The 140,606-nt window shown below is 48.8% G+C and overlaps 3 protein-coding genes across 8 annotated transcripts; 2 read left to right on the forward strand and 1 right to left on the reverse strand.

Annotated features, from left to right (window-relative positions):
• Positions 1 to 7,408: 7,408 nt before the first annotated feature.
• ARCN1 (archain 1) lies at positions 7,409 to 37,514 on the forward strand. Of its 4 annotated transcripts, none has more exons than XM_061145459.1 (12): positions 7,409 to 7,576; positions 8,289 to 8,347; positions 19,612 to 19,875; positions 20,348 to 20,527; positions 20,657 to 20,862; positions 21,682 to 21,846; positions 25,145 to 25,249; positions 28,036 to 28,201; positions 30,651 to 30,798; positions 31,092 to 31,200; positions 33,562 to 33,766; positions 35,448 to 37,514. In XM_061145459.1, the coding sequence occupies exons 2-12, from the start codon at positions 8,315 to 8,317 to the stop codon at positions 35,535 to 35,537; spliced, it is 1,671 nt and encodes a 556-aa protein (XP_061001442.1). In that variant the 5' UTR covers positions 7,409 to 7,576; positions 8,289 to 8,314; the 3' UTR covers positions 35,538 to 37,514. The 4 variants fall into 4 exon arrangements, with proteins under 4 accessions (XP_061001442.1, XP_061001423.1, XP_061001451.1 ...); XM_061145440.1 differs by lacking the exon at positions 25,145 to 25,249 and adding an exon at positions 26,237 to 26,395; XM_061145468.1 differs by lacking the exon at positions 25,145 to 25,249.
• Positions 37,515 to 41,856: 4,342 nt separating this feature from the next.
• On the forward strand, positions 41,857 to 89,774 carry PHLDB1 (pleckstrin homology like domain family B member 1). 3 transcript variants are annotated; one of them, XM_061145483.1, is made up of 22 exons: positions 41,857 to 42,100; positions 47,788 to 47,868; positions 48,520 to 48,643; positions 49,564 to 49,734; positions 57,967 to 58,092; positions 59,777 to 61,122; positions 63,619 to 63,900; positions 64,346 to 64,486; positions 64,595 to 64,732; positions 67,278 to 67,406; positions 67,769 to 67,924; positions 70,291 to 70,401; positions 70,572 to 70,661; positions 75,118 to 75,258; positions 75,424 to 75,526; positions 76,643 to 76,937; positions 77,037 to 77,127; positions 78,540 to 78,686; positions 80,236 to 80,352; positions 80,612 to 80,714; positions 87,385 to 87,470; positions 88,391 to 89,774. In XM_061145483.1, the coding sequence occupies exons 2-22, from the start codon at positions 47,809 to 47,811 to the stop codon at positions 88,529 to 88,531; spliced, it is 4,098 nt and encodes a 1,365-aa protein (XP_061001466.1). In that variant the 5' UTR covers positions 41,857 to 42,100; positions 47,788 to 47,808; the 3' UTR covers positions 88,532 to 89,774. The 3 variants fall into 3 exon arrangements, with proteins under 3 accessions (XP_061001466.1, XP_061001475.1, XP_061001486.1); XM_061145492.1 differs by lacking the exon at positions 67,278 to 67,406; XM_061145503.1 differs by lacking the exons at positions 77,037 to 77,127; positions 78,540 to 78,686; positions 80,236 to 80,352; ... (1 more) ...; positions 87,385 to 87,470; positions 88,391 to 89,774 and having other exon boundaries at positions 67,278 to 67,513; positions 76,643 to 76,786.
• A 65-nt stretch (positions 89,775 to 89,839) lies between these two features.
• TREH (trehalase) lies at positions 89,840 to 101,885 on the reverse strand. Its single transcript, XM_061145516.1, has 15 exons — positions 101,716 to 101,885; positions 95,324 to 95,424; positions 95,044 to 95,188; positions 94,875 to 94,962; positions 93,586 to 93,686; positions 93,359 to 93,451; positions 93,126 to 93,242; positions 92,909 to 93,031; positions 92,621 to 92,670; positions 92,337 to 92,531; positions 91,613 to 91,830; positions 91,234 to 91,345; positions 90,775 to 90,887; positions 90,462 to 90,515; positions 89,840 to 90,216 (listed from the first exon to the last, which is right to left on the reverse strand). The coding sequence occupies exons 1-15, from the start codon at positions 101,802 to 101,804 to the stop codon at positions 90,076 to 90,078; spliced, it is 1,740 nt and encodes a 579-aa protein (XP_061001499.1). The 5' UTR covers positions 101,805 to 101,885; the 3' UTR covers positions 89,840 to 90,075.
• Between the last annotated feature and the right edge of the window lie 38,721 nt (positions 101,886 to 140,606).

Below are 140,606 nucleotides of genomic sequence, written 5' to 3' on the forward strand. Positions count from 1 at the left end.
AGGTGACAATATTCAGCCTTGATGTACTCCTTTTCCTATTTGGAATCAGTCTGTTGTTCCATGTCCAGTTCTAACTGTTGCTTCCTGACCTGCATACACATTTCTCAACAGGCAGTTCAGGTGGTCTGGTAGTCCCATCTCTTTGAGAATTTTCCGCAGTTTATTGTGATCCACACAGTCAAAGGCTTTGGCGTAGTCAATAAAGCAGGAATAGATGTTTTTCTGGAACTCTCTTGCTTTTTTGATTAGGTCCTTTCAAAATGCTCATTGAGTGGATGAATGAAGGAATGAGTGAATGAAAATGTAAGGAACAAGTATTTTAAAATTACAGACATAGTTAATTTGGGGAGTCAGGGGGAGAGAAACAAAATAATTTTGGAAATCTGTTCATGAAAACTTGCCAGAGAAAAGCAAAAGGTGGTTTTCCTTTGAAAAGGAAAACCAGAGACACCTCTTCTGAGACACTTCTGGTTAAAAAGGGAACTGCAAAACAAAGAAATATTTTGTCATGTTATGGCTAACAATAATGGGTATGTATTGTTGAGCACTTAGTATATAGGAACACTTAGAGTAGATAATCTTATTTATTAAGATGTTCTCTAACTTCATAACTTTATGAGGTAAGTGTTACTGCCAATATATAGATCAGGTAATTGAAGCTTAGGAGAATTTATTTATTTATTTATTTTAGCTTAGGAGAATTTAAAAAACTTGCCTGAAGTCACCCAGGCTGTAAGGGTGAAAATGGATCAGTCTCATTCCCAAGTCTCTGCCTTTAATCATTGTGGTGTACTGCCTCTGAGCTGCTCCTCAGGACGCATGCTTACACAGGTGCTTCTATTCTGCAATTTCAGCTAATTTCATATTTTCAAAGAACCAGGATCTGTTGATTTTTGTGAACTTCAGCAGTCTATATTAAAGGCCCCTGGAAGTTGCCATTTAAAGCAATAATTCAAGGCAGAATTTTTACTTTTTTAAATTAAGAATTGGTTCACCTTTTTGACTCACAGACATAGAGAAAGGACTTGTGGTTGCCAAGGGGAAGGAGAGTGGAGAAGGGATGAATTGGGAGTCTGGGATTAGCAGATGCAAACTATTTTATATAGAATGGAAAAATAGCAAAGTCTACTCCGTAACACAGTGACCTGTATTCAATGTCCTGTAATAAGCCATAATGAAAAAGAATATATATACATATCTGTGTCACTTTGGTGTACACCGGAAATTAAAACATTGTCTATCAACTATACTTCAATAAAATAAAATAAAGTTTTTTAAAGAATGTGCTCATCTTTAAAAAAAAATCATGTGCTTTTACCTAAAGATTACTGTTTGATATAGTTTTCACTCCAATCCCAAAGAAAAGCAATGGCAAAGAATGCTCAAACTACCACACAATTGCACTCATCTCACACGCTAGTAAAGTAATGCTTAAAATTCTCCAAGCCAGGCTTCAGCAGTACGTGAACCATGAACTTCCAGATGTTCAAGTTGGTTTTAGAAAAGGCAGAGGAACCAGAGATCAAATTGCCAACATTCGCTGGATCATCAAAAGAGCAAGGGAGTTCCAGAAAAACATCTGCTTTATTGATTATACCAAAGCCTTTGACTGTGTGGATCACAATAAACTGTGGAAAATTCTGAAGGAGATGGGAATACCAGACCACCTGACCTGCCTCTTGAGAAACGTGTATGCAGGTCGGGAAGCAACAGTTAGAACTGGACGTGTAAAGTGCTTATAGTGCAGGTAATTAAAAAAAAAAAAAAAAGACCTGGACAAGTAACAACAGACTGGTTCCAAATAGGAAAAGGAGTACGTCAAGGCTGAATATTGTCACCTTGCTTATTTAACCTCTATGCAGAGTACATCATGAGAGATGCTGGGCGGGAAGAAGCACAAGGTAAAATCAAGATTGCTGGGAGAAATATCAATAACCTCAGATATGCAGATGACAACACCCTTATGGCAGAAAGCAAAGAACTAAAGAGCTTCTTGATGAAAGTGAAAGAGGAGAGTGAAAAAGTTGGCTTAAAGCTCAACATGCAGAAAACTAAGATCATGGCATCCAGTCCCATCACTTCATGGCAAATAGATGGAGAAACAGTGGAAACAGTGGCTGATTTTATTTTTGGCTGCTCCAAAATCACTGCAGATGGTGACTGCAGCCATGAAATTAAAAGACACTTACTCCTTGGAAGAAAAGTAATGACCAAGCTAGGTAGCATATTAAAAAACAGAGACATTACTTTGTCAACAAAGGTCTGTCTAGTCAAGGCTATGATTTTTCCAGTAGTCATGTATGGATGTGATAGTTGGACTATAAAGAAAGCTGAGTGCCGAAAAATTGGTACTTTTGAACTGTGGTGTTGGAGAAGACTCTCGAGAGTCCCTTGGACTGTGAGGAGATCCAACCAGTCCATCCTAAAGGAGATCAGTCCTGGCTGTTCATTGGAAGGACTGATGTTGAAGCTGAAACTCCAATACTTTGGCTGTCTGATGAAGAGCTGACTCATTGAAAAAGACCCTGATGCTGGGAAAGATTGAGGGCAGGAAGAGAAGGGGAAGACAGAGGATGAGATGGTTGGATGGCATCACCGACTCAATGGACATGGGTTTGGGTAAATTCCAGGAGTTGATGATGGACAGGGAGACCTTGCGTACTGCAGTTCATGGGGTCTCAAAGAGTCGGACATGACTGAGCGACTGAACTGAACTGATATACCCTGCCAGACATTTAAAGTTTAAAAGTTTTTGTTTTGTGCTCACTTCGGCAGCACATATACTAAAAAATAAAAGTTTTTGTTTTGTTAAGATTCTACTAGAAAGCCATTGGAAATGGAATTGAAATGAGTAAGAGTGAGAATTCTAAAATGTAGTATTCAAGGGTGCAGGCTGTGAAGATGAGCACCCTTCGTTGGAATCCTGGCTTGGCTACTTTCTAGTCCTGAGAACTGTGGTAAAATGTACCTCTCTGTACCTTGGTTTCCCCACTTGCAAAAGGGAAGTATTAAATGGTACATATCTCAGAGAATTCTTGTGAGGATTAAGTGAGATATTCTGTGTGAAGATTTTGAAGTAAGCATGGTACATTGTAAGTGTTCAATAAACATTAAGGAATACACAGGAGATGTAGAGAGACCGTGTGACATAATGAGAAAAATTGAGTTTGAATCCTGGCTCTACCACTTGCTGGCTGAATGAATTTGGGCAGATGCTTAACTTCTTTGATCCTCAGCATCCTTATCGGGATTGTTGTTTACAAGGCTTAGAGATAATTCGTGTAAAGTACCTGATACAAAATAAACATCCAATAAAATTATTGTAGCAATAATGAATAAAGAGTTAAGCTACTAACATGGTGCAAAATAATACGGGGAAGAACCACTGAATCACTTATACTCTGTAAAGTATGGCATTTGTCATGGAAGAACACCAATACAATCAGAAGGCCAGATTTGAATCTTGTTTCTTTTATAGAACTAGAACTTTAGGTAGTTTCTTAAACTTGCCATTTTCTTCATTTATAAAATGGACATAAGCACAGTAACTGCCCTGCTTTCTACACATTTTTTTAAAAAAGATATAATTTACCATAAAAATCACCTTTTTAATGTGAACAATTCAGTGGTGTTTAGCATATTCTCAAAGTTGTGTCACCACCACTTCTGTCTAATTCTTGAAATTTTTCATCACTCCAAAAAACAAACCTTGGGACTTCACTGGCAGTCCAGTGGTTAAGACTCCATGCCTCCAAAGCAGGGGACACAGGTTCTATCCCTGGTTGGGGAACTAAGATCCCCCATGCCTCTCAGTTCAGTTCAGTCGCTCAGTCGTGTCCGACTCTTTGCGACCCCATGAATCGCAGCACGCCAGGCCTCCCTGTCCATCACAGCTCCAGGAGTTTACTCAAACTCATGCCCATCGAGTCGGTGATGCCATCCAGCCATCTCATTCTCTGTCGTCCCCTTCTCCTCCTGCCCCCAATCCCTCCCAGCATCAGGGTCTTTTCCAATGAGTCAACTCTTCACATGAGGTGGCTAAAGTACTGGAGTTTCAGCTTCAGCATCAGTCCTTCCAGTGAACACCCAGGACTGATCTCCTTTAGGATGGACTGGTTGGATCTCCTCACAGTCCAAGGGACTCTTGAGAGTCTTCTCCAATACCACAGTTCAAAAGCATCAATTTTTTTGGCGCTCAGCTTTCTTCACAGTCCAACGCTCACATCCATACATGACCACTGGAAGAACCATAGCCCTGACCAGATGGACCTTGGTTGGCAAAGTGATGTCTCTGCTTTTTAATGTGCTATCTAGGTTGGTCATAACTTTCTTCCCAAGGAGTAAGTGTCTTTTAATTTCATGGCTGCAGTCACCATCTGCAGTGATTTTGGAGCCCCCCAAAATAGTCTGACACTGTTTCCACTGTCTCCCCATCTATTTCCCATGAGGTGATGGGACCAGATGCCATGATCTTAGTTTTCTGAATGTTAAGCTTTAAGCCAACTTTTTCACTCTCCTCTTTCACTTTCATCAAGAGGCTTTTTAGTTCCTCTTCACTTTCTGCCATAAGGGTGGTGTCATCTGCATATCTGAGGTTATTGATATTTCTCCCGGCAATGTTGATTCCAGCTTGTGCTTCTTCCCGCCCAGCATTTCTCATGATGTACTCTGTATATAAGTTAAATAAGCAGGGTGACAATATTCAGCCTTGACGTACTCCTTTTCCTATTTGGAACCAGTCTGTTGTTCCATGTCCAGTTCTAACTGTTGCTTCCTGACCCGCATACAGGTTCCTCAAGAGGCAGGTCAGGTGGTCTGGTATTCCCATCTCTTTCAGAATTTTCCACAGTTTATTGTGATCCACACAGTTGAAGGCTTTGGCATAGTCAATAAAGCAGAAATAGATGTTTTTCTGGAACTCTCTTGCTTTTTCAATGATCCAGCGGATATTGGCAATTTGATCTCTGGTTCCTCTGCCTTTTCTAAAACCAGCTTGAACATCTGAAAGTTCACAGTTCACATATTGCTGAAGCCTGGCTTGGAGAATTTTGAGCATTACTTTACTAACATGTGAGATGAGTGCAATTGTGCGGTAGTTTGAGCATTCTTTGGGATTGCCTTTCTTAGGGATTGGAATGAAAACTGACCTTTTCCAGTCCTGTGGCCACTGCTGAGTTTTCCAAATTTGCTGGCATATTGAGTGCAGCACTTTCACAGCGTCATCTTTCAGGATTTGAAATAGCTCAACTGGAATTCCATCACCTCCACTAGCTTTGTTCGTAGTGATGCTTTCTAAGGCCCACTTGACTTCACATTCCAGGATGTCTGGCTCTAGGTGAGTGATCACACCATTGTGATTATCTGGGTCATGAAGATCTTTTTTGTACAGTTCTTCTGTGTATTCTTGCCTCTTCTGTGTGTTCTATACCTCTTCTTAATATCTTCTGCTTCTGTTAGGTCCACACCATTTCTGTCCTTTATCAAACCCATCTTTGCATGAAATGTTCCCTTGGTATCTCTAATTTTCTTCAAGAGATCTCTAGTCTTTCCCATTCTGTTGTTTTCCTCTATTTCTTTGCATTGATTGCTGAGGAAGGCTTTCTTATCTCTCCTGGCTATTCTTTGGAACTCTGCATTCAAATGGGAATATCTTTCCTTTTCTCCTTTGCCTTTAGCTTCTCTTCTTTTCACAGCTCTTTGTAAGGCCTCCTCAGACAACCATTTTGCCTTTTTGCATTTCTTTTCCATGGGAATGGTCTTGATCCCTGTCTCCTGTACAATGCCAGGAACCTCCATCCATAGTTCATCAGGCTCTCTGTCTATCAGATCTAGTCCCTTAAATCTATTTCTCACTTCCACTGTATAGTCATAAGGGATTTTATTTAGGTCATACCTGAATGGTCTAGTGGTTTTCCCTACTTTCTTCAATTTAAGTCTGAATTTGGCAATAAGGAGTTCATGATCTGAGCCACAGTCAGCTCCTGGTCTTGTTTTTGCTGACTGTATAGAGCTTCTCCATCTTTGGCTGCAAAGAATATAATCAGTCTGATTTCGGTGTTGACCATCTGGTGATGTCCATGTGTAGTCTTCTCTTGTGTTGTTGGAAGAGGGTGTTTGCTATGACCAGTGTGTGCGTTCTCCCATGCCTCTAGGCACAGTCAAAAAAAAAAAAAGGCAGCAAAAACCAAATCTCATTCTCTGTTTGTCTCCTTCTCCAGTACCTTGCAGCCCTACTTTCTGTCTCTATGTATTTGTATGTTCTGAAGAATTCATATAAACTGAGTCATGTAAGATGTGTTTTTTTTGTAACTGGCATTTTTCACTTAACATGATATTTTCTAGGTTCATCCATGTTGTTCCATATATCAATACTTCATTCCTTTTTTTGACTAACATTCCATTGTGTAGATATACTACATTTTGTTATTCACTCATCAATTGATGGGACTGTCTCCATTTTTTTACTACTATGAATAATGCTTGTATGAACATTAGAGTACAAACTTGTGTGTGGACATATACTTTTTTTTTTTGGTTGTGCTGGGTGTTCATTGCTGCTGTGAGTGGGCTTTCTCTAGCTGTGGAAAGCAGGGGCTACTCTTTGTTGGGGTGCCCAGGCTTCTCATTGCAGTGCTTCTCTTATTCTGGAGCATAGGCTGTAGTTGCCCTATGGGGGCTCTAGAGAAGGCTCAGGAGTTGCAGTGCATGGGCTTAGTTGCTCTGCAGCTTGTGGTATCTTTCTGGACCAGGTATCAAACCCATGTCCCCTGCATTGACAGGTGAATTCTTTGGATATGTGCTTTTAATTTTCTTGGATATATACCTAGGAGTGGTATTGCTGGATCCCACAGTAACACTATGTTTAATTTTTTGAGGAACTGCCAAACTGTTTCCCAAAGCAGCAGCACTAGTTCATGCTTCCACCAGCAGTGTATAAGGGTTTAATTTTCCCACATTCTCATCAACACTTATTATTGCAACCATCCTAATGGATGTGAAGTGGGGTTCTCTAAAGATTAAAAATGTTGAGCATCTTTTTACGTGCCTACTGGTCGTTTATATACCTTTTTTAGAGAAATGGTTATTTTAGCCATTTAAAAATCGGATTAGTTGTCTTTCCATTGTTGAATTTTATGAGTTCTTTGTATATTCTGGCTACTAGTCCCTTATGAACACCAGTTATCGTGTATATCAAATGATACGGTCTCTTTGAGAGGTTTATAAACTGCAAGAGATGTCGCAAATTAACCAAAAGCGCTGACGAACACGGAAGGGAGAGAAGCCTACCGCTCCACGTTCGAGGTCGAGCCCCCAGGCCGCCCTGGCACAACCTGCGTTGCAACCCGGCGCCCACAGTCTCTCCACCCCACGGCGCCCCGCCCCCCGCCCTTTGACCCGCGCCGTTTCCGGTTGGAGACGTGGCTCGAGGCCGCCATCTTGGTGAGAGGCGAGTCGGCGGCGCTCCTGTCAGGGGGCAGCAGGTCCGGAGCGGCCGGTCCTCCCCTTCCCCCGACCCCAGCCCTAGCCGCAGTGGAGCCGGAGCGCGCGGGTGCGCCCCACCACCGCCGTCACCATGGTAAGACCCGAGCCGGGCTTAACTCCCGCGCCCGGCCTTGCTCGACCGTTCTCCCTGCCGCCGGCCTGTGCTGGGGCTAGAGGAGCCCCGCCCCAAGGGCCGGGAGCCGGATACTTCCTCGGGGCTCTGGGGGCTTCTCTACCCTGTGCTCGACTCCCCAGGAGATCCGAGGGACCTGACTGCAGTCCCTCTATCGTCGTGCCCACACCCCTCCCCCGCCATCTGCTAGGCACCCTCCACTGCCGGGTTCCGGGCCCCAAAGTGGGCCCGGGGTTTTTGCTCTGCAAGAACCTACCTTTTAGTGATGTGTCTTGGACCCCACGCTGCGGACCTGGCCTCTGGTGTCCAGCAGGTTCAGTGGGTGCCTCGGCGCCCCAAGCTGGGCTTCTGTCAGGGGTTCGCTTCGTTCTGTAATCAACTCATCTCTCATCCCCTGTGTTCCGTAGGCCGTGGATGTTTGAAATCTCAATCATTAGTGTTGAGGACTTTTTCTTTAGTTTGTTCGAAAAGGAGAAATAGAGGAAAGTGCATAGGGAGGCACAGAACAGGAAGGAGTAACTTCTGACAGTGATCTGGCACTAATTGTGGGACCCTGCTACCCGCATCTGTAGATCTTAGGTGTGTCCATTTGTCGGTGTGATTGGGTATACTCTGTGTATACAGCACTGGGAAGATGCGAGCCAGTTACGCACACAGGTTTTCTGTCTTCTAGGAGCTTATAGCTCAGGTGAAGTGCGGATGTGGCATATCGGAATCAGACGTCTCAGAGGGGTGAGAAGGGGGTTATTCTTTGGGACCTGTTACTTGCCTTCACTTGAATTATCTCCGTTCTCGTCTGTGGTGGTGGTGGTTTAGTGGCTGAGTTGACTCTTTTGTGATCACATGGACTACTGGGTTCCTCTATCCAGGCAAGAATACTGGAATGGGTTGCCATTTTCTTCTCCCATCCCGTCTGTTGTAGAGAAGGTTAAAATTAATGTTTGTGAGAGATGAAACAAAACATAGTGCTTACTCCACTGCATCTGGCTTCATCGCTATGATTTGTGAATATTTATGAAAGCGTCTTCCTACACACTTCAGAGATGACAATATAATTTGGTGCCAGTTATACTAAGTTCTGTTCACAGCCTTTTTAGATGAAAACTTGGTTGGTGAGGAGATTCAGGCTTGGGCTTTAAATCGCTGAACAGTTTTATTCAGCTTCAGGCATATAAATTGCATCAAGCAGGTTTGTCTCATAAAACTTTTATGTTGGACATAAAATTTCCAAAAACTCCTTTCTTTATTTCCACTAGGAGGCTTAGTATTCGGGTAGTGATTTTAAAACTACTTCCTTTTTACATCTTGGATATACATGTAGTGGATTTCAGAGTATATTATAACATTAAAAGCAAAATTGAAGGCTTTATTATATAAACCAAATGTAGATAATCTTAACAAAAACCTAGTTTGTTGAAAAGTTCTTGGGAACGTCATGCTGTTTTTTTTTCCTAGTAATATTTTTAATTCATGAATAAGCAGAGAGCCCATAGGGCCCTAGGTGTTGAGTGGTAAACATAAAAACATAAATTTTGCATATTATTTGGACACTGCATATGCATACAGTTGTGTTGCATTTAAATATGCCTATAGTTCTGAATTACTTGGAATTTGGCAGGATCCAGATACCTACAGATTTGTGTACTCTGGAGAACAGCTTATCTCAGTACATTCTGCACTGTTGAGTCTTAAGGCATTATTAAGTATTTTTCTGTGTGATATTTATGGGTTCCGTTCCTTTACAAAGAGATCCCTGGACAAAGAAATGTCCAAATAGGGTAACATTTTGCAAAGATTTCTTGAATCTAAAAGCTGTATCCAAAGTTCTAAAAGTTGATCTATAATAAAATTTTCAAACATGCAGGAAAGTTGAGAGCTTTACAGTGAACACCCATGTAACCACCAGCTAGTCTGTAATTAACATTTCACTATTTTTGCTTTATCACACATCTAATTATTCATCCATCCTGTGGTCATCTTTTTTTTTTTTTTTTTTAATGCATTTTAGGGGCTTCTCTGGTGGTCCAATGGCTAAGACTCCACGCACCCAATGCAGGGGGCCTGGGTTTGATCCCTGGTCAAGGAACTAGATCCCACATGCTGCAATTAAGAGCTCATACAGCCAAATAAATAAATACATATATTTTAAAGGCACTTTAAAATAAATTGTAGATATCAGTATGTAAATGTTGGTTTTTGAATAGTAAATTTCCTTTAGCTTTAGTGACTGAACTTGGTGCAAAATGTCCTACACTGCAAAGTCCTAGTAGAGTAATAAAATGAACAAATGGAAAAACAAATGATTTATGATGACTTTGTTATAAAATCAAGTACAAAAAAAGATATTTTTTAAAAATCTTTTTTCTAGTTTTCATCAAGTTAATGAGAACGTGTTCTTATTTTCTTAACATTTGTCAGGTATCGTCAGTTTTTTTCCTTAATAAACTTATATTTGAATGAACTTGATATTAAGTCTCATTGTAGCCCTAATCTGTGAAGACTTTACTTATCTACAGAGTGCTATTCTTTTCTTATTTACTAAGTATGGGGAGTGAGTAAATTTATTGTAGTGATCTCATTAAATATCAGTGATCCCAGTATGTTCAGTTCCCAAGAATCATTAGTTATTAGAAAGCTAGTTTTGGGTTTCTATGTCTGAGATTGGGGCCTGGGACAGCGGGCACTGAAATCCTACATAGTAATAACAGTTCCCAGCTAGGGGGTTATTTTTTTCTTTTTCATATGCAATACAGCAGCTGCACACCTGTTGTATTCTTCATGTGTCTTTTTGATTGTTGTTTCAGAGGAGAACAAAGAATGAAAATAATGTCTTGAATTTCTGTTGATTTGCCACCTTGTTTATTGTCCAAATAGGAAGTACACTGCAGAAACTGAGAACAATGTCCCTTTATTTTTATACTCTACTACAAGTTTTTTGTTTTAGAACAGGAACTTGGTGATGAGCTTAAAACTCTCACTGAGTAACTTCAAGTTTTGGTTTGGTTTTGTGCTCTATGTTTTATTGTAATCTCCCCCGATTTGATATTATCTGTAATCACTTCATGCAAGCAAGAAAGACAAAATGATCCTGTATGACAGTTGTAGAAACTAGCCGTAATATGATCATAAATTATATAGAGATCATCATTACAGTGAATTACAAAGAACAGAGTTACTGGCTAATTGTGAAAGTGAGGAATACTGAAGCATTTAAGGGTTCGAGGAAGTCTTTGACTTTTTTCTTTAGGGAATTGTTCATATTTTTCCTGTTATTTTTGGACCTCTATTGCTAGTGGAGATGAAGGGATGATATGGCAGCTATCTGACACACATATTCTATAAACATATATATGATTTGTTTTGGTTAGGCAGTTTGCCTTTTGGCAGCTTAATATTAATGCAAAACATGGTTCCAAAGTAGTTATCACTGGAGTGGTGGGCGTGAAATGGAGGCATTGCAAATTTTCTGTTGCTATAATTTTCAGATGCTTAGAGTTACAGTATCATAAAGATGCAAAGGCACTTAAACATAAACTAACCTCTATTTTGGGCTTCCCTGGTGGTTCAGAAGGCCGATAATCCACCTGCAATGCGGGAGACCTGGATTCGATCCCCAGGTTTGGGAAGATACCCTGGAGAAGGGAATGGCTACCCACTCCAGTATTCTGGCCTGGAGAATTCCATGGACAGAGAAGCCTGGCAGGCTACAGTCCATGGGGTCACAAAAAGTTGGACACGACTGAGTGACTTTCACTTCACTTCACTTCAACCTCTATTTTAGGTGTATTTCAAGAAGCAATTAAGTGACATCCAACGTAATATAATTAGTGGTAGAGGCAGAACAGAAATCTAATTATCCAGCTTTCTTTACTCAAAGAACTTGGATAGGAGAGTGTTGTTATTTAATCCAAAAACAAATGATGATATATTCAAAGTATCTTAAGTATATTAAGAGAAAAGTTGTCTAACAAAGTTTAACCTATTGGGGAATTCTATTTTTTAAAACAATCCTGAGGAGATCATCTCCAAAACTCTGGGCTGAGAGGGACTCCCTTGGTGATCCAGTGGCTAAAACTCTGTGCTCTGGATGCAGGGGGCCTGGGTTTGATCCCTAGTCAGGGAACTAGATCCCACATGTTGCAACTAAGATCTCGCATGTTGCAAGGAAAACTAAAAAAAAAAAAAAATCCCTTGTCAGCTAAGATTTGGCACAGGCAAATAAATAAATACTAAAAAAAAAAAAAAGCAAGAACTCTTGAAAGTTTGTTTTAGGTCTAGATGCTCTTTTCCAAAAATGTGAAAAACAAGTAAAATAACTGTATAGAGAATCATACTATTCACTGTTTCCCAAAGAAAATCAGGTCAAATTACAGTAGGAAAAATTAACCTACCTTTTAGTATATACTGTTTTAATAATTGGTAAACACTGATGTGAAGAGAAAATTATTTCAAGGCATTTAAGAAGATGAATGTTGATTTAGAATAGGTTAAATTTATCTTGTTGACCATACCTTCCAACCAAGTTATTAACTGCTGTGTTAATATGAATAATAGTGAATAGAAACCTATGTCAACTTTGTGGAAACTGTGATTGTGATGTCATGGGTGTTTTGAAGTTGAGAGTCATACTCAGTCTTGGGCACTTGGGTCCTGCTTTAGGAGCCTTATTTGCTGTGTCTGAACAATGGAATGACTCAAAGAGAGGACCTACTATTTTACCCTACTGTTCCTTCATCTTTACATACTCAAGTTTCCTGATTGATCAAAGCATAATTTAAGTAGTGTTTCTTCCATCAAATCTTCATGATCTTGTGAGCTAGAAGTAATCTCTTCTTCCTCTGAATTCCCATAGTGCATTATTTTACACATTCTGCCTAGTTTGTGTCTTATCCCGGCTAGGCTGCTGCTGCCTTTTTTTCTGAGGTGTAATTGACATAGAGCATATTTTCATGTTTACAGCATAATAATTTGATATTTGTATGTACTGTGAAATGATCATCAAAATAAGTCTAGTTAATACCACCATACATAGTTAGAAAATAATTTATTTTTCTTGAGATAAGAACTTTTGAGATCTTACTAGATTTCTTAAGAATGCTAGTCCTACTAATTTCCTCATTGTATTCCCAGAGAGCATCTAGTATGTATAGTAGGTATCCAATAAATAATTTTTTAGTTAATTCTTATAGTAATATAGCCAAAATGGAGATTGCCAGTACCTGTAATTAGCCTTTGACCATGCCCAGTTGATAAAGCAAAGTGAATGGATTGCCCCCCTCCATAGCGTACATCTTTCTGGTCATAGGTTGTCTTTAATTTCTTTTTCCCTTTAATGTTGCCTTGATGTTAATTTTTACCTAAACTCTTATATGTATGGTATGGAGGTCTTTTGAATTCTAGCTACCTGAGAACTACCCTGAAGCCTATAAACATTGTTTCTAATAGAGTTACTGTTATTAGATATATTAGATATGGGCTTTGCAGTTAAGCAGCATATTTATATAGGTCTGAAGGTTTGGTCTGAGCAATCCTTCTCTGGGTAGATTTTTTACTTCAAGTGTTTAAATTGTGCTGTGCTTAGTATTTCTACTGTGGCTTATTTTATTCTTCAAAACATTGTAAAATTCTCAGGTGGGGGAATCATACTTTCTAGGACTGTGATTCTCAGCCTTTTTTTGGTGAGGAGGGCCTTTGTAAGTATTAAATTTATAATGTGCTCCCATTTATTAGTAGTATTTCTCACTGCATAAAGTGATTTCTGTATGGATCATCTGAGAATTACTACTCTAGAGGTTCTATGAATTTTCTGACATTAAAGGTAAAATTTTTTAGGGAATGTGTGTCCATTTTTAATCTGTTAAAATATTGCCAAATCCATAAAGGTAAAAATCCATTGCTTTGAAATGACAAAGTTTTTAATAAGATGCATTTCTTGGCAAGTTTATTATTAATAATGATGCTGCTTTACCTTTTGAGTATATGTGGTATAAGTTGTATAGTGCTTTGGCTTACAGTTTTATTATATTCATTTGGTCCTCATAATAACTTGTGAGATTGTCAGATGATGCTCCATTTTCTAAGGGAGGAAACTGAGGCTGAGAGGTTGAAACATAACTTAAATCAGACAGATAGTAAACTAGGATCCAGATCGTCTCACTTCTAATCTTTTAACTTTCCTGGTATATTAACTTGATTCTTTGCAAATTTAGAACACTATTTCTAATTCACGTAGTCTTTGGGAAAAGAAGAAACCAATGTGAGATCATCTCAAATATAAGGAAATTCTTCATTTTCCTGATGAGAATATTAAGGAAACCTTTTTGGAGTATATAAACTTTTAGGACTGTAGCACAAATATTTAAAGTATTTAAAAATTTACTGATGTTCTTAAAGTATTTAATAATTTACTTAAATATACTGTTGATTTTTTAATTTTTTTTTGTCTTTTTGTTTTTTTCCATTTATTTTTATTAGTTGGAGGCTAATTACTTTACAATATTGTAGTGGCTTTTGCCGTACACTGACATGAATCAGCCATGGATTTACATGTGTCCCCCGTCCTGATCCCCCCTCCCACCTCCCTCCCCATCCCATCCCTCTGGGTCATCCCAGTGCACCAGCCCTGAGCACTTGTCTCATGCATCCAACCTGGACTGGTGATCTGTTTCACAACTGTTAATTTTTTTTTTTTTTTTACAACTGTTGATTTTTAAATTGAAAAATAATTCATTTTTTTCTGTTTTTATGTTCATGAAACTGTTTATCCAAATTCTTCACAGGCATCATTGTCACTAGGTGTGCTTTTTGAATTACAGTTTTCTATAACTTTTATACATACAATTTTTAATATTAGCACTTTTTGAATCCATATATCATATTGATACTTTTGGAAACTTTATTATGAGTCATAAAAACCCATTTGTATTACAGTAGAGCAGTTGATTTTAAAAGAAATATTTATTGGGAATTCCTTAGCAGTCCAGTGGCTGGGACTCTGAGCTTTCACTGCCAAGAGCCCAGGTTCATTCCCTGGTTGGTGAACTATTTTAAAATCCCGCAAACCACATAGGACAGAAAAAGAAAAAAAAATCATTACTGACATCCAGCACATGAAATTGTGAGTTCTGATCCTCAGGATAATTTATAAATCAGATGACCTTTTATTAGTACATGTAAAACTAGCACAGTTTGAGACAGAGGATAAAATCTACCCTACACAATTCATTTAGATGTTCAATGTAAACTAATTGAGAGAAAATTTTTAATATGAAAGACTGCAGAAGAATTTGAATCTATACAGCTGGTTTTTTTTTTACGATAAATATTACTTGTTTAAAAAATACTTTTAATGGATATGTCATACCTTAAATTTATCAATAGTTTCTTAATGTCATTAACTGTTCATTCCCTGTTCGTATTTTCCCATTTGTCTTATAATTTTTTTAAACAGTTGTTTGAATCAGGATTCAAATAAGATTATACATTGTGATTGGTTAACATGTCTCTTAAGTCTCTTTTAATCTATGGGTTTGCCCTCCATTCCTTTTTTTATTGAGATATAATTCACATACCATAAAATTCAGCCTTTTTAAGTGTATAATTAATTGATTTTTAGTATACTCACATAGGTTTTGCAGCCATCATCCATAAGGTTAGAATATTTTCATAATCCCCCCCCCCCCCAAAATCCCATACTAATTATCAGTCACTTTCCATTTCCCCTTTCCCAGCCCCTGGTAACCATTCATCTACTTTCTTTCTCTGAATTTGTTTATTCTGAATGTTTCATGTAAATGGAATCATGTGAGATGCCTTTTGTATCTGGTTGCTTTCATTTAGTGTAATATTTTCAAAGTTCATCCATACTATAGCATATTCTTCATTCCTTTTTATAGCTGAATAATAGTCCATTGTTTAGATGTATCACATTCTGTTTATCCATTCATAGGTTGGTGGATATTTGGGTTTTCACTGTTTATTTACTTATTTAAATACACAGATTTTTAGTTTTTTTGGCTCTGCCTTGTGACTTCCAGGATCTTTGTTCCCTGACCAGGGATGGAACATGGGTCATGGCAGTGAAAGTGCCAAATCCTAACCACTGGACTGCTGGGGAATTCCTGGTTTTCACTTTTTATTATGTATTAGGTATTTTGAATAATGCTGCTATGAACATGTGTACAAATTTTTATGTGACATAGCTCTTTTATGAGGGCTCATATTGGGACAGAAATCTTACTTTATTTGGATGTATGTGTCATATAAATCAAATATGACACAATCAAAGACATACCTGCTTATCACTCATAAACTAAAGCAGCAACTACCTTTTCTTTTTTCTTTTTCTGCCAGAAATATGCAGATGGTTGAAACATGAACCTCATATGATAAAAACTAATGTGAAAGCAAATTTTTGAGTATATTTGGTTTTATTCTTCTAAACAAGTCTAAGTCTCTTGCCTGGTGATAATTTTAGGTCAGTTTCTTCTCCTTCAAGATTAAGGTATTACTATGTGTATACCAGGGCTTCCCTGGTAGCTCAGCTGGTAAAGAATCCGCCTGCAATGCAGGAGACCCCGGTTCAATTCCTGGGTCAGGAGGATCCCGTAGAGAAGGCTATCCACTTCAGTATTCTTGGGCTTCCCTGGGGGCTCAGATGGTAAAGACTCTGCCTGCAATGCAGGAGAACTGGATCAGGAAGATCCCCTGAGGAGGACATGGCAACCCACTCCAGTATTCTTGCCTGGAGAATCCCTGTAGACAGAGGAGCCCGGTGGGCTACAGTCCATGGGGTTACAAGGAGTCGGACATGACTGAACAACTAAGCACACGTGTGTACCAAGAATTAGAGGAGTCCTTGCCCTTTTTTGAAGAAATCTTTCTTTATTTCACACTATTAAAGACATGAATGGGGACAGTGTGGGGAATATAGTCTATAATTATGTAATATTTTTGTATGGTAACAGATGGTGACTAGGTTATCATGGTGAACATTTTAAAATGTATAGAAATATGGAAGAACTATGTTGTATACGAGAAATCAGCATAGTGTTGTAGGTCAGTTATACTTTAAAAATAGCCAATACAATATTGTAAAGCAATTATCCTTCAATTAAAAATAAATAAATTTAATCTTATTGTTAAAAAAACAAACTCATAGAAAAGAGATCAGATTTGTGGTCACCAGTGGCAGGGACTGGTTGGCGGCGTGGGGTGGGGAGGGAGATTGGATGAAGGTAGTCAAAAAAAGTGCAAACTTCCAGTTATAAGCTAAGTAAGTACTGGACATGCTGTGTACAATATGATCAATATAACTAACAGTGCTGTATCTTATATATATGAAAGTTGTTAAAAGAATAACATCACAAGAGAAAAAAGGTTTTTTTCTATTTGTTTTTGGCTATGCCAGGCAGCTTACAGGATCTTAGTTCCCTGAGTAGGGATCAATTTGGGTCCTTCACGGTGAAAGTGCCGAGTTCTAACCACTGGACCATGAGGGAATTCCCTTTTTTATATTTTTTTAATGTTGTACCTGTATGAGATGATGGATGTTCACCAAACTTATGATGTGTATAAGTCAAATCATTATGCTGTACACCTTAAACTTTCAGTGCTGTATGTCAATTATATTTCAGTTAAACTGGAAGAAAAAAGTAAAATTAAAGGCATGAAATCACCATATACACTTAAAATACCTTGTAACTTTATATGTGAATTCTACCTCGATAAAGCTGAATTTAAAAAAAAAAATTCTATAGCAACAACAGCAACAAAATAATAAAGACATGGAGTGGAAGATTTCTTTGAAAAGAATGGGTCATAACCTTGTTGCATTTTTATTCTTTTTGGGGAATCTTTTACTCCCCTCAATATATCTTCTTGCCTCTTGCCTGGGTGGTAACAGCAACCTCCCGAGTAGTTGTGATGGTGAATGATACATTTCTTAAGTACAAAACTATTTATTTATTTTAAAAGATTATAAGTATTTTGGGGAAAGATGACTGTTTTGGGACTTTTAAGCTAGCTTATTTACCACTTTTGAAGTAATCAACTGTAATTTTTATACTCTACTTTTCCATATGTCTAAAATATCATCTTATATTTTTAAATATAAGATATAAAATATATTTTTTATATTTTACAGATATAAAAATATATTTTAGACATACAGGGGCTATTTTAGGGGCTTCCCTGGTATCTCAGCTGGTAAAGAATCCACCTGTGATGCAGAAAACCCTAGTTCGATTCCTGGGTGGGGCAGATCCCCTGGGGAAGGGACAGACTATGCACTCCAGTATTCTTGGGCTTCCCTGGTGGCTCAGACAGTAAAGAATCCGCCTGCAATGTGGGAGACACTCCAGTATTCTTGCCTAGAGAATTCCCATGGACAGAGGAGCCTGGAGGACTGCAGTTCCTGGGGTCGCAAAGAGTCAGGCGTGGCTGAGTGACTAAGCACACGTATTTTTAAAGGGATATAGTTTACAAAGCAAGATTCTTCCTGAAAGTATTTATTTATGAGGTAGAACTACTTAAAAAAAAAAACAAACTTTTGAATTCTATACTACATAACTTTATGCCAGCATAATTAAGGTAAGTTTCAACATAGAATTGATAGATTCAGTAGCATAAAATTGTATTACTCTCTTATATGTGTGTCTTTCTAAACTTGCAGTTGTTATTTGGGAAATAGAGCAGTTGATAGGATTTATTCTTGAGATTTCATGTGAGAAAATTTGCACAGTGTTCATGGGAAGTAAATCAATCAGTAAAAATAAAGATCTGTTTGGTAGAGGAAAGTTATTTGTGCAAGATATAGGTCAAACAGTTTTCACTATAAATTGTTTTTACCTAACTGCTTGGACATTAAGTGTGATGGTAATTATCTCCCAAATACCCTGATGACCTATTCTTGATGAATAAGGACATTATGTTCTCCTGTAATCACTGTAAAACATATTCATGTTTTGAAACTAAAAGAATATCTACTCACATTGACTAACTTGTGTTTTTTCGAGCTGCTCACCTGTAGAGGAAAGATTTCTGTAAAACTGAGGAGCCTGACCAATAGAATGTTGGTATTTCAGAAGTTGTATCCTACTTTTGAGGCTTCCAATATGTGTAAATAGTCTTTCTGTTACTTGTCCTTATAAACTTCTGGGTTCCTGCAATGAAGAGACTGTTAACACTGCACTTAATTTTCTTAATACTCTGCTAATGACGTTTGGTTGTATCTTCTTTGGTGCTTTGTTTTGTTTAACGAAACGCCAGACTCTGAAAAAAAGGCTGTTGGTCTTGATCATTGCCCAGTGTCAAAACCTGTGTGAAACATTGAGCCACTTAGTTTTTCATTTTACAGATTGTGTGTCTGTAGGTAAGGTAGTGTGGGTTAATCAAAGAGCAGAAGATAAATTTAAACTCACTAGATTGGTTCTGTATTTTAGGTAAAAATGAAAGGAAAGTTTTGGGGCCTTGTATAAGTGTTCAGCCTGCCTGATCAGACCTCTGTAGAAATTTCTGTTTTTCCTTGAAAAAGTTTAAGCTATTTATGGGTCTGCCAAAGCAGAGAGCAACCCAGTTTTGAGTCACAAGTGAGTGAAGTTGCTCAGTCGTGTCCAACTCTTTGCGACCCCATGGACTATTGCCTACCAGGCTCCTCTGTCTGTGGAATTTTCCAGGCAAGAATACTGGAGTGGGTTGCCATTTCACAGAGGACCCATTAATAATGTGTGTAGACTTAGAAAAAATTATTTCTTTACTAAGTTTTTCTCTAGGTGTGTTACTGAAAAATAGGAGTAATAGCTTCATTTTCCTATACTTCACCTTTATCTTATGAATGACATAGTATAATTAAAAGAGCAAAGAAGTAGAGTCTGAAAGTCAGCATTCTAGTAGTAGTTATATCACTAAATAACTGAGAGTGGCATCCTACAGATCTGAGGATGTTGAGAAAACACATGTAAAAAAATGATTAGTACCTATTTACATATTCCTTGCAGGTGCTGTTGGCAGCAGCAGTCTGTACAAAAGCGGGAAAAGCTATTGTTTCTCGACAGTTTGTAGAGATGACTCGAACTCGGATTGAGGGCTTGTTAGCAGCTTTTCCAAAGCTCATGAACACTGGAAAACAGCATACATTTGTGGAAACAGAGAGTGTCAGATATGTTTACCAGCCTATGGAGAAATTGTACATGGTACTGATCACTACCAAAAACAGCAACATCTTAGAAGATCTGGAGACCCTAAGGCTCTTCTCAAGAGTGGTAAGAGTCCTGTAATACTGGGTTAAGGTTTTTGGATTTTAAGTTTTTTGTGTGAAACTGTTTTCCCCCAAAGCATCTGATGCTTATTATTTTGCGTGTTCTATGCACCTAGTCCCTGTCCCAGCATCTTATGTCACATCTTCTTTTACTGGATTCCTAAGACTGTAAATACTACAAAGGAGAGTATGAAAATTGCTCTTTTGTTTCCCAGTTCTCTAGCAGTGACTATAACCTGCCCTTGTGGTTCTGACACTTGTTTGGCCATATTTTTAGATAATAATCTTCTGATGAGATTTGTTGATGTAGCCACAAACATACAAGGCTTATGCCAAAGACTTGCTTAAAGAGTAGTGAAAGGAGCTAGTAAAGCGATTCAGGCATACTGAAATTTTTGTATTTTACAGGATAAGAATTGGAAAGCATAACTGCTGACACATTGTAAATATTTCTTTTCCATTGTTCCCATGATTAGATTCCTGAATATTGCCGAGCCTTAGAAGAGAATGAAATATCTGAGCACTGTTTTGATTTGATTTTTGCATTTGATGAAATTGTTGCCTTGGGATACCGGGAGAATGTTAACCTGGCACAGATCAGAACCTTCACAGAAATGGATTCCCATGAGGAGAAGGTGTTCAGAGCAGTCAGAGAGGTAAACAGGGTCTTCTTTGAGACTGCTGGTTTGTGTCTTTCTTTTAGGCTTCTCTGTTTGACTTTCCTTTTTTTATTTGCTAGTCTGGTCTGAACTCAAAGCTGCATCCAAGTATGTCTCTTTTTGTAGACTCAAGAGCGTGAAGCCAAGGCTGAGATGCGGCGTAAAGCAAAGGAATTACAGCAGGCCCGAAGAGATGCAGAGAGACAGGGCAAAAAAGCACCAGGATTTGGGGGCTTTGGAAGCTCCACAGTGTCTGGAGGCAGCACGACTTCTATGATTACAGAGACCATCATTGAAACTGATAAACCAAAAGTGGCACCCGCACCAGCCAGGTATAATCTAGTGTAATCACCTAGAATACAGTTCTAGAATGGCAGATGAAGGCTATATGTGTGTATCTCAGAGCAATCTGATTTCTAGGCAAACTATAAATAACGAGTGCCTTGATAAAGTAAGAGTAATATTAAATTTGGCTGCATATTGATAATATGGGGATAAGGGAGAAATCTGATTGTGGTGTTTTTCCTTTTGTGTAAAAGAGAGTTCTTTTACAGATTTTACCATGAAGCTCAGTTTCCTATGAGAGTTGCCTTATATTGGAAGAGAAGTTATTTAACTGTTTAAGGGACACATACTTTTAATCTAGTGTTCATAAATGGATTTCAGGGAGAATCTAAACTACCTAAAATTATATGAAAAAGTTTGTTTGTACATATTTATTTGGATAGAAGGTACAAAGTTTTCCTCAGGTCACACATGCTTATCAAAGTATACCTTTGGTCTTTGGTTACTTGAACCTTACGTGGTTCTTCTGTTTGTTTGTTTCTTGGTCATGCCCCTATAGCATGCAAGATCTTAGTTCCCCAACTAGGGAGTGAACCTGTGCCTTGCACTGGAAGCACAGAATCCTAACCACTGGACCACCAGAGAATCTCTGAAACTTACATGTTAATAGTAATCCATCTGCCAGTTCGAACAAGAAATAGTTTAGTGGTCCACTAAACACTAGGAAACTTTAGTTTTTCCCTTGAGGTATTCACATTTCTCTTAAAGGACAGCTTTAGGGAAAGCTTTAGTGATAGGGAATTATTAGTTTTTAACTGTTTAAATCATATGTGTATTTTTTCTTATTTTTGCATTCTTCCACTTAGACCTTCAGGCCCTAGCAAGGCTCTGAAACTGGGAGCTAAAGGAAAGGAAGTAGATAACTTCGTTGACAAATTGAAATCTGAAGGTGAAAACATCATATCCTCCAATATGGGCAAGCGTACCTCTGAAGCAACCAAAGTGCATGCTCCACCCATTAATATGGAGAGGTGAGTGGTAACTTTTTCAGTAGGAACAGACCACATGGTGTTAAAAATTTTTTTATCTCAATACTTTATAAATTCTTTTTGTGTTTTTTAATCTTTCCAGGTTTAAAAGACTTGAGTATATTCTAAACAGCAGGGTTCTACTGTATATTATCACACAGGGAACTACATTCAGTATCCTTTGATAAACCATAATGGAAAGGAATATGAAAGAATAAATACATATGTATAGCTGAGTCACTTTGCTGTACAGTAGACATTAAACACAACATTGTAAATCAGCTGCACTTCAGTAAAATTTTAGGTGTTAACATGAGCTATATCCCCTCTGCCCTCTTCGAACCATAATTGGGGACTCTTAGCCATCTGTTTTCTGTTTAGAACTTAACCTTTCTACCAACTCTGTGGTGGTTAAATTAAACAAAAAATAACTTTTCTTCATGCTTAGTTTATACTTTGTCTCTTAAAATGGACTTGAATTAGAATACTAGAACAATGATTAGCTCTGTACTATATTTTGGCATGTCTTTCTCTAATTAGGACAAAAATTATAAATATCTTTAGTAGCAAATTAATGTGTTATTTTTGCTTTTTTTGTTTGTTTTGTTATTTTTCTTTTTAAGTATTTAAAGCCAGTATAGAATATTTTGATTGGTCTCTTATCTCAGGACTATGGTACTGGTTGGTAACATTTTTTTTTCCCCAATTATTTTTATTAGTTGGAGGCTAATTACTTTACAGTATTGTAGTGGTTTCTGCCATACACTGACATGAATCAGCCATGGATTTACATGTGTTCCTCATCCCGATCTCCCCTCCCACCTCCCTCCCCATCCTATCCCTCTGGGTCATCCCAGTGCACCAGCCCTGAGCACTTGTCTCATGCATCCAACCTGGACTGGTGATCTGTTTCACCCTTGATAATGGTTGGTAACAGTTTTAAGTGGTAGTTACCAAGTTCACATTTTCATGACTCAGATTTCTTGTCTTGAAGCCCAGACTTTCTACTGTTACTGATGGTTTTGAGGTCAGGTGAAAAATGAGTCTCGGAGGATACCTCTATCAGGTGTGCTTCAAAGAGGAATGTTTTGTGTGTCTTATTTTATATGAAATGAACAGGGTTTTGTTGGGATAAATCTTTTAAATCACTAAAGCTCCTGTGTTATTCCTAGTGGTTGCTCTGAGGGAGACAGGTTTGATACTATTTTAATAAGATGTTGGAGACTATCATGTACTAGACAGAGCTTGAAACTCTTTTCTGAATGTTGGAATACTTCTTGAGCAAATGCTTATGAAGGTAAATGACACCATGCATTGTCTTTAAGATACATGTCTCTGTGGTCTTGAGTCTCATGCTTTTGTTTCTGGGAAGACTTAGAGGTTGGAACAGAATAAAGTAGGACGCCAGCACAGTGTTTTAAACCACTGCAGTTCACCCAGCTAAAAACTGTTTTAGTGAGGAATATGGATAGATTGTACTTAAAAATGGCTCTTAGCAGCAGTACCTTTTATTTTATTTATTTTAAAAACTAGATGATACTATGGCTGATTCATATCAATGTATGACAAAACCCACTGAAAAAAAAATAAATAAATAAAGGAGAAATTGAAAAAAAAAAATAAAACAAAAAGAAAAAAAAAACTAGATTATACATTCATGTAGTTGTTCAAAATTCAAAAGGTTCAAAGGATGTTACACTAAAACTTCTTCCCACCCAGCCATTCAGGGTTCTCTCTTCAGATGCAACTAGCATTAACTGGTTTTTGTGTGTATCTTCCAAGAGAGATACTGTATGTATAGATGAATAAAAATATGGTGTAATTCTGTTTTTCTCTTGTTATATATAAGTGGTGGTGTACTTGACACATTTCCACTTGCTTTTTTCACTGCAGTTCAGTCGCTCAGTTGTGTCCAATTCTTTGTGACCCCATGGACAGCAGCACACCAGGGCTCCCTGTCTATCACCAACTCCCGGAGTTTACTCACACTCACGTCCATTGAGTCGGTGACCCCATCCAATCGTCTCATCCTCTGTCGTCAACTTCTCCCTTCAGTCTTTGCCAGCATCAGGGTCTTTTAAAATGAGTCACTTCTTTGCATCATGTGGCCAAAGTATTGGAGTTTCAGCTTCAGCATCAGTCCTTCCAATGAATATTCAGGACTGATTTCCTTTAGGATGGACTGGTTGGATCTCCTTGCAGTCCAAGGGACTCTCAAGAGTCTTTTCCAACACCACAGTTCAAAAGCACCAATTCTTTGGCACTCAGCTTTCTTTATAGTCCAACTCTCACATCCATACATGACTACTGGAAGAACCATAGCCTTGACCAGATGGACCTTTGCTGACAAAGTAATGTCTCTGCTTTTTAATATGCTGCCTAGCTTGGTCATAACTTTTCTTCCAAGGAGTAAGTGTCTTTTAATTTCATGGCTGCAGTCACCATCTGCAGTGATTTTGGAGCCACCAAAAATAAAGTCAGCCACTGTTTCCACTGTTTCTCCATCTGTTTGCCATGAAGTGATGGGACTGGATGCCATGATCTTAGTTTTCTGCATGTTGAGCTTTAAGCCAACTTTTTCACTCTCCTCTTTCACTTTCATCAAGAAGCTCTTTAGTTCTTTGCTTTCTGCCATAAGGGTGGTTTCATCTGCATATCTGAGGTTATTGATATTTCTCCCAGCAATCTTGATTTCACCTTGTGCATCATCCATCCCAGTGTCTCTCATGATGTACTCTGCATAGAAGTTAAATAAGCAGGGTGACAATATCCAGCCTTGACGTACTCCTTTCCTTATTTGTAACCAGTCTGTTGTTCTATGTCTGGTTCTAACTGTTGCTTCTTGACCTACATACAGATTTCTCAGGAGGCAGGTAAAGTGCTCTGGTATTCCCATATTTTGAAGAATTTTCCAGTTTGTTGTGATCTACACAGTCAAAGGCTTTGGCATAATCAATAAAGCAGAAGTAGATTTTTTTCTGGTATTCTCTTGCCTGTTCTATGATCCAACTGATGTTGGCAGTTTGATCTCTGGTTCCTCTGCCTTTTCTAAATCTAGCTTGAACATCTGGAAGTTCATGGTTCACATACTGTTGAATCCTGGCTTGGAGAATTTTGAACATTATTTTACTAACATGTGAGATGAGTGCAGTTGTGCAGTAGTTTGAACATTCTTTGGCATTGCCTTTCTTTGGGGCTGGAATGAAAACTGACCTTTTCCAGTCCCGCGGCCACTACTGAGTTTTCCAAATTTGCTGGCATATTGAGTGCAGCACTTTCACAGCATCATCTCATCTTTTAGGATTTTAAATAGCTCAGCTGGAATTCCATCACCTCCACTAGCTTTGTTTGTAGTGATGCTTCCTAAGGCTCACTTGACTTCACATTCCAGGATGTCTGGTTCTAGGTGAGTGATCATACCATCGTGGTTATCTGGATCATGAAGATATTTTTTGTATAGTTCTTTTGTGTATTCTTGCCATCTCTTCTTAATATCTTCTGCTTCTGTTAGGTCCATACCATTTCTGTCCTTTATTGTGTCCATCTTTGCATGAAATGTTCCCTTGGTACCTCTAATTTTCTTGAGGAGATCTCTAGTCTTTCCCATTCTATTGTTTTCCTCTATTCCTTTGCACTGATCACGGAGGAAGGTTTCCTGTCTCTCCTGGCTGTTCTTTGGAACTCTACATTCAAATGGGTATAGCTTTCCTTTTCTCCTTTGCCTTTAGCTTCTCTTCTTTTCACAGCTATTTGTAAGGCCTCCTCAGACAACCATTCTGCCTTTTTGAATTTCTTTTTCTTGGGGATGATCTTGATCCCTGCCTCCTGTACAATGTCACGAACCTCCATCCATAGTTCTTCAGGCTCTCTATCAGATCTAATGCCTTGAATCTATTTGTCACTTCCACTGTATAATTGTAAGGGATTTGGTTTAGGTCATACCTGAATGGTCTAGTGGTTTGCCCTACTTTCTTCAATTTAAGTCCGAATTTGGCAATAAGGAGTTCATGATTGGAGCCACAGTCAGCGGCCAGTCTTGTTTTTGCTGATTGTATAAAGCTTCTCCATCTTTGGCTGCAAAGAATATAATCAGTCTGATGTCGGTGTTGACTATCTGGTGATGTCCATGTGTAGATCTTCTCTTGTGTTGTTGGAAGAGGATGCTTGCTATGACCAGTGTGCTCTCTTGGCAAAACTCTGTCAGCCTTTGCCCTGCTTCATTTTGTACTCCAAGGCCAAATTTGCCTGTTACTCCAGGTTTCTCTTGACTTCCTACTTTTGCATTCCAGTCCCCTATGATGAAAAGGACATCTTTTTTGGGTGTTAATAAGGAAATTTTTGTCTTCAGTTAAGTGAAAAATTAATTGATTGCTGGGAGAAATCTCAATAACAGATATGCAGATGACACCACCCTTGTGGCAGAAAGCAAAGAAGAACTAAAGAGCCTCTTGATGAAAGTGAAAGAGGAGAGTGAAAAAGCTGGCTTAAAACACTGTGTTCAGAAAACCAAGATCATGGCATCCAGTCCCATCACTTCATGGCAAATAGATAGGTAAACGATGGAAACAGTGACAGACTTTATTTTTGGGGGCTCCAAAATCATTGCAGATGGTGACTGCAGCCATGAAATTAAAAGATGCTTGCTCCTTGGAAGAAAAGCTATGACCAAGCTAGGCAGCATATTAAAAAGCAGAGACATTACTTTGCCGAAAAGGTCCTTCTGGTCAAAGCTATGGTTCTTCCAGTAGTGATGTATGGATGTGAGAGTTGAACTGGAAAGAAAGCTGGGCACTGAAGAATTGGTGCTTTTGAACTGTGGTGTTGGAGAAGACTCTTGAGAGTCCCTTGGACTGCAAGGAGATCCAACCAGTCAGTCCTAAAGGAAATCAGTCCTGAATATTCATTGGAAGGACTGATACTGAAACTCCAATACTTTGGCCACCTGATTTGAAGAAGTGACTCATTTGAAAAGACCCTGATGCTGGGAAAGATTGAAGGCAGGAGGAGAAGTGGACGGCAGAGGATGAGATGGTTGGATGGCATATCCGACTCAATGGACAAGAGTTTGAGCAAGCTCCAGGAGTTGGTGTTGGACAGGGAAGCCTGTTGTGCTGCAGTCAAGAGTTGGACACGACTGAGCAACTGAACTGAACTGATAAATTTATGAAGTTATTAACAGAACTGTGGTTATGTGAGAGAATATCCTATTCTCACAAAGTATATTCTGAAAAATGTTTAGGGGTAAGGGGCCATGATGTATATGATCTGCGTGTAAATGGTTCAGGAGAAAAAGTAAAATATAGTTATATAGAGCATGCAAATGATCAAACAAATGGGATAAAATGTTAGCAATAGAAAAAAAGGATATACATATATTTGTGTTACCATTTTATTTTATTTTTTTCTTTTTTGGCCACACCGTGTAACATGTGAGAACTTAGTTCCCTGATCAGGGATCGAACTCCCACTCTATAGTGGAAATGCAGCGTCTTAACCAATGGACCACCAGAAAAGTCCCTGATTTTTAAATTTTTGACATTATTTTCAAATAAAGAATTTTGTCAGTTCCTCTTTTTCTTGTAATTGCCCAGTATTCATTTTTGTTGACATACTTTTATGTATTTAAGTTTTCCTCCTAGTGATAGACATTTGTTTCTAAACTTTTGCTATTGCAGTTTTTCAGTGAATAACATACAACATTGTTTTTCACAGGTGTAGACTTATATGTTGGATGAAGAATCACTAAACCAAAGGATATAATGCTTTATTTTATTTTCTATAGTGATAAAGTATTCTTTTCCTTTTTTAAAAAATTGAAATGTAGTTGATTTACAGTGTTGTATTCACTTCTGTTGTACAGCAGAGTGACTCAGTTATGCATATACAGATATAGGAATTCTTTTCCATTATGGTTTATCCTGGGAGATTGGATATAGTTCCCTGTGCTATACAGCAAGACCTTGCTTTTTATCCATTCTAAATGTAATAGTTTGGCATACAGCAACAAAGACCCAAAGCAATCAGAAATAAATTTTTTAAAAAATGTAATAGTTTGTATAATGCTGTACATTTTGATACATATGGCCACAACACCTTAAAATAAGTTGCTGATGGCTAATGAGCATTAAACCCCAGAGAAAGGGAATTCTGGTTTTTACCTTTCTGAACAAATTTATTTTTCTTTCTCTACAGTGTGCACATGAAGATTGAGGAAAAGATCACATTAACCTGTGGCCGAGATGGAGGATTACAGAACATGGAGCTGCACGGCATGATCATGCTTAGAATCTCAGATGATAAGTTTGGTCGAATTCGTCTTCATGTGGAAAATGAAGACAAGAAAGGAGTACAGCTACAGGTGCCTAGAGGCTTTTAATAAGGGATTATTAAGGCTTTTGTCTACTTAGCACAGTCTTTTTCAGCTGGAGCTCCTGTATGAACCATAGAACACAGATGATTATTTACTTTATGTAACTAGTACCGTTGTAGATGCATAGGAAGAAAGTTAATCTGTTATCTACAGTGGATGCCTTGAGTCAACAAATGCCTTCCCAAGCCAGTTGTGAGTGATTGACAGCAACTGTATTAGTATGGCCTTTTAATATTGAAAATGAGTGAAAGGTCATTTTGAAATCTAATAAATGACTTCATACTCACTAACAGAGGTACAAAGAGATGCTTATCTGTTACTATTATGCAAAAGTAAATTCATTTAGGATTTTGCTTGAAGTATAGTTAAACAACAAGTTTTGAAACTTAATGGGCAGGTATTTTATTAAAACAAACTATGACACTGTTTACGCATTCTGCTACTCTATAAACTGCCAGTGCTTGTTTTGTTAGCTGAAGGACAGTATCTAATGGTATATTCGAAACGTACATAAAATTCTTAAAAATAAGTATGTTCTATCTATGTGACTTCTTTCTAAGAAATCTTTATAACACTTGTTACATTTTATTTACTTATTTTCAAACATTTTATTTATTGATTGATGGTTTGGCTGAGTCTTTGTTGCTGCATAGGCTACTCTCAGCTATGGTGTGCAGGCTTCTCACTGCAGGGGCTTCTTTTGCTTCAGAGCACAGGCTCTAGGCCCACTGGCTTCAGTAGTTGAGGCTTCCAGACTCTAGAAAACAGGCTCAGTAGTTGTAGCTTATGGGCTTAGTTGCTTCATGGCATGTGGGATCTTCCCGAATCAGGGACTGATCACCTGCATTCGCAGGTGGATTCTTTACCACTGAGCCACGGGAAGTCCTGTCTTATTTTATGTTTAAAAATTTTTGGCTTTGCTGTGTGGCACATGGGATCTTACTTCCCGGACCAGGGATCAAACCCACCTCCTCTCCATTAGAAGTGTGGAGTCTGAACCACTGGACCACTAAAGAAGAATGTTATATTTTATTTAGATAGTTGATCTTACATCTCTTGTCACAAGAACAAAACCTTTTTAGAGAAGAAGGTGATTTTGTCTACTTTTTTCCCTCCCTCATAGTTCAGTTCAGCTCAGCTCAGTTGTGTCCGACTCTTTGCGACCCCATGGACTGCAGCACACCAGGCTTCCCTGTCCATCACCAACTCCCGGAGCTTGTCCAGACTCATGTCCATCAAGTCAGTGATGCCATCCAACCATCTCATCCTCTGCCGTCCACTTCTCCTCCTGCCTTTAGTCTTTCCCAGCATCAGGGTCTTTTCAAATGAGTCACTTCTTCAAATCAGGTGGCCAAAGTATTGGAGTTTCAGCATCAATCCTTCCAGTGACTATTCAGGACTGATTTCCTTTAGGAGTGACTGGTTTGATCTCCTTGCAGTCCAAGAGACTCTCAAGAGTCTTTTCCAACACCACAGTTCAAAAGCATAACCAACACACAGTTGTCTTTTGGAAGTAGTGCTTATATTATTTGACAGTAGCATTGCTGGCTCGTAAAGTGTATGTAGTCATCAATCCAGAAGTTTCTTCTTTTTCCTTTTTTCCCCTGAATATGATTTCTTTAATAAAGATTAGTCCATCTTATTTGGCCTGAGTTTGAACAACTTTAGCTCTCTACACAAAATTGCAAGTAAACTTTGCACAGAGCTTTCTTGACTGAGTGACTTCACTTTCACTTTTCACTTTTATGCGTTGGAGAAGGAAGTGGCAACCCACTCCAGTGTTCTTGTCTGGAGAATCCCAGGGATGGGGTTGCACAGTCTTGGACACGACTGAAGTGACTTAGCACCTCACCGTAAGGTGAGGACTGCTGTGTGACACAGACAGCTGATCAACCTCTGACTCTGCTCTTCTATTTGGCATGCTTGGCCCCACCATGAAGCTGCTCCCCTTGAAGTATTTTTTTTTTTTTCCCTTGAAGTATTTTTGTAAAGGACTTGGCTGATGGTCTTTTGACTTTTTCAGTTACAAAATTACTAACTTGTTACAAACAAAATGGGTTAGAGTAAAAATTACTTTATTGCTATTTTTAAAATGTCTTAAATCTTTAAAAGTCATTCAGGGACCTCCCTGGTGGTTCAGTAGTTAAGATTGCACCTTCCAACCAGGGGATGTGGGTTTAATCCCTGGTCGAGGAACTAAGATCCCATATGCTGTGGGGTTGCTAAACCTGCTCACCGAAGTGAAGACCCAGAGCAGACAAAATTTTTTAAAAGTCTTTGAAGAAGGGAAATCTTTCTTCAAAATCAAAAATAATTGGAATTTTTTAGGCACCCTATTTTAGATGTTTAGATTATGGGCCATGTAAGACCAAAAGGAATTTATTTCCTGTCTTGTCATGTCTGAACCTCAGAAATTTTCTTTCCTTTCTCATTTCAGACCCATCCAAATGTGGATAAAAAACTTTTCACTGCAGAATCTCTAATTGGTTTGAAGAATCCAGAGAAGTCATTTCCAGTCAACAGTGATGTAGGGGTGCTAAAGTGGAGACTACAGACCACAGAAGAATCTTTTATTCCACTGACAAGTAAGTGCCTCTGGCCAGTCCTACTAAGCTAGCTTGCATTGAGAATTAGAAATAGCCCTGACTTGGGCACTCTTACCCTTATTGCCATAATTCTTTTTGACAAAATGACCTTTTAAAATGGACTGTATTTTAATGATTAGATTTAATTTTTAATATCTTTAATTTTGAAACCATTGTTTTTAATAGTTTACATTAGAAAGTTTTAAGGCTGGTATCAGTTTTGATTTGCTGTCTTAACTTTGCTTCATTCTTTTCCTAATGTTCTAGTATACTTGCTTTGCTTTTGTCTTCAGTTAATTGCTGGCCCTCAGAAAGTGGAAATGGTTGTGATGTCAACATAGAATATGAGCTACAAGAAGATAATTTAGAACTGAATGATGTGGTGATCACCATTCCACTCCCGTAAGTTCCCCACATAATTGCTTTTTCTATAGTGAGCTTATAAAACTAGTCTTTTAGAACTCAATTTTGGAGGCAACACTTAGCTGACTATCCCTGCTAAGATATATAAGATACAAAGGCCAGTTGTGAAAGAAACCTGGTAGAAAAGACTGCATACTTACTGTGTGATTCCATGTATAAGACATTCTGAAAAGGTAATACTCTTGAGACAGAGATCAGGCGCTTGATTGCAGAGGAGCACAAGGAAACTTTGGAGATGATGGAAATGTTCTGTGACTTGATTGTAATGTGCTTACAAGATAGATTTGTCAAGATGCATCCAGCTGTGCACTTTTGAAGGAGTGCATATTACTGACTTTAAAGCCAAACATACAAAGCTGGTTGTAGTTCTCAAGATGTTTTCAGATGTTGGTCTTCAGTTTGTTCCTGTAGTAATGAAGGTTTCCAGAAGGAGGAGCCAGTTCTCTGTTTTGTTTTGCAGCTCTTAAATAAGAAATTGAGTCTGTCAGACAGAATTCTTCTTTTTTCACCTTCTTTGCTAAGTTACCAGCTAAAGATGAGAGTATGATTTCAGGGTACTATTCTTGGTGAAATAAGGTATTTGCATTAGTTTCAGGAAATTTTCTAACAACTTCATTGAGGTATGGTTGACATGCAATAAACTACATATGTTTAAATTGTACAGTCGGTTAAGTATTGACCTATATGCACCTGTGAAACCATGATCACAATTAAAATAACAAAAATCCATCACCCCCAGAAGTTTAGTTCCAGTAAGCTTTTGATGTGTGTTTAAATGGCATACTTTCTAGGATCACCTAGAAATACTCTACTTTATCTCCTCACTAGCATTTCCAGTTACTGAACTATTATTATTTCACCATTGAATCCCTGCTCCTCTCCTCTGCCTCTCAGCATCCCCATGATTAAGTATAGGGCTTAATAATGAATACCTAGTAAGTATATTCCTAGTGTGTTTTTACTATTAAGTTGCTCCGTTATTATTACAGAGAAGATGGTTCTAATTTAATATGCAGTTTTGGTCAAATTAATTTGAATTAAAATTAAATTGTAGTTTGATTCAGGTTTTAACATGGCCAGGTCTGGTTTTAGTCATTCTTATTTCCATTTTTTAAAACATGATTTATTACCAGTGTCCCCTTTAATGGGCTAATCATCTTAATTCTTCACAGCTTGGTTGTTATTTCAGAACAATAGATGTCTGCCTTGAACCATCCTGAGACTTGGGCGTTGGTGACAGGTGTGGGTTTTATTTTGTCAAGATTTATTTTGCTAGGCTATTTTTAGGATGCCACAAGTTTTAGGCCTCTCCATCTACCCTATAATTGTGGTTATCGTGGTTTCCTGTGTCTTAGTTCAATTTTGCAACAGTCTCCAGAAGAGACCCTTGGACAGCACTTTACCCTTTTGTCTAGAACTGATCAAATCAGAGCTCAGAACCAGAATGGGAACAAGGGCAAAGGGAAGAAACATACATACAACTGGGAGCATAAAAGAGTTAATGCTGTTATCTCACCCTTATCAAAAGTTTTTTTGGTCTCCCTTATTTACCGAACCCCTAATGCAAACATTGGATGTCACTGGTGAATTAAAAGGTGGTAAATTTAGAATGTGTAGGAGTAGGTGACACTGCCTGTCAGCCGTGTGTGGGGGTGTGAAATACATCCTAACTAGCCCTGGTTCTCCTGCAGATTTAGGACAACTCTATATCTCTCTTTCCCATCATGCTCACGTTTTGCCCAGGGGCAATTGTTCTTTCACTTACCGAATAAAAGTTCACTTCCTGGATTGTAAATCAAATAAACCCGCTGGCATCAACTACAGTAAGTTTTGAAACATTCTGAAATCTTTTGAAAATATTCTCTCAGAGGTCCAAATTCATTTCCATTCTAAATAACCATAGGCATTTTAAGTTCTCCTCCACTGTTATTATCAACCTGTTTTCCCCCTCATTGGCATCTGTAAAGAGAACAACACTATTAAAATTCTTTCTTGACAATGCAGCAAACCATTAGTGCAGGATTTTTTGAAATATATCCCACTTCACACATTTGTCAGTCTCAGTTCCCTGCCAGTTCCAGATCTAGTCCATAAGTTGAAACGGCTCATGACTGTGTGCCAATTACTTACGGTTATATATATCTGTACCTACAAGAAGAGATGAGTGAAACCCTTAGCCAATGTAAGGGTCCTTGAGGTTATTAAGGAGTCTAATTTTTTCTAGGACTGTATAAAAGCAGGCAGAATTTGAGAAGCATAATCAAATTTGGGGCTAGTTTTCCTTGGCAGAGTTTTTCTAACTCTGGACAGCTAACTTGACATGGGTGTTTCTTGTGGCAGATCTGGTGTTGGTGCTCCAGTGATCGGTGAGATTGATGGCGAGTATCGACATGACAGTCGACGAAATACCTTGGAGTGGTGCCTGCCAGTGATTGATGCCAAAAATAAGAGTGGCAGCCTTGAGTTCAGCATTGCTGGGCAGCCCAATGACTTCTTCCCTGTTCAAGTTTCCTTCATCTCCAAAAAAAATTACTGTAACATACAGGTATTCCCTTTTAATGGAGATCTTACACGGGGAAGGTGGTAGAACAGATGACTTCAGAGACAGAGCAGAAAAATCAGAAAAAACTATGTCCCCCATGGATTCCATTGCTGTCTCATTTTATTGCATGCATGCTCAGTTGCTTCAGTCATGTCCAACTCTTTGCAGCCCTTTGGACTATAGCCTACCAGGCTCTTCTGTCCATGGGATTCTCCAGGCAAGAATACTGGAGTGGGTTGCTGTGCCCTCCTTCATGAGATCTTCCCGACCCAGGGATCAAACACAAGTCTCCTGCATTGCAGGCAGATTCTTTAATGCTGAGCCACAGTCTTGGTCAAATTCTTCACCTGCTTTATTTCAGTTTTTTTCTCTAGATCAGATAAAGAAATTGAATGTGACTATGTATAAAAGTATTATGGGTGTGCAGGAGTCATATCTCTTAGTTGCCTGTTTTTTCAGTAATCCCATGTTATCTTAGAATCCATTTACCAAAGCATTCAGCACATGACTTAGTAATGCCTTTTGTAGTATTGTCACTTGATTTGAACCCAAAGACAGCTTCCCATCATTAATATGGATCATTATAAGCCATTTCTGCTGTAAACTTTGTCCTTTAGGTAGACAAAACGGTGGAACTTTGTGAACTGTTCCTTATTTATTTGTTTAGGCTGCACCACATGGCTTGCAGGATCTTAGTTTCTCAACCAGGGATTGAACCCAGGCCCGTGGCAGTGAAAGTGCCGAATCCTAACCACAGGACTGCCAGGGAATTCCCTTTAAACTGTTTAGGTCATTATTTTAACTCTTAGGTCATTATTTTTAACTCCTTGTTTTTCTAGGTTTTGAAATTGCATTACAAGCACTGAGTTTATATTGTCATCTTCACCTCTTACTTGTTGATTTGCACTCTTACCTTTCCAGATGGTCTCTGTCTCGCCTCTAAGTGCTTGGGAAGTTATAATTTCCTCTGTCAGATGTTTTTCTTTGTCAGTTTTCTCTCTCCCCTGCCCCCACTCAGTTATTGGCTCAACCCCATCAGTATTGGAGCACATTGTTGAACCTGAGACATTTTCCTCTTAGGGACCGTTTGAAGAACAGGACAGTATAAATTGCTCTATCAGAACTTCATTAGAAAATGTGAGTCAGTGGTTCAAGTTTTGTGTTGGTGCCATTACAGGCACCATTGTTACAGGTAATTCATTAAATTGGATGTTTATTATTAATAAAAAGAAATCTCATTAGAACCACCCAGCCATATCTGGAAAATAAGTATGATAGAGTAGCTTAGTGAGACTTTGAGAGCACTTTTAACAAGTAATGTTGAGTTGTTAAAATATTGCCTTTTGGGTCAAAATGTTAATTGATCATCCTTATAGAATTTCTGTGACCTAATGGGTTTTATAGGGCAGGGCCTGGGCAGTGGTGGCTTACTCTGGACCTTTTACTTAATACCATTCTACATGTCATCCCAAGAGTTGTGTTTTCTGTCAAAGAACAGATTAATCATGTTGATGGGGAGGAGTGATGGTGTGAGCTGCAGTTGTGAATTGAACTTTTTAGTATTTCTGAGTTAAACTTTTAATATTGCTTTGTGAATTTGATCTGTTCTGTACTGAGAATTTAGCCAGCACCTTGAAGACCCGCTGTTCTTCTGCTTTACCTTACTCTTTCTTTGTTTTCCTAGGTTACCAAAGTGACCCAGGTAGATGGAAACAGCCCTGTAAGGTTTTCCACAGAGACCACTTTCCTAGTGGATAAGTATGAAATTCTGTAATACCAAGAAGGAACCGAAAAGGAAAATTTTCAAATGAAGAAGCCAGCAGTGGCTGAAGAGTTTTTTCCAAACCCACAAGCCATTGGAGACCCTTTTTTTTCCAAATACAGTGCACGATTCTCTGAGCGCAAGGACCCTCAGCTCCCCCTCAGTGTTTCAGTGTCACAGAGACATTCTTTGGCAAAGCAGTGGCACACCATACAGGGAAAGGCTGCTGATTTCTTTGGCAGATTTCCTGGCCAGCAGGAAAGCAAGCTCTCCAGAGAATGCCCCCAGTTAATCGTTCTTTCCCTTTGCCTAAGTTGTTCTTTTATTTGAATCCTTAAATATATTATATTTCATACTTTGTTTTTAAAAAGTATTCTCTGCGGAAGATTTTAATCTTTCACACTTCTTTACCTTCAGTTTTTTTCTTTTGTATATCCAGTCAAGCCCTGGGGTCATCTGCATATAGGCATTGTATCTGGCACTCCCGTAACAGGTTGATCTAATCCAGTCTTGATTTTTGGACTATACAAGTGAACTGCTTGAGGGGTATGAGGTCTGCACATTAAAAGATGAGGTTGTCTTATATCCTCTTCCTATATCTAGTCATCCCTCCATTCCTTTGCCAAGCCATTTTCCTTTCAGGTTTGTCGCTCTGCTTTAGAACACTACTGTGAATCCTATTGTGTCAATAATAAAGACAGCTGAGAAGCAGCTTTCAGATGGCATAGCCCCCCACTTCAAAGTGTCCTGGAGGAGAACGGTCATGTCCAGTTAGGGATTTCACACCCGCAGGTAATCATGTCTGCTGCTGGTGCTACCCAGCCTTCCGTTCTCCACATTTTGGGTACTTCAGCTAATACATGATAGCTCATGGTCTTTGTAATCCATTCACATTCCTGAGATTCACCACCTCCCTCTTCCTGAATGTTCTCTATATGTCATCAGTTTTTTCCTTTCCATCTGAAATAAGGTTATGATTTTGGAGGCTGAACCCTCAGTGAGTCTTTTTGCCAGTGCCGTTGGCCCTAAACTGGAGTCAAGAAGACTCCAGTTTCACCATCAGATTTTTAGCCTTTGAAGATGCAGCTGATTATATTGCTGTATAGGAATTGTTGATAATACTCCTTTCTAGCCTCCTCAACATTTTTTTCAGCAGCCTATCCTTCCCATCTCTGAAATCCTTCCTTTTTCTCCCCTAAGCCTTTTCTGTTGAGTGTCATCATGTAGCGGTGGTTTCTCAGCCCCCCATCCATTATTTCTTCAGTGGAGAAGACTGCATCAGCCAGCCTTGCGTTGTCTTTTAATCTAGTATTGCACTGGGGATCAGTAGAGTTGTTGCCAGGCTGCAGCCACGGGCGGGGGTGGGTGGGTGGGAGAGATGGATGACAGTAGACGCCCTCCTGCACTCTCAGCTGGTTGGAGAGTACCACTCCACTCTGAACATTTGGCCTTCCCTGCAAAGAGTGTACTGTACTTGAAGAAAGCAGTCACACACAAATGGCCATGGATGGAATTGTTTGCCAAAGAAATTTCTGGCCTTTCCCTTCCCCTTAATCGCATCAGGGAAGAATCCTTATTTCTAGCTTGGTTTCCACATAAGGTTTTTTGAGGAAGGGGACTGGGACAAGAAATCTGTCGTGTAGTTACGTAGACAAGGAATCTTATTAATTCAGTTTTGTTTGAGAGTTGCTTGTCCATATGATTTTTTAAAAGTGAGATTTAGTTTCACAAAAACTTTTTTTTCTGAAATTACTTTTGGGGTAATATTTAAAATGAGAGACATTTTGTAACCCTGTAAAATACATAGGGAATATAACATTCCAGTGTACACACAGAAGACAGATTCTTTAATCAAATAAAGAGTATTATAAAATGAATGTTTTTAGACTGTTGACCCTCTCATCCTTTGGTGTCGTCTTGGTGATTCAGAATGATGTAATGGGATCTAAGATTAAAAATTAATGATATGTTTCTTTTAAGAGGAAATAATCTCTAAGAGTATTCATTGCCTTCTCTCCCTATAACAAGTATTGTACCTCCTTGTATATTTTTCTGCATTTGAGAACAGACACGTACACATGTACTCCTCACAGTGTAGCTTTTGAATTTGATGACACTGTGGGCTTTTGATCCTGATTTTGTCAGGGGCAGTTGTAGAATCAGAAAAATGAAGCTTCATCTTGAAGGAGTAACCATAGGTGGTGATACCTTGGTGCATTCTCTTCCCCATTAGACAAACAGTGGTAAGAAGTAAGTGATGCAGGCATGAGTGATGAATGCCTTGGATAATGCCTCCGAAAAGGCTGCTTCCTTACCCTCTATTTAAGTTTAAAACTATAGAATGTCACCAAATTGGAAGGCAAATCTCTGATGAATAATAAGTTTCTGGGATGAATAAGTTTTTATTTTAATGGTGAGAGGTAAGATTTTGAATTTTTTTTTAACTTAGAACTAGCAAGTATCTTGTCTAATGTTTCTAAAGTGTAGCTTGGCTCCCTGAGGCTGTAACGTTAATCCAGTGAAATGAAGCACACCAAACCCACACCACACCCTCTGGCAGCTGATACCTCCATGGTGTCAGGTGGACTTTTTGTTGGCTTCTTATGAGGGAGACTAACAAAATAATTACATCTGACTGAGCATTCTGTTTGATGTAGGAGGTTTGTGGTTCCTGCTCTGGGTTCATTAATTCCACATAGAGGAGATAGGGAGGGAGGTGAGTTCCTTTTGAGAAAAGGTCTGTCATTCATCTACTCAGTATCAAACCCCAAATTAATCAGCCCATGCATCGCTGCAGGAAACATTGCCCTCAGTTGAAATCGTACACACTAGGTAGCCTCAGATTTCCAGAGTCGATACAGAATAGCTTTTTAAAAAGTTAGGTGGAAAAAAAAAAAAAAAAAAACCAAAAAAAAAAAAAAAAAGTTATGTGGGACTTTTTTGGCAGTCCGGTGGTTAAGACTCTGCCCTTCCACTGCAGGGGCTGCGGGTTCGATCCCTGGTTGGTGAGCTAAGATCCAAAAAAAAAGGAAAAAGTTTATATCTGCAGGGCTCATGGGAGGAAGAGAGGAAAACAGAAAGTGCCCATCCTCAAGAAGGTTGAACTGGAAGCAACAGCTGTACCTCCTTAAAACTGTAGCTTTCTTACTAAAGCAGACACATCAACTGCAACTAGGGATTCTCAGTGTGGGTCTCTAAGGGTGAGGGCTTTGGTCTGGCAGGTTTTAAAGGAAAAATTAAGCAAAAATGCAGAATTGACTCCCCTGGACTACACACAACTATCATTGCAACCGTCCTTTCTCTGCATTCCCTCTTTTTGCCCCCTTTGGTAAATATACCTGCAGCTGTAGAGCTTCTCTGAAACTCCTAGAAGATCCACAAGTAGGTTGGCTGCTGTGTCCTGCTCCTAACCCAAGAGCAGACAACATCTCTACAAGAGTCAGTTTCACCTCTCACCCTAGGGAGTTAGTGATTGATGAGGAGACAAGCCTTTAGGAAGTTTAGACTACTTTTCCAAACTGAGCTGTCCCCTCTCAACACAAGAGGTCAAGCAACCAGGCAGTTTTTAGAAGCTTAGGCCACTCCCCTATCCCCTACTCCCACTGGCCAGAAAGGAAAGTTTTTTTGCCTTGCTGTTCATAGGGCAGGGGTTATGGGAAGTTCCCATAGGTGTAACTCTGAGATCAGGTTGATGTGCTATTTGGGAAAGAAGTGTTACAAATTCAAAGCCCGGAGAGAAATGGAAATAGGTCTTGTTTCCCATTTTTTGCCTGAATGAATCCTTGTTCATTTCTGCTCATAGGAGGGTCCAGAGCCATGGAAGGTAGATAAGTCCAGTCTTCCATCCTACACAAAATTTCCACTCAGCTTGGAAGTATCTTAGCTGTGAATAGAAGTGTGGATTGCATAATTTCAAAAACAGGCTGAGAAGAGAGTTTCTGCTCTTTTCAGCTACTGAAGAAAGGTTTGAACTTTCTCCCCAAATTGGATGCAGTGAGGAGTTAGTTACTTGGCATCATCGGTGCCACCACACCTACACTAATGATGCCTGAGTTCAGGATCCAAAGATGCCAGAAGGGATGGCTTCCTGGGGTGGGGTGTGTATCTACAGGGATTGCTTGCTGTAATGAGCAATAATAACCTCTTTCTGAGGCTGGAGGGAGTACAATTTGAGAGGAGGGACAGCTGGGAAATGTGCTGTGGCTAGGACAGGGTGGGTGTGGAAATCGACTCCTGACATTCATAACCAAGTGCAGAGGGCCTTCAAAAATCCACTCTTCCACACCCAGCCTTTGCCCTCTCCCCCTGCTTCCACCTCGGAAAGTCTGAAGCATGCTTGGAAAGCTGCTTTCTGCTTTCTTCTCTCTTCCTCCCCCTTTCTGAGCTCCCAGCTGCTCGACCTCTTGCGTAACTGTGTGAGAGGACTGAGTCTTTGATGGGCTCCAGATGTGGAGCGGGGTGGGGGTGGAGGGTGGGGATGGTAGGTCTGAAGTCCCCTGAGCACTCCAACTGTGGGAACACAGGGCCCGGACACAGCGGGAGCAAGGACACTGCACAGAGCCTTTGTCCTGGGCTCAGCGGACTGCTGGGCTGGGAGGACAGCAGTTGGGTGATGTTTCAACCCCCTGCTTTAGCATCAGCTGCCTCTGGCAGGCTTGATTATTCCCCCAAATTCCTCCTGACCCAGACAGTAAGGAAGAGTTGAATTTCTGAAGCACAGTTAAGTGAAAAGTCTGTGAGGCACCCCAATCTGAGCCTCTTCCCTCAAATCCTGGGTCTTGGCACATAAGATACAAGTTTGGGGTTTGTTTCCTTTTCTTTTTATTTAACAGAATAGCCTGAAAATTACTGTTGTGATCTGCTTCATGAAAGGTGGTTAGAGTTAAAATACTTTTATGATCCGCAAAAGGTATGAAGAAAGAATAAGAGGCTTCCACTCTCAACACTGCTCCCCCACCCCTGGACAGATCCTGGGGTTTCCTGATACCCATGGCACATGCTGAATGAAGCCTGATAGATTGACCTCTGTTAGCTACAGCAGGTAGCTGCAAAGAGCCATCCACCCCTCCTGCTTGCAGTCCCGTTGGTTCCAGCCTTCAGCTGGGGGTGGGGAGGGTCCCCCTGCTAGTGCTGGCCCTGTCAATGAGTGACCAAAGGTTCCTGCAGTTCAGCTTCCTGCTGTTCCTGGGTTAAACAGGGAGGGTGCACAGTAAAAGCACTGAATCAGAACAAGATTTGTCCACCACAAATTATTTTCTGCTGTCCTCTGTTCACTGGAATGTCACAGCCTTGGGGGCTTTCTGCTTCCTGTCCTTCAGGGAGGAAGAGTCTCAGGGGTCCATCCAGTGCAGGTTTAAAAGACCCAGTCTAGTTGAGTTCAGATCCCTAGGTCCTCCCCCATCAGTCTCCTGGGGCAAGAGCTGGCTTTACAAGGTAAGGATCGGCTGTCAGCTTGGATTTCGGGTGGTAGTTGAAAAGGAGAATGACCTTCTCCCAGGCTGTTTCCAGGCTTCTCTAAGGTTCTCAGGTCCTCCCCACCCACTTCTTCCTTAATAAACCCTTACTCCTACAGAGACCCAAACTGCTACAGGATGCTATGCTCAAACCACTTTGAGCACCAGTTTGCCTCCCAACTGTAATCCCGCAGGTTGTGGTGGGGGTGGAGTGACGGGGGCAAGATGATAATTCCATTCGGTTTTCCTGTGCTTTCCAGTTTGCGCGGCATTTTACCATGCCTTCTTATACCTACCTTTAGAAATATCTGTGACACCCTATCTGGACGGTTATTAACCCCATTTACAGTTCGTCCTGGCGGAGGGGCTTGGAGTAGGATGAGAAGGGGCGACAGAGGGTAGATAGACCTGGATACCTTCAGGAGATATTCGGAGATGTTAGGAACAGGCACGGCTGCGACCATGAAGTTCACTGGGATCTGATGGAGGTTTCAGGCATCTAAACTGAAAAAAAGGGTAGGGGGCGGACTAGAGAGAAACGGGAAAACACCCTCAGAAGAGCCTTAAGGCCTAGGGGTGGAGGGTGGTCCAGGAGAGTCCGAAGGGGAGGGCGAGTGGGGACAGGGTGTGCACGCGGTGGTGGTGGTGGTGGAGAGCCCAGCTGCGGAGATGAACAAAGCGCGCGCTGTGCGGGCGTGGGGGGAGGTGCCGCTCTGGGAAAGGCTGGGTGGGGGGACCTTGGGCTCCAGTCCTAAAAGGGCGTCTCCTCTGGCTGGCCAGGCGGACGGGACGGGGGGACGGGGCGGGGACTAGCGGGGTGGTGGGGGGGGGGGGGGTAGGAAGGCGGGACCCACTTGCTCTCCTCCTACTCAGCGGGCTTCCAGGGAAAAGCAAGAGTGTCCTTCGGAGCCTGGGGCCGCGGCTGCCGAGCTGGGCGAAAGACCCGGTGTGCCCCTTTCCCCTCGAGGTGAGGGCGCTCCCTCCCGCGACGCCTGCGGGTCCCGCTCGCTGCGCGGCTGGGACGGGATAAGAGGAAGTCCCGGGGACCTGGCGAGAGCCCTCAGACCGGCCCTGGGCTGGAAGATCCCGGAAGAAGCCGGTAGGGGAAGAGGGGCGCCGCAGGTGAGTGCGTGGGGACGCGGGGGGCTTTGTGCCGAGCGGGCTCCGCTGCTCTCCCGGGAGCGGCTTGCTCCTGCCCTCCCGAGCCGCTGCCGGCGCCGCCGCCAGAGGGGGCCCTTGCGCTCCGCCCCACCGCGGCCGCCCGCCGCCTGCCGTCCCGGGGGGAACGCGGATCCTTGTCCCAGGACTTTCCTGCGGGCGACTGGGCGACACTCGCGGGGTCTCGTCCGCCTGCTCCTCTCACCTCCCCTCTCCCGCCGACAGAAGGACTGAGAGCCCTGCGCCAGGACAGCGGGGTCCCCTGGGGGCATCTCAGCTGCCGTCCCGGGCTGGGCCGCCTTGATGGGACAGGAAAGGGATGCGGAGTCGGGCTCGGAGGCAGTGCTGTCCGGAAGGGACCACTGGGTGTGTTCAGGGGATGGGTGGCACATCTGGGGCCTCCTGGGCCCTGCCTGGGCCCCGCGTCTTTAGGGGCCCGGGAGGCTGGAGGGGGGACCGTGGGGGCCGTGAGTCTCCGGCCCTTGCCACGCCCGCACAGTCCAGATTCGACTCCCTTGCGGAGTTCCCCCGTGCCGGGGCTGAGCCAGGTCATCCGGGCTCCTCGGGGAAGGGGAAGCGCGCGGGCGGGGGCGGTGGGGGACTGGGAGGGGCCCCGGGGTTGCCGAGGCTTCCACGGACGCTTCCGCCGAGGCGCGCGCGAGCGGAGGCTGGGCCGGGAGACGCAGCGGCCCGGTGGGGGACCCAGGGCGCCGGGGCGGAGCTGCATTCTGGGCCCGTTAGCTCAGCGGTCCCGGAGGCTCCGGGGACTGACTCATCCGGCCGGTTACACACAAACATAACCCCCCCACCACCACCACCACCACGTCAGGCATCCCACGCGCAGACACACTCGGCGCCCCAGCCGACATCACCCACGCACCCTTTCCACCGCGCACGCCACGCGGACACGCCCGTCTCTCTGCCGTGACACGTGTGGGACCCAACACACACCTAGACCTCTACCCACTCCGCGCACACGCCAAGCACCCTCAGCCCTCTCAGGAAGCCCACATCCACACCTGCAGCCCCCGCGCACACGCAGCCCGCGATTCACACACCCACCTGCCGCTCACGCCCATCACACACTCAGTCCGCACACACGAATCCCACGCGCGCGGCCCCCTCCTGCAGCCGCCCGCGGGGAGCCGTTGGTGTCTGGGGGCCGCGCCTTTCCCGGACCGCGCAAACAAGCGGCCCCTTCTCCCGGCCCGGCCAAAGAAAGGCCGCTTGTCCGGCGTCAGCGGCGGGCGGGGCGGCCCAACACTGCGGCCTTGTCCCACCTGGCGGCCCTGGGGAGGGCGGCGAGGGGCAGCAGGGAGCCCTCCGTGCGGAGGCACCCCACCTCCACTCCGCACACAAATAAAATCACAGCCCCAAATTACACTCGCGCCTCGTCCCACCGCCGGCTCCAGCCCCCGCTGCCCGCCTACAGTCTCTGTCTACAGCTGGGTCCCCAGGCCAGCCCTCCGGACCCCTTTCACTCCAGAGCCTCACCTCCCGTCCCCACGCCGGGCTCCTCCTCCACGGCCCTGGGTACCTTCGACTGCTCCCCCGTGCCGTCACCCCCTTACCTTGAGCACTCGTCTGTCCCCAGTCTCCCCCATCTCCTTCGTCCCCCAGTCCTTCTCCTTCTGGTCCCTGTCTCTCCTCCCCCCACCCCCCGCCTCCGCCTCCCCTGCGTCCCCCGGACTCCATCCTGATTCCCACCTTCTTCCCCTCCTCCCCATCTTCTGCCCTCAGTCTTCTCTCCCCAGCCCTCCTTTTCCCTCACTCTTCAGTATCCCTCTTTTATTTTTCTCTCCAAACCCTTCATCTTCCCTCCCGTCCCACCCTTCCGCAGACCCCCGATTTCCCGTCTCGTAAAGTTCTCTGAGGGCTTCCCAGATGGCGCTAGTGGTGAAGAACCTGCCTGCCAATGATAGAGATGTAAGAGACGTGGGTTCGATCCCGGGTCGGGAAGATCCCCTAGAGGAAGAAATGGAAACCACTCCAGTATTCTTGCCTGGAAAGTCCTGTAGACAGAGGAGCCTGACGGGCTGCAGTCCATGGGATCGCAGAGTCGGACACGACTGAGCGACTAACAGTCAAGTTCTCTGCGTCCTTTCCCCTACGTCCTCCCCGGCCCCTGCCCGGCTCAGGCGCCCCGCCCACTGGGCTCCCGGCCTCAGTTTCCTTCCCTTCCGGCCCCTTCCTCTGCCAGCGGCCCTTCCTCGAGGGCAGACGCGCGCCGAAAGGATCCCAACTCGGCCTCGCTCCTGGGCCGTGCGACGCCTGGACCCTGGGCCGGCCTCCGGCCTTTCTTCTGGGGCCCGATTTGGAGGCTGGACTTCCTCCAATCCCTGTTGGTTCTGGAACTTCCCAGTCTCTCTCCAGGGCCTCCCGCGCCCCTCGTTAAGGGACCGACCGAGTCCCCCGAAGCGGTGACTCCCCCCACGCGGGCAGAGAGCTGGGGTCCAGGTAGGGCAAGGGATCCCCGGTGGTCTGGATGCCCGGGCGTTCGCGCTGGGCCGGGAGGCCGCGGGGCCCGGCGCGGGGTCACCTGCCAGAGCCCTGGCCTCGCCCACGCGGGGCTCTCTAGACATCCAGGCCTCTGCCACCTTGCGCCCAAGGAGGCGCTTGGGCGTCTCAGGTCGCAGTGGGAGATCGCTACCGAGAGCCGGGGTTGACCGCCGCGCTTCCCCAGCCCCTCCTCCCAGAGAGCCGGACACGCACCGCAGCGGCCTTTTTTTGGCAGCGGGCGGGCCGGATTTCCCAGGACCGCGGCGGAGGCCGGAGGGGTGAATCGGCTGGGTATAATTACAGACCCGGGCAGTGGGCAGCCTGGTGGGACGAAGCAGGTCGGCCGCTGGGGCCGCTGGGGGGCGCCCCGGCGCGGCGCGCTTGGCTCTCCCCGCCCGGGGAGCGGCGGGAAGAGAGAGCGCCTCCCGGTGGCGGCTCTCCGGGCAGCGGTGCAGCCCCTGGGTCAGAGCACCGCCCCCGGGCTGGGACGCGTCGGTCTGGTGTATCTCCACTCCACCTGGATTGAGTTTCAGACCTGGAGCCACGGCCTCGCGCCTCCCAGACTCTACATCTTTTCTTATCTTCTCCGTCTCTCCCTACACCTCTCTCCTTATCTCTTCCTGTTCTTTCACCTCCTTATTCCCTTCTCTCCTCTCCTCCAATCACTCTTTTCCCCCATCAACCTCGTTCTTTTACAGGATTTATCGCCACTTAAAATCCGTGGTGTAAATAAGTGAACACACTCATTGCTCCCTTACAGCGTGATGGTGACAAACTTGACAGATGAAGAAACTGAAGCCCAGAAAAGTGAAGTGACTTAAGTTCAGGAAGCTCATACTAGTAATTGGCATATTTACAGTGCTTTGCACTTCACAGAGTGTCATTTGATATAATATCTGAATCTCTAGGGCTTTCCTTGTGGCTCAGCTGGTAAGGAATCTGCATGTAATGCGGGAGACCTGGGTTCCATCCCTGGGTTGGGAAGATCCCCTGGAGAAGGAAATGGCAACCCACTCCAGTACTCTTGCTTGGAAAATCCCATGGATGGAGAAGCCTGGTAGGCTACAGTCTATGGGGTCGCAAAGAGTCGTGGGACATGACTGAATGACTTCATTTCACTTCACTTCACCCACTCTGGTATTCTTGCCTGGAGAATTCCATGGATTGTATAGTCCACGGGGTTGCAAAGAGTTGGACAGGACTGAGCAACTTTCACTTTCTGAATTTCTAAGACAATCATCTTTAAAAAAAAAAACCAAACTAATAGTTTTATTGAGGAATGATGTTCATACCATAAATTCACTTAAGTGTACATTCAATTATTTTTAGTATATTTACAGATCTGGGCAAACCATCATCACAAATAAGTTTTAGAACATTTCTATCATGTCCCCCAAATCTGCCCATTTTTATAGCCCATTAGATGGTCCCTCTGACAGGTCTAATTGGTTCACCTACTCCACCCCTAGCCCCAGGCAAGCAGTAATCCAGACAATATTATTTTTAAATATAAATCATTATTCCAGTTTTATAGAGAATGATTGACACTCAGAGAAATTAAATAACATGTCTAAGTTTCTCTCAGTTAATAAATAAGAAAGTCAAGATTAGAATTTAAGGCTCTTGCATCCCAGTCTAAAGCTCTTTCCGCTACCCAGTGATGCCTTTCCTTCACCATTGTTCATTGTTTTGTTTTTCTCACCCCCTCTTTTATATACGCTTATATCCCCAACTCACTGTCTTGCCTCTCCTCCCTCAGAAAGCTGAAGGACTTCCCTCAGTTGAAAGATGCAGTAGCGCCATCTTTGTCCCTGGAAATTCTCCCCCCCTACCCCACCCCCGCCAGATCTCCTGGGAAGGTGCCAGGCCGGCTAGCGCCTTGCTGTAGGTTAACGGCCTTTGCCTTCCCTCTTCCCAGGCAGACTTAGGGTGGGCCTTAGGCCCCGTTCCAGCTTCTCTTCCTCCAGCTTGGGTGGAAATGGTGACGGAGACGATGCATGCCAGGTCCGGAAGGGTGGAAGCTGGGAGGGTAAAATTAGTAACACTATTGCCAAGACCTTTGGGCCCCACTGCCAGGGTCAGACACTCCTTGGAATGCTGGCTCCTGCCCCACTTCCTCTCCAAGTCTCTTAGAAGATGGCTGGAAGAGAAAGTGGAAGGGAACCCTGCCTTCCTGGGTCTCCCTCCCTCCCTGTGGTCACACTCTCTTCAGCTTCCCCAATAACATTGCAGCAGTCAATAGGAAGTTTCTCACCTCAGCAAGTTGGCCAAGGGATGGGCACGTAGGCACAGATTAGAACACAAAGCTCCTTCCTCACAGTTCTCAGGTGCCAATGCTGTGAGCCATGGAGGGAGGGATGGGGAAGGCTCTGGAGCTCTGGAATCTGTTTTACCTCTGGTTCTAAGGACTTCAGCTCCTACGGTACCAAATCAGGTTGAGAACCCAAGAGTCCTATATTCTCAGTGTTAGTCACCACTGGGGGTTTTATTTTTTATTTTTGCTGATTGTGGGGGTGGGGGTGGGTAAGATGCTTTCTGGGGAGGAGAGGATGCAGGAATTGAGACAGAGATGGCAGTAATCGTGGCATTTCCCCCTCGTGTCTCCTTTAAGAAAACATCCTTCTGAGACCCCTGGGGAAAGAGACGGGGAGAGGCTGTGGAAAGGAGCGCCAGCTCAGCCCTGCCACCTGCCTGGGGCCCCCTGTCTACCAGTGTCCCTGGAGGGGCTGCCTTGAGCTAGCTTTCCTCTCTAAGGTAGATTTTCTCCACCTTCTTATGGCTTCTGATGCCTGAGGGTCCTCAACTGCCAAGGCCTGGGTGTCAGAGTCAAGAGAGAGACCATATGGTCTGGGCCCTATAGGACTTTTGGGGGGGGTGCTCTGTGTGTGTGTCTGGGGGAGGTCAGGGCCGGTGTGGTGGGGTAGCATCCACGCTGACCTGTGTTGTGGGTGGAGACGTGGCACTGCCACTGCCCCCCACATGGCCCCCACCACCCCCCAAGCTCCTGAACTGCCTCCAGGTCTCCTTCAGCAGGAGCTTGCTGGGAGCCGCCGTGCCAAGCCGCCTGCCTTGAGAACACTGCTGCAGAACCCACTCCTTGCCCCTTTCTGCCCTGGCCTCCTCGCCTCACCTGTTTTCTGCTGTGTCCACAGGAGCTCTGGGGCCCCAAGAACATGGACACTCTCAATAGGAACCAGGTGGGCCCTGGATGTAAGACCCCGGCCCTGGTGCAGGTGAGCGAGGTGGGGGCCATGGGGCAAGAGGGAGGTCTGGTGAGGACAGGTCAGCTCTTCTCCTTCCCTGTGGTCCCAGCTCAAGGATGATAGCCACACTACCTCCATGCTCTTCCCCAGGTCCCAAGCCTATTCACAGCTAAGTCTTTAGCTGAATTAGGTTAATTGGTTCACCCAGAAAATACCCTTTGAAAGTCAGGAAGTGGTTTACAGTTCAACTTCGGAGCTGTAGCTGCTTCCGCCCTGCCCTCTCTTGTAATTCAGTTTAACAGGGGCAAGCTGTGGCCAAGTGGATTGCCATGGACAAGTCTACAGGGATGAGTCTTGACTGGTCCCCTCTATAGCAACTCCCCCCCAACTCTTAGCAAGCACCTCCCAGCTCTCCTTACTTTCTCCTTGTTTCTGTCCCAATAGACAAAAGGGGCAGTTAAACCAAGACGTGAGATAAACCCAGTGGGACGAGTTAGTGGCCTAGATTCAGATCTAATTACAATTTAATGGAATACCGCTCTGCACAAGATTTTGTACACCTACAGAGCCCTTTAGAGAGGGTAGGTGCTGGAGAGAGTGCTGGTGTGACTGGGACTAGGGTGGTATGGTGCCCGCCTGGAATCTCTCATGATGCTCATCCCCTACCTCCACCACCTACAGAAAGGACCCTTGGACCTGATCGAAACAGGCAAAGGGCTGAAAGTGCAGACGGACAAACCCCATCTGGTGAGCCTGGGCAGCGGGCGGCTCAGCACAGCCATCACCCTTCTGCCGCTGGAAGAAGGTGAGTCTGGGGTGCATCCTGCCTGCCACCCCTCCATCCTTACAGACATTCCTGCTTGGGAATCCAGGCATGCATGCAGGGGCCCCTCTTGCTACCTGCTGACAGTGTTCACCTCCCCCAAATGGGAGGCCATGTCACAACGCCCCCCCTACCCCGCCCCCCAGCTTGCTTCCCTTGTCTGTGCCTCCCCAGACTAATCTGGCTCCATGACCAGGATTAAAGATCAGCTTAGAAATCAGGAGGAGAGCCCTGAAATAGGAGAGCGCATGGCTCTTGGCAACCAGTGTGGCCAAGAAGAAAGGGGACTCCGCTCCAGGGCCATGCCTGGAGAGGGAGAAGGCGCTGGTGGAGCTGGAGAGATGGGCAAGATGGGCCTGGGGCAGACCTCCGAGTCCGAGTCAGGCCCGGGCACAGCCCCCTCCACCTTGCAGCTTCTGCCCTTCCTGTCTCCTCTCCTGGCTGCACTTGTTGCCCGGGTGATACTACATTCCCCACATTCTCCAAATACCAGTCCAGGAGCTCTCTCCCTCCAGGGGCTGGGGAGGGAGGGGGTGTGAGGAGGGCAAGGGTTGCAGGTGGCAGAAGGGAGGGAGAGGAGAGGGGAGGGAGAGCTGGAAGAAAAGATGGGGGAGGCTAGGAAAGGAGAGAAAGGTCTGGGGAGGGGGGCCTGGGGGGACTAAGGAAATTCTGCAGAAGAAGCTCCTACTAAGTTTGCAGATCCTCTGTGCCCTCTGGGCCTTCCTGTTTCTGGGGCCGAGACAGGCTCCTACCCCTCACTGTCTCCACCAGGCTCAGGGGCCCCACGGGGTGGGCAGCGATTCTCCCTGGAGTAGGAGATGGCAGTCCCACTGTGGCCCTCCCAGCCCCTCCCTGCCTCCTCTGCCAGGACCGGCCCTCTGACACTTGCCTCCTGTCTTCAGGGAGGACCGTGATTGGCTCTGCGGCCAGGGACATCTCACTGCAGGGTCCAGGCCTGGCTCCAGAGCACTGCTACATCGAGAACCTGCGGGGCACCCTCACCCTCTACCCCTGCGGCAATGCCTGCACTATTGATGGGCTCCCGGTCCGGCAGCCCACTCGGCTCACTCAGGGTAAGGTCTGACCGCCCTGAAGCCAGGGAGCTTCTGTTTAAAAGCTTGTGTGTGACAGGTGCAGGGGAAGTCTGCTGTTTTGGTTGCCATGGTAACTGCCTGAGTGGCCAAGTTGGGGGTGGGGTGCTCAGGTGCATCTGGATCAGGTGCGTTTCAAAACCCCCGCCAGCATCCAGACCGGCTTTTCTCCGGTCGCCCCACCCTACTTCTCACACTGTGGTGGGAAGAGAGAGGAGAGGTTCCGCTGCCTGCTCTCGGAGGACACGGGGAGCTGTGCAGTGGTCGCTAATGGTTGTTAGGGGAGAAGAGCTGGAGCAGCAACGAGGGGAACAATGGCATGGTTCCACGATGCCTAGAGGCAGGTGTTCTAGAAAGCTGTTGAGGTTGGGGAGAGCAGGACAAGGGAGATGGGACAAGGGCAAAAAAATCCGAGGGCATGCTCACTCCTGTTAAAACACTGTTGACGACAGCGTCTGGGTCATGAATGTCTTTACCACTCTGTTTCCCAAAGGAACAGGTCTCTCTGTTGTATAAGGGAGCTCTAAAAACTGGGCCTCCAGTTACTATGGTGATGAGGCAGGTAAGGAAGGGCCCAGGTAGCACCCTGATAGACCAGGTGTGTTTGCCCTGGGCATCAGTGTATACAGTGAAGCATCATATTAGGGGGATGTGAAAAGTGGGCTTGGGTAGCCGTAAAGGATGGGAGCTTTGGCTCTTAAGGCTCCTAAGCCTGGCTCTAAGTAGGAGGACCAATGCCCTGGCAATGTTTTCTGGGGACTCTTACCTCTTACTGGGCTTCCCAGATGGCTCAGTGGTAAAGAATGTCCACCTGCCAATGCAAGAGATACCGGAGACGTGGGTTCCATCCCTGGGTCAGGAAGATCCCCTGGAGGAGGAAATGGTAACCCACTCCAGGATTCTTGCCTGAGAAATCCCATGGATGGAGGAGCCTGGTGGGCCACAGTCCATAGGGTAGCAAAGAGTCAGACATGACTGAGCTGCTAAGCACAGGCACACCTCTGACTGGTTGGAAGCTCCTTGGCAGTGGGAATCCCATCCGCTCCACTGTTTCCCTCTCTCCTGCTCTTAACACCCCTTGGGGTCTCTCCCTTCAAGGCTGACCCAGAAGACCCAGCCTGCCTGCCCTTGGGGGTGTGTGAGGAGGGGACAGCTGACTCCACCACCAGCAGCAAACAGGCCCGCGTCTTTTCCAGAGGGCCTGTTATCTCTCCCTCTTATCTGACTCCAGCTAAGGGGGGGGCCCCCATAAATTGGGGGTTTGGCTGTGCTGCTATCTGGCTCCAGACCGTCCTCCTCTTCCATTTCCAAGAGAGCATCTTCCCCAAGATTTGGGTACATGAGAGTGAGACAGCAGAGCAGCAAGGAGAGGCAGGGGCAGCATTCAGAGAAGGCCGGAGCAAAAGCCCACCCCCAAATCCCTCATGTTCCTGGGCAAGAACACTCTGCCCCTGTGTGCTGTGACGAATGGACGAGGGTGGAGGAACCCATGCTCTGCAGGTCTCTCCCACCCGGTCTTTCCAGGGCAGCATTTAGCTCTGTGGGAAGAGGGAGGGCCTGGGCTGAGATGGAATTCTCAGGCATTTCCTGTGGCCCAAGTGACCCTCAACTCTTCCCCAGCCAGAAGCCCACCCTGCCAAGTATGTACCCTCCCACTCTCTCCCGACCCTAAACCCCCTTCCCTCTCCCTGCCTCCCACCCCACAGCCGCCTTGTCTAGGCTAGCCTGTCTCAGAAGCTTGGCAGCCTGGGGAGGGGTAGGCAGAGGCACAAAGGAACGGGTGTTCTTCTCCCCAGCACTGCCCCTCCCCTGGGCTCCAGGAGCTGAGGGTTTCCTTGTCTCATCTCTGGAGCAAGGCCCCAAGCCCAGCCCTGCCTGGCCCCACTCCGGACATTCTTGGGAGTGCGTTTCCCTGGAAACTGGGTGGCTCGGGGTGCAAGTGCTATCTCTGTGTGTCTGTGTGACTGGAGTGTGTTTATGTGTCTCCGGATGTGTTTGTGACTCTGGACTTGTGTATCTCTGTGTTTGTGTATTTCCTTGTGTTTATGGATCACAGTGTTCAAGTAGGGGGCAGGGTGAACTCAGGGCTGGTGGTACCAAACCGTCCACGGGTGTGCTCCTGTGAAGACAGGAGAACTCACTGACCACTGGCCTATCTGTGGGCATATGTGCAAGAGAACCATTTTCCCTGTCTTGTTCCCTGATCCAGTCTTGATGTGTGTGGGGGACCCCCTCTTTGAAAAACCAGAGGACTACCCTAGAAATAACAAGGAGCCCTCTTTGGCTGGGCTGGTCCTTGGCTGCATCATTCTGGGCACTGTGCCCAGCCATAGGCAACTTGGAGAGGCACACGTCATAACGAGGAGAGTGGCAGTGACAGGCTCTTCGAGCAGGAATATGCCTGGGTCAGGGGTGGGGTGGGTGGGAAGCTGGCAGAAAACAGATGCCAATGACAACTTGAGCGAAAGCTATGGTCGTGGGGCCCTGATGGGAGGGAACTGGGAAGATCCTGCTTCCAGTCTTGTCCCCAGGTACCTTGGGACATCCCAGGCGGCCCTCTCTCTACAGAGCAAGAGGTGGATGGAGCCGGGAAGAGGACCAAGGAAATGAGGAGGAATCTCAATCTGGGTCAAGGCTGCCCCACCCTGAGACCACAGTGCCAGACCACATGAAAGATCCGGGAGGAGACCCAGTAGGGAAGGACCCAGAAAGCCACGCAGCTCAGGGCCCAGGCTGTCTAGACAGAAGGTCCCCTACCCTCTCGGAGCCATTCGCTGCCAGCCCCTGCCTCTGAGCCTCCTCCGAGTCTCCTTCGCTCCCCAGGCCCCTTGCTGGTGGGTAGGGGCTTCTGGGAGGGCCAGCCAGGAGGCTCCCTGGAATGGGGCTGGAGCCAGGATTCCTGAGTAACACAGCTGCCTCCCTCTGGGATCCAGGATGATGGACCGCTTCCTCTTCCACCCAGCTGTCAGTTAGCCCTTCTGTGAAATGGGAGGGAAGCCTCGACAGTCCTCTGTGATGAGACTGATAAAGATCTCGACTGATAAAGCTCAAAGGAAGGAGAGAAAAAGCAAAAGCTCCTAGCTCCCCACTTGTGTGCGCCTGCCTGCTGCCCTGCTTCTCCCTGGCAGTGTCCTCTGGGTCTGTCTGGGTCTGTCCAGCTGGCTGTCACAGTTTCCAGACCGATGAATCACATTTCCTGAGAAGGTTTTTTTAAGCCTCCCCCTATTTTGCATTTGACCCTATATGGTTTTCCTTTTTCCTTCAGAAGGGGAATGAGCTGCCTGTGCACATGTGAGTGTGTGCATGCGTGTACATGCATGTGTGTGTGTGTGTATGTGTGTGTGTAGTATGGCAGTGTGGGTAGGTGTTCAGCGAGGGTGGAAAAATTGTTTGATTGTTTCTCTAAGGAGGTTGACTTTTTTTTTTTAGTCATGGAAGGAAATGGCTTTTTAAAAATATTTCTTTATTGGGACTTCCCTTGTGGTCTGATGGCTAAAACTTTGTGCAGGGGTCTGGGGTTTGATCCCTGGTCAGGGAACTAGATCCGTGTGCTGCAACTAACACCTGGTGCAGTCAAATAAATAAAAAAAAAATATTTTAAAAATATTTATTTATGTGGCTACTAATGGCAACCCAACTCCAGTACTCTTGTCTGAAAAATCCCATGGACGGAGAAGCCTGGTAGCCTACAGTCCGTGGGGTCTCAAAGAGTCGGACACGACTGAGTGACTTCACTTTCACTCCAGGTCTTAGTTGCTGCATTCGGAATCTAGTCCCCTGACCAGGGATTGAACCTAGGCCCCCTGCATTGGGAATGTGGTGTCTTAGCCACTGGACCGCCAGGGAAGTCCCAGGAGGTGGACTTTTGATTTCAGAGTCTCTCTAAGGCTGAGTGAAGGGCTATCTGTGCCTGAGTGAGTGTGGAACCAAGAGAGGGACTGGTGCCTGAGGGGTTGTGTGCTGGAGAATAAATGTGTATGAGACACATTAACTGGGGTGTCTGTGTGATTCAGAGCGTGAGTGGTGTCTGGCTGGGCAGGTGTTGGTGTGTATTTGAGAGAAGTGTGTGGGACTGTGTGAGCTCTGAGCGTACAGAGGACAACTGAGAGAACACAGCATGTGCCTTAAGGTTCTGGTGTCCAGAGGCCAGGTCCTGGAATGTGAGGAGTTTTCTGGGACTGAGGCTGGGTGGTGAGTACCTGCCTGGCCCAGAACCTCAGCATGGTCCCAGGGTCTCCAGAGGTGGGTGGCACTCTTTCCAGATGGGAAGGTACCTCCTTGGGGTGGGCCAGCTCTGCTGGAGCTCTTTGCACACTTGGTTGTGGTTGGGAAGCGGTGAGTTGGCTTCTGGAACCCAAGGAAATAGGCTAGCTTGGAAGAGCCAGTGCCTGGGTCCAGTTTGGGTCATGGGGTAAGGTGAACTGCTAGGAGTGTGGGGAGTGGGGGCCAGGGGGGCAGAGGAAGAGGTGTATAGTGTGGAGACAGGAGCTACACTCAAGACTGTTCACAGAGCCCTGCCTCGCCCTGAACTCCCACTTGTCACAGTGGCAGACTGAGGGCCACAGCTGGACCCAGTGACCTGGCTGGATTCCTGGGACTTTCACTCTTCTCTCTAATATATTGTGTACCCCATGGTCTGCAGCACGCCATAATTCCCTGTCCTTCACTATCTCCCGGAGTCTGCTCAAACTCATGTCCATCCAGTCGAGCCATCCAACCATCTCATCCTCTGTTGCCCCCTTCTCCTCCTGCCCTCCATCTTTCCCAGCATCGGGGTCTTTTCCAGGGAGTCAGCTCTTCACATCTGGTGGTCAGAGTACTGGAGCTTCAGCGTCAGTCCTTCCACTGGGTATTCAGGGTTGATTTCCTTTAGGATTGACTGGCTTGCGGCTTCTCTCTAATACATGGAGCCGTGGAATGTCAGAGCTTAACCTCTGCTGTCACGGAGGCCAGCCTGCCCACGCTGACCTGGGGGCTGGCCTGGCCCCTGCCCGGCGTCTGGTGACTTCTCACCGCAGAGGGCTCTCAGTGAGACCCCCGCTTCTCCTCACTTCTGCCTCCTGGCTGCTCACCCTCTGGCCTCTGTGTCTGTCCCTCCCCTTTCCTTCTCTCCGTCCTCCCGCGCGAACGCTTCCTCCTCGCCGCACTTCTGCCCCTGCCCCGGGCTGCGGGACCCCGGGCGGGCTCGGTCGGCGCGTCCCCCGCCGCGCCCCGCCCCGCGCCCTCCATCCCGCTCCCCTCCGCTCCTCCATCACTTCCTCTTCCCCTCCTCCTCTCCTTTGTCCCTCCCTCCTGGCTCCCTTCCCCCGCCGCCGGTGGCCGGCCCGCCCCTCCCTGGGCATTGGTGGCTGCTCGCCGCCTCGCTGCCTCGCCGCTCCGAGCCGGGAGCCGGCGGCGGGAGGTCGGCCCGCCCCCTCAAAGGCCCGGGGCGGGCCGGGGACCTGCAGGCCAGCGGGGGCGAGCCGTGCGGAGGTCCGAATTCGGTGGTGAGTCCTCAGCCCCCCGGCCGCCGCAGCCCCGGCAAGCCCGGCGCGGAGCCGCTCGGGCTGGGAGGGGCGTGGAGGGGGTGGGGAGGCCTGCCAGGAGCGGGATCGGGTCCCCGGCCGCACTTTGGGAGCCTGAGGCTGCGAGACTCGGGTGTGTGTGTGTGAGAGAGAGAGAGAGAGAGAGAGAGAGCCCTGAACATATCCAAGTGGGGCGTCTGGGTTCGGGGCCACTCCTCAGCGGGGCAGACTTCATCTTTCCCAACCCGCGCTCGGTGGTCCCCTCCGTGGGACCTGCCTCTCCACGGGGTAGAGGGTTCCCGGTTAGGACTAGGGGAGCCTGGCTTATGGCGAAGAGGGGTCTCTGATGGAAGGAGCCAAGGCCCTTTCTCCCGTCTTCCCCACACCCAGCCTCCTTTCGGCCAGTTCATTCTGTTTGTGTGGCCAGCAGGGCAATTGACTGTCGCTCTGAGTGTGTGAGCCTGCTTGTCTCTGGGTGAGTCTGTGTGTTTCTGCGTGTGTAGGTGTGTTTGTGTGCAGCGTGCATCTCTCAGAGAAAGGACCCACCCTCTCCTTGGCCCCGTTTTTTCCCCTCCAGATGTGCAGCTCCTTTACCCACCTGCACACAGCTGGGCCTTGAGCCCCTTTGGGGAGGGGGGACAGGAACGCAACTTTGCCTGGATGAGGAGGGGTTCTGGGGTTTCCTGCGTGGGCTGACCTTCGGCGGTGCCAGGCAGGAGTGAGCAGAGAGGAGGTTTCTTCCCAGAAACAGGCTGACCAGGCCCCTGGAGGCACGGGACAAGAGTAGGGGCAATGCCTGGGGCCCCTGAGTGCAAATAGAAAGTTAATTTGGGCAGGAGCTGGGCTACAATCAGTCCTGCTGCCCTCCTGCCCGCTCTATTAATACAGATCCAGCTCTGCTGCCTGGCATCACCTATTTATAGCCCGGGAGGCAGCATGGCCACACCCCTTGTATAGAGGAGGGTGAGGGGCAGAGGAGGGGACAGGGGACTCACAGCTAGAGGAGCCAGAGCTGAGGGTCCCTACCTGCCTACAGCCTCCTTGGGTGGGCCTGGCACTGATGGGCTGGAATCTACCCAGACTCCCCAGTCCTTCCCAGTCTGGACTGTGTGGTCAGGCTCCTGAGCTGCCCCCCTCTGCCCCACCCCCCACCCCCCCAGTCAACCTAGGGTTGAGTAGGTCTGTCTAGACCCTGCGAACTCATCATTAATTAGCTTGTTAAATGGCTGGAAGGAGGGGGATGGGAATGGCAGGGTTCTGTCTGAAACAGCTGTGGTTGTAATTAGGTGGACGGTGTGGCTGGCTAATATTTATTCCGGTTATAATCACTCTGTGATCAGCTCCTCTGATTGGTGGCTTGGCAGGGAAGGCTCCCTCCTTTCCTAACCACCCATCAGCCTTTAGAATTGTTTGTGCCCGCCTGCCTGGGAGGGCCTGTGGGTATACCAATGTAGTGGGTGGTTTTGTCTACTATGTTATCTGCTGTGGGCTTCTCAGACTGCCAGCCCCCCATCCATGGCAACACCCAGGGTTCCCCCCCACAGGCTGCTGAGCTTCTCAGTGGGGGGCCTGCCAAGGTACCCCACGTGGCCCGGGATGCCCCATGCCCCTGTGGCCTACCTGAGTTGAATTGTCTCAGCGTCCAGGAATGTAGAATTCCTTGCCAGTCTTAGCTCAGACTGGCATGAAGCTTGGGGTGCCAGGTGGCAGCAGATTGGGTAGACAGGAGCCTGGGGCCAGGGGCCAAGGATGTGGACAGATTGGAAGGGTGGGTGGTAGAGAGCACAGGTCTCTGGTTTCTCCCAACGGAGCATCTTCTTCGCTCCAGCCCCTGGTGTGGCGGGAAGAGGAATTCTGCCAGACAGGCTTAGGTGCTGTGGGCACACCTGTCGCCGTGCACACTCCCAGTGCCCCTGGCTACGTTTTCTGACTCCCCTATGCCCTCCCCCTTCTATGCGCTCGCACTTCCTGGGCAGGACTGGGCTTGTGTCTACTGCCTGGGAATGTGCTTGGCTGAGGCTGGGCCCATTGGCCTAGGCTTGGCTACAACGCAGGAGAGTCCATGGAGCGGAACAATGTCAGGCCACAGAATGCTTCGACAGAGAGAAAGAGGGTAGAAGTCGCTCTCGACGGTCAGAAAGGGTGGCCGGGGCACCTGACGGATCCATGGAGTGTTTCCCCGTCTCCTATCTCAGAGCTTGTTTGTGATCCTGGAAGTTGCTGCCTCTCGAACTGACCCTTCCACCCAAGGGGCAGATGGATGGATCACGAGTCCAGGTTGGGTGGGGGCACGTGGGGGTCTGTGTTCTCTGGAGAAGTTTCTCCATTGACAGAGCACTGGCATACACTGTCCCTTTTAACTCTGCAAGGCATTGGTATTGTCCTCATTTTTCTGCTGAGAGAATTAGACTCAGGGAGGTGAAATGACTTTCCCCGAAGATCTCACAGGTGGTAATGAAGAACATTTAGGACTAGGACTTACAAGCCAGTGCTCTTTCCATTCGGCCGTGTGCTGTGGGGCTGTGTGCTGTGGAGCCGGGCTGGGGCCTCAGGCACGGGCTGAGTCAGGGGTGGACCATGTGGCCGCTGGGAGTGCAGGTGGGGATGGCTCTTCGGAGTCTGGGGTGAGCCTGCCGGTGCTGCAGGTGGAAGGCTGCCTCAGCCTTGCCCTGCCCTGCCCTGCCCCTCTGAGCGTGTGCTTTCTCTGCAGGCTGCATGTTGTGCCTGGGTCAGTCCACCTTCCTCCGCTTTAACCACCCAGCTGAAGCCAAGTGGATGAAGAGCATGATCCCGGCAGGGGGCCGGGCCCCTGGCCCCCACTACGGTCCTGGCCCAGGTAGGTACCCAGTTGGGGCAGGTGGCTGGTTTGGTGGCACCCCGTGGATAGTCCTCCCCCTTGCCCACTCCAGCCATACTTGAAGTGTCAGGGTGGGACAATACTCATGATCTGGGCTTGCTGCCACCTGCCATGGGCCACTGGGGGAGAGTGCCAGGCAGTCTGGCCACGGGGAGAGATCCAAGAAGTGCTGCTTGGCTGGAACTAGGGAGAATCATGTGCCTGAGGGATGGGGGTGCTCTGCCAGCCTGTGTCCCACTGCCCTGGACGGTGCCACCTCAGTGTCCGGGACCCTGACCCTCTTATGTCACCACCAGGGATCCTCACCCTTGAGGGTGGCCTGAGGGGGCAGAAGGAAGCATCAGACTGAGATGCTGTAAGCTCGAGGCGGGGGGGCCCCACCTGCTTGTGATCGTGTCTTTGGGCTCTGCCCCGCCCCCAGGCCATGCCAGGCCATGCCAGCTGATGACTCAGTGGGGCAGCTGCACTTTGTGTGTGAATTACTGATCCCTAGAGGAGAGTCGGTGATTGTCCCAGGGAACCAGCACAGCCCCCGCCTCAGCCCAGCTGCCTTGGGGTGGGGTGCAGACCAGGAGGCTGCCCATGGGCCTGCCACCCCAGACTTTGCACAGGCTTTCAGATGCTGTGGGGTGACAGGGGTCATCATGGTACTGGAACAGGTGGACGTGTGTGTCAGGTACATCAAGCGGGCTGGCATCAGTGATTTCAATGGATTGCCTGGGGATCTGAGGAAAGATGGGTGGTCACTGGGATCACCGGTATCCATGGCAACCCCTCTGCCTTGGTCCCACACAGTCCCCATAATTTTGGACCAGACTCAGGCTTACAGAGGCTTTCCCTTCTCCTCCGCCTCCTGTATACTAGACTCTTGGGAGCTCAGAAGCCTGGGTTTCCAGTCCACTCCCTGGGTAGCTCTACCCTACCTTAAATTGTCATGCCACTCTCTCAGCTGTTTGGGGCAGTGGTTCCAGAGACTCCTGGTTGGTTGATGAGGGCTGGGGCAGGGCAAAAGCAGGCTCCTGCTGGCGTGGCTTAATGGTCTAATTGGAGGCCCTGAGCTGCACCTAGTTGCTAACCAGCCTGGCTTTCAGGAACTGGCCTTCAGGGCCAGGCCCCTCCCTTGCCTCTGATTGGATAAAGTGCTACTGTACGCACTGTCACCCAGCCCTGGAGGCTATGTGTGTGTGTTTTTTTTTCCCTGGGTCTCTGCTGCGTGTTGGGAGGCGCTAATGTCCTAATAAACGGGGACCCCTTGGAACTTCTGGCCTGCTCCCTAGCATGGCCCCCTGCTCTTTGTAAAATTCGTGCCTGCCCTTTCTGAAGGAGAGGTCAAGGAGGTTGGGGAAACCAAGGCAGGGAGGAACCTAGAGGTGCCCATCACTGTTGCCAGCTCTGTCCTAAGTCATAAAATGTTAGAGCCAGAGGAGCATTCTTCCTGTACAGAAGGCAAAACCAAGAACAGGCGACTTGGGGAAGGTGGTGCAGCAGCAGGTCAGGGGCAGAGCTGGCCCCAGGACTGAGAACTGCCGGCTGGTTTTCCAGGGCCCTGGCAGCCCCGCCCTGCTAGCAGGAGGTGGGGAGCGCCGGCTCTTGTGTATATGCAGCTCCCTAGGGCCCAGGAGGTGAAGATGGGGCCTGAGGCTGTTTGCATTTCCCTTCACAGAATCCGAAAGCCTGGTGAACGGGAACCACACCCCTCAGCCTGCAACCCGGGGACCCTCTGCCTGTGGCAGCCACAGTTCCCTGGTGAGCTCTATTGAGAAGGACCTGCAGGAAATCATGGACTCACTGGTGCTAGAGGAGCCTGGAGCTGCTGGCAAGAAGCCTGCCGCCACATCCCCACTGTCACCAATGGCCAATGGCGGGCGCTACCTGCTGTCCCCCCCAACCAGCCCCGGCGCCATGTCTGTGGGCTCCAGCTATGAGAACACCTCTCCGGCCTTCTCTCCACTCTCCTCGCCAGCCAGCAGTGGGAGCTGTGCCAGCCACTCACCCAGCGGGCAGGAACCAGCACCTTCCCTGCCCCCCCTGGTGCCCGCCCGGTCCTCCAGCTACCATCTGGCCCTGCAGCCCCCACAGTCCCGACCGAGCGGCGCTCGCCCCTCTGAGAGCCCCCGGCTGGGCAGGAAGGGGGGTCACGAGAGGCCTCCCAGCCCTGGTCTCCGAGGTCTGCTGACAGACAGCCCTGCAGCTACTGTCCTGGCCGAGGCCCGCAGAGCCACCGAGAGCCCCCGGCCGGGTGGGCAGCTGCCTGTGGTGGCGATCAGCCTTAGTGAATACCCTGCTTCCAGTGCCCGGGGCCCACCCACCAGCATTCCCAGCAGCCCCAAGTTCCAGCCGCCAGTCCCTGCACCCCGAAATAAGATTGGCACGCTCCAGGACCGCCCTCCCAGCCCTTTCCGGGAGCCGCCAGGCGCTGAGCGGGTGCTGACCACCAGCCCCTCACGCCAGCTGGTGGGCCGAACATTTTCAGATGGCTCAGCCACCCGCACCCTACAGCCTCCAGAGAGCCCCCGCCTTGGCCGGCGGGGCCTGGACAGCATGAGAGAACTGCCTCCCTTGAGCCCATCTCTGTCCCGCAGGGCTCTCTCCCCCATGCCCGCCCGGACCGCCCCAGATCCCAAACTAACCAGGGATGTGGCAGAGAGCCCCCGCTCCCGGCGCTGGGCAGCCCACGGGGCTTCACCGGAGGACTTCTCCCTGACACTGGGGGCCCGGGGCCGTAGGACACGGAGCCCCTCGCCCACACTCGGGGAGTCCCTAGCACCCCGCAAGGGCAGCTTCAGCGGCAGACTGAGCCCAGCTTACAGTCTGGGCTCCTTGACAGGGGCTTCACCCCGCCAGAGCCCCCGCGCCCAGAGGAAGCTCTCCAGCGGGGACCTGCGGGTGCCCATCACCCGGGAGCGGAAAAACAGCATCACGGAGATCAGTGACAATGAGGATGACCTCCTGGAGTACCACCGGCGGCAGCGCCAAGAGCGGCTTCGGGAGCAGGAGATGGAGAGGCTGGTGAGCCATGCCAGGGAGGCTGCGGGCATCACGACAGGCGCTCTGCCAGGGTGTGGGCGGGCCAGCTGGCAAGGAGGGAGGGGCGCGTGGACAGAGCCTGGGCTTCCCAGGCTTCTCTACTTCCAGGGTACACCACAGTGACCTGGATGCCAAGGCTCTGGTCCCCTGAAGCCCTTCCTTTGAAGTCTCGAAGGCCTTATTTCAAATGCATGCTAACTTTGCATTTATTCTGTAACACAGTGTTTGTTTTCATGTATAAATTAACATTTCACATGATTAATTGGAATACAGGGAAGCTCTAGGAAAACACACCATGTTTAGGATGAGGCTTGTACTTCTCAGTTTGAGAACACAGGGCTTAATGATTAGAAGGTTGAAGCCCAGAGAGGGGAGTGGATTTGTTCAAGGTCACACAGCATGTCCTGGCAGAACTGGACTTGAACCCATACCTCCTGTCTTTCTCTCCTGTCTTCTCCAGGCTTTTCTTTAAAAAAGCCTCTGGTCCTTCTTTCTTGCTTCCCTTTGTTGTTGTGGTTGTTTAGTCGCTCAGTCAGGTCAGACTCTTTATGACCCCATGGACTGCAGCCCGCCAGACTACCTGTCCATGGAATTTTCCAGGCAAAAATACTGGAGTGGGTTGCCATTTGTTTCTCTTTGGCCTCTCTCAATGGGTGGGAGCTGCTCACCTTGGCCTATGCAGGATCATCTGGAGATGGGGGGAGAAGGAGAAAACACGACAGGCAGCCCTGGCTGATCCGTGACCAGTCTGTGTGATAGTAATTGTGTGTGTGCGCACGCACACACACGCACGCATGGGTGTATTTGGGGGCTGGGTGTGGCTCTGGGCAGCTGTCCTGGAGATGGCATCTGAGCTGGGTGGGGGCTGGGATTCCCCAGATAGCGCAGGGAGCTTGGGGGCTCTGGCTGGTGTCTATACCCTGGAGCACATGCACAGGGAAATAGCTTCTGCGTCTTTCCCTTGTGAGCAGGAAAGCAGGGTCCCTGGGGGCCCCGGGACCCAAGGATTGGTTTAAGGAGGAGAGTCAGAACAGAGGAGGTTTGTCTGGAGCCCTTTTGGAAGGAGGAGGCTGGGACAGCTTTGGGTGAGGTGAGGGTGTGAGACAGTGTGTGTGTATTGGGGAGGGGGGTTGGGGAAGGATGAGGCAGGGCCCCCAGTCTTTTCCACGGCTGTATCTTCTGTTTTTGCCTTGGCCTAGACAAGAATGCTTGACCCGCCCTGGGGTCTCATCCTGGAGGGGGGACAGTGAACCTGGAGCAGGCAGTGTGGTGGGCCCAGCCTCCCCCAACTCCACTCAGCCTTCCCACCACCGCCCCCACCCCACCCCCAGGTGCCTCACCAGCCCTGACCTGCCCCACCTGCCACTTTAAATCTCAGAGGCTGCCTGCCCTGCTCCTCCCACCTCAACCAGGCTGCTTATCTGTGTCCTGAGGCAGGGGCGGGGGCACTGGCCCAGCCTCCTGGGTGCTGAGACTCTGTTCCTGGTTTTGGTGCCATGGAACTGGGCAAGCAGCAGGAAGGAAGCTGGGTAAGAGCCTGGGGCGGGGGGTCCTGACCAAACCGTGGTGAGAGACACCAGAGGTGGTGGGACGCCAGGGAGTCAAGGGAGCCTGGGGGGGAGGCTCCACGTCTGGGGTGTAATGAGGGGAGCCGGGGCATGCCTGTACTGTCCTGTCTTCACTTCCAAGGCCCCTGGGAGGTGTCTGGGTGGGCTTTGTATAGGGACAGGGTGGATGGAGGAGTGGCTGGGCCAGGGACCCGCTATGCCGGCAGAGAGCCGAGAGCTGCCAGCAGGTGACGGGGAGCTGGCAGACGGGAGTGAGGACTGCGGCTCAGGCCTCTGGGGCAGGGTGAGCCGGTGTCAGGTCGCCGTGGGCCCCCGAGTCTGTGTTCCGGCCCCGTCTGTGTGGGCGCCCACCCGTCTGTGTGCTAGGCTGTGTTTATCCGAGTGAGTGTGTGCCAGTGTGCGTCCGTGCGTGTCAGGGCTGGTGTCTGTGTGTGCCTGCCTGTTACTGCCGGCCGGGGCTCATGCTGTGTCCTCGTGTGTCAGCGCTGCTGTGCTGGGGTGTCTCTGTGGGTCCCTGTGTCAGCGTGAGCACCTGAAGTGTTTATCTGTATTCTCACCGTGGTCTTTAGTGAGAACGTGCTCACCAGCGTGCGCTCCTGAGTGTGTCTCTCTGTGTCCACGGGGACACCCACCTTGGGACAGGATGAGAAGGGAGAGGAGACAGGAAGGCAGGAGGCGCTGGTCACCTGGCAGGGGGCACACAGCCTGGCTCCCCCTGCCTGCCTCGGAGCCACCTGCCCTCCCTCCGTCTGCCTCCCCAGACCTCGGGGGGCAGGGCCCTCCTGACTTGATTCTGAGTCCGAGCCCCTGGTGTCTGCGTCCTTGCTCCTGACGAGATGCCAGACCTGGGTCTAGGCAGCCTCCTGGCCCCAGGACCATCTGCTCATGCCTGCTCTGCCCGCCCTTCCAGGAACGCCAGCGCCTGGAGACCATCCTGAACCTGTGCGCCGAGTACAGCCGGGCAGATGGGGAACCCGAGGCCGGGGAGCTGCCCAGCATAGGGGAGGCAGCCGCAGCCTTGGCCCTGGCCGGCCGGAGGCCCTCACGAGGCCTCGCGGTGGGCCCTGGGGCCCCGGGCCGCAGCAGTGAGGAGCCTGGAGGTGCCGCCCAGCGCCTGTGGGAGAGTGTGGAGCGCTCGGACGAGGAGAATCTCAAGGAGGAATGCAGTAGCACTGAGAGCACCCAGCAGGAGGTGGGAGCCAGCCGGCCGGGCCTCGGGCCGGGCGCAGGGCCAGGGCCAGGGCTGGGCGCGGGGCCGGGGGCCGGGGCCAAGCGGGCAGGCATGGGTGGGTACCTCGCCCTGCGAGTGGGCAGTAACAGAAGTTTGGGACACCCAGGAATGAGAGGTGTAGAAATGAGGAGGCAAGGAACAGGGGGAGGTGCTGATGAGTTTCCCAAGCTATAAATATGCTTTATGACCTACCTTTTCCTTGGGGCCCCACCCAGGCCTGGCTCTCGGCAGTGAGTCGTTATTCCTTGCAGCCGAGAGCCGTGTTGCTCTCCTTGTAGGGAGGGGAATTTCCTCCTCTCAGTCCAGCTGCTCCTTCTGAGTGTCCTGAGACTCAGCGATCCATTTTCTTAGTCTCGTCCTGGGAGGCTCTAGGCTCCCCCAAGCTGATGGCCCCCCTCCCCTCCAGCACGAGGATGCCCCCGGCGCCAAGCTCCAGGGAGAGGTGCTGGCCCTGGAAGAGGAGCGGGCTCAGGTGCTGGGGCGAGTAGAGCAGCTCAAAGTCCGGGTGAAGGAGCTGGAACAGCAGCTGCAGGAGTCGGCCCGAGAGGTGAGAGCAAGGGCCCTGGGCGGGACTCCTCCCAGGCTTGGTGATCACCCCAAGCGTGGCCTGAGCTGCCCTGAGTGGCCTTGACATGGACCCTGCTGTGGCCTGCAGGCTGAAATGGAGCGGGCGCTGCTGCAGGGGGAGAGGGAGGCTGAGCGGGCACTGCTGCAGAAAGAGCAGAAGGCGGTGGACCAGCTACAGGAGAAGCTGATGACCTTGGAGACGAGCATCCAGAAGGAGAGGGACAAGGTAACCCACAACCTGGCCTGGCTCTGTGCTGGGCGCCAGCGGCCTGGAAGAGGAGGAGAAGTGCCCTTCACCCCTTACCTCATCGTCCATCCCGCAGGGGCAGGGGGCCTTGTCCTCGGTGGAAAGTACCAGCGTGGAGGGTGCTGCCAGGGTCTGGGCTGGTGTCTGGGGTCTCCTCTGCCTGGGTTTCTGTTCTTCCTCTGGGTGCCTGGGTGCCTGCCATTCTGGGCCCTCCATGCCCCTTCTTGGAAGTGTCGAAGCCCCTTCTTGGGTGGTGAGCACTGCCCAGGGGACCGGTGCTGGGGAGTGATTCAGGTCCAGTCCCTGCATTGGAGGACATCCCCTCCAAGCAGAGCTCTGGGACTCAGGATGTGAACTTTGGGAGATGGCCCTCGAGTCTCTGCTTCCCCTGAGCCTTCAGGATCTGCAGCCTCCCATCCCAGGGGGTCCCAGCTCCTGCCCCTGCCCCTTTCAGATTTCCTGCCAGCCTGCAGGGGCCGCTCCGTCCCACAGGGGCCATGCCAGCCACTCCCAAGATGCCCAACAACGTGCCAAAAGCTCCGAAGTGGAGAGGGGCCACCTCTTTCTGGACTTGACAGTATTTTTCCAAGAATTAATTTTCCTTCTGGATTTTTTGGAGAGTGTCTTCCTCCTGCCTCTCAATTTTGAAGCTCTTAAAAATTCTTTGACCCTCCCATCCTTTTTTTAATTTTTTTATTTTTTGAGCTTTGGCTCTGGCCCCCAAAACCACACTCCCAAATTCTGTGCCAAATTAACTCCACGCTTACCAACCAGGCCTGCACTAACGCCCTCTCTAATCACTGTCCTGGGCTCTCCGCATGCCCCTAACTGCCAGTACCACCCACCCAGGCAGGGCTGAGCCGTGCCTGCTTTTGCACTAACTCCATGGGCACCTGTGTGCCCTTGGCCTCTCCCGTCTAATGTTGCCTCCTTCCTTTCTTGGTGTGGGACCCCAGGGTTTTGATCAGAAAGGAACGGACAGCAGGTGCAGCTGAATTTTCTCAAGGGGGCATTGGCAGGAGGGGTCCAAGATTGGGGGAGGTTGGCTTGGCTGAGGAGCCTCTCAGCCTGAAGACCTCCTCTCAGTTGGAAAAGCCAGGGTGTGGCCTCCATAGCCTGTTGGCAGTTTCCTACACAGAGGAGAGGCAGGCTGAGCTCCAGCCATCGTCTGCCTTCCCTTCTGAGCACAGGGGTAAGGAGGTCAGTGGTGGTGGCATGGCCGGGGAGGGCGTGGACAGGGTCTCTCTGCCACCCAGTGGCTACCCTTCCGAGTTTTCCTCTGGGGCTTCCCAACTGCAGATACTCCAACCAGAGGGTGGGAAGAAGGGGTAGGCCTCTTCCCTATAGGGCATCGTAGGCTGAGTCCAAGCCTGGGGAAGTGCTTGGATCTCAGAAACTGGCCTGATCATGTCCCCCTCTCCTGGATGGGGATGGGGACCTCATGGGACGGAGGGGTGGGTAGACGAAACATGAGGACTCCGGGGTGATGCTCAGCATTTTAGCAGGAACCTGCCTAGCCTCATTTCTCATTGCACTGGCATTGCCTGGAGGTGTGGACTTTGTCTTCTCTTTGGGCCCAATTATTGAGGTGGTGGTGGTGATGGAGATAGATGGTGGTGGCCATGGTGATGGCAATGGGGAAGGTTCCCTCAGCAGCACCCCCTCCTTGCCCCTGCCCCCGCCCCAGCCCTTGGCCCCACTCTGGCTTTGGAATCTGTAATCACAGTCTCTCCTCTGCCTGACCTTCAGAGGGGGTGACTCACCAGCCCCCGCTTCATTCCCCTTCCCGCCCTCAGAGGTGTCATCTCACCCCAGACAGAGCCATCCACCTCCTCTCTGTACCCACTCCTGGGGCTCCTATTACCATGGCGACGGCCGAACTAATTGCAGCCCTCATCCTGCTGAAGTTCAGGCTGCAGTGCCAGCACCCCACCCCCACCCTGGGCAGGAGTGGGGGAGGCCAAGGGGGTTGGGTTGGGGTCCCCTCCGCTGCACTGCCCTGGCTTTAACATCCTCGGCTCGCAACTCACACCCAACCCCTGGATTTAACCTTCACCAATTCTACCCTTTTTTTCCAGGGCTAAATTTTGGTCTCTGGGCAGTGGGAGAAGGGGGCGGAGGGGCGGGGGGGGGGGCGCAGGAGCTGGAGGCTCCGGGTTTGTGATGTGGAACCAGCTTTGGCTTTGAGCGGTTTGGAGAGAAAACAGAGGGCCTCTTCGTAGGACCCACCCCCAAACCTCTCTAGTGAGGGGATTACAAGAGACCAACATTTCTGCCCGGACCCACACCCTTGCTTCGGACACCGTCGCCTGCACCTGAGTCCCGTCTCGCACCCCGGCTCCTCGCCTTTCCCAGTCGGCACCTCCTCCTCCTTTTGGCTCTGTCCTCTTTCGGTCCTGTTGCTTCTCTGCTCCCGCCCGCTCGCCCCGCGCCCCGCCCCGCGCCGCCGCGGCCCCGGGCCGGAGTTGAGGAGTGTGTGTTCTGTTTCTCCCCTGTGCCCGCCCCCTCCGCCTCCGGCGACCAGGAGAGGGCGGAGCTGGCCGCGGGACGGAGGCACCTGGAGGCCCGCCAGGCGCTCTACGCCGAGCTCCAGACGCAGCTCGATAACTGCCCCGAGTCTGTGCGGGAACAGTTACAGGAGCAGCTGAGAAGGGTCAGTTTCACCAAGCCCCCCTCCCCGCCCCCGAGGGCCGCCCGCCCGGAAGAGAGGAGCGGTGGGCCGGGAGCGCCCGGGCCCTGCAGTACCTGCCGGACGCCAGGGTCGGTGCTGTGGCTTGGAGGGGACAGGGAAGGATGGGGGGATTGGGGATGGAGGTTCTCCTTTCTGCTGCTGCAGGCCGCGCTGCCCGGGAAAGCGGCAGGGCCTAGCGGAGGAAAGGGGGCAGGGTGGGGGCAGGGCCCCTCCTCCGTTTCCCCGGGTCCGGCCCCCAGAGCTCTCGCCTCTGTGGCCTGGCCTTCCAGGCGCAGAGTGGGATCGTGAGCACCACCCGACCCCCTTTGTCACTGTCATTCAAGGAGGCCGAGGCCCTGGAGACAGAGACGAAGCTCTTCGAGGACTTGGAGTTCCAGCAGCTGGAGCGGGAGAGCCGTGTGGAGGAGGAGCGCGAGCTGGCGGGCCAGGGGCTGCTCCGGAGCAAGGCCGAACTGCTCCGCAGCATCACCAAGAGGAAGGTGCGCCAGCCCCATCCCTGGCAGTGCCGGCTTGACCTCACCTGGCTGAGCCTGGGTCTCTTCATCTGTAAAACAGGAACAATAACAGGCTGTTGAGCATTAAAGAAGATGATGTATGTGGAAACAGCATAGGCTGTGATCATAGTAAGCTCTGGAGGAACAACAATAGACATTGTTTAGAAGCTGTGACACCCCTGGTCCTCTAGTGGAAAGTGGATGGGGCTCACATTCGGAGCTGGGCACTGGCTGGCCCAGGAAGTGAGAGATGCAGATGGAGGACGAGGAGGAGGGGGGTGAAGAGGACGCTTGCCCCTTGTGGAGCTCTCTGTCTGATGGAAGTGCTGGGACACGGACCTGAGATCTGGATATTAGAGCTAGCCCGGGGTCCTAGAAAGGCATCACTTTCACAGCTCAGGCCTGGCTCAGCTGAGCTGTGAAACAAGGGGATTGGGTATTGCATCCATTCTGGTCTAGTCTGATGCTTCAGATGCTATAAAATCGGCTCCTGATCTCAACAAGACGGGGACACGGTGATGGGGTGAGGATGTATTAAGCAAGAGTTAATGGGTGAGGAGAAGGGATCGGGTGGACCAGGTGGTTTGCATACATATGTGTGCATGTGCACTTTGCCAGGCTGGAAGGAGCAGGTGGGAGGTGAATGCAGTGAGACTGGGGAAGGGTGTCAAAAAGTGGGGCTTGATGGCTAGTCTGAGTTTAGTGGTGAGTGGGGGAGTCAGTGAACTTCCCCCTGAGTCCAGATCTGTTGCTTCTCTCCCTGAGCTGCTCTGCTTTACAAATACATTTACCTATCAGTGAAATGAGCATAAGGGCACCTGCCTCATAAGAGAGTTAAGTGAAGTAACACATGCAAAGCAAAGCATTTAGCAGTGTTCTTGGGTCCTGACAGGTTCTCAGTAAATGGCGGATCTTGCCCAATTACCACTTGGTCTGCTTCAGTCTCCTTGGACTGACCCCAGATTTAGTACAGCTCCCTTCTTCCCTCCCTTCTCTCCTATATCTTGCTCTTAATGGTGCTAGTTTAAGGCCTCCTCTTTCAGGAAGACCTCCTGGGATAAACACAGCTCATTTCCACTAGCCCCCCATCCTTCTCTCTCACTTAGTATCTTTTCATTCCCTTTTAGCACGCAATTGTTGAGCCAGGCACTACACTAAGCCCTGTTGGGGATATGGAGACAGAAAAGACACAGAGCCTGTCCTTGGATCATACAGCTGGGGTGGGATCATACAGCTGGTGGTGTTGAGAGATATATATTCACAGGCAGCAGTAATCCAAGGCAAAGAGTGATAGGGAATAATTTGAGCATAGAACAAGGAGCAAAGAAATTGAGTGATAATCAAGGGAGATGTTGGAGAGAAGATAGTGTTAGGTCTGGTCTTGGAGGAGAAGTAAGCTCCTGATTGGTGGAGAAGACAGGACAGCATTCCTGGCAAAAGGCACCGTATAAGAAAGGCCCGGGAGTGTACACCCAAACAGCTGATGGTACAACAGGGCCAAGCTGAGGGCACGCCAGAGGCTCAGGGTGGGAGGGAGGCTGGAAAGTAGGTCCAGGTCCAGGAGCCCTTGAGTGCTGGCTGAGGGGTTTGTGCTTTATCCTGTGAGTAGTGAAGAGTCGCTAAAAGATTTTGAGAAGCGTGACCTACCCTTATTCATGGATTTAAAGAAAATTATTCAAGTAATATACATTCTGGGCTTTCCTGGTGACTCAGGCATTAAAGAATCTGCCTACAAGGCAGGAGATACAGGTTCGATCCCTGGGTCAGGAAGATCCCCTGGAGAAGGGGCTGGAAACCCACTCCATTATTCTTGCCTGGAGAATTCCATGGACAGAGGAGCCTGGCGGGCTATAGTCCATGGGGTTGCAAAGAGTTGGACACGACTGAGCAACTAACACACAATATACATTCCCAAAAGTCTAGGAAATTCAGACAAGCAAACAAGCAAACCCTTTCAAAGGCCATTTTAGGAAGCTGTTTGTGGCAGTGTAGGGTGGATCAGAAAGGTGAGAGAGTGGAAACAAGGGGCTGGTGAAAGGTCGAAGCCAGGAAAGCAGAGGGCCTGGCTTGGCGTGGTGCCAGTGGGTTGAGGGCACGGGGTCGGGTGGAGGACCATTCAGCATTTCCAGGATTCAGGACCTGTTGACTTTGGAGGTGGGGGCATGAGGGGTTTAGGAACTTCAGTTCTGGCTGGTGTGCCTGGTGGCCCAGGGCTCCCTGATTGAGGGGTGAGAGAAGGAGCTGACCACAGCAGCCTGCGTTTTCTGGGGGTGAGAGGCTGAGCGGAAGTGCTGGTTGATTCCCTTCACCCAAGCTTGGGCTGCCTCACCTATTGTTCCCATCCTCTCCAGGAGCGCCTGGTGGTCCTGGACAGTCAGGCTGGGCAGATCCGGTCCCAGGCTGTGCAGGAGTCAGAACGCCTTGCCCGGGATAAGAATGCCGCCCTGCAGCTGCTGCAGAAGGTAGCCCCGTCAGACTGGGAGTGAGGGGGGAGGAGGGCCGGGGAGGGGCTGGGGGAGTGGGAGGTGAGTGCAGGGTGCTGGGTGTAGACTGGCCAGCCATGTGGGATCCCCCTTTCTTTGGGGCTCCTTGCTTCATTCCCACTCCTGATTCTGCCGCTTTGGACTTGCAGGAGAAGGAGAAACTGGCTATGCTGGAAAGAAGATACCACTCGCTCACAGGTGGCCGGCCTTTCCCAAAGACCACGTCCACCCTCAAAGAGGTAACGTGGTTGGGTCAGCCCCAGCCTCATGAGCCCAAGGGTCTCCTGGGAGGTTCTGGAGAAACATGCACCTTTGCCCCAGTGGCTGAGGTCTAGTGTGGGGACACTTTCCTGAACTGGAAAGATGTAGCAGGAATGGCCCTGAGGTCTGGGATCGGATCCTCCATGGCTACCAGCTGGCTGCCTTTTAGCTTCCTCTCTGGCTCCCAGGAGCCTGCTGATCTTAACATTTTGGGTGGGGAAGATGGCAGCTCAGGATGGGGCCGGGCAGACCCAATTTGAGGGGGAGTATAGGGATCTCGGGGTCCTGATCTTGGAGCTCCCTGGGCTTCTGTCTAGAGCTGGGCTGTGGGCTCAGACATGGGCATTGAGGCTCCTTCAGCTGTTCTTCCCTGAGTCTTTGCACGCCTGGCGTGTGAGGTCCCACCAGGACATGCCTGGTTTTCTGCCTCACTGCACAAGCAAGTTAGGCCTCAGGTGGGGTGGCTGGGCTGAGTGTGAGGGATGAGGCCCCTCACCTGTACCCTCTCTGTAGGCTGACCTGCTCATCTCTGAGTCCTCAGAGGTGGGGCTGGGGATGGCAGCTCTGGGCGCCTTCCCAGAGTCTTCTCAGGCTGGGGCCTCCTCTGTTCCCTTAACCCCACCTGCTTCCACTCAGCTCTGCCTCAAAGCCCAAGAGGTAATCACAGATCACTGCCTGTCTGCCTGCTTGATGAGCTTCTGCCCTCGACTCCTCCCACCGGCCCGGCTGAAGGGCAAGTGGCAGTAATCCTTTGGCCAGTGGTTCCATAGGTGGCTGGGCAGCTCATGCAAAAGTCAGAGCATCAATTTGCATATCAATTTGCATATATTCTGCATGCCATTCATCAGTTCCCACAACACACTGGACCTTCCAGCTCACTTCCCTGTTCTGTGACCTCTGGAGGACAGTCTGCCTCTGGAGCTAGACCAGGGTGGGCACCCCTGGGTGGGGCAGGCTTAGGATCCCGGGCTTTGATTCCGCATGCATTTTGGGTGCCTGCTGTGTCCTCCAGACCTGGACAAACTCAGGATTCTAAGGATATGCTCAGGGAATATGACAGTGCCTGTCTTTCCACCCCACCATCTACTGTGTGAGCATCTTTCCAAGTCCTAACCTTTGGGCAGTGGGCACGCTTATCTGCCTGGGCTTTTAGCCGCTCCCTGCTCAGGTCTCTTTCTCAGGGTCCACCTTGCTTAGGTGCTCGTGGTACCTCTACCCCCACCCTTCCAGCTCCTGGAGCTCCAGCAGGTGGGGTGTGAGAGGACCCATGGGAATGGTGTGGCTGGTGTTCAGTAGTGCATGTGTGTGCCCCACTGGGGATGCCCAAGGTGTTGGAGACAGAAGGGTGCTCTGGGAGCTGGGTCCTGATCCCTGGTGGGCTCATGACTTCTTCACCTGCCCCTCGCCAAGGGCAAACCCAGGAATGGGCGATCACGGGGCCCATTCAGGGCCTATCCAGGCCCTGCAGCAGGGCCTGGATGTCAGGGCAGCCTCATAAGTGAAGGTCAAGAAGAGCCGTCCCTGCAAGTCCCAGTGGTCAAGACTCTCGCTGCCGAGGCCATGGGTTCAATCCCTGGCTGGGGAACTAATATTCCACAAGCTGTGCAGTGTGGCCAAAAAAAAAAAAAAAAAGCCTTCAGATAGTTCTGCCTGCCCTTTTCTGCCCTCCCTCCAACCCCCCTGACAGCCCTCTGTGGCCACAGCGAGCTCCCCACCCCTGCTTTGGATTTTGTGTTGAATGGCATGAAGTGTGGTGGCCGGTGCCTGGTGGAGTCCTGTTAACCTGTTCTCTGCCCGTCCCTCCCCTCGCACCGGGCGCCCTAGGAGTATGTGAGCCTGGCAGAGGTTCTCCACCTGTGCTCCTGCTTGGACCCCCATGCTTCTGCCACTTCCCCCAGCGCACTCGCTCAGCCCCTGCCCGACAGTGAGGTACCAGCCACCGAGTGAGCCCACCTGTACCCGCGGGCCTGCTCGTGGGTGCCCTGCATCGCCCCTGGGTGTGGGGCAGGGGGTGGGCAGCAGGGTCTGTTTTCAGCAGTGACGGAGAAGGGCTGCTGGCATAAGGGGAGCTGGGAGCGGTTCCCACTCTTGCGTTCTCAGCTCCTGAGGGCTCAAGGAGGGAAGGCCTTCCGCTCCAGCGTGAGGGCCTCCTGCTGAGAGGACCCTGGCTTTCCCGGGCTCTGCAGGCCTCCCCGGCTCCTACCCTTGGGCAGGGCCATTTCTTGGGTTCCAGTCACATTAACCTCTTGTATTCCCTCCTGTGTCCGGCCTTCCCCCAAGTACGTGACGCTTGAGCAGCTAAAGGCGATGTGGGGCAGCTCCCTGGTGCCCACGGCCCCCGCGCCGGGCCTGCCTCCCTGGGCCCCTGCCTCCCAGGACCTGGTTCCCACGTCCTGCCTTCCTCTCGCGCTGCCCTCTTCCTCCTCCTTCGCTTCTGTCACGCCTTCGCCCCAGGTTGGTGGTCTGTGCCCCCGCCGCCCGTGCAGCCCACTCGCGGCGTGGCTCTGTCTGTGTGTGCTTCCCCCCACGCCATGGTGCCTCCACCCGCGGCCGGCCCCAGGGGGGCGCTGTGTGCCGGGCGGGCTGCGGCCGGCTGGCCTCGTGGTTGGCGTAGTCCGTGCCTGTGGTCTGGGAGCTGTGCCCTGTTTCTCTTTGCCTTTAGCGCGTTCATGGCAACTGTGTTCTCACTGTGTTTTCTTCTCTTTATGCTCTCCTTTCTCCCGTCCTCCCTGTTTCCCTTCCCCTCCTGTCTCCCCGATAATGGCCTGCCTTGACCCATCCTCCGACCTTGCCCTTTCTTCGCCCTTTCCTTCCTCCTCCTCCTCCCTCCGCTCCCCCGTTTCTTGATTTCCTGACCTCTTTCTCTCCATCCTTGCCCTCCCGTCCCCTGTCCTCCTCCCCCCGTGCCCCCTCCAGATGGAGAAGCTGCTGCTCCCCGCTGTAGACTTAGAGCAGTGGTACCAGGAGCTGATGGCCGGGCTGGGGACGGGCCCTGCTGCCGCCTCCCCCCGCTCCTCCCCCCCGCCTCTGCCCGCCAAAGCTTCCCGCCAGCTGCAGGTAACCCGTCCCTCACTGCCCAGCCCTGCTTCTCTCTGCTCTGGGTACCTCCTGCCGACCCTTCAGCCGCATAGATGGTGGGGGACTAATCTAGCCAATGCAGCAGGGGCCTCTGGACCCTGAGCGGGTGGCCGTCCTGACCCTCAGGGCATGGAGGGCCAGCCTCCTGAATCCGAGGGTGATGTGCTGGATGATCCGACGGAAGGGGGCTTGGGGAGTGGCGGTGCCTCGTGCGGCACTCAACACCCCCACTCTGTCCTGGGCAGCTCTCACCCCGGAGCTTCTCGCTTAGTCCTCACACGCTCCTGAGCCTGTTGCCCCTGGCGCTTGTGTATCCTGGGAGAGTCGCCTGTCTTTGTTCTCCTGGTCTCCCCAGGGATGACTCTCCAAGGCAGGAGAGAGTGGGTCAGAGCCTCTCAGGTGACGGCCCTGAGTTCATGCCCTGGACTCAGAGTCGCTGTGAGGGGCATGGGTCTGCTGGAGCCCCAAGCAAGCTGCTGACCGTGGTGTGGAGCAGGGTATTCGGGTAGTCTTCTGCTCCAGGTTCTACTCCACTGACCGGCCGTGGTGCCTGAACAACCCCCTACCCCTGCCCACTCAAGATTCGTTCCTAGAGTGAAGACTTGGCACCTCGAGGACCGATCTCAGCTGAAATTCCATGTTCCCTTTAGGAGTCGTTGGCATGGCCTTTCTATTTTGTGCCCAGCTGGGTTGAGGTTTCTACATGTTTTGATTCACGTAATCTCTACCACAGGCCTTTGAGGTAGATAACGAGAACTCTCATTTCACAGATCAAACACTTGGGCCCAGAGCAGATAAGTAATCTCTCCAAGGTCACACAACTAGGAAGTGGCGGGGGAAACACTGAGAGTCAGGGTTCCTGACTCCAAAGACTATGTCACCAAACATGAGTGCCGAGAGGGAGGCTGGCAGTTATTTAGTCTAGCCCTGCCCCCTCCTCTTGCAGATAAGGAGGCCGAGGCCCAGAGTGGGGAGGTGTGTGGCCCAAGGTCACCTAGCCCGTTACTTGGCAGAGCTGGGACCAGAGGGAGCCCTGGCCTCCAGTCGGCCTCCTGTAAGACTCAGCCCATCGGTGCTAACTCCTCACGTGGGTCGATTTACACGGTCCTTTCTACGATGCGGGGTTGGACCAGGGACGGACCCAAGGAGGAACAGCCTGGAAAAGAGGCTTGGCAGCTGCTGGGAACGTCTGCCTGCTGGGCTGGCCCCGGAGGCTCAGTGCTGTGGTCAGCAAGAGACCAAGGCCTCAGGGGCCTGGTGCTGGGCACCTTGGGTCCCAGCCTGCTCGGTGCTGTGGGAGTGGTAGTGGGCAGGGGAGCCAGAGGTCCCTCAGCAGACACCACCTCCCCCCTCCAGGTTTACCGCTCCAAGATGGATGGCGAGGCCACCAGCCCCCTGCCACGCACCCGCAGCGGGCCGCTCCCCTCCTCCTCTGGCTCATCTTCCTCCTCCTCCCAGCTCAGCGTGGCTACCTTGGGCCGCAGCCCCTCACCCAAGGTCTGAGAACAGTGGGTGGGCTGCGTGTGGGGCAGGGTGGTGGTGGTGGTCAGGGGGGTTTGGAGATGGCCACACTGGGGAGGGACCGCAGCCTCCCATGAAGCCTTGTGGGTGGTGGGTGTTTTCTGAGCCTCGGGTCCCAGTGCCCCGTTTCCTCCCCCGCAGAGCACTCTGCTCGCCCAGAACGGCACCAGCAGCCTTCCTCGCAACCTGGCAGCCACCCTGCAGGACATTGAGACCAAGCGCCAGCTGGCCCTGCAGCAGAAGGGTGAGTGGCCACCGCACCAGCCCACTTGCTGTCCCAGGGGCCCTGGACGTCCGCCACATGTTCCCTTTACGTGGAGAGCAAAAGGGATCTGGACTAGAGACCTAAGGAAGAGAGACTCCTGAAGGTTTATCCAAAGGCTAAGGGGCAGGGGACTCAGGGTAGCTGGGCTGTGGCATCTTTCCTAGAGAGCCCAGCAAGTAAGGGGAATGCTTGTTGACCTCAGTAGGGCTAGACGTTGCCCTGTCTGGAGGCATGGGGTTGGGCCTGATGACCTCCACGAGTGCTTCCCTAACGTATTAGTTCGTGGGAACACCCAGGAGTGCTGGTTGCTCGTATGCATTTTGTTTGTTTCGAAAGCCCATGTCTGTACCTCTCTCTCCTCTCATCCCCTCTGTGTCTCTGCCCTGCCCTCTGCCCGGGGCCCCCCACTCCAGTCGAGTCGCTTCCTGCCGAGCCCCTCCCAACCGACGACCCAGCAGGTAGAGCGTTGGTCACCGAGGGCATTGCTTTGGCCAGGCAGCCCCCGCCCAGGCCTCCGCATGATGGATTCTGCCCAGGCCCCCTCTGCCCGCGGGCAAGACCCCCAGGCTGAGCTGGGCTGGGGTGTCGGGTTGGCCTTGCGAGCTCTCTTCTGCTGTAGCGGAGCTCCGCCTATCTCCCCTCCCTCCTTTCCTGCAAGCTCCTGCTTCTGCATTGCCGCAGGGTGTGCACTGATGTGGGTGCTCGGGCTGCCGGCACCCCTTCCTCCTCCCAGCAGCAGGGTTGGGAGCATGCACCCTGCCCACCTGTTCAGGCCTGGCTTGTGAGCTGGAGCCACCGGGCCATTGTGCCCCCAGGGCGCTCCCCGGGCAGGTTCAGGGCCCCATGTGGACTCAGCATGCAGTGAGGAGGCCGAAGCCAGACCACACGGCTGTTGGCACTTGTGCGGGCGATGAAGCCAGGGCAGCCCAGGGCAGCCAGACCCAGAGCCGCGGGGGCTTCGGGGAAGCTGGTGGGGGGCGAGGGGGCTGCTCTGTGTTACCTCTCCCCGCTCGCCACCTCCCTCTGTAGCGCTGCCAGCATCCTGCCTGGCTGGATGCGGTGCCCACCGTGACATCCCCCGTCCCCCCCACGCAGGGCAGCAGGTGATCGAGGAGCAGCGGCGGCGGCTGGCGGAGCTGAAGCAGAAGGCGGCGGCGGAGGCGCAGTGCCAGTGGGACGCCCTGCACGGGGCGGCGCCCTTTCCCACTGGGCCCACGGGCTTCCCCCCGCTCATGCACCACTCCATCCTGCATCACCTGCCGGCCTCGCGCGAGCGAGGCGAGGAGGGTGAGCACGCCTACGACACGCTGAGCCTGGAGAGCTCCGACAGCATGGAGACCAGCATCTCCACAGGGGGCAACTCAGTCTGCTCCCCCGACAACATGTCCAGGTACGTGGGCCCCCGGCCACCGACTGGCGCGGCCTTGGTCCTCCCCACCCCTGGGCCTCCACCTCCACCAGCTGCCTCTTCCCCCCCTTCCCTCCCCAGCGCCAGTGGCCTGGACATGGGGAAGATTGAGGAAATGGAGAAGATGCTGAAAGAAGCTCACGCAGAGAAGAGCCGGCTGATGGAGTCGAGGGTGAGGCAGACCTGGGCCCTGGGGCTGCCCTCTGCCCGCCGGGGGCCTCCGCCCCTCCCGGGGCCCCTTCCCCACATTGTTCTTGCCGCAGTCCCCTGAGGAAGAGAGTGTTTTCCAAGCCTGGGTTCCTCAAGTCGGGGATCGGGAGGCTTGGCGAGATGACAAGTTTCACAGGCCTTAGGAAAAGGGGAGGGAGCACGGTAACCATTGTCCAGCTGTGAATTTCCTGCATGGGAACTTCCAGTCTTTGTGTGTTCACTTCAGGGGACCTTTGGACCCCGAGAAAATTTTGATGCCTGTCTACCTGAGTGCCAGGTCACTCCTTTTGGGGATGGTCGGGAACTGGGGCTTGAAGGATGAGGACAGAGAGAAAGCAGATATCCAAGCCAGAGCAGAGGCGTTGGCTGCGGGCACGTCACGTTCCCTGCCTGTGGACCGGGGGCTGGGACACAGCCAGGCTGGGGAAACTGTGCCCAGGGAGGAGGCTGAATAAAGAATCTGCTGAAGATGTTCGGTCCCTGTTACCCGGGGCACTCTGTGTGTCTGCAGATGAGAGTGGGGCCCTGGGAGCAGGAGACCAACCGGAAGAGAAGGTCTCTGAATCTTAAACTCCCTTGAAAGGAGGGCACATTTGCAAACATCTCTTGGCAAAAGGGAAAAAAAAAAAAACCAGATTCTGCTAAATTTTCAGCTGGGAAGAAATGGTAGATGGGAGTTAGTAATGTGAAGGTTGATACAGGTGATGAAGGCATATAAAACATCACCCATGTACTCTGTATTTAATGATTTGTTTTAATGACTTAAAATCTTTTGATAATGGCTCTCATAAGTTCTTTTTTTTCCATAAAATTTGAAGGTCAACTGTGACTGTTTGGAGTTTCAAAGGGCCTTCACTTAGTGATTAGGGCAGAACTGCTGAATGCATTTGATGTCAGAAAAAGTTGTTTTGATAACCCATGTCCTAGGAATTCAGATACAGATTTTAAAGCCCCCCCCCCCTCCTTTTTTCTCAATTGAGTGCTTCCATCCTGCCAGCATCAGTGATGGACATTTACCTACAAGATTGCATTTAATTTTCCCTACAGTCCCAGGAGTAGGCTTCCCCATGTCCAGGCGCTCTTGGCCACATCTTACGGAGGAGGAAACTAGGCTTAGGGAGTTTGTCAGGGTCCGGCGCCCACAGTGGTGGTAGAACCAGGGCTTGAAGGCAGGGTGGTCTCACTTTAAGGCACTTACCCTTGTCAGCATGGTCCCTGGAGAGGAGGGTGGGCTTGGAGGACTATGGCCCCTCATACCAGGCTGCCCTCTGAGGTGGGTGTCTCCTGTAGCTCTGGCCCAGCCCGAGCAGGGGAGGTGGGGGACTTGGGGGTAAGAGGGCAGCCGTGGGCACTGAGCTGCAGGCCTGGGTGCAGGAAAGGGAGATGGAGTTGAGGCGGCAGGCCCTGGAGGAGGAGCGGAGGCGGCGGGAGCAGGTTGAACGGAGGCTGCAGAGCGAGAGCGCCCGGAGGCAGCAGCTGGTGGAGAAGGAGGTCAAGATGCGGGAGAAGCAGTTCTCGCAGGTGAGCGGGTATGGGCTTGGGGTGGGGCTGTAGGGGTCCGGATGGCCCAGGGTACCCATGCTGGGCAGTGGAGCCTGTTCTCTCCAGGGAGTTTTGCCCAAGCAGGATTCTACCTGGGACTTGCTTGGCCCTGAAGAACAGGGACCCACTAGGGCCTGTGTAAGCCGGTGTGTGTGTGTGTGTGTGTGTGTGTGTGTGTGTGTGTGTGTATCGGGTTTGGGGGTGTGGCAGGCCACCCTGTAGAGATGAGGGTCTGCGCAGGCCTTACAGAGGTGGGAGCCGTGTTCCGATCGGGGGACTCCCCTCAGCCTCTTTCAGGGGACTCCCCTCGGCCTCTCTCAGGGGCCTTGTGGGTCTGCCTCATGCGTCTGCCCAGCATCCCTTCTCGCATCCCCGTGCCCTCCTACGCCGAGTGCTTGGTGTCCGTCCTGGCCTCACTCCACCGGACCTTTTGGCTCCAGGCCCCACCACCAGCAGCTGAGCTCACCCTGACTTGCGGTTTACATCTCCAAAAGAGAATTGTACCGGCTTCTCCCTGGGACAAGAACCCCATCCCTACACAGAATCCAACTTGAGGGTGTTTCATTACCCGGGAGCCTTGAGCAGAGGAGTTGAAGGCAGAAGAAATTAGGTTAGGCAGGAAAATCTACCTGCATTTCTGGTCCCAGATCCTGGCCCCCAGGAGAGCCCGTGAGGCCCAGACAGTCTGTCCCCTCCTGTGGGGTCTCCATGGGCCTCCCCAGGGGTGGGGGTCCTGCCCTGCAGTGACTGGTGATTGTAGGTCCTTGATTTCCTAATGATGCAGCGACATAAATTCTAAGGGGTAGACTGTCTGGTTTGAGAATTCAGAAATAATGAGAAACTCCGGGAGTTTGCTTGGGATCGTTGTCATAAGCCTCGTTCCCCTTTCCTGTCTCTGGCCTCTCGGGGACTCAACTTCTCCACCTGCCCTGGGGCTCAGGTGTGGCTGCAGAGGCCACCAGCTTTGGGGAAGCCGGTGGAGTGGGCTCATCATTTCCGGGCACCTCTGGGAAGCTGAACATTTTGTTGCTTCTTTAAATAATCTGTAGTGTTTCCTTTTCACCTCATTCTAACATTCTTCCTAGAAATAAAGAGTAGGAAGAAAATTCCCATTGACTGAAAATTATAGATAAGTCTCAGAAATTTTGAGGTGGAACAGACCTCAGAGATTCTCTAATTCAAAGCCCTTGTTTACACATGAGGATAAGCCCAGAGAGCAGTTGCGACCCAAACAAAGCCTCCCCCGCTCCGCCCCTCTGGGAAGACCAGGCTTCGTACTGGGCTTTTCTTCCGAGACCGCATGCATTCTGGACAGGGCGGCTGTGTCTGGGAAGCTGAGGCATAGAGCCGTTCAGCAGTTTGCCCAGGCCTGGGTGGAATCAGCACAGGCGTGCCAGGTCCCTGCTTGGGCCAAAGCCCCATGGAACCAGACGGACAGAGTGGGGGTTCAGGACTGAAGCCGAGGGGCCTGGAAAAGGGATTGAGGGGGGAAGGAACAGCCCCTGCTCATCCTGCTCTCTTTCCCCAGGCACGACCCCTGACGCGCTACCTGCCAATCCGGAAGGAAGACTTTGACCTGAAGACCCACATCGAGTCATCAGGCCACGGCGTGGATACCTGTCTGCACGTGGTGCTCAGCAGCAAGGTACAGGCATGGGAGGCTCCTGGGGGCATGGTGGGGACCCCACGGTCAGAGGCCCCTCCTGGGTCCTCATAATAGTGCCCTCAGCTCCCGCCCTAATACCAGCGGTCTCTGTCCCGGGACAGGTGTGCTGGCTTGAAGAGATGCTAGGGACAGCCCCCCTGTGAACACAGGCACAGGTGATGGGCTGATATTGCTGCTCAGGGAAGAAGGTTTAGGGGGCTGTGCATTTGGGTCCTGCCTCACCCCTGCTTCCCACCAGGTCTGCCGTGGCTACTTGGTCAAGATGGGTGGCAAGATCAAGTCATGGAAGAAGCGCTGGTTTGTCTTTGACCGGCTCAAGCGCACCCTTTCCTATTACGTGGGTGAGTTCCCCCTAGACTGCCCCAGAGCTGGGACCCCAGGGCTCTGTCACACAGAAGCTTCCAGGTGGGGGCCCGGGCCTTGAGCTGGGTCTTGTTCTCCCCTCCCTGAAAATGTACAAGGTGTACCTGGCTTACCTCCTTTTCTTTGTTCACTGATTCATTTTTTTTCCAGCAGTATTACTAAGCACCTAATAAGTCCCAGGCAGTATCTTAAGGTCTGATGATAAGCAAGGGGGCCACAACCCTCTTCCCTGGAGCCTGTTGCCGGGAGGCAGTGAACAAAGAATGATGGGGGTGCTGTAGGGGACCCCAGATGCTGTGGGTGCATGGAGTCCTATGGATCCCTCTTAGGCAAGTTCCCGCAGACTCCGTGACAAGCAGCTGAGCAGTGCCCGGGGGGGCAGCACCCCAGGCCATCCTGCTCCCTCAGCGCTCTGCACCCAGCCTCCAGCTTGGTTTCCCAGCCCTGGAATTCCCTCTGGGCAGTTCCCACTTGGTGACTGGGATGTTGTATCATAGCCCTGTCATGACAGGCTGGGCTGTGCTGCGGAAGCAACCCCATCCTAAGATCCCAGGAGCTCAGAACCAAAGTTCTTCTTACTCCTGATCTGCGTCCGTGTTCGTCATGGGCTGGTGGGGGTCTGCCCTGTGTGGATGCTTTCTCTGCTTCAGAGCATGCCTTTCTGGAATGCTGCTGGCTGCAGTGGCAGTAAAGAGAAATCTGATTGGGTTTGCACTGGGTTAAATTCCCCAGGTGGAGTCTGTCCCCAAGTCACTAGCGGGCCTGTTCATTCAGTCACCCCGCCCCACCCAACCACAAAGCCAAGAGAGCCATCCTGCTCAGAGCCGGGAGGGAAAGGGCCAGAAGTGTGTGATGCTGGAGTCATGCAGCCTGGAGCACCCGGCTTCCCCCCGACCTGGTCCCCGGGCAAATGCCATCTCTTCCAGGAAGCCCTCCCCGCCCACCTGGGCCTTGGATGTGAGGAGGCAGATGGGTGCCCCCACGTTTCTGCCTAGTCTGGGAACGGACTTGGTCAGGCCTGGGAGGACAACTCCATCTTAGGCGCGTTGAGGTTGAAGTGCCCCTGGGGTGTCTAAGGTTATGAGAAGGGTCAGGGCTAGCGGCAGAGTGAAAGTCGAAGCCACTGGAATAATAATAACGATGATGGTAGCAGATCATACTGCACAGGCTGAGCCAATGCTGTGCTCAGCCCTCCACATGTATCATCTCATTCAATCGTCATAGTAATCTCGTGAAGGAAGCACTGTTTTTACACCTGTTTTACAGATGAGGAAAATTAATCACAGAGAGGTTAAGTAACTTGCCTAAAGTCTCTCAGCAGCTGAGCTTGGACAGTTAGACTTCAGAGAAGAGGGAGAGACAGAACTGTACCCCAGGGCAGGCTCACCCTTGTAAGGGAGAAGGAAAAGGAGGCTGCAGTAAAGCAGGGAGCAGGTGCCGGGACGGCACAGGCCGGGTGCTGAGCTGGCGCTTGGCGTGTGTGGCCTTCCTTCATGTCTGTGAAACCAGCGGGGGAGGGGAGGGGAGGGGGAGGGCGGGGCGGAAACAGGGAAGGCAGAGGAGTGGATGTGTGCCTGCCAGCATGGGGTGTCATGGAATAAAAAGTATAATTTACGGAAGAAATTGAGACACTATGGTGATGACGGATGCTGCAGAAAGGCCAAGGATAATGTGCACCCAAAGGCCATTCGATTCAACGATTGGATCTTGATGAGAGAATGGTTTCCACTGTGTGCTGGGGCGGGAGCCAGACTGCACACAATCCGGTCGAGGATAGGTGGGCGGTGAGGAAGCGGAGGCAGGAATGTGTTACTATTTCCAGTGAAGGAAGAGCCAGGAGAGAACAGAATGCTGCCATTCTCCCTGGCCTTCCTGGATCCTGCTCCCTCCTCCATGAAACCCCTCCATTTTACAGGGTCCACATCAGAACGCACCTCTGTGAAGCCCCACCTCACTGGGAGTGGTTCCTGCCCTCCTCTGGGTAACTCCTGCGTTACACAGGGTCCCTCTGCCATGTGACATCAGCCCTGGGGCATAATGATGTCATGACAGATTCACATGTATTGTGCCAGACACTGTGCTGAACCCTTGGCGTGTGTCCTCTCACTTAACGCTCATGACCGCTGGTGACCTGTAGGTGTTCCCTTGGAGTCCTAACCATGCCCAAGTCACGCAGTGGATGTGTGTCTGCTTTCTTCGACCCTAAACTGTGGGCTCCTAAGAGAAGGGTCTCTGACTTCTTTGGATCCCAGTTCCTTGAACTCATTTATTCTCCATCAATTGAGGACCTGCTGGGTACATAGCAGTCCAGATTGGAGGAGCTTGACCTCTGAACAGATAAAGGAGGGTTCATTAATGTTTTATTGTTGTTGTTCAGTCGCTAAGTCGTGTCTGACTCTTTGTGACTCCATGGACTGCAGCACACAAGGCTTCCCTGTCTTTCACTATCTCCTGGAGTTTGCTCAAATTCATGTCCATTGAGTTGGTAATGTTATCTAACCTTCTCATCCTCTGCCCCCCTCTTTTCCTATTGCCTTCAATATTTCCCAGCATCAGGGTCTTTTCCAGTGAGTCAGCTCTTTGCATCAGGTGGCCAAAAATTGGGAGTTTTAGCTTCAGCATCAGTCCTTCCAATGAGCATTCAGGGTTGATCTCCTTTAGGATTGACTTGGATCTCCTTGCTGTCCATGGGACTCTCAAGAGTCTTCTCCAACACCACAATTCAAAAGCATCAGTTCTTCAGCACTCAGCCTTCTTTATGGTCCAACTCTGATATCCGTGCATGACTCTTGGACTATACAGACTTTTGTTGGCAAAGTGATGTCTCCACTTTTTAATATGCTGTCTGGGTTTGCCACAGCTTTTCTTCCAAGGAGCAAGCATCTTTTAATTTCCTGGCTGCAGTCACCATCTGCAGTTATTTTGGAGCCCAAGAAAATAAAATCTGTCACTGTTTCCACTTTTTCTCTGTCTGTTTGCCATGCAGTGATGAGACTGGATGCCATAATCTTAGTTTTTTGAATGTTGAGGTTTTTAAAAAAATTTTTTATTAATTTATTTATTTTTGTGCTGGGTCTTTGATGCTGCACGGACTTGCCTTTGATTGCAGCGAGCAGGGGCTACTTGCAAAAGTTGCACGGACTTATTGTGGTGACTTCTCTTTTTGTGGAGCAGGGGCTGTAGAGCGTGCAACTTCAGTAGTTGTGGCTTGCAGGCTCTAGAGCACAGGCTTTAGTTAGTTGTGGTCCAAGGGTTTAGTTGCTCTGCAGCCTGTGAAATCTTCCCAGACCAGGGATCAAACCCATGTTTCCAGCACTGGCAGGCGGATTCTTTACCACTGAGCCACCAGGGAATACCTGAATGTTGAGTTTTAAGCCAGCTTTTTCACTGTCTTCTTTCACCTTCAGCAAGAGGCTCTTTAGTTCCTCTTCACTTTCTGCCATTAGGGTGGTATCATCTACATATCTGAGGTTGTTGATATTTCTCCCAGCAGTCTTGATTCCAGCATGTGATTCAACCAGCCGGGCATTTCGCCTTACATACTCTGCATATGAGTTAAATAAGCAGTGTGACAATATACAGCCTTGTCATACCCCTTTCCCAATTTTGAGCCAGTCCATTGTTCCATGTCTGGTTTTGTCACTTCTTGATCTGCATACAGGTTTCTCAGGGGACAGGTAAGGTGGTCTGCTATTCCCATTTCCTTAAGAATTTTCCGCAGTTTGTTGTGATCCACACAGTCAAAGGCTTTAGAGTAGTCAATGAAGCAGTTTTTCTGGAATTCCCTAGCTTCCTCTATGATCCATTGAATATTGGCAATTTGATCTCTGGTTCCTCTGCCTTTTCTAAACCCAGCTTTTACATCTAAAAGTTCTTGGTTCACATACTGCTGAAATCTGCCTTGAAGGATTTTGAGCATTACTTTACTGGCATGTAAAATTAGTACAACTGTGCAGTAGTTTGAACATTCTTTGGCATTGCCCTTCTTTGGGATTGGAATGAAGACCTTGTCCAGTCCTGTGGCCAATGCTGAGTTTTCCAAATTTGCTGGCATATTGAGTGCAACAGTTTCACAGCATCACCTTTGAGAATTTTAAATAGCTCAACTGGAATTCCATCACCTCCACTAGCTTTGTTTGTAGTGATGCTTCCTAAGGCCCACTTGACTTCACGCTCCAGGATGTCTGCACTAGGTGAGTGACCACACCACTGTGGTTATCCAGCAGCATGCAGAATTTTTTAGTTATAGCATGTGGGATCTTATTTCCCTGACCAGGGCTCAAACATGGGGCCCCTGCATGGGAAGCTCAGAGTCTTAGCTGCTGGACCACTAGGGAAGGGAAGTCTCCCAAAGGAAGATTCAGATTCAGCACCGTAGGTCTGTACAGAGGAGAACCCCTGCTGCAGGAGCTGATCACCGTAGTGGTGACATTTGCAACAGGTGTTGAAGGTGACTTAAGAGTTTGCTAAGGGAATGTGTTAGAGGCCATTCCAGTATTGGCAGAGTGGACCAATAAGGGCCCGAGAGAAGCCCAGCCTGGCCAGAGAGAACCGGGGTTGGTGCAGGGGAGGGGAGTGAGGCGAGGCCAGAGGGATGTGTTGGCACTGGCCAGGCGGGGGCCTTTGCCAAAGCCAAGGAGGCAGCGGGATCCAGTGAGGGGGCTGGCAGAGAAGCCTGTGAGCTGAAGCAGCAGGATTTGATCTGCTGTAGGAAGCTCCCGCTCCTACAGGGCAGGGAGTTAAGGGGCAGGGGTGGGAAGGGGCGGGTGAGGCGGTGGCAGCCCGACCCAGGACCCCTGCCTCAGGCCTGAAAGGATGGGGGGTCGGTGGGGTGGGAAGGTGGTGCTGCCAGCCGGCCCCGCCTGAGTTTAGTGCTCGTGTGGCCTTTGCTTTGCGACGTGGGCTCGCTGCCCAGAGCTGTGGTGCCCGCTCAGTGTCCGCCCCCAGACGGGGTGGCCAGGCTGTGCTTACCCTCGCCAGCGGCCTGTCCCTCCCACCCCAGCGGTCCTCTGCTCTGCGGGTTCGCCCACCTCCTTCCTGGCATCCCCGCCTCCAGATGTGGTATGTTTCTTCCATGTTTTTACTGTTTGAGTTGAATAGATAAATGCATTCATGTAGTTCAAAACTCAAAACACATAAAGAGGTTTAAATTGAGAGTTATATCCCCCTGACTACAAGTAACTACCTTTATCAATCTCTTATGTATCCTTCTAGAGTTTCTTTAAGGGAATTTAAACAAATGCAAACATATATTCTTACCCCTTTTCCTGGGTCATGAAGATCCCCTGGAGAAGGGAGTGGCAACCCACTCCAGTATTCTTGCCTGGAGAATCCCACCCACAGAGGAACCTGGCGGGCTATAGTCCATGGGGTCACAAAGAGTTGGACATGAGTGAGTGACTAACATTTTTCTTACACAAAAGGTGACACCCAATACACTCCTTGTTTTCCTGCTATGTTATCTTAGAGGTCTATGTCAAATATTATCATGTCTAGATGTTGATATCCAGATGTATTTTATAGATTTTAAAAAAATATTTTTTCTAATTTATCTAAAAACTTTAGTTTGGGTCATGGATTATTTGAAGTGTGTTGTTTATTTTTTAAAAAAAGTTATTTGGCTGCACTGGGTCTTAATTGTGGCATGGGGGATCTTGTTCCCCACCAGGGATTGAACCTGGGCTCCCTGCATTGGGAGCACAGAATCATCTTCACACTGGACCACCAAGGAAGTCTTTGTAGATTTATTTCTGAATGTGTATCTATATCAGATATTCGTTATTCTGTTAAACAGCTAGGTGTATTTCATCACAAGGCACACTCTACTTAGCTGCCTCCACTTTATGGATACTTGGGTTGTTTTTAATCTTCTGTGACTATAGTTACTGCCACAGTGAATCTTGTAAATGTTTTCTTTCGTACATGTGTGGGGCTTCCACACATGTAGCTTAGTTGGTAAAGAATCCGCCTGCAATGCAGGCGACACTGGTTCAATTCCTGGGTCAGGAAGATCTGCTGGAGAAGGGATAGGCTAGCCACTCCAGTATTCTTGGGCTTCTCTTGTGGTTCAGCTGGTAAAGAATCCCCCTGCAATGCGGGAGACCTGGGTTTGATCCCTGGGTTGAGAAGATCCCCTGGAGAAGGGAAAAGCCACCCACTCCAGTATTCTGACCTGGAGAATTCCATGGACTATAGTCCATGGGGTCACAAAGAGTCGGACACAACTGAGTGACTTTCACAGAGAGAGAGGTACATGTGTAAGACAAATTTTCTAAGTACTGAAATTGGCTCAAAGGGCAAACACCTTTCTAACTTTGGTCGAAGAGGCCAAGTCATTCCTATAGGTTTACAGATTTGTATCCCCACCTGTCTGATTTATTATATTGCCTGTCTCCCCACAGACGTGTCACAGGTGTGCTGTGTGTTTGAGTTTATTTTTGCTGCTCTGATGGGTGAGCGGTGGTATCTCAGTGGAGTTCCGATTCGCCTCTTCTGTCATTCTGGGCGGGGCTGAACACTGACACAGAATCTGGGCTCTGTTTCCGAGTCCCGGGAGTCACCCCACTTCCCGGGTGGGACGTTCTGTGTCCGCAGAGCTTGACCTAAAGCCCCCCAGGCCTCCTGAGCCCTGCCCGTCTTCCTTTGCAGACAAGCACGAGACGAAGCTGAAGGGGGTCATCTACTTCCAGGCCATCGAGGAGGTGTACTATGACCACCTTCGCAGTGCCGCCAAGGTGAGCGCAGCCCTGGGAAGGGTGGGCCGGCGGGGCTCTGGGGGTAGAGGCCTCCAGCCTGCCCACTTAGAGGCTCGGACCCATTCCTCATCCTCTTGTAAACTTTCTCTTCCTCTCTCCCTCTCCCAGAAGAGGTTTCTGAGCTTCACTATGGTGACTGAGGTACCCCTCCCCACATACCTCTAACCAGAACTACCGCGTATTAACGCCTCCTGGACCCCCCTGGCCCCTGACCCTTCCTTGACTCTCCCCTAAGTCCCTCCCCTCCCCACAGGCCTGAGGGTGGAATGCAGCGGGTGCAGACAGCAGGGAGCCCCTGTGAGCTCGGGGGGAGCTCGCTGGCCTCTGGGTCCTGAGATGACAGCAGGCTGTCTTTCTCCGTGGGGGCGGGCAGTGCGGCGGGGAGGCTGCAGGGGGCCAGGGGGGCCCTAAGAGACAAGGTCTGGTGAGAGGACTTAGGGACAGGAGCTGCGGGAGGCTGGGGCCATTTGCCTTCGTGTGGGTTGGCCTCCCTCCTGCCAGGCCAGCAATGCCTGCTCCGGTCCTTATCTCTGCTCCTCTGGGGTCCTGGGGCCCAGCACCCGGCTCGCAGCTTTTTCCATCTGCTCCTTTCTTACTGGGAGGGGACTCTGGTCATCCCTTTGCATCTGATTCTTTTGGTATTCTCTTTGTGCCCGAGGGCGTCAAGGAACAGTGTCCTCGCCTGGCAGGGTATGGTCCTGCTGAGGTCTGCAGACTGCCCCAGATGTGAGGAGGGGACATCCCAGCCTGGGCTGGTGGGGACTGGGTTCCAGGCCTATGGAAGACTCAGGGCATCCTGGAGGCAGAGAAGAAGGGTGGACGGCAAGGCGGGCGTGAGATGCTTCAGGCTGGGCTTCGGCAGTGGGCCCTGGCTCAGAGCTTCCTCTCTCCCTCCGCAGAGCCCAAACCCAGCCCTCACCTTCTGCGTGAAGACTCACGACCGGCTGTACTACATGGTGGCCCCGTCTGCGGAGGCCATGCGCATCTGGATGGATGTCATTGTCACGGGGGCAGAGGGCTACACTCAGTTCATGAATTGACTGAACGGGGCCCAGCCGCCTGCTGCCCCACCTGCCTCCGGACAGGAAGTCGCGCCCTGGGCTCCCAGAGGCCCAGGAGGGCGGAGCACGACTGGGGCTTTTGTACAAGAAGAGACTCTGTAATGTTCTGTAAGGAGCTCGTCCTGTGAGTTTCTGAGCTCTGGCCCCCCCAAAAAACCAGCCAGGAGGTAAAAGTTGAGGAGGGGGCTTTGCTGCCTCCTGGGAGCCCAGAACTTGCAATAGCCTGTTAGGGTCCTGCCCCGGGGCCCCCCCAGGCTGAGGCGCCATCACAGAGGGGCCCCCCCCCCCCACTCTGACCTGGCACCTGCGCTCCCTGCCTGTGTTCTGTTTTCTAAAGGACACGTTATGGTACCAGAATCTGCCAAAGATCCCCTCTTGCCTCAGCCCCCATTGCAGGAGCCTTGGGGGCTGAGTAGCGCCACATCCAGAGTGGGGTAACAGCTCAGGCGGTGTAATTCTCAAACCCCGCTCTATCCCATTCTTGTGCCGCATTTGTATTTTTTATGATTTTGCTCAAGGACCAGAGACTGAGTGTCATCCTTGAGGTCCCAGCCCTAGCCCCTTTTTGCAGACCCATCACCACGGTCACCATAGTGACTGCTTCATCGCCATGGTTACATACTAATTGCCATGGCTCCGTGGCTCAGCCCACTGCTTAGCTGCGGGCCCATCTGAGGGTACGTGCCATCATCTCTCCAGCCCAGGCCCTTGGGCATCTCCTGCTGGGGATGGGGGAAGGGACCAAACACCTTCACCCTGCCCCCTGCCTGTGTCTCCAGGCCCTGGTACACAGCCTGCCGGCTCCCCCCTCCAGCCCTCCCCCATACACTCGTGCCTTGCTTAGAGCCAGAAGGGACGAAGCCGGGAACTGGAGGCCAGAGGAGGAGCCATCGGATGGGAGAAGGAGCTAGAAGGACCGTCCTCGGGGTTCTGGTATATGGCTGAGTTTCTGATGGACAGAGGGCTGTTCAGATGCTCCCTGGAGGAAGTCTTGAGCAGGAGGGGGAGCCCGAGGGTCTGGTTGCCTTCCCCTCAGAATGGGGATGAAATGAAGAGCAGAGGCCCAGGCCTCCAGGTGTCTGGGCTCAGCCCTTTGCGCCTTAACACTAAGCCCACCTCCCTGTCCCCCTTCCCAGCCCTGGACCATGGTTGCCAGGCCTGGGCTGGATGTTTTTCAGTATTTGTAAGCATCTCAGCAGAACAATAAAGCATTTGGACTATGTGTTTGGGAGTCCTGGTTGTGAACGGCATGAGGTTGGGGTTCGTGGGAAAGAAGACTAGGTCTGATCCACGGTGCAGCATTTCCAGCTTATTAAATGTTCCAGGAGGGACCCAGGGCCCAACCATGACCTCCAGGTCCTTGTCCTGCCCCCGCTCTGCTACAACCAAGGACTGGGCTGGGGGAGGGGACAGGGAGGGGGTGGGCTCTCCAGGGATAAAGGATCAGGGGGCAGGACAAGGTAGGGACGCGTGTGGAGGTTGAATCGGCAGCAGCTGGGGCCAGATGGGGACCTGGAGGCCTGTCACTGTGGCAGGAGGATGAGCAGGAGGGCGGCTGTGAGGCAGTGGGGCTCCAGGAAAGCAGTCTGCACCCCTGAGCTCAGCCGGTCCCCATAGCGGTCCAGCAGCATCAGGGCCACGCCATTGGTCCAGCCAAACCCCTCCTGGAGAAAGGTAAGGTCTGTGGGGCAAGACCCCTGGGGCAGGCCCCCAAGTCCTCTTATGGGTTGTGGGATCCCCACCTAGAGGCCCAGGCCTCCCCAGCCCCAGGGGTACCAGGGAGCGCCAGTCGGGATCCTCCCTGGGATCCAGCCTCCACAGAAGAAGCTGAGGCCCAGAGAGGGGAGGTCATGGCCAGTTATGGGGACAGCAGAGCCCTGAATCTCCCTGGAGGATGTGGCCCACTCACCTGAACTTCATACTCCCCTCCACCACCTGGCTGTCCACCGTTGCTGATGTCATACTGAGGACAAGAGGATGAGCTTTAAGGTCAAGCTCTGCCCCAGCCCCCCAACCCCAGGCCTCTAGGGAAGCAAGAAACGGGAGCCCCTTACAGGGAGAAGCTGCTTTGGCCGGCGGCTGAGCCCTGCAGTGCCCAGGAATGACCAGCAGGTGCCGCCACTGCCCCGGGTTATACTGGGCTCGGGCTTTGCAAAGCCTGACAATTCCCCATCTCACCCTGGGCAGGAGGACCCCAGGGACAGGGCATATGGCCAACTCACCTTCTCATACATGGCTGACTTTTTGGAGTAGACATCAAAGTTGGTTCGGATCCAATTCTGGGCCAGCTGGAAAGCTACTTCCTGGGCTTTGGCTGAAGGAGACTTGGCCAGACCTAGACCCCACCCATGGCAGGACCCTGCATCTCCAGAGCCCCCATCCCAGGGGAAGCAGAGACCTGAACCTTATTCTCCCAAGGATGGAAAGAGGCCCAGGTGCTAAGACCTCCTTCCTGGAACCAGAAGCCAAGCTGCTCTTAATCTAGGGTGGCTCAAGGAGAGCAGAGGGTTGGTTCCCCTGACAGGTGGGGGCAGGTGTAACTGTTTGCTGAGAGGCAGAGAGAGCAGAGAGGCTAGAGAAAGGCCTCTGCATCCTTCGTTCACACCCCCCCAGTGCCAGGGAGGCCAAGCCTCTGCCCTCGTGGTGCTGAGGTGGGGTAGGCCCCATCCCTGCCTCCCTACCTCTGATGACCAGGTCCTGCAAGGGGGCCCAGGCATTGGGGAAGTCCCATTGCTGGCCTGTCTTCTGGAGAGAGGTCGGGATTCCATACTGGTAGGTGAGGATCCGGCTGTCCTAGAAGGTTCCAGACATTATCGTGACTGTGGGTGGGGGCTGGACAGGGAGCCGAGAGGCTGGGCCCTCCTAAAGCCAGGGGACCCCTCCTGGGCCTTCTCTTCTTGGCTCACAGCCGCCCCCTGGTGGCCGAAGTGGGACCTGCCGGTAAGACACTGGGTGGAGCCTGGGTGTGTGGCTGCCACTTGCCAGGGGTCACAGGTCAGAGTCAGGGAGCAAGCAGGTGGTCCTGCCCCGGAGTAGCAGCCCACCATGCTGCCTCCTCACCTCCAGGTATTTCAGAGCTTTATCTACATCGTCCGAGTCAGAGAAGCAGCCAGCCCAGAGAGGAGCAAAGTTGGATGGGTAAAACTCCAGTTTCTTCTTCTCGTTCTCAAGGTCATAGTCAAACCAGGCCCCTTTGCCCTCATCCCACAGGACGTCCTTCAGGGCAGCCATGCGCTGGGCTTGCAGATTTCTGTACTTCGCGGCTTCAGAGTCATTCCCTGGGGCAACACTGCCTTTAGGCTAAGCCACAGGGCCCCCCCGCCTCCCAGGGGGTCTAGTTTGGCCCCCTGTTGTCCTCCCCTGGACTCAGAGGTCCCGAGAACCAAGGGGCCACACCGATGTGGAGCAGAGCCCACTGCATGTCAGGCCTCTAGCGCCGGGACTTCCCTGAGCACACGGTCCCGAGCAGCTCCCAGGCCCTGCCCCGGCCTGTCCCCAGGTTTGTCCTCACGGGGACACTGGCCGGCTGTGTGGATTCCCCTGGCTCTGAGGGGTCAAAGGGCAGGGAGAGGGGACGGAGGGGTTTGGATCTGTGGGGTAGGGTGTCCCCTCCTAGGTCCTGTCAGTGAGAAAGGGAGGGACGTGGCTGCTTTGGGGGTGTGGGGTGAGGCCGGGGAGCTGGGGGTCTGCCTGTCACGGTCCTCCTTGCAGCTGACTGCCAAGGCCGAGGCAGGGACCCGAGCTGGGCCAGCACCCTTCTTTCCTTCCCTGCGGGCACGCACACCCAGTCTGGAGTAGAAGTTGCTCATGAGCCCCTCCGCCTGGCACAGGAAGGCGTTGAGGTCAACCGGCACCAGCTTGCTGGTTCGGATGCTGCTGAGCGAACTGAGATTCGGGCCTCCCAGGAGCCAGCGTGAGGAGAAGTCCCAGCCGGACTCGGCCCCGGCCTTGAGCTCGGCCAGCAGAGTGTCCCGGTTCCCTGTGGGAACAAGGCAGTGGCAGACGGGAGGCCAGGACCTGACACACGGCCCGGGCCCACACTCAGCCCCTTCCCTTCCTGCTGCTCACCTTCCGGCAAGGTGGCGGCCAGCTCTGTGTCTTTGCTGTAAGACTCTGGCCTGGTGAGAAGAGAGCAGGGGACCTGGCACTGGGCCCTAGACCCTCCATGCCTGCGCAGGAGGCCCAGCCACGCTGGCTCAGCCGTCCCAGGGGGGCCACAGCCCCGGACCGCCCAGGGCTATCAGGTCATCATCTGAGAGGTGGGACTCAGTCCCCCAGCCTCCTGCCCGGGGAAGTCCTGACACTCAAACCAGAGGGAACACACAACAGATTGAGGCTGGCCGGGTGGGTCCTCACCTGGGGCCCCCGTAAGGGACTTCATAGTGGTTCAGGATGTAGCTCTTTCCCCCGGAGCTCACAGAGATGCTCCTGTTCTTACTCCAAAAGTCTAGCTCTGAGGCCAGGGTCTCAATGTGGTCCCTGGGATGGAGACGGGCACCCTCTCAGTCCAGGCACCCCGCCCCGGGAGGTCTCAGGAAGGGGGGTGCAGGGCAGCATGGGGAGGGGTTCCCACCGTAGGAAGGCGGTGTCATTGGTGTGGGCCACATAGCGGTCCATCATGAGGGTCAGGAGTGGGGGCTGGCTCCGTTGCAAGTAGTACACGCGGGCCCCGTTGGGGACGTGTCCATACCTGATGAAAGGAGGCCTGCTGACTGGCTCACCCGGCTGCCAGAGCTGAGACAAACCAGCCCCAGGCCCACGGCACCTGCTTCCCTGACCCTGGCTGGGGTGCCCACCCCGCCTTACGTCTGCACCAGGTCCAGGAAGTTCTGCAGCATGCCCTTCACCGTCTCGGGCATCTCAGAGAGGAGCAGACCCTCCATCACCCAGTAGGAGTCCCTGGAGGAGGACAGACAGCTCAGGCATCGCCCACCCCATCCTCTGCCCCGCACACCCGGGCCACACCAAGACGTCTTGCTGGCACTGGGCTCCCCTCCCCACCCCTCACCCTCCCGCAACCCCTGGCTGCTCACCAGTAGTAGAACTCCACAAAGCGCCCACCGGGCACAATGAAGGGGTGTCTTGAGTAGATCAGCGAGAACTGCTCGGGGTGGCTGAGGACCTCTGGCTTCACCTGGAGTCAGGAGAGAGGACACGGGCACCCTGGGCCCATGTGGAGCGGAGGCTGGCAGCCCTGCAGCCTAGGCTTGGGCTCTGGCTCTGGCGCTGCTCAGCCGTGTGGCCTTGGTCCAGGCCTGGGCCATGGGGAGTCTGGTCTGCTGGTCCCCACGTTCCGGCCTCTAGAATCCCAGCAGGAGCAGCGACGTGCAGGAGCCTGGAGCCCTTAGCCCCGCACCCCACTGCTCACCACCCAGCAGCCAGTATCAGCAGCCAGCTGGTGGGAGTTTCCTTGGCTCCCAGTGCCCCCCGAATCTCTGTGGCCACCGTGAAGCCAGGCCCAGAGGATCAGGGCCCCCAGTTCTGGCCCAGGTGTGGATGAAACCCCCACAGCTTTCTGCAGTAAGGCGGGTGTAGATGAGCGTGCCCGGGGGAGAGCACAGGAGTGTCAGCGGGGCTCACTGCTCTACATCAGGTGTTTTCTGTTCATCCCCTCCCAGCCTACACACGTGAGGGCTTTAGTGGAGAGAGGTCAGCCTGTCAGAGATTTGGAGGGAACAGAGGAAGGGGCCCAGGTTTTTCCCTTTGGGTGGGGGCTGGTGAGGACACAGCCCAAGCTGGCACATGCATGACCCTGGAGCCCCGCTCTGTGCAGGGTGCCAGGGCCCTGGGGCCAGGCGGGAGGACAGGAGCTGTGCAGCCTTGGGCAAACGGCTGCCCTCTCTGAGCTTCAGACAAGGGGGAGACAGTGCATAACAGACCGTGCTGAGCACAGGCCTGGGCCAGAATCAGGGGGAGCAATTATGGTTCCTGAGCAGAGGCCTGGCCCGAGGAGCTCAGGCAAGAGGGACCAGCATGGGAGTGAACTGTCACCACAGGGTGTGAAGGGCAGGACGGAGTAGCTGGGGGTGGAGGATGAGCTCGGTTTGCCTGGCGGAGGCTGGAGGGGCTTCAGGGAGGAGGTGAGGAGTTAGAAGTAGATGTTGCCTTCCTGCCTCTCAGAAGCTCTTTTTGGAAAGTCCTGTTCAAGGACTGTGTTCTCAGGAAATAGGGCCCAGTGTCTTGCTAGGTCCACATCAGGTGTTTTCTGTTCATCTATTTCTAGCTCTACACAGGTGAGGGCGTAGAGGGAACAGGAAGGGCCCCAGATGGCTCACCCCTTCCCCACCTCCATCTCCCTCTGCCAGGCCCAGGGCACTGGTACCTTCTTTCCCAGCTTCTTCCAGAGTTGGTGCAGCTGCCCTGCCCAGGCTCGCAGCTTGGGGTCCAATATCTTCTGCAGAAACTGGGGGCTGGAAGACCACCGGCCCACAGGGTTGAGGGGGGCAGCCCTGAGCAAAGGCCCCTCTCCTGTTGCGCGTCCAGGGTTGTACCTGTCTCTCCAGTCCCGGGGGGTCCATGGCTGCAGCTCTTGCCCCACAGCCCGGAAGTGTCCTTGGACGAACGCTTGCAGCTCCTGCCGGGGGATGCTGAGGTTGTGGGCCTGGGCCAGCTCGCGGAAGTGCCTCAGTACTTGGTCTGGGGGACAGGCAGCAGGAGGGGTCAGCGGGACCCCAGGGAGCCCTCCCTGATCAGAGGCCCCTGCCTGTCTGGTCTTGCCCCCTGCCTTTTGGTGGAAGGTTTAGGAGAAGGCGGGGTCCCCGGGGTTCTCACCTGGAGCTAAGGACAGAGGCATGTCCACAAACTGCTTATCATCCTGGTAGAGTTTGGCCATCTGAACTTGATGCAGAAGCTCCCCATGGCAGTAAATCTGGCTGCAGGGAGAGTCGGGGAGGGGAGTATGTCGGGTCAGCACCAACGGGGGAGAAGAAAACGGGAGTCTGGGGCGTGGTGACTGGGAGGGGCGAGGACGGTGTGTGTGCCAGGGCATGGGCACATGCATGCCTGTGCACGTGTGTGGTAGGGGTTTGTGGGTAGTGGTGACATCAGGGCTGAGAGAACGCGGAGGGTCCTTGTGCAGGAAAGGACCTAAACAGTTGCCTGAGCCCAGCTCTCTGGTTAATTTGAAACAGTATAGAAAACCGGGTGGGCAAGAGGAGGGAGGGCGCTGTAGCTCAGAGCGTGTCCACGTCAGGAGTTGCCTGTTCATCCTCTCCCAGCTCTGCGCACGTGAGGTGGTTTTAGTGGGAGAGAGGTCAGCCAACCAGGGATTCGGAGGGGAGGAGCGGAAGGAGCTCAGATCTGTTCTCGCCGGGTGGGGGGCTGGTGAGGAAGCAGCCCACTTTGGCACACGAGCCCGGAGCACTGTTCAGCGACTGTGGGACGGACCAGTTCTCTGTTCAGCGGCTCCATGTGGACCCAACTGGAAGGGCTTGTGGCAAAACCCTGTGAGTTATACTCAGTGGCAATAACGAAAAGTTTGAACCAGGAAATTTCCAGATGCAGTATATGATACACACCATACGGGAGATGATCACTAGCTTGCTATCGGATATTCATGGTAACCTCCTCTACGACTGAAAAGCACAAAATATTCTTGAAACCATGAAATACCCATAATGCCTTGGGTGATGTCAGAGAAACTCTCTGATAAAGAAGGCAGTGCCCCGAGAGTTCCTTAACGATGGAAATGGTTTCTCCAGGAGCAGGCTGCTTGGGGAATGCAAGGAGGTACTTTTTGTGTTCAAGGGCAGGTGGCCTCACTTCCTGCAGGGCTGACTGGGGAAGTAACAGAGAAGCCACCAGGAGGTACCCCGTGAATAGCTTTTTATTGACCAAGCAAAAACTTGGTCATTTACTGATGGCAGTTCCAAGTGGACAGACAGTATCTTGGTTGGAAAGCCCCTGCACCCTAACTGCCTGATGGAGATCTTTGGAAAACATAAGAACAAGCCAGCCCCATGGGCTAAATCGCAAGCTGTTTCCCTTGCAGTGGGGCTTTCCTGGTGGCTCAGACAGTAAAGAGTCCACCTGCAAAGCAGCAGACCTAGGTTTGATCCCTGGGTCAGGAAGACCCCCTGGAGTAGGAAATGGCGACTCACTCCAGTATTCTTGCCTGGGAAATCCCATGGACGGAGGAGCCCAGTGGACTACAGTCCATAGGATCATCAAGAGTCGGCCACAACTGAGTGACTAACACTTTCATTTCCCTTGCAGTGATAGAAGAATTGAATGATGAGAGCCCCTATGTTTGGCTTTATATTGACCCATAGAAATCAGTGTGTTCTATTTTAGCGCAATATTCATATTCCCATAGTGTTTTCCATAGGACCGTGCCACAGAAGGGCATCATTTTTATATGCCAGTTTTCCATTGCTGTTCTCTCTGACCATATGGCCAGGCCATTGGCCATTGACCGAGAGTAGGCAAAAACCCAAACACAATGACAAATGGTATGTAATTCAGCCCACCAAGCTGATTTGGTGTTGTCTTCTTTGATGAGAGTGGCAGTCTTTCAAACAGTATGTTGTATGTTCACCTTGGAACTGCCATCCATAGACCATGCAGTTCATTGTCAGTCAATCAAGAGCTGTTCATGGGGCACCTGCCTAGGTGACAATTGAATCTGGTAGTTCCTTAGGTGGTTTCAACAACATTCCTAAGGGAAAAGAGCCTGCCTGCTCTTAAATACACTGAGTAACTCTCCGTTCCCCCAACAGCATGGTCCTGCATAAACCATTTTCATTTTCTTATGGAACTCCCCTGGGTATGTCCCTCCTTCTTAGAGCATTTTTCCAATATCACCCAAGATAATATGGGCATTTCAGGTTTCAAGATTATCTTTTGACCTTCAGTCATAGGGAAAACTTTAATTAATATCTGACAGAAAACTAGTAACTGCCTCTCCAGTTGAAATTCTTTAGTCCAAAGTCTCAGCTGGGAGGTGCCCAAAGGCTTTTCCTGTAAGTCCCAGTCTGTGATCCTCAGAAGAAGGCTACAATCTATGTAGACTCAGGCAATCTTATTGGTTCTCATTTGGAACATTCAATTAATATTGCTTGAGACATGGCTTTACATGTCTTCTGCTTTATAATACTAGACAGTGGAAATATTCCCCAGTCAGGCACAATATCCATTCCTGTAATACATTCAGGTGAAATAGATGCAGTCACTTCCCAATAGAACTGTTCAAACACCAATTTTCATTCAAACTTTCATCTTGGTTGCACCAACCTTTGCATCCCTCACTGTGCACCTCTTAGAACTTCAGCAGGTTTGGGTTTTGAGGACTAGGGAGGGTAAGTGTTCCTCGTCAATCATGACATTCATTTCCATAAAACATTCAGGCGAAGGAGAAACAATCCTTTGACATAAAGCCTGTTTAGACATTCCATTTTTTTTCATACTACCTTTCACCTTCCTCCCATCGACTCTTGTGTCTGTATTCTCTTAATCTGACTGTAGCCTCTTTTAGGTCCTCACTAGTTGCTTTTGGTACCTCAGTGCATGGGGTTCCCACGTCAGAGAGTCCAGGAGTCTCCTCTACCCTCTGACCATTTTGCCCACTCCTATGTGTCAGGTTCTGGGTCCCCAGTGTGGGATAGAGCTAAGGGACTCTGACCCAGCCGTCAGCCTTGATCTTGATTATATTTTGGCACCATTGCCCCAGAAGATTGGAGGTCAGGCTTCTTGTTGCTGCTTATATCTTGCAGTTTTCCAAGTTGCTCCCAGGTAGGGTGAATAAAACAGATTTGTCTAGGGCCTTTTCATTTTGGATGACCTGCAGGGGTTCCCATTGGTTCAGTCAACTTCTAAGTTGACTGCATGAAAACCTTTCTTTTGACCCTATCCACAGTCCATGGGGTCGCAAAGAGTTGGACATGACTGAAGCCGCTTAGCGTGCACGCGTGTGTGGCTGCTTTATTCATCCCATTTCTTGAAAAGAAATCAGTCCTTTGACTCTCCCTCTCTTCTTCCTCTTTTGTTTTGCTCCCATCAATATTTGCTTTATTTACTCCATTCTTTTTTTTTTTTTTTTTTTTCAGTCATGCGGCAGGGCTTGCAGGATCTTAGTTCTCCCACCAGGGCTCGAACCCATGCCCTTGACACTGAAAGTGCAGATCCTAATTGCTGTACTGCCAAGGAATTTCTTATTCACCCCATTTAAAAAAAAATTATTTACTTATTTTTGGCTCTGCTGGGTCTTTGGTACTGGTTTCAGAGCACATGGGCTCTCAGGCTCAGTAATTAAGGCTCACAGGCTTAGTTGTTCTGTAGCATGTGGGATCTTCCCAGACCAGGGATCAAACCTGTGTTCCTTGCATTGGTGGGTGGATTCTTAACCACTGGACCACCAGGGAAGTCCTCATCCCATTCTTAATAACTGTTTAAAGATGCCTATCCTGCTGGGACGAGACCATTGGCTCTGTCCTCTGTCTATCACATTCTCTTGGGAATCAAACTTTCTTCATTATTTGTTGTTTCAGAATAATTTTTTCCTTTGTAAATGGCCCTGGGGCTAGTGGCTGCACATCAGGGCAGCCAGACGCAGGACCTTCCCCAACACATTCCGTTAGCAGAGGCCCTGAGACCAGAGTCTAGTTAGGACTGACCAGAATTTAAGTTTGGCTTATGTCTCACTTTCATTTTTGCTATTCTAGATGACAATAACCAAGAAATTCTTTTTTTATTTTTTCTTCTTATTTTGCATTTTCTTATGCATTTGGTTAGCTAATACCCCAAGAGTTGGAATCATCAGCTCTAACTTTCATTGGTAACTTTTACCTCCAGTAAGTAACTGATCACAACAAAACTGCTATTCTGAACACATGGGTGACCCTGTGGCCGTTCAGGAATCAAAAGATGCTTGTTCCCTGCCCTTTCATCTTGCAATTTCCAAACCACGTGTTTTAGTGAGACAAGATCATCCTAGCAAATCACACATGTTCTGACCACAATTAAAATATAGCAATAAAATTCTGTCACTAAGAGTTAGCTTGGATGCCACTCCCAGGTCAAAGCTATAGTCCCCAACAAGATTGCCCTCACTTCTAGCACCAGTTATAAGTTCAGGGGTCCTGAACTTTCCACCACTTCTGACCACTGGCTACAAGGTCAGGGGTTCCCATGAGAGTTTGCTAGAATTAATAGTGATTTACAAGAATGGTTCACAGAACTCAGTAAAGCACTGTATTGTGATTGTAATATAGTTATCCTAAGGGTACAAGTCAGGACTGGCCAAATGAAGACACATATAGGACAAGGTCTGGGAGAGTCCTGAACAAAGAGCTTCTGTGTCCTCTCCCCATAGAATCAGGATACTTCAACCTCCTGGCACATTGAAGTGTCAACCAAAATGAGGCTGCACAGAACTTTGATGTCCAGAGTTTGGTTTTTCTTGGGGTTTCATTGCATAGGTGCGTCCCTGCATGTGTGCTAAGTCAGCTCAGTCACGTCCGACTCTTTGTGATCCTCTGGACCGTAGCCCACCAGGCTCCTCTGTCCATGGGATTCTTGAGGCAAGAATACTGGAGTGGGTTGCTGTGCCCTCCTCCAGGGGATCTTTCCAACCCAGGGATCAAACCTGTGTTTCTTATGTCTCCTGCATAGGTAGGTGGGTTACCCACTGCATAGGTATGATTGATTAATCATCAACTATATGATTAAACCCAATCTTCCACCCCCTTCCTTCTCCAGAGGTCAGGAGGTCAGGCTGGTATCAGGTACCCCCAAACCCCAACCCTCTAATCACTTCATCTTCTAACATGACCTATCCTACTTTAGTCATCTTATTTGCATGACCCATCTAGGTACTCACCATGAGTCACCTCACTCATAGAAGCTATTCAAGCTTAACCTGAATACCAAAGACACTCCTGCCACTTGGGAAATTTCCAAGATCTTAAAAGTTGTATTCCAGGAACTCAGGACAAAGACTGGACAAATTCTTTGTTATACAAATTGTTTGTGCAGTAAACAGTTTTGAGTTAACAGATCAACTATGTTCACACCCCGTACATTTCAAAGACAGTCTGATATGTGCCTAAGAGATACCCTCTAAGCTCCTGGGGCCCTACCTGATAAACTTTTGTTTACTGGGACCTTGGACCATGCCAGATATTTTATCCTATTAATGTGATTTAAGGTGGGGCCATCCATTATCATTTTGACCTTTAGAGACCTGGAGAATGAATAACTAAAGTCACCATGAGGATACACTATGTCCCTGTAACTGATCCCCAGTAAAAGTTCATGGATACCAAGGCTTCCTGGCTGGCCATGCCTCATGTGTGTACTAAACTGTAACCATGAATATAAACATTTGGTGAGTACTAGTGGAAGATATGGGCTTCCCAGGTGGCCCAGTGGTAAAGAACCTGCCTGCCAATGCAGGAGACATGGGTTCGATCCCTGGGTTGGGAAGATCTGCTGAAGAAGATGGCAATCCACTCCTGTATTCTTGCCTGGAAAATCTCATGGACAGAAGAGTCTGGTGGGCTACAGTCCATGGGGTCGCAAAAGTCAGACACGACTTAGAGACTTAAAAACAACAAGCATCACCAGTGAACTTCTATTATTACCTTTCTTGCTTGTTATGTAATAATAACCTTAATAACCTTCAGGGACCTCATTTTTCTTGTTCACTGCTGCAACCCAGGAGGCATAGTAAAAGCTCAATAAACCCATGATGAAGGGAGAGTGGCTGCCCTGTGAGTCCCAGAGGCGGGAGGGGGTCACTCATCCCTGCTATTTGGAGATGGAAACTGTGGCTTTGGAAAGAGGTTTGGTCATGGAGGTCAGAGGTCAAACCCAGGGGCTCCTTGCAGGTCCTTACTCCCACTCTCACATCCAAGGCAGGGAAATTGAGCAGAAAGTTTCCCAAACAACCCTGAGAACAGGCCTGCACAGTTCAAGGAGCAGCTAGAAGGGCGGGCAGAGGGAGGGAGGGCTCCCTGGGTGGCAGGCTCCTGGCCTGCGTCCAGCCGCCCACAGGCCGCCCCATCTTTTCCCGGCACTGGGGGGGTCAGTGCCCAGCACAGAGCCTGAAACCTGATCTCTTTCCCTTCCCTCCTCTCTGGAGGGCTGACCCTGATGCTTGAGCTCTCCTCCCGGTCCTCCAGTCCTGGCCTTCCAGCTGCATCCCCAGCTGCCTCCTCCGCTCCTACCTTTCACAGGGTGGGGGCAGGGCCTCCTGGGACCCCAGCCCCAACCCCAGCAGGAGCAGGAGACGCAGCCCCCAGGTCCTCCCCCGCATGACGGCTGTGGCTGCGGCCAAACAGGAGCTCCAGGTGCCTCCTACTAGCCGGGGCACAGCCTGCTCGCCTCGCCCGCCAACCCGGGGCAACCAAAGTCCAGGTCTGAGGCGTGGCCACTCAGAGAGCTGGAGCTCGCGGACCGCTCGCCGCTCCTGCTCTCAGCTCACAGGGGCCGCCCCTGCCCCCGACTTTGTCTTTTCCTCCCCTTCTGTTTCTCAGCCTCAACTGGGTCCTCCTGCTCAGGCCCTTCCCCCAGAGGTGGGGTAAGGGTGGGGAGGTGGACGAAATTTGGCCACACTTCTGTGACCCAGATGCCAGTCCCTTTTGTGGCCCCAAGGCTACCACCTCAGGGGGTTACCATTCCCTTAAACATTTCAAACAGAAGGGCTCAAGATTCTGTCCCAGGTACAGTGTGAAAGCCCAGGACCCTTGCGATTATCTACCAGGAAGGCGGTGGGAGCACAGGTGGGAGGAAGACCCACCACACTGGGGACATTTGCTGCGGGTGTTGGAGATGACCTAGGGGTTTGCCAAGGGAATGGGCTGGAGACCGTTCAGGTGTTGGCAGGAGCAGGGCAGCTGCAAGAAGCCCAGCCTGGCCAGAGAGAACCGGGGTTGGTGCAGGGGAGGGGAGTGAGGCGAGGCCAGAGGGATGTGTTGGCACCGGCCAGTCGGGGGCCTTTGCCAAAGCCAAGGAGGCAGCGGGATCCAGTGAGGGGGCTGGCAGAGAAGCCAGGCTGAGGCAGAGAAGTGAGCTGAGGCAACAGGATTTGATCTGCTGTAGGAAGCTCCCGCTCCTACAGGGCAGGGAGTTAAGGGGCAGGGGTGGGAAGGGGCGGGTGAGGCGGTGGCAGCCCGACCCAGGACCCCTGCCTCAGGCCTGAAAGGATGGGGGGTCGGTGGTGTGGGAAGGTGGTGCTGCCTTCTGGCCCCGCCTGAGTTTAGTGCTCGTGTGGCCTTTGCTTTGCGACGTGGGCTCGCTGCCCGGAGCTGTGGTGCCCGCTCGGTGTCCGCCCCCAGACGGGGTGGCCAGGCTGTGCTTGCCCTCGCCAGCGGCCTGTCCCTCCCACCCCAGCGGTCCTCTGCTCTGCGGGTTCGCCCACCTCCTTCCTGGCATCCCCGCCTCCAGATGCTGTATGCTCCCTTCCTCCCCTGCTTCCTTCTTTCCTTCCTTGAAAGTTTTTTCTGGTCATCAAGTAGACACAGCATAAATACAAGCCATTTCAACCGTTTTTAAGCACACAATTGAATTTACATTACATTCACGATGTCTGGCAACTATCACCATTATTTATTTCCAAGCCTTTTTGTTTTTATCATCCCAAACACACACTTTATAACTTTAAGCAGTCACTCCTCAATCCTCTCTCCCCACCACCCCTGGAAACCACTATTCCACTTTCTGTCTCTGTGAATTTGCCTGTTCTAGATACTTTATGTAAGTGAAATTATACAGTATTTGTCATTTCATTAGCACATTTTCAAAGTCAGTCTATGTTTTCGCATTTATCTGAATTTCCTTCTTTTTCTTTTAAGCTGAATAACATTTCATTGTATGTTTAGACCACATTTTCTTTTAGAGATGAATGTGTTTTGGGGAATTCCTTGGCAATCCAGTGGTTAGAACGACTTGAGCTTTCTCTGCCCACGGGCCAGGGTTCGATCCCTGGTTGGGGAATTAAGCTCTTAGCAGAGTTACTAAAGGAAAAACAAACAGCAACAAAAAAGTAGAGATGAGTATATTTTTTAAACATTTACTTTATTGAAGCTGATTTACAATGTTGTGTTAATTTCTGCTATACACAAAGTGAGTCAGTTATACATATAAACACACTTTTCCTTATTTTTTTCCATTTGGTTTATCACAGGATATTGGATGTATTTTTCACGCTATACAGTAGGAGCTTGTTGTTTCTCCGTTCTACATGTAATAGTTTGCATCTACTCATCCCAAATGCCACCCTTCCCCAGTCTTGCCTCCCCCTTGGCAATCCCAAGTCAGTTCTCTATGTCTGTGAGCCTGTTTCTGTTTCCATACAGAAGTTCCTTTGTAGACCACATTTTCTATAACCATTAGTCTGTCATCAGACGTTTGGTTTACTTTTACTTTTTGGCTATTGTGACTAATGCTGCTATGGACATGAGCATACAAATATCTGTTCCTGTCCTGGCTTTCAGTTCTTTTGAGTATGTATCTAACAGTGGAGTTGCTGGATCGTGTGGTCAATCTATGTTTATTATTTGAGGAGATGTCAGCTTGTTTTCCACTTGCTATATCCCCACCCCTGAGGCAGGATGCTTCCACTTCCTCCACATGCTCCCAGCACTTGTTACTTCTGTTTGCTGTTTGTAACAGCCACCCTAAGGGGTGTGCGGTTATGTCTCATTGTGGTTTTGATTTGTATTTCCCTAATGATTACTGATGCTGAGCATTTTTTATGTGCTTATAGGCTGTTTGTTTATCTTCTTTGGAGAAATGTTTATTCAAGTTTTTTGACTTTAAAAATTTGTAGTAAGCTTTGAAATCAGGAAGTGTTGGTTCTCTGACCGTGTTCTTCTTTTTAAGATGGTTTTAGTTATTTAGGGTGTCTTTCAATTCCATATGAATTAGAAGATCACCTTGTCCATTCCTGCAGAAAATGCTGTTGGAATTTTGATAGGAATTGTGTTGTATCTGTAGATCCCATGAGGTATTCAAGACATCTTAACAATATTAAGCCTTCTTACTCCCAAACACTGGATGCTTCTGCATCCATGTAGATCTTATTTAGATTCAGCTATGTTTTTTAGTGTTCAGTATACAGGTCTTTCATCTCCTTGGATAAACTTATTCCTGAGTATTTTATTCTTTAAGATGCTATTTTTAATGGGATTCCTTTTCAAGTTTCTTTTTCAGTTTGTTCTTTGCAAATGTATAGAAACTCAATTGATTTTTGTGTGTTATCTTGTACCCTGCAGCTTTATTGAACCTGCTTATTAGATCTAGTAGCTTTCCTATGGATCCTTTGGGATTTTCTATATGTAGAATCACATCATTTGTGAATAGAATATTCTTCCTTTCCAATTTGAGTGACTTCTATTCCTCCCCTGCCCCACTGTTACTCTGGTTAGAACTCTGGAGTAGTGTTGGATAGCAGTGGTAAAGTGAACATCTTTGTCTTGTTCCCTGATTTTAGGGGAAAGTTTTCAGTCTTTCACCATGAGTATGCTGCCAGATGTGGGTTTTTCATAAATTCCCTATATTATACTGAGGAAATTACCTTCTATTTCTAGTTTTTAGGGTTTTTTTTTTTTTTTTTTTTTTTTAAATCATGGATGGGTGCTCAGTTCAGTCACTGAGTCATGTCCGATTCTTTGCAATCCCATGGACTGCAGCACGCCAGGCCTCCCTGTCTATCACCAACTCCCAGAGCTTGCTCAGACCCATATCCTTCGAGTTGGTGATGGGTGTTGGATTTGGTCAGATGACTTTTCTGCATCAATTAATGATCATGTGGGTTTTTTCCTCCAACTTCTCTGGTGGCTCAGGGGTAAAGAATCTGCCTGCCAATGCAGGAGACACAGTTTGGATCCCTGGGCCAGGAAGATCCCCTGGAGGAGGAAATGGCAGTCCATTCCAGCATTCTTCCCTGGGAAATTCTGGTGACAGAGAAGCCTGGTGGGCTACATGCAAGTCCATGGAGATGCAAAGAGTCAGACACCACTTAGTGACTAAACAACTATTACTGTTACGTGTACTATTAATGTACTATCGGTGTTACATTGATTAAGTTTCTTATGTTGAAGCACCCTTGCATTCTTGGGGTAAATCTCACTTGCAATGATGTATAATCCTTTAAATATGCTGTTGGATTTGGTTTGCTAGTATTTTGTTGAGTGTATTTTCATCATGTGCATAAAGGATATTGGATCATAATTTTCTTGTGATATCTTTATTTGGCTTAGGCATCAGGTAATGCTGGTCTCATAGAAGGAGTTAGGAAGTGTTTTTTCCTCTTCTGTTTTTGGAAGAGTGTGAGAAAAGATTGGTGTTAATTCTTTAAATGTATGGTAGAGTTCACCACTGAAGCCCTTGTTCTTAGACTGTATTAAGGTTCTCCAGAAAAACAAACAAACCAAAAAAAGAAAAGAAAAGAAAACAGGGAGATATGAGAGGGGGAGAGAAAGAATTTATTTTAAGGAATTTGCTCACATGATGAGGGAGGCTGGCAAGTCCAAAATCTGCAAGATAGGCCAGCAGGCTGGAGACCCAGGGAAGAGGTGCAGTTCGAGTCTACAGACTCTCTGCTGGTAGAATTCTCTCTTTTTTTGAGGAGGTTGGTCATTTTTCTATTAAGGCCTTCAAGTAATTGAGGGTAATTACCTTATGAAGGGTAATTTACTCAATGTCCACTGATTTAAAGGTTAATCTCACCTAAAAAATATATTCACAGAAACATCTAGAATAATCTTTGACTTAATATCAGGGTACCTTGGCCAAGCTAAGATGACACCTAAATTAATTATCACATAGAGTTTTATACGTTGGAAGGTTTTAAATTATAATCGCAAAACATAGACATTACTTTGCCGACAAAGGTCCGTCTACTCAGTTCAATTCAGTCACTCATTCGTGTCCATGGACTGCAGCACGCCAGGCTTCCCTGTCCATCACCAGCTCCCAGAGCTTGCTCAAACTCATGTCCATCAAGTCAGTGATGCCATCCAACCATCTTATCCTCTGTCATCCCCTTCTCCTCCTGCCTTCAATCTTTCCCAGCATCAGGGCCTTTTCAAATGAGTCAGTTCTTTGCATCAGGTGGCCAAACTATTGGACCTTCAGCTTCAGCATAAGTCCTTCCAATGAATATTCAGGACTGATTTCCTTTAGGATGGACTGGTTGGATCTCCTTGCAGTCCAAGGGACTCTCAAGAGTCTTTTCCAACACCACAGTTCAAAACCATCAATTCTTCGGCGCTCAGCTTTCTTTACGGCCCAACTCTCACATCCATACATGACTACTGGAAAAACCATAGCTTTGACTAGATGGACCTTTGTCAGCAAAGTAATGTCTCTGCTTTTAATATGCTGTCTAGGTTAGTCACAGCTTTTCTTCCAAGGAGCAAGCATCTTTTAATTTCATGGCTGCAATCACCATCTGCAGTGATTTTGGAGCCCCCCAAAATAAAGTCTGTCACTGTTTCCACTGTTTCCTTATCTGTTTGTCATGAATTGATGGGACCAGATGCCATGATCTTTGTTTTTTGAATGTCTAGTCAAAGCTACAGTTTTTCCAGTAGTCATGTATGGATGTGAGAGTTGGGCCATAAAGAAAGCTGAGCACTGAAGCTGATGCTTTTGAACTGTGATGTTGGAGAAGACTCTTGAGAGTCCCTTGAACAGCAAAGAGATCAAACCAGTCAATCCTAAAGGAAATCAACCCTGAATATTCATTGGAAGGATTGATGCTGAAGCTGAAGGTCCAATACTTTGGCCACCTGATGTGAAGAAGTGACTCATTTGAAAAGACCCTGATACCGGGAAAGATTGAAGGCAGGAGGAGAAGGGACGACAGAGGTTAAAGTGGTCGGATGGCATCACCGACTTGATGGCTGTGAGTTTGAGCAAGCTCCAGGAGTTGGTGATGGACAAGGAAGCCTGGCGTGCTGCAGTCCATGGGGTTGCAGAGTCGGACGTGACTGAGCAACTGAACTGAACAACTTGTTATAAATCTGTTCAGATGTTCTGTTTCTTCTTGGATCAGTTTAGGTAACTTGTGTGTTTCTAGAAATTTGTCCATTTCATCTCGGTTTATCTTATTTGTTGGCATACCTTATTTGTTGTTCATAGTATTCTCTTTATTTTTGTAAGGTCTATAGTAATGTCTTCATTTCATTTCTGATTTTAGTGATTTGTACCTTCTGTCTTTTTTTTTTTTACTGTTTCAATTTTTTGTTCTAGTAAAAATTTTGTCAAATTTTTTTTAAGAACCAATTTTTTTAATTATTATTTTTTAAAAATTTTATTTATTTATTGGCAAGGAGGTGTGTTGGGAGAGAGGAACCTGTCCCCTCCCTGGCAGTCATACCTCATCCTGGAAGGTTGGGAAAAAATATCGCTGGGTCCCAGTCACTGTGGAAGTGTACACCAAGAGGATCAAGGCCAGGCTGTGTGCCTGCAGGTCCGGCAATGAGTCCCTGCTGCCCAGTGATCCCAGGCATCCTGCTCACTCAACTGCCAATTATCCTATCTCTTTTCTTTTTAAATGTGGACATTTGCAGCTTCCCTGGTGGCTCAGATGGTAAAGAATCTGCCTGCAATGTGAGAGACCTGGGTTTGATCCCTGGGTCAGGAAGATCCCCTGTAAGAGATGGCAACCCATTCTCCACTTGCCTGGAGAATCCCATGGACAGAGGAGCCTGGAGGGCTGTAGTCCATGGGGTCGCAAAGGGTCGGACACGACTGAGCTGTAAATTTCCCTCCAAGGACTGCCTTTGCTTCATCCTATAAATTTTGGTGTTTTGTGTCCCTGTTTCATTCATTTGTAAGGATTTTCTAATTTCCCTCATATTTTCTTCTTTGATTGTCTAAAAAGTATGTTATTTAATTTCCATGTTTGTGGAAGCAGTTTTTGTTTCTGTTAGTGTTTTTACTTCAAGCATTTATTTTTAATTCTTTTTAAGAATGTCCATCTCTCTGCTTACGTGACCCATCTCATTCTTGCAGGGTTACTTCTTCCATTAGAGCCCTTAGCATATCAATCATATTGTTGTTTAGTCGCTAAGTCATGTCTCACTCTTTGAGACCCCGTGGACTGTAGCCTGCCAGGCTCCTCTATCCATGGGATTCTCCAGGCAAGAATACTGGAGTGGGTTGCCATTTCATTCTCCAGGGGATTTTCCCGACCCAGGGATCAAACCCACGTCTCTGGCATTAGCAGGTGGATTCTTTACTGCTAAGCCACCAGGGAAGCCCAGAGTTGTTTTTAAATTCCTGGTCTAATAGTTCCAACATCCTTGTTATATCTGAATCTGATTCTGGTGCTTTCTCTGTTACTTCAAACTGGTTTTTCTTTTTTCTTTTAGTATGCTTTGTAATTTTTTGTTGAAGCCTGGACATGGTGTACTGGGTAAAAGAAATCTAATAGTTACTCCTGTAGAAGTTTTGACTTGCAAGTTTTTGCTCTGGTAAGTTGTGATTCTCTGTATCCACTTGTCTCTGATTCGGGGGCAATCAATTCGCCCTGTTACTTCAATCTCTGACAGATCTGAGAGTTCTTAATTTTCAGTATTGTTAAAACAGAGTGATGACTTCCAAGTTCCTTATGTGCTGAACTAAAAACTGGAAATACTTGTTTGGTTTTTTAAAAAAGTAAATTTCTGTATATTCTTTATTTGGTGCAACAGTATCATGTACTTCTTTTTAAAAAACATATAAAGGAGTCTGGATGTTAACCTTTTTTAAATTTATTTTTTAATTGAAGGATAATTGCTTTACAGAACTTTATTGTTTTCTGTCCAACATCAACATGGATATTATCTTTTTAAAATTAAATTAATTAATTATATTTTTGGCTGCGCTGGGTCTTCATTGCTGTGCATGGCTTTCTCTAGTCACGGAGAGTGGGGGCTGCTCTCCAGTTGTGGGGTTGGACTCCTCACTGCAGTGCTTCTCTTGCTGGCTCTAGAGCATACAGGCTTCAGTAGTTGCGGTGCACGGGCTTATTTGCCCTGCGGCGCATGGGATCTTCCCAGGCCCGGGATCCAACCAGTGTCCCCTGCATTGGCAAGCAGATTCTTAACCACTAGACCACCAGGGGAGTCCTATACTTTACTTCCTTAAGTATTTTACCTCCTTGAACATAGTTATAGTGGTCACTTTGAAGTTTTCACTTTTAAATCTACATTTGTTCACTCTTACAGGCAATTTCTCTTCTCTGCTTTGTGTGTGTGTGTGATACTTGTGTCTTTGCATGTCTCATAATTTTTGTTGTTGTTGTTGGGAAATGGACATTTAAGATAAGATAGCAAATCGGTGGACTGTCTCCCTTTCCCCATGCCCCCCAACCAGGGCTTGTTATTGTTATCTGTATGTGTGTGTGTGGAGTGATTGCCTAGTTTATTTTAGTGAAGGCTATTTCCCTCCCTTGGTGTTAAGCATATGTTGCTTCTAGGGGGCTCAGCTTTAATTATACCCTTAGTAACCCTGGGATGACAGTGATCTTCCTCTTTCCCGGAGTACATTCAGCTGATAAAATAACTGCTGGCTGATTGCTTTATTTTTAAAAAATCTCTAAAGAAATAAAATGATCTAGACTAATGCACTCAAATTTGAACTCCCTTAAAGGGCTAGTTTAGGAGGGCAGTGTTTGACACTGTTCTGATTCCACTTCTTAGCACTTGTGGCCCCTGGTTTCAGGGACCCCAGGCTGGGTGATTTTAAGCATTTGCAAGCATCTCAGCAAAACAATAAAGCATTTGGACTATGTGTTTGGGAGGCCTGGTTGTGAGCGGCATGGGGTTGGGGTTCGTGGGAAAGAAGACTAGGTCTGATCCACGGTGCAGCATTTCCAGCTTATTAAATGTTCCAGGAGGGACCCAGGGCCCAACCATGACCTCCAGGTCCTTGTCCTGCCCCCGCTCTGCTACGACCAAGGACTGGGCTGGGGGAGGGGACAGGGAGGGGGTGGGCTCTCCAGGGATAAAGGATCAGGGGGCAGGACAAGGTAGGGACGCATGTGGAGGTTGAATCGGCAGCAGCTGGGGCCAGATGGGGACCTGGAGGCCTGTCACTGTGGCAGGAGGATGAGCAGGAGGGCGGCTGCGAGGCAGTGGGGCTCCAGGAAAGTGGTCTGGGCCTCCAAGGTCAGCCAGTCCCCATAGCGGTCCAGCAGCATCAGGGCCACGCCATTGGTCCAGCCAAACCCCTCCTGGAGAAAGGTAAGGTCCGTGGGGCAAGACCCCTGGGGCAAGCCCCCAAGTCCTCTTATGGGTTGTGGGATCCCCACCTAGAGGCCCAGGCCCCCCCAGCCCCAGGGGTACCAGGGAGCGCCAGTCGGGATCCTCCCTGGGATCTAACCTCCATGGAAGAAGCTGAGGCCCAGAGAGGGGAGGTCATGGCCAGTAAAAGGCACAGCAGAGCCCCGAAGCTCCCTGGAGGATGTGGCCCACTCACCTGAACTTCATACTCCCCTCCACCACCTGGCTGTCCACCGTTGCTGATGTCATACTGAGGACAGGAGGATGAGCTTTAAGGTCAAGCCCTGTCACAGCCCCCCAACCCCAGGCCTCTAGAGAAGCAAGAAACGGGAGTCCCTTTCAGGGAGAAGCTGCTCTGGCCGTCGGCTGAGCCCTGCAGTGCCCAGGAATGACCAGCAGGTGCCGCCACTGTCCCTGAACGTGCTGGGCGCCGGCTTTGAGAAAACCTGACAGTTAATGCCCTCATCTCGCCCTGGATGGAAGGACCCTGAGGGCCTGGGCTCAGGGCCAGTTCACCTTCTCATACATGGCTTTTTTTTTTTTTTCTTTTAGTCTTTTTCTGTTTTTTGTTTAATTTTATATTGGATTATAGCTGATTAACAATGTTGTATTAGTTTCAGGTGTATAGCAAATTGATCCGGTTATCTATTCTTTTTTCAAGTTCTTTTCCCATTTGGGTTATTACAGAGTACTTAGCAGAGTTCCCCATGATATACAGTAGGTCCTTGTTGGCTACCTATTTTATCTATTTATTAAAAATTGGAGTATAATTGTTTACAATGCTGTGTTTCAGCTTACATACATCCCCTCCCTCTAGAACCTCCCTCCCACCCCCCGCTCCCATCCCTCTAGGTCATCACAGAGCTGAGCTCCCGGGGCCGTGCCGCAGCTTCCCACCAGCTATCTAGTTTACACACGGTCGTGTATATACGTCAATGCTTCTCCTGACTTGTCCCATCTTCTCCTTCCCTCCCTGTGTCCACAAGATCATTCTCTATGTCTGCGTCTCTATACCTGCCTTGCCAATAGGTTCATTAGTTACCATTTTTCTAGATTCCATATATATGTATTAATGTATGATATTTGTTTTTCTCTTTCTGACTTACTTTACTCTGTATGACAGACTCAGTGTTCATCCACATCACTACAAATGAGCCAATTTCATCCCTTTTTACTGTTAAGTAATATTCCGTTGTATGCATGTACAAGGTCTTCTTTATTCATGCATCTGTGGATGGACATTTAGGTTGCTTCCGTGTCTTGGCTATTGTAAACAGCACTGCAATGAACACTGGGGAGCATGTATCCTTTTGAACCATGTTTTTCTCTGGATTTATGCCCAGTAGTGGGATTGCAGGGTCATATGATAGCTATATTTCTAATTTCTTAAGGAACCTCCATACACTCACTCCAGCATTTATGGTTTGTAGGGTTTTTGATGATAGCCATTTTGGCTGGTGTGAGGTAATATCTCATTGTAGTTTTGATTCGCATTTCTCTAATAATCAGTGATGTTGAGCATCTTTTCATGTGCCCCTTGGCCTTCTGAATGTCTTCCTCTTTTTTTTTGGGGGGGGGGCTGGGGCAGGTAGCTTATGGGATCCCATTTCCCAGGCAGGATGCTGCATCTCCAGAGCCCCCATCCCAGGGGAAGCAGAACCTTATTCTCCCAAGGATGGAAAGAGGCCCAGGTGCTAAGACCTCCTTCCTGGAACCAGAAGCCAAGCTGCTCTTAATCTAGGTTGGCTCAAGGAGAGCAGAGGGTTGGTTCCCCTGACAGGTGGGGGCAGGTGTAACTGTTTGCTGAGAGGCTGAGAGAGCAGAGAAGCTAAAGAAAGGCCTCTGCATCCTTCGTTCACACCCCCCCAGTGCCAGGGAGGCCAAGCCTCTGCCCTCGTGGTGCTGAGGTGGGGTAGGCCCCATCCCTGCCTCCCTACCTCTGATGACCAGGTCCTGCAAGGGGGCCCAGGCATTGGGGAAGTCCCATTGCTGGCCTGTCTTCTGGAGAGAGGTCGGGATTCCATACTGGTAGGTGAGGATCCGGCTGTCCTAGAAGGTTCCAGACATTATCGTGGCTGTGGGTGGGGGCTGGACAGGGAGCCGAGAGGCTGGGCCCTCCTAAAGCCAGGGGACCCCTCCTGGGCCTTCTCTTCTTGGCTCACAGCCGCCCCCTGGTGGCCGAAGTGGGACCAGCCGGTAAGACACTGGGTGGAGCCTGGGTGTGTGGCTGCCACTTGCCAGGGGTCACAGGTCAGAGTCAGGGAGCAAGCAGGTGGTCCTGCCCCGGAGTAGCAGCCCACCATGCTGCCTCCTCACCTCCAGGTATTTCAGAGCTTTATCTACATCGTCCGAGTCAGACAAGCAGCCGGCCCAGAGGAGTGTGGTAAATGCGTAAAACTCTCAAATCTTTGACGCTGAAGGCCATATTTGAACCAGTCACTTTTCTCCTGGTCTCACAGGACAGCTTTCAGGGTGACCTAGCTCAGTTTCTGTAAGTTTCAGTATTTCACAGCTTGGGAGTCATTCTCCTGGTGGCACTGGGTTTAGAAGGAGTAACCAGAGCCCCTACTCGGGCCCTACAGAAACTCTAAAAGAACTGAGCAGGAGGAGGGCAATCTACTTCTAACTCCTCACCTCCTCCCTGAAGCCCCCCCAGCCTCCGCCAGGCAAACCGAGCTCATCCTCCACCCCCAGCTGCTCCGTCCTGCCCTTCACACCCTGTGGTGACCGTTCACTCCCATGCTGGTCCCTCTTGCCTGAGCTCCTCGGGCCAGGCCTCTGCTCAGGAACCATAATTGCTCCCCCTGATTCTGGCCCAGGCCTGTGCTCAGCACGGTCTGTTATGCACTGTCTCCCCCTTGTCTGAAGCTCAGAGAGGGCAGCTGTTTGCCCAAGGCTGCACAGCTCCTGTCCTCCCGCCTGGCCCCAGGGCCCTGGCACCCACTGCACAGAGTGGGGCTCCAGGGTCATGCATGTGCTGGCATGGGCTGTGTCCTCACCAGCCCCCACCCAAAGGGAAAAACCTGGGCCCCTTCCTCTGTTCCCTCCAAATCTCTGACAGGCTGACCTCTCTCCACTAAAGCCCTCACGTGTGTAGGCTGGGAGGAGATGAACAGAAAACACCTGATGTAGAGCAGCAAGCTGCTCTGACTCCCGTGCTCTCCCCCGGGCACGCTCATCCACACCCGCCTCACTGCAGAAAGCTGTGGGGGTTTCATCCACACCTGGGCCAGAACTGGGGGCCCTGATCCCCTAGGCCTGGCTTCACGGTGGCCACAGAGATTCAGGGGGCACTGGGAGCCAAGGAAACTCCCACCAGCTGGCTGCTGATACTGGCTGTTGTGTGGTGAGCAGTGGGGTGCGCGGCTGAGGGCTCCAGGCTCCTGCACGATGCTGCTCCTGCTGTGATTCTAGAGGCTGGCATGTGGGGACCAACAGACCAGACTCCCCACGGCCCAGGCCTGGACCAAGGCCACACGGCTGAGCAGCGCCAGAGCCAAAGCCCAAGCCCGGGCTGCAGGGCCGCCAGCCTCCACTCCACATGGGCCCAGGGTGCCCGTGTCCTCTCTCCTGACTCCAGGTGAAGCCAGAGGTCCTCAGCCACCCTGAGCAGTTCTCGCTGATCTACTCAAGACACCCCTTCATTGTGCCCGGTGGGTGCTTTATGGAGTTCTACTACTGGCAAATGGCCGGGGACTGCAGGGGAGAATGAGGGGTTAGCCCAGTGAATGGGGTGGGCGCCCTGACGTGGCCCGGGTGTGCAGGACAGAGGGTGGCAATGGGTGATGCCTGAGCTCTCCTCCCCCAGGGACTCTTGGGTGATGGAGGGTCTGCTCCTCTCTGAGGTGCCCATGACGGTGAAGGGCATGCTCCAGAACTGATTTCCTGCAGTGGGCACCCCTCCCCATGCTCCCCAGCAACCCCCTTCCTGAGAATCCCAGGGCGGGGTTGGGGCGGGGCATCTGGGCTGAGATGGTGCCCAGCCCGGCTCCACCCCAGGGACCACACTGACACCTTGGCCTTGGAGCTGCACTTTTTTTTTTTTTAATTTATTCACTTGGCTGTGCTTGGTTTTAGATGTGGCATGTGGAATCTTTTGTTGGGTCATGTGAACTCTTAGTTGTGGCATGTGGGATCTAGTTCCCTGACCAGGGGTCGAACCTGGGCCCCCTGCACTGGGACCCCTGCATGGGTCCAGTCTTAGCCACTGGCCCACCAGGGAAATCCCTAGAGTTGGACTTTTGGACTAAGAACAGGAGCATCTCCATGAGCTCCGGGAGAGGAGTTATGCCCTGTATCACTATGAAATCCCTTATGGGGGCCCCAGGTGAGGACCCACCTGGCCAGCCTGTCAATCTGTTGTGTGTTCCCTCTGGTTTGAGTGTCAGGACTTTCCTGGGCAGGAGGGTCGGGGACTGAGTCCCACCTCTCAGATGATGACCTGATAGTTCTAGGCGATTTGGGGCTGGGGCCCCAGGACAGCTGAGCCAGCCTCCTGCTTGGGCATGGAGGGCCTAGAGCCCCAGTGCCAGGCCCTGCCTGGCTCCAGGAGTGCCAGTGACTTAGCGCCTCCTCTCAGATCGTGTTACTGCATGCGTGAGCTCCTGCGTTCCCAGGAAAGGAGTGTTGATCCGTGCTCTGGGGGCTGGATCACATCGACCCGGATGCTCATGTATCCTGGGCCAGGCCCTGCTCTGGGCCATACCTGGGACAGGAGAGGCCCCAGAGGACAAAGGGAGCAGGCAGGACACAACTGAGACTGGGGCAGGGGCTGCAGTCTGGTAGGAGGAGAGGAGGAGGGCAGAACACCCTGGCACCTGCATCTTTGTAGCTTGGCCACCAGCCTGCGCAACGCAGCACTGCCCCTCCACCCAGAGCCAGGCCTGGAGCGAGACAAGGGAGCCTCAAGTTCCCTCCCCGCCCCCACTCAAACCACAGCCACCTGTAGATCAAAACACGTCTTTTTTAAAATCCTCAGCTGCCTGAAAGATGTACATGGTTGGGGCTGGGGCTGAGACTGCACACACACGGTAGGGGGACTCCTGAGCGCCCTCAGACTTTGCACATTTCTGCATTTCTGCACATGACAGCGATTTTTGCAGAAAGGGTGTGAGGGTGCATCTGGGCCTGGCACCAGCCTGTGGCAGCTGTCTGTGGCTGCCTTTGTCCACCCAGGATGTCCAACCTGTTGTTCTCACCTCAACCACTGTGGCGGCTTCCTCTCCCCGTGAGAACAGGGACTCCCACAACGCCAGAGGACTGGCCGTCTCCTGGCCTGGCCTGGAGTTCCAGGGCCACTGCCCAGTATTAGCAAAATTCACAGGCTCCCAGGTGATCCACTCAAGTCACACACCCTTTCTCCCGCCCAGGCTCTGTAATTAAGGGTATTAGCGATGTTTGTAAGTCTCCATGAGAGAGTGTTTCAACCAGAACTGGGCCCCAGGAGCCCCTGATTGAAGCCATACAAGGCTGTGGGCTCCTGAGCGGCTCACTCTGCCGTTGCAGGTCATCTGTGTATCTCCTGAGGGCTTTGCTAGCCACAAGGGGTTGCAAACTCAAATTCCAGGACACAATTATGGGATGTAGTTGAGAGTAAGGAACTCTAACCATGCAAGGGGGAAGATGCTTGGTGGGGCTGGGATGACCAGAAAGTACATTCCTTTATAAAAATTTGATTAATTAATCACTTTGGTTGTGATGGTCTTAGTGGTGGCACGCGAGATCTTTGCATCATGCAGGGTCTTTGTAGCCACAGAATCTCTAGTTACAGCACATGGGTTCAGTAGTTGCAGTGTGCTGGCTTAGTTGCTCTGTGGCAGCTGGGCTGTTAGTTCCCCAACCAGGAATCGAACCTGTATCCCCTGCATTGCAAGGCAAATTCTTAACCACTAGACCATCAGGGAAGTCCCCAGGAAACACATTCTTGTGTAACTGAGGTCTCTTCTGCTGGCTAGTGTAGGGGAATGTGGGATCCTTGTTTGCTACATCTTCCAATTTCTCAACATAAGGTGGAGATCCATATTTTACATGAAATATTCCAATTTTTAAGTGTCTCGATGTCCCAAATTCTGACTGTACCTCCAGAAGTGCAAGCTTGTGTGTAAGTGAGGAGAAGGAAGAAGGAGACTTGAGCCCACTATAGGATTACCTTTTCCCCATGGTATCCAGAGCCCCACTATTGAATGAGTCAGCCTGGATGCTGACTCCAAGTCATGTGTTGCCCTTTACGATATAATGTAATGTGTGTGTGTGCACACTCATGTCCGACTCTGTGACCCCTTGGACCATAGCCCACCAGGCTCCTCTGTCCATGGAATTTTCCTGGCAAGAATACTGGAGTGGGTTGCCACTTCCTTCTCCAGGAGATCTTCCTGACCCAGGGATCAAACCCACATCTCTTGTGTCTCTTGCATTAGCAGGTGGATTCTTTACCACTGCGCCACCTGGGAAGCCCTTTATAGTGAGATACTCTTAATATGTAAGGACTGAGATCCTTAATATGTAAAGGTCTCTTGCAAATCAAAAAGGAAAAGTAACATTGTCATGCTTGGAAAAAATCTACAGAGTAACTTTGGATGGTTGATAAACATGATGCTCTGTTCATTCTTTTTCTGGATCTGGTTCAGATCTCAGCCCACAGGGACGCAGCTCCTCACTGTCCTCTGTGCTCTGATCTTCTTAGATGTTCTCAACCAGGTCTCACCACTTAACTTGTCTGTCTAGCCCTTCTTAGTACATTTACAAGCAGATGTGTCACTGGTGGGAAAGATAATACTTTATTTATTCAGCTTTGGTTTTGCAGTGAAGTGGCAGGCTATGTGGGGGACGAACCGAGACGGGGACCCCGAGAGGCAGCCCACACTTCTCTCAGCCCTCTCAGTAAGCCAACTCTGGCCCAAACTTGCACCCTCACTCAGTAAAAGTGCTGCTTGACCGCCCCCATTCTTGGAAGGCAGCTGGCAGGGGTAGGGGTGAGTGGGAAGAGGAGAAGGGGTCTCCTTGCCTTGGTCCCAGATTATTTCTTTGAGAAAGAAATATTGGTTTCCTTCTGTACTCTTCTCTGGGTAGCGATGTGACCAGCTTTTTTTTAAGAGGTTGATTTCCCAGGCTCCCCTGCAGTAAGCGGCAACTGGGGACCCAGTTCTGATACACACAAGTGAAAGCCACTGGACGAGGCTCCTGGAAAAGCTCCTTCAGAGGAGAGAGACTCAGCCAGCTTTGCTTTTGGCCCTCTGCCCTTCCCCCTCCTTCCTGCCTTGAACACAGATGAAGTGCTTGGATCTGCAGAAGCCACCTTGCAACCACAAGGCAGTGAACCCTGGGCTGAAAACCAGGGTCTGAAGATGGCAGAGCAGAAAGATGGAGAACCTGGCCCCTGGATGGTGCCGTGAGTCACGCAGCCCTGTGTGTGTGCTTCAATCACTCAATTGTGTCCAACTCTCTGCGACCCCACGGGCTGGAGCCTGCCAGCCTCCTCTGTCTAAGGAATTCTTCAGGCGGGAATAATGGAGTGTGTTGCCATTTCCTACTCCAGGGGACCTTCCCCACCCAGGAATTGAACCAGAGTCTCCTGCACAGTGGGCAGATTCTTTATCGTCTGAGCCACCTGGGAAGTCTTCACAGCCCTGGGCTCCCCTCAGATGAGAAAAACAAACCCCTTAGTTGTTGAAGTTGCTGGTGTCCAGATTTCTGTCCCTTTAGGCTGACTCCAGCTCTGGCAGGTCCTTCTTCCGAGGCCTTCCAGTCAGTCCTTCTCCTTCATTCCTAGCAGTGTCCTGGCCCAGCAGGGGGGCAGTTCCCCTGCCTGCCTGGCCTAACCTCAGTCCAGCTCCGTGTGGAGGGGCAGATCAGTCCAAAGAGGGTCAATCCTAGCACACCATCTTCACAGTCTTTGAACTGAGCCCCAGACCCCCTGCGTCCTCATCAGTACTTGTGCCAACAGCCCCTGGCCTCCCCACCGGCCGTGAAGCCAGGGTGCTGAGTGACTACAGATGAAAGTGACACTTGGAGCTCCGGGGGTGCTGGCGATGTTCTATTGACCCACGACAAGGTGTTTGGTTTACATGATCTGTTCACCGTCGTTTGTGTTTTGTGGACGTTCCCGCGTTGATCTTAATTCACAGTAAAATCATTTGAAAATTTCAGAGGCCATCAGCCAGCTGGATTTGGCCCATTTGGACAGGAGGGGGAGGGTCAGCGGTGGCTGCAGCCTGGACGGTCCAGCAGCGGCCTGAAGAGCCAGCGAGGGGCACCTCCCGGGGAGGGGCAGGGGCGGGGGGAAGGACCTGAGCCTTCCATGGAATCGAGCGTCAGCCAGTTCATTCTCTCAGAATAGCTGCACACCTGCAGATCAGCAGTTTCTGTTGTGGTGAGACGTAGTTAAAAAAACAAATGAAAGGGCAAGCAAGGAACAAGCTGCCTCTAACACGCCAGCGCCCGGCCCCAAGACTCCCGCCACCGTCTGTCACCACCCACACGTCTTCCTCAATCAGGGCCTGCCACACGTAGGGCCCGTGACCTGCCACCCCACTCCAGCCCCCCAGGGTCACGGAGCCAAGTCTGCCTCTGAGTGGGGGTCTCAGTCACGCAGGTCTCCCCTGTACGGGCAAGTCAGGTGACCATGCTGAGCCTCAGTGTCCTGGTTTGTGAAGTGGTGCTATTATCTCTCCTGCAGGCGTGTTGTAAAAATTAGACGTGATGTGTTTTCAAGTACAGAGAGTCAGCCAAGGGCAGCGCCTGCTGTGTTCGTGAGTGGAGATGCCCTAGTTGAGTCCATCCCAGCAGCAGAGGGGCGGGAGCGGGACTGTTCTCTTCGAGGCCCTGTGCAGGCTTCACACCATGCGGATGAGGGTCCCCGAGGGCTCGAGGGAAGGTGAGGTTAAGGTTCTCTCAGCCCCCACCCTCCCCCGGAAGACCTTGTCAGCCACTCCCCATGAGCCTGTCCTTCCAGACCCTTCAGCTCTGAGCCTTGTATGACACAAACCTGCAGTGGACAGTAGGCCAGCAGATACCCAGCTGAGTGAGCATCGCCAAGAATAACTGGCGGTTGGACAAACAAAGATCGATCTCCAGGCAACAGAAGAGGGCCGTTCTGGGGGCCTCACAGTCTGGGTAGAGTGGAGGGTGGAAGGGAGGCTGCTCAGAGCCAGCCGCCCACAGCGGCCTGCAGCCCAGCACGGGGCCATGGAGACCCTGGACTGGAAGGCTTCAGGATTCCCCACAGAAGGCCTCCTGAGGCACTCACAGTCCAGGCTCATGGCTTGTTAATAGCTGCATTCCTCAGGCTGTCTCTCTGCCCCTCCACTCCTGGGGATTCCTGCAAGAAGGATGTGGTTTGGTCAGCCTGGAGAGGATGGGCCTGGAAGGATCTTCTGACACTGAAAGTTCCAGGCTCTACAAAGGAAGACATGTGGATGGCCATTAGGCACAGGAAAAAAATGCTCAACATCACTAATTATTAGAGAAATGCAAATCAAAGCTATCTCACACTGGTCAAAATGGCCATCATCAAAATGTCTATGAGTGACAAATGCTGGGGAGGGTGTTGGAGAAAGGGAACCCTCCTACAGCTTCAGTGGGAATGTAAGTTGGTGCAGCCACTATGGAGAACCATCTGGAGATTCCTCAGAAAATTAAAAGTGTAATTACCATATGACCCAGCAATCCCACTCCTGGGCATATACCTGGACAAAACTATAATCAAAAAGATACATGCCTCCTAAGTTCATAGTAGCACTATTCACAATAGCCAAGATAGGGAAACCTAAATGTCTGATGAATGGATAAAGAAGATGTGGTATATATATGTGTATATATATATATATACACACACACACACACACACACACAATGGAATACCACCCAGCCATAAAAAAAGAACAAAATAATGCCATTTGCAGCAACATGGATGAACATAGAGATTATTACAGTAAGTGAAGTAAGTCAGAAAGCGAAAGCCAAATACCATATGATATCACTTATATGTGGATTCTAAAATATACCACAAATGAACCTGTCTACAAAACAAACAAGATTCACAGACATAGAGATCAGAAGTGTGGTTGCCAAGGGGGTGAGGTGTAGGGAGAGGGATGGACTGGGAATTTAAGGTTCGTAGATGCAAACGATTACATTTAGAATGAGTAAACAAGGTCCTACTGTATAGCACAGGGAACTATATCCAATCTTCTGGGATAAACCATAATAGAAAAGAATATAAAAGAATGTATCTATATCTATGTCTAGGAGTCATTTGCTATACACTAGAGATTGGCACAATGTTTTAAATCAATTATACATCAATTAAAAAGTTCTAAACTTCCAGGCTCTGCTCCACACGTGGCATATCAGTGGAGGCTGCTCTGGACATGAGGAGGGAGGAGCCAATTCCTAGGTCTGAGTCTCCAAAGAGGCGATGGGTCTGCATGGGGCAGACAGGGCTGAGTCATGACTCCTCCTTAGCAGGCACACCTGGTACCCTATTCTTCAGCTTACAAGAAACTCAAAGAGCATTGAAAAGTTGAGAGTGTAATGGCAAGAAACACACGAATGCCTACCACCTGAGTTTGCCCTATTTTCTTCTTTGTTTTTAGAGCTGAAACAGGTCCCTGCTTGCATTCCTGACCCTCCCAGGCATCGCTGCTCTTATGAATTTGCAGTTTCCTATTCTCATGCACGCCTTCATACTTTTGCTGTATGTATCAACAGCTTTGCATGTAGTATTAGCTTTGCATGTTACTTTTCATTGTGGTAAAACACATAAAATAAAATTTCCCATTGAACATGCTCCCCACGGTTTATTGCATGGTTCACTGGCACCAAGAACATTCCCATTGTTGTGTAACTTCCCCACTGTCCAGCTCTAGAGATTCCTAATGTTCCAAAACTGAAACTCTGTGTCCATTAGTCAATTAGGTTCCAATTCCCCCCTCCACCATAACTCCTGGAAACCATCATTTTACTTTCTATCACAATGAATTTATGGTTCTTGGTATGAATAGAATCATATAATATTTTTCCTTTTGTGTCTGATTTATCTCATCTAGCATAGCATCTTCAAGATTCCTGTATATTGTAGCATGTGTCAGAATTTCTTTCCTTTTAAAGGCTGAGTAATATTCTATTGCATATGTCAGCCAAGTTTTGTTTATTCATTAATTGATGGACATTTGGGTTGTTTCCACCTTTTGGCAACTGTGAATAATGCAATTGAACACAGGTATATAAGTATCTGTTCAAGTACTTGCTTTCAGTTCTTTTGGGGACATACACAAAAATGGAATTGTTGGATCATATGGTAATTCTGTGTTTAATTGTTTGAGGAACCCCAGTACTGCTTTGCATGTTTTAAAATCTTATGTACTGTGTATGGAGGGTATTGTACTGTGTCATTTAGCAGTTCGTTGCTTTTTTTTTTTCTTTTTTCTGTGGTGCTTGTATGTTTCTGAATTTCAGCCATATTAATACATAGATCTAATCTGATAATCTGTGTCTTTTAACTTACAAGTTTAAGTATTGTCATTACTTGGACTTATTTTTACAATCTTATTTTGTGCTCCTCAATTTTCTCATGGGTTTTTCCTTTTCGTTTTTCTCTTGTTTCCTATATCAATCAAATTTAGTGAGTCTCTTATTTTTTTATTTGTTTTTTTTTTTGGCTGCACCACTTGGTAGCCAGGACCTTAGTTCACCAACCAGGGTGCTCCCTGGTTGCATTGGCAGGCAGATTCCTAACCACTGGACCATCAGGGAAATCAGAGCCTCTTTTGTTATTTTTTCTACTTTTATTCCTTCCTTCTTTCATTCATTTTCTTGGAAATTGTAGGTTTCATTCCTACTCCTTAAGGCTTCTCTCCCCTTCTTTTCACATGTACACTGATTTTAGTTAATTAGGAACATGACCGTCCCCTGATGGGGGAAGGGCCCTTGAATACTTTGATCACCTCCTCCACCTTGCATAGTACCATCCAGCATTGTAGGTCTGCCTTAGTTTTCACACCTCCAACTCACTGCCATCACAGTTGCAGTTTTCCACAGTTGGTGCTTATATCCATTTACCCACATGTTTACAAGAGTGTATTTGCTCTTCATTGCTTTTTTAAAAAATTCAAGTGTAGTTAATTTATAATGTGTTAGTTTCAAGTTTCAAAGTGATTCAGTTACATATATATATATACATATATATATATACATATATAATTTTTTTCTTTTTCAGATTCTTTTCCATTATAGGTTATTACAAGACATTGAGTATAGTTCCCTGTGCTATGCAGTAGGTCCTTGTTGTTGTTCTTCACTGCTTTTGTATGTCTCACACCTTCTGAGTTCCATTTCCTTTCTCTTAAAATAAATGTGTTGGCAGCCCTAACCTGGTGACGTTATGGTACAGTTTTTTCAGTCTTCATCTGAAAAGGTCTTTATTTCATTCTCACTCCTTGTGTTGGATTGTTAGCAAAGGTGGCCACCAAATGTGGCCATCACAACCATCCCTGTGATGCCCATGTCACTCCCCGCAAGGAGATGGAGTTTATTTCCCCTGCCCTTAAACATGGGCTGGCCTTGTGACTTGCTTTGATCAGTGGAATGTGGAAGTGACACCGTGCCAGGTCCAGCCTTAGGTCATAAGAAGACTGACTGATTCCACTTTCACCCAGTTGGGATCCAGCCACCATGAAGCTACTAAGCCCGATTGCCCCACTGAAGAGAGAGAGGGGGCCTGGAGGATGAAAGATGAGAAGAGGCCAGAGAGTCATCTGTCATTCCCATCCCTTCCGCTGAGGGCCATGCGTGTGAGTGAAGCTGCCTTGTTTCTTCCAGTCTCAGATGGGCCACCCTAGCCAACACCACACAGAATGTAAAATGAGCTGTTCCCCCTCTGCCAAGTTACAGAACTGTGAGCGAATCCACAGGGGTGGTTGCCTTAAGCCACTATATTATGGAGAGGTTTGCTATGCAGCAAGAGCCAACTGGAGCCCTCTTGAGTGGTATTTTAGGGGAGTTTGAACTCTAGGGTGAGTTAGTTTTTGTCAGCACTTTGAATGTAGCGTGCCTCTGACTTCCGTCTTCGGTTCTGCTGTTGAGAAGGCTGCTATGAATTGTTTTCCTGTGTAGGTAATCTGTCAGGTGATTTAAAATCATCTGTTTGTCTCCATTGGTCTGCAGTTTCTCTAAAACATATCTGGTAGAGTCTCCTTTTTCTCTTTCCTGCCAGAAATTGTGCTGATATTACTGCTTCTGCCTTCTCCTCCTCTTACTCCCACAAATATTTTTGGAGTATTATGTGCTAAATACTATTCTAAGTGTTGGGGATCAAACTGTGAACAAAAAAGAGGAAGACTCTATTCTCATATGGCGGGAGGGGAGACTCTGTTCTCAGGCACAGAGCCTGAGAATGAAGCCAGTGTGCAGAAGAGCAGAGCTGAGGTTTTGGGAAAAGCAAAACTTGAATGCATGGTTGAAACCTGCATCATGCTATACCTAAAGGCAACCCTACTCATTATATTTTCAGTAACATTAACGATCATTGCCCTTGTTTCTTTCTCTTTTTTTAAATAAATATTTTTAATTATTTTGTTTATTTATTTACTTTTGACTACATTGGGTCTTTGTTGCTGAGCTTGGGTTTTCTCTAGTTGCGGAGAGTAGGGGCTACTCTCTAGTTGTGGTGTGAAGGCTTCTCACTGTGGGGGCTTCTCTTGCTGCAGGGCACAGGCTCCAGGGCACACGGGCTCAGTAACTGCAGCTTGTGGGCTCTAGGGCACAGGCTCAATAGCTGTGGTACACAAGCTTGTTAATCGTTGCTCCTCAGCAGGTGGGATCTCCCCAGGCCAGGGATCCGGTGTCCCCTGCATTGCAAGGTGGATTCTCAACCCCTGGACCACCAGGGAAGCCCTGGCCATAGTTTCTTAAGACAGTTAAAAAAATTTTTTTTAGCTGCACTGGGGCTTGGTTGTGGCACACAGGATCTTTGTTGCACTGTGGATCTTTCATTGCAGCAGACAGACGGGACTCCAGCTGTGTTGCCCTGGCTCGGTAGTTGTGTTGCCCTGGCTCAGTAGTTGTGGTACTCTGGCTCGGTAATTGTGGTACTCTGGCTCGGTAGTTGTGCTGCCCTGGCTTGGTAGTTGTGGTGCTCTGACTCAGTAGTTGTGGTACTCTGGCTCAGTAGTTGTGGTGCTCTGACTCGGTAGTTGTGCTGCCCTGACTCAGTAGTTGTGGTGCTCTGGCTCAGTAGTTGTGGTGCTCTGACTCGGTAGTTGTGCTGCCCTGACTCAGTAGTTGTGGTGCTCTGGCTCAGTAGTTGTGGTGCTCTGACTCGGTAGTTGTGCTGCCCTGACTCAGTAGTTGTGGTGCTCTGGCTCAGTAGTTGTGGTGCTCTGACTCGGTAGTTGTGGTGCTCTGACTCAGTAGCTGTGCTGCCCTGGCTTGGTAGTTGTGCTGTTCTGGCTCGGTAGTTATGGCATGTGGGCTTAGTTGCTCCACAGCATGGAGCTGCCCTGGGTTTGGTTGCGGCATGCAGGATAGTTTTAGTTGCTGTATGTGAACATTTTGTTGCAGCAGGTGGGATCTAGTTCCCTGACCAGGGATTGAATCGGGGCCTTCTGTATCGGGAGCACAGAGTCTTAGCCACCAAGGAAGCCCCTCCATTTTTAAAAAGTAATGAAAAATATTACTCTCACTCACTGATATTCTTCTCTTTAAAAATAACTTCTTACATGTTCATTGTGGGAAATTTAGAAGCATTTAAATAAACAAAATGAAAATATGCTCTAAGACGACCATCTTGGGCCAATATTTTGGTATTTGTTCTTTCAGGTTTTTTTCCTGAGCAGATGTCAACATCTCATTTTCTAAATCAAAATGGGATCATGCTATACATATTATTTTATAATGTGCTTTTTTTTTCATGTAACAACACATCATGTGTGTTAGTTTTCTACTGCTGTGTAATAAGTCACCACAAAGATGGTGGCTTAAAACAATACACAGTATCTCATAGTTTCTGTAAGTCATAAGTTTGGGCACAGCTTACCTGCGTTATCTGTTTCAGGTGTCGGCAGGGGCTATGATCTAAATAGAGGCTCAAGTGGAGAAACAGTCCTTTCTCAGTTTATTCGGATTGCTGGCTGAATTCATCTCTTTAAGCTTGTGGAGTCTCTGTCTTTTGCTGGTCGTCTGTTTGGGTGACACTCAGCTTGCCACAATACGGGGAAGCTTCAAAACCAGCACTGGAGAGTCTCTGACCTTGAGACAGCCTAGATCCTCTTTCAAAGCCTTTCAACTGATTAAGTCAGGCTAACCCATCCACAATAACTTCCCTCTGACTACAGTAAGTCTCCTACCTATGAACCTTCAAGTTATGAATTTTCAAACATGCGAACATGCATTCACATGTCCCAGCTCGTAAGTTCGCTCACGTGTCTGGTGTACCATGTCAAGGGCGTGCAACATCTACAAGTAGTTGAGCCTTTGCATGCTTTCCTGAGCAGTACTGCAGAGAGTACAGCAATGCAGTAACTTTATTTCAAGCCCAGGATGTCTGGAAGCAAGCATAGATCGGCAGTAATGTAGCTGGTACTGCTGAAATTTTCGAGGTACTGTACTGCAAGATTAAAAATATTCTCTCCATTTTTTCATGTTTGTTTTTAATGTATCATTACTGTGAAAAGTTTTATAAACCCATTACAGTACAATATAGCTGATTGTGTTAGGCTAACTTTGTTGGCCTTACAAACAAATTAGACTTACGAACGTGCTTTCAGGAAGGAACTCATTCATATATAGGGGACTTACTGTACTCCAGGTGGCTCAGCGGTAAAGAATCCACCTGCCAATGCAGGAGACACAGGAGTCACGAGCTCAACCCCAGGGTTGGGAAGGTCTACTGGAGTAGAAAATGGCAACCTACTCCAGTATTCTTGCCTAAGAAATTCCATGGACAGAGGAGCCTGGCGGGCTACAGTCCACGGGGCTGCCGAAACACACACAACTGAGCATGCACACACACGCTATACTTCAAAATCAACTCATTTAGGACATTAATTACCAATGCAAACCCCCTTCATCTTTGTCACATTCTATTGGCTACAAGCAAGTCACAGGGTAGGATTTACGAGGTCCCCCCTAGGGTCTGTCCACCACAATGTATTTATTGTTCCATAACATTATGTATTCTATTAACACTTCCATGTAATGTTAACAGCCTCACTGCATTCTATTATATGGATGGACCATGAGTTAATCAATGCTTTATCATCAGACACTGAAAAAACGTAAACACTGAAGTTTATTCTTTTTTCCTATTACAAACAATGCTAGAGAGAATGTCTTTATACTAATATCACTATAAATAGTAGTATTATTTCCTCAGAATAAATTCCTCCACATGGAATTGCAGGGTCAAAGGACTCACAGAAGGTTAGGCTTTGGAAGCAATGAGCCCACTTGTAGTACAGGACAGTTCTCACGCTGTGAAGTGAAGCGGCGTCGGTTAGAGGTGGTGATGGCCATGGTGAGGAACTCGTTCTCACTTGGAAGTCGAATAATGCCCACACTCTGAAAAGTGTGTGCTCGTGGTTGCACAACCTGCCCTGGAGAAGGTGGGGAAGAGTTTGTGTCTACTGTCTTACACATTCAGGTGTCTTGACTGTGGGTGAAGCTGAGACCAAGAGCTCCCTTGTCACAGCTGCAGCCGCACCACTGTCCCTGAGCACAGCTCACATCTGCCCGCGGCCCTTGGTTTGTGTGTGTTCATCCAGAATGAGTGACTTCCAGTGGGTGTGAGCTGGCCTCTCAGTCTCCCTCATCCCACCTGTCCCAGAGACGAGCCCAAATGTAATAACTTTCCAGCAGCGTGGATCCCCAGGTATCATGGTGCCTTAAACAATTTGGACTCCTTAAGCTTAAATAATTTGGACTCCTTCTTTAAGAAAAGGAATCAAATTATGAATGCAAAACTAGCCACAGAGCTGTAGAGACGCCCTGGGTTTATGTGTCATGACTTGGCAGGAAACCCACCCCTGTTGGCCACAACTAGGGGAGCTCTGCCTAGAGTTCGCTGTTTATTTCCAAACATCTTAAATTAGATATGTTTCCTCCTTGCCTTTTGTGGTGTATCAACATTTAAGAATGGAGCAGGACTTTAATAAAATAGTCATTTGGAGCAAAATTTCTCTAGTTTAACCCTCTCTACTGAAAGCACTGACATGCATGACAGGCACACACAAGATATCAAGCCCCACTATTCTGGTTTGCAGTGCAGAGTCTGGTGCAATGGGGAGGGTGATTCTTCTAGCATTTATTGAGTCTGCACCAGGCACTGTGGTGCCTGCACCAGGCGATTTCTTTGTCTTATTTCACCCTTTTGCTTGTCATGGCTCAGACACTTCTAGGGGGCTCAAAGCAGTTCCCATTTAAGGGCAGAAAAATGCCAGAACACCACAAGTTGATGTTCAAACACAAAACTGTTAGCAGAGTAGTTGTGGCATAAAACCCACTGTATCAGTAAGTCTCCCAACAGGAAACAGATGGCACATTCAAAATAGGATAATTTGAGGAGGGTTTATTTACAAAAAAAAAAAAAAAAAGACTTGGGTATTGGGGAACCACAAGGATAGGGCAGTAACCCAAGTTTAGGAGCAGCCAGGCATGGCCATCATGAGGCTGAAAGTGGGTGGGGGAGAGCTGTGCCTCAAGGCTGTGGTGAGAGAAGACATGGTCATTGGTTGAGGGACACAGCCAGCTCAAGGAGAGGGAATAAGTAACCTGACCACACTCTTATTTTCTCTCTCTCTCTCTCTCTGATCTCCTGTTGGGCTCCACCAGGATGCTGAAGACACAGGATGTGGACCACACAGATCAGCCTTCTGGGTCGGAGGGCAGGGTGAAGGGGATGTGGGGGTGGGGTGACAGGGGGTGTCTGGAGGGGCAGACAAAAGATAAATGGCACAGTACACCCCTTTGGCCCTCAGCATCCACTCTAGACCTTTGTCCACAGGAAAATTTTGTTTCCCCATCACAAAGGACTCATAAAGTCCCATCAGCTACTGTATCATGTTGGGGTGATGCCAGTTAGTTATGCTTCCATCTGAAATCACTGGTGTTCTTCAGATAAGGTAAGAAAAAGAAACAGTTGTAGTTCATCAAATGTGGCTGCTACATTCCCATCTCTATAGCTGACCCCAAGACCAAGGTAATGTTAGCTGCCTTCTTACACCTTCCATTCTGTTCTCCTTAACCTCTGCCAGCATGTTTCTGGACAGGGTTTTTTTCTTTTCTTTTCTTTTTTTTTGGCCTCATGAAATGTTAGGTCTTAGTTCTCCAACCAGGGGTTGAACTGGAATCCCCTGCATTAGAAGCGTGGAGTCTTAATCCCACTGGACCACCAGGGAAGTCCCGAAAGGGGCCATTCTTATCTCCAGCCCTTGGTTCTTGGACCCATGAAACTTGTCTATGGGGAAATGGCCCAATATATCGGCACCAGTTTAGGCATATACTGTATCTCGTAGGATGGCACCCCAGTCCTGCAGAATGCTGTCTCAGCAGGTAATTCCACCAACCCATCAAGGTAGAGTCTTCCAGGGTGCTGAGTGAGACCAGGAGTGAATCCTGAGTCTCACTGCAATCAATAAACAAAGTGGCAGTTGGTGTAAACCTCCTGTAAGTTATCAGAACCATAGTTATAAAGCAACACAATCATCTCAAATGAAGAAAAATGTATAACCTAAAAGTTGTAAGTTGTGTTTTGCTAGGGGAACTTGCTGAGGACCATAGCCTCTCAGATAGTTTGGAGGAACTGCTCCAAAGAGGTAAGAGAGGAGGAAGGCTATATAGGAGATTTTGCTGAAACAAACAAATGTGTAGTCAAGCATTTAAAGATTACAGTTAATCACAGAAAACAGGCATCTCAAGTTAATGGTTTTAGTGCTTTTCTCTGTATGGAAAGATGCAAGAGTCTGGGTTCGTAGAAATTATTCCTTATGCATCATAACTATCTAGGGCCATGTATGGTCAGGCCACTCCAGATGGCTGTTTTCCTGCTGTCTGTACATCTCCTGCTTGACCAGACCCTGCTTCACTCACATGGCTATCCAATCCTCTAATTACAGAGCTTAATCAGTAACTATCAACATGCTTGCCCCCTACCCCAGCCGCTGGTTTCCCTGGTAACTGATGAGCCGACCTTACGGCAATTTCCCCTATAAATGGTAGCCTCCGTCTCCCTGGGGTCGTGAAGGTCCTGGTAGCTCCCACCCACCGTACACAAAGAGGGTGTCACTCCAGGACCTTTTGCTTCAAAAGTATAAGATCCCCTATCCAATAACCCACTGATGTCTCTGTCACTGTTTCTGGGTTCTTTGGTCTCCAGGCTGGGCAATTCTTATACAAGGTTTCCAAGCCTGCTATATGGAGCCCAATAGACAGGTCAGCCAGGAGGCCAAGGAAACTCCCTGGAGCCCTGACATGTCTGGAAATAAGGACAGGGAGCAGAAAGTTGTGAGGACAATCCCAAGTTGACTCTCCACTAGCACGTGGGGCCCTGTGGCAGCTGACTGCCATGAGAGACTTATTTCTCTTCCATTATTTTCACAATATCCTGTTAATCTCAGAGTCTCTCTCTAGTTTAAAGGTAGCGGCCTGGTGCTGGTGGTTCATCTGAGTGCACAGGGATGGCTGGCGAATACAGACAAAAGGCAAGGACCTGTATTATCTAAAAAACACAGGCATACTCCCCTGCTTCCTCCCGTATAACTAATAACGTGCATTTACTGCTACAGTGGCCACAAGTGATGAACCAACATTGATATATTATTAGTAACTAAAGTCCATGCTTTATTTAGATTTCCTCAGTCTTTCACTTACGCTTTATTTCACTCCTTTATTCCAGAATCCTACATTTCATTTAGTTGTCACACCTCCTGAGGCTCCTCTTGGCTATGACAGTTTCTCAGACTTTTCTTGTTTTTGATGCCCTTGATAGTTTCAAGGAGTACTGGTCAGTACTGGCCAGGAACATTTTTAGAATGTCCCTCAGGTTGGAGTGTCTGATGTTTTTCTCATGGGTATGTTGGAATTGTGGGTTTGGGGGAGGAAGAGGAAAAGTGCTGTTCTCATTGCATCATATGAAGGGTACATACGGTCAACATGGCTCTTTACTGTTGATCTTGACCTGAGTCACCTGGCTGAGTTATATTTGTCCGATTTCTCTGCCATCAAATGATTCTTTTCTTCTCTCCTTTCCACACTGTCCTCTGGAAGGAAGTCACTATATACAGTCCATTCTTTTCTTTTTTTTTTTGGAAAGAAAAAGTAAAACTATATTCACGGATAGTATAATCTTACATAAAGAACATCCTCAGGAATAAAAAAAAAAAGGATATTTAAGTTAGCAAAGATACTCAGCAAAGTTGCAGGATACAATATCAACATACACAAATTAGTCATATTTCTATGCACCAGCAATGAGCATCTGAAATGAAATTAGGAAAACAATTTTGTTTACAATACTATCTAAAAGAATAAAATGCCTAGGAATAAATTTAACCAAGTAGGTGAAAGATTTCTACACTTAAACCACAAACATTGCTAAAATAAAGAGGACCTAAATAAATGGAAAATCTCCCATGTTTATAGATTTAATATTAAGATAGCATATACCCCAAAGAGATCTCTAGATTCAATGCAAACCCTATCAAAATTCCAATGCTCTTTTTTTACAAATATGGAATAACAGATCCCACAATTCATATGGAGTTGCAAGGAGCACTAAATAGGCAACACACCCTTGAAAAAGAACAAAATTAGAAGACTCATACCTCCTGATTTAAAAGCTTATTACAAAGCTACAATGATCAAAACAATACCTTATTGGCATAAGGATAGACGTGGATTAATGGAACAGAATTAGAATCCAGAAAGAAACCCATACACATCTGGTCAATTTATTACTTTTTCCTCATTGAATGGTCTCAAGGGTACCAAGACCATTCAATGAGGAAAAGTAATCTTCAACAAAAAGTGATGGGAAAACTGGATATACAAACATATATCTATTGTATACATAAAAATACATGTAAACACAGGTAAAAGAATAAAGTTCATACCATATACAAAAATTAACATGGATGAAAGAGCTAAATATAAGAACTACAACTATAAAATTTTTATTAGAGAGCATAGAGGTAAATCATCATGACCTTGGAGTAGATTTGACAGTAGATTTTTAGAAATGACACCAAAAGATCAAGAACAAAAGAAAAATAGGTAAATTATACTTCATCAAAATTAAAATCTTTAGTGCATCAAAAGACATTATCAAGAAAGTTAAAAGACAGCCCACAGGGACTTCCCTGGCAGTTCAGTGGTTGCTGTGCTGTGTTCAGTATTTGACTCTTGGCAATCCCATGGCCTGTAGCCTTCCAGGCTCCTCTATCCATGGAATTTTCCAGGCAAGAATACTGGAGTGGGTTGCCATGTCCTCCTCCAGGGGATCTTCCTAACCCAGGAACCGAACCTGCATCTCTTGCATCTCCTGCATTGGCAGGCAGGTTTTTTACCTCTAGCACCACCCGGGAAGCCCCTGGCAGTTCTGTGGTTAGGACTCTGCAATTTTGTTGCAGGGGACATGAGTTCTATCCCTAGTTGGGGAACTAAGATCCTACATGCTCCATGGCATGGCCAAAAAAGAAAAGAAGAAGAAAAAAAGAGCCTACAGAAGGGGAAATATATGCGGGCCATCTATTTCAACATATTTCATAAGGTCCTAGTACACAGAATACATTAAGAGTGCTTATAACTCAACAATAAAAAGACAACCCATTTTTAAAAATGGGCAATGGACTTCAATAGACTTTTCGCCAAAGAAGATATGTAAATAGCCAACAAACACATGAAAAGATGGTCAATATCATTAGTCGTTGCTGCTGCTGCTGCTGCTGCTAAGTCACTTCAGTCGTGTCCGACTCTATGCAACCCCATAGACGGCAACCCACCAGGCTCCCCCGTCCCTGGGATTCTCTAGGCAAGAACATTGGAGTGGGTTGTCATTTCCTTCTCCAATGCATGAAAATGAAAAGTGAAAGTGAAGTCGCTCAGTTGCGTCCAACTCTTAGTGGCCCCATGGACTGCAGCCCACCAGGCTCCTCCATCCATGGGATTTTCCAGGCAAGAGTACTGGAGTGGGGTGCCATTGCCTTCTCCCAGTCCATTCTTAAAGAATGGAGAAAGTTCAAAATTTTTAGCCTGGTTTCAGTTTAGTTCAGTCGCTCAGTCGTGTCTGACTTTTTGCAACCCCATGAACTGCAGCACGCCAGGCCTCCCTGTCCATTACCCATTCCCGGAGTTTATTCAAACCCATGTCCATTGAGTCGGTGATGCCATTCAACCATCTCATCCTCTGTTGTCCCCTTCTCCTGCCCTCAATCTTTCCCAGCATCAGGGTCTTAAATGAATCAGCTCTTCACATCAGGTGACCGAAGTATTGGAGTTTCAGCTTCAACATCAGTCCCACCAATGAACACCCAGGACTGATCTCCTTTAGGATGGACTGGTTGGATCTCCTTGCAGTCCAAGGGACTCTCAAGAGTCTTCTCCAATACCACATTTCAAAAGCATCAATTCTTCGGCTCTCAGCTTTCTTTATAGTCCAATTCTCACATCCGTACATGACTACTGGTAAAACCATAGCCTTGACCAGACAGAGTGATGTCTCTGCTTTTTAATATGCTGTCTAGGTTGGTCATAGCTTTCCTTAGTAGTAGTAGTACAGCCGCTATGGAGAACAGTGTGGAGATTCCTTAAAAAACTGGAAATAGAACTGCCATGTGACCCAGCAATCCCACTCCTGGGCATACACACTGAGGAAACCAGATCTGAAAGAGACACGTGCACCCCAATGTTCATCGCAGCACTGTTTATAATAGCCAGGACATGGAAGCAACCTAGATGCCCATCAACAGACAAATGGATAAGAAAGCTGTGGGACATATACACCATGGAATGTTATTCAGCCATTAAAAAGAATTCATTTGAATCAGTTCTAATGAGATGGATGAAACTGGAGCCCATTATACAGAGTGAAGTAAGCCAGAAAGATAAAGACCAATACAGTATACTAATGCATATATATGGAATTTAGAAAGATGGTAACGATAACCCTATATGCAAAACAGAAAAAGAGACACAGATGTACAGAACAGACTTTTGGACTCTGTGGGAGAAGGCGAGGGTGGGATATTTTGAGAGAACAGCATTGAAACAAGTATACTATCAAGGGTGAAACAGATCACCAGCCCAGGTTGGATGCATGAGACAAGTGCTCAGGGCTGGTGCACTGGGAAGACCCAGAGGGATGGGATGGGGAGGGAGGTGGGAGGGGGGATCGGGATGGGGAACACATGTAAATCCATGGCTGACTCATGTCAGTGTATGGCAAAAACCACTACAATATTATAAAGTAATTAGCCTCCAACTAATAAAAATAAATGGGGAAAAAAACAAACATGTCAGATGAGGAATATAAAAAAATAAAATAAAAACAGCATTCTACAAAAAAAAAAAAAAAAAAATAGAGTCTTCTCCAACACCACAGTTCAAAAGCATCAATTCTTCGGCCCTCAGCTCTCTTTATAGTCCAACTCTCACATCCATACATGACCACTGGAAAAACCATAGCCTTGACTAGATGGACCTTTGTTGACAAAGTAATGTCTCTGCCTTTCAATATGCTATCTAGGTTGGTCATAACTTTCCTTCCGAGGAGTAAGCGTCTTTTAATTTCATGGCTGCAGTCACCATCCACAGTGGTTTTGGAACCCAGAAAAATAAAGTCAGCCATTGTTTCCACTGTTTCCCCATCTATTTGCCATGAAGTGATGGGACCAGATACCATAATCTTAGTTTTCTGAATGTTGAGCTTTAAGCCAGCTTTTTCACTCTCCTCTTTCACTTTCAAGAGGCTCTTTAGTTCTTCACTTTCTGCCATGAGGGTGGTGTCATCTGCATATCTGAGGTTATTGATATTTCTCTTGGCAATCTTGATTCCAGCTTGAGCTTCCTCCAGCCCAGCGTTTCTCATGATGTACTCTGCATGTAAGTTATACCTTTATAATCCTCCCCTCCTTCCCACCTCTTCCCCAACAGACAACAACTAATCTGCTTCTTGTCCCTAAAAGCTTGCATTTTCTAGAATTTATTTTGTGTTTTTTTATTTTTTAAGTTAAAATACAGTTGATGTCCAGTATTGTTAGTCTTTAGGTATACTACATGATTCTGACATTCGCTTACAGTAGGAAATGATCACCACAGTGAGGCTAGTAACCCTCTGTCCCCATACAATGTTATTACAATATTACTGACCATACTCCTTATGCTGTGTACTCCATCCCATGGCTTATTTAATTTGTAAGTAAGGATTTGTATCACTTAATTCCCTTCACCCCGCCCCCATTGCCTTCCCCTCTGGCACCCACCCGTTCGTTCTCTGTATCTGAGAACGAACCCACCCGTTCGTTCTCTGTATCTGTATTTCCATTTTGTTTTGTTTTATTTTTTAGATTCCACATGTAAATGAGACAAACAGTATTTGTCTTTCTCTGTCTGATTTATTTCATTTAGCATAACACCCTCTGGAAGTGTTAGTCACTCAGTCGTGTCCGACTCTTTGTGACCCCTGGACTATATCTCTATCCATGGAATTCTCCAGGCAAGAATACTGGAGCCATTCCCTTTTCCAGGGGACCTTTCCAACCCAGGGATTGAACCCAGGTGTCTTGCGTTGCAGGCAGATTCTTTACTGTCTGAGTCACTAGGGAAGCCCCTAATACCCTCTAGGTCCATCCATGTTGTTGCAAATGGTAAATGCTTTTTTCTGGTTGAGTCATATTCCATTGTGTGTGTATGTGTATCTCAAATGTTTATCCATTCACCTATTGATGGATACTTAGATTGCTTCCTTATCTTAGTTATTATAAATAATGTTGCAATGAACATTGGTGTGTATATATCATCTTGAATTAGTGTTTTTGTTTTCTTTGGGTAAATAAATACCTAGGAGTGAATTTGCTAGATCATGTTGTAGTGCTGATTTTAATTTTGGGGGAAATTGCCATACTGTTTCCACAGTGGTTGCATCAATTTAAAATCCCACCAACAGTGCACAAAATTTCCCTTTTCTCCACATCCTTGCCAACTCTTGCTATTTGTCCTCTTTTTGATGATAGCCATTCTGGCAGGTTTGAGGTGATAACCTTATTGTGGTTTTGAGTTGCATGCTTGCTTGGTATTAATTAGTTGTCAGACATTATGAATTTTAGTTTGGGTGCTGGATTTTTTTATATTCTCATAAATATTCTTGAATTTTTTTTCTGGGAAGCAGTTATTTTGGAAAAAGTCAAATCCTTTGAGGTCTTATTTTTTAAATAAAACATTTTAATATTTATTTATTTGACTGTGCTGGGTTTTAGTTGCAGTGTGTGTGATATTTGAGCTTCATTGCTGCATGCAGAATCTTTAGTTGTGGCCTGTGGGATCTAGTTCCCTGACCAAGGATCAAACCTGGGCCCCCTGCACTGGAACTGCAAAGTCTTAGCCATGGGCCACCAGGGAAGTCTCAGTTCTTGCTTTTTAACATGCACTGCTGCTGTTGCTGCTTCGTGGCTTCAGTCATGTCTGACTCGTGTCACGCTATCGCCGGGCTCCTCTGTCCATGGGATTCTCTAGGCAAGAGTACTAGAGTGGGTTGCCAGGCCCTCCTCCAGGGGATATTCCCGACCCAGGGATGGAACCCGGTCCCCTGCATTGTAGGCAGGTTCTTTACCACTGAGCCACCAGGGGAGGCCTTACGATGCGTTTGGTGGGGACTTATCAGCACTCTACTGCTTCCCCATTACTACGGCAAGACCTTTCTGAGTACTCTACCCAGTGCCTCATGAATCAGGCGGTACTCCAGTCTGCCTGGTGGGCACAGGCACTATTCCCAACCCTGTGTGAGCTCTGGGCACTGTACCCCCCTAATCCTTTTGGGTGGTTCTTTCTCTGGTCTCAAGTAGTTTCCACGCATGCTTGGGCAAATCAATGCTCAGCCCAAGACTCAAGGGGACCCTCTGCATATCTCTGGGGTTCTTTTTCTCTGCAGCCCTCTTCTCTCTGGCACTGTCCCGTAGTCTCCATCTGCTCTTCTCAGAATCTCAGCTCTGTTTCTTCAACCCATGTAGCTTGCTGGGTTCCACTTGGGTTCCCTTCCCTGCATCACAGCTGGAAAGCTCTCTCAAGGCAGTAAGTTGGGTGTTCATAATCACAAGGCTCATCTTGCCTTTCTCCGTATGGTCAAATGCTTAATAATGCAAAGGAGACATTTGAAAAATCTAGGTTTTGCAGCCATGGGCAGAAGTAGCATCTACTACAACTCCTGTTTGTTTATTCAATAGTTATGGAGCCTCCATCTTTGGGTTTCACGGTCTTTCATTGCCTGGTGTCTTAAACTGTTGCTTCACCTATTGTCCATTGTTGGCTGCTTTAGGAAAGGGAGTAGATTTGATCACTATTACTCTATCTTGGCAGGAAGTCTTGGAAGGCAGTCCTCTTCTACTGCCCTCACTGGCAAGTTCCTAATTGTATGTTTGCATGCATGCGTGCTAATTCGCTCAGTCGTGTCCAACTCTGTGAGACATTATGGACTGTAGCCCACCAGGCTCCTCTGTCCATGGGATTTCCCAGGCAAGAATACGACAGTGGGTTGCCATGCCCTCCTCCAGGGGATCTTTCTGATCCAGAGATCAAAGCCGATCTTTTCCATCTCCTGCACTGGTAAGCGGGTTCTTTACCACTAGCACGGCCTGGGAAGCCCCAGTTGCATTTTTATAGCCTTTAATTTCTTTTCTTCCCATATATGGTCTGGTGGTTTAGTCGCTAAGTGGTATCCAACTCTTGTGACCCCATGGTCTGTAGCCTACCAGGCTCCTCTGTCCATGGGATTCTCCAGGCAAGGATACTGGGATGGATTGCCATTTCCTTCTCCAGGGGATCCTTCCGACCCAGGAATCGAATCTGGGTCTCCTGCATTGCAGGCAGATTCTTTACAGACTGAGGTACTACGAAGGAAGCTTATATGGTCTAGAGCCCTATATTAGCCAGGGTTAAATCGAGGAAGCAGAACTACAATGAATATTATAGAATAAGGAATTTATTAGAGGAATTAGGCTTTACTCCAGTGGTTTCCAGCATTATGTTCCCTGGATCAACAGCATCAAACCTCAGCATTACTTGGAGGCTTGTTAGAAATGCAAATGTATAGGCCTCACCACAGACGTATAAACTCAGAAGCTCTGGGGGTGAGACTCAGAAAGTTGGTTTTAATAAGCCCTCCAGGTAGTTCAGATGTCTGAAGTTTGAAAGCCACTGTTTTACATAATTGGAGGAGAGACTGGGGAAGTAATGGTCCAAATGAGGATGTTAAAAAAAAAAAACTAGGGGAAAATCACTAATTGACTCTCTTAATCACTAGTTTGGGTGAACAAGTTAGTGCATTCACAGCCAAGTCTCGTCTGGCAATAGATCTGTGTTGCTATTGGTCAGCAGAGCTACCAATAAGGAAAAAGAGCTGGACATGAAGCAAGAACAAGAATGTGCAGCAAAAATAAAGAGCAAGGGGAAAGTGGAACTTTCTGGCACCTCTCTCATCATCTATGACCATGATAACCTTCAGATTGTGATTCCTGCTGCTTCAGTTTCACCTTCCAAATATTGTGCAAATTTTCTTTTGGCCAGCTCTGATTCTGAGCCAAATAGGGAAGGGAATTGCGGGAAATTTAATTTGAGCTTAACCAAGTTAGTATACCACAAATCTACCAAAGTAGAACTTAACAAGACAGGAGATTCTAGGAAAGGTAGTTGCAGATTAGCTAAATGGAAAAAAAAAAAAAAAACACCCCACAACATTCCATCTCATGTTAATATGACATTCAGTCACTTCTATTAACCATATTTAGCTTCCAAATTAAAAAATTAGCAAAATTATGCATCTGATTAAATACTCCACTGTCCAGCAGAATATCAAAAAGCATTCTAACCCTCTCCCCAAAGAGGATACAAATTCCTATATGTCCCTTTATATTTTCAGGCAAGTTTAAGCCTTTTCTAGTGGGTCAAAACCCTTTTTGACACCTACTAATAAATCTTCTCTCTGATGGTAGGAGAATGAGAGGAGAAAAAAAGAACTAGTTGATACATACCTAATAGATTTATAATAAAATAAGGAAGAAATGCTCATAACTATTATAATCTTAATTTCTACAACTAGTCATGTGGTCATATGGTATCGGTAAGTTCCTTCTTCTACTACCCATTCCATATGTCCTTTGTCCTCTGCAAGTATCTTGGATAATCTTGACTCCCTGCCTGGTGGAATGACCCAAACCTTCTGAAGAGTCTCTACTATTACTAATCCAGCCTGCACTAGATTGTTGTAGTTTTCCATTAACTTTTATCACATTATATGGTATATTAAAACTAGCCCCAGGAGATCTATTACATTCCAGACAAAGTCTTCCTTACTATCTTTGTGTAATCACAATCCAATTTCTCCCTTTCAAATTAGGGTCACAAAGCAGCCTGTTGGTTGGGTAACAGGAGAAGCCCAAAGTAGGCAGAAGTCCAGTGTGTCCAGTGTGGCAGGCTCAATTTCCAGTTTAATGGAACTTTTGATGAGTTCTCTGGAGGAAGCATTTCTCTCTTGGGAATTAAGACCTCTGGTTGGTAATCTATTTTATATATAGTAGTGTGTATATGTTAATCCCATCCTCCTAATTTATCCCTACCCACTCTTACCCCTTTGGTAACCATAAATTTGTTTTTTAGATCTGTGGATCTATTTCTGTTTTACAAATAAGTTCATTTGTACCTTTTTTTTCAGATTCCACATGGAAGTGATATCATATGATATGTCTTTGCCTTACTTCACTCAGTAGGATAATTGGTAGGTCCATCCATGTTGTTGCAAATGGCATTATTTCATTTTTTATAGCTGAGTAATATTCCATTATAATACACACACACACACACACACACACACACACACATACACACATTCATACTACATATTCTTTATCCATTCCTCTGTTTATGGATATTCAGTTTGCTTCCATGTCTTGGCTATTGTAAATAGTGTTTCTATGAACATTGGGGTGCATATATCTTTTCTAATTAGTTTTCTCTGGTTATGTGCCCTGGATCAGCATTGCAGGATCCTATGGTAACTCTATTTTTAGTTTTTTAAGGAACCTCTGTACTGCACCAATTTAGATTCCCATCAACAGTGTTAGGAAGGTTCCTTTTTCTCCACACCTTCTTCAGCATTTAGTGTTGGTAAACTTTTCGATGATGGCCATTCTGACTGGAGAGAGGTGACCCTCATTGTAGTTTTTATTTGCATTTCTCCAATTAGCAATATTGAGCTTTTTTTTTTTCATGTGCTTTTTGGTCATCAGTATGTTTCTTTGGAGAAATGTCCTAGATCATTTGCCCATTTTTCAATTGGGTTTGTTTTTCTGTTGTTGAGTTGTATGAGCTATTTGTATTTTGTAGAAATTAATCCCTTGTCACATCATTTGCAAGTATTTTCTCCCAGTCTGCAGGTTGTATTATTACTGATTATCACAGACCCTTGATTTTCCTGTCTCATCCTTTACCTGCACTTAATCCTATGGTACTACCAACGAAAATCCGAACTGTGATGCCACCACGTCCATGAATTACTCATGTTCTAGCCTATCCACCAACCCTGCTAAGGAGGTTATCATTGAGCTCATCAAATATAAATAACCCAATCCCAGAATCTCATTTTAAAAGTC

This window comes from Dama dama, chromosome 1, assembly GCF_033118175.1.
Source record: "Dama dama isolate Ldn47 chromosome 1, ASM3311817v1, whole genome shotgun sequence".
Classification (NCBI taxonomy): domain Eukaryota; kingdom Metazoa; phylum Chordata; class Mammalia; order Artiodactyla; family Cervidae; genus Dama; species Dama dama.

What these genes read in the sequence shown, in the direction of transcription:
- ARCN1 (XM_061145440.1), top strand. Translation starts at nt 8,315, where the DNA reads ATGTGGCATATCGGAATCAGACGTCTCAGAGGG. An exon ending in ATCTTTTATTCCACTGACAA is followed by an intron (nt 30,799 to 31,091) that starts GTAAGTGCCTCT and finishes TTTTGTCTTCAG; the next exon opens with TTAATTGCTGGCCCTCAGAA. An exon ending in GTGATCACCATTCCACTCCC is followed by an intron (nt 31,201 to 33,561) that starts GTAAGTTCCCCA and finishes TTCTTGTGGCAG; the next exon opens with ATCTGGTGTTGGTGCTCCAG.
- PHLDB1 (XM_061145483.1), top strand. Translation starts at nt 47,809, where the DNA reads ATGGACACTCTCAATAGGAACCAGGTGGGCCCTGGATGTAAGACCCCG. An exon ending in AGCAGGAGATGGAGAGGCTG is followed by an intron (nt 61,123 to 63,618) that starts GTGAGCCATGCC and finishes CCGCCCTTCCAG; the next exon opens with GAACGCCAGCGCCTGGAGAC. An exon ending in GCAGCATCACCAAGAGGAAG is followed by an intron (nt 67,925 to 70,290) that starts GTGCGCCAGCCC and finishes CATCCTCTCCAG; the next exon opens with GAGCGCCTGGTGGTCCTGGA.
- TREH (XM_061145516.1), bottom strand. Translation starts at nt 101,804, where the DNA reads ATGCGGGGGAGGACCTGGGGGCTGCGTCTCCTGCTCCTGCTGGGGTTG. An exon ending in GGAAGAAGCTGGGAAAGAAG is followed by an intron (nt 93,687 to 94,874) that starts GTACCAGTGCCC and finishes TCCTGACTCCAG; the next exon opens with GTGAAGCCAGAGGTCCTCAG. An exon ending in GAGGGGAGTATGAAGTTCAG is followed by an intron (nt 90,217 to 90,461) that starts GTGAGTGGGCCA and finishes ACCTTTCTCCAG; the next exon opens with GAGGGGTTTGGCTGGACCAA.